Source organism: Nothobranchius furzeri, chromosome 19 (genome assembly GCF_043380555.1).
Source record: "Nothobranchius furzeri strain GRZ-AD chromosome 19, NfurGRZ-RIMD1, whole genome shotgun sequence".
Lineage (NCBI taxonomy): Eukaryota > Metazoa > Chordata > Actinopteri > Cyprinodontiformes > Nothobranchiidae > Nothobranchius > Nothobranchius furzeri.
In genome coordinates, this window is record NC_091759.1 from 16,450,753 (window position 1) to 16,594,931 (window position 144,179).

Below are 144,179 nucleotides of genomic sequence, written 5' to 3' on the forward strand. Positions count from 1 at the left end.
TAAAAACATTTACATCAACATAAAACATTTACATTAACATAAAAACATTTACATTAACATAAAACATTTACATTAACATAAAACATTTACATTAACATAAAAACATTTACAATATCATAAAACATTTACATTTACATAAAACATTTACATAATATAAAAACATTTACAATAACATAAAAACATTTACATTAACATAAAACATTTACATTAACATAAAATATTTACATTAGCATAAAAACGTTGACATTAACATGAAAACATTTACATTAACAAAAAACATTTACGTTCGCTCCTCCTTGAACCGTCACCTTATCGTGGTGGAGGAGTTTGAGTGCCCTAATGATCCTAGGAGCTATGTTGTCTGGGGCACTTAGTGCCCCTGGTAGGGTCTCCCATGACAAATTGGTCTTAGGTGAAGGGTGAGACAAAGAACGGTTCGAAGGATCTTTCATGGCGGTTAAAACGAAGAGTCGGAGTACCCGGCCCGGAGGGTTACCGGGGTCCCACCCTGGAGCCAGGCCTGGGGTTGGGGCCCGTGAGCGAGCGCCTGGTGGCCGGGCTTTCGCCCATGGGGCCCGGCCGGGCCCAGCCCGAACCGGATACATGGGCTCGTCCAACTGTGGACCCACCACCCGCAGGAGGAACATGAAGGGTCCGGTGCAATGTGAATCGGGTGGCAGACCAAGGCGGGAGCCTTGGCGGTCCAATCCCCGGACAAGAAAACTAGTTTTTGGGACATGGAACGTCACCTCGCTGGCGGGGAAGGAGCCGGAGCTTGTGGCAGAGGTTGAGCGGTACCGGCTAGATATAGTCGGACTCACCTCGACACATAGCATTGGCTCTGGAACCCGAGACCTGGAGAGGGGTTGGACACTCTACTTTGCTGGAGTTGCTCCGGGTGAGAGGCGGAGGGCTGGGGTTGGCTTTTTGTTAGCCCCGAGACTCTCTGCCTGTGTGTTGGGGTTTACCCCGGGGGACAAAAGGGTAGCTTCCTTGCGCCTTCGGGTCGGGGAACGGGTCCTGACTGTTGTTTGTGCTTATGGGCCAAATATCAGTTCAGAGTACCCACCCTTTTTGGAGTCCCTGGGACGAGTGCTAGATAGTGCTCCATCAGGGGACTCCATTGTCCTGCTGGGGGACTTCAATGCTCACGTGGGCAATGACAGCTTGACCTGGAGGGGTGTGATTGGGAGGAACGGCCCACCTGATCAGAACTCGAGCGGTGTTTTGTTATTGGACTTCTGTGCAAGCCGCAGTTTGGCCATAACGAACACCATGTTCGAACATAAGGATGCCCACCGGTACACTTGGTACCAGGGCAGCCTAGGTCACAGGTCGATGATAGATTTTGTAGTCGTATCATCTGACCTGCGGCCGTATGTTTTGGACACCCGAGTGAAGAGAGGGGCGGAGCTGTCAACTGATCACCACCTGGTGGTGAGTTGGATCAGATGGCAAGGGAACATGCCGCGTAGACCTGGCAGACCCAAACGCATAGTGAGGGTCTGCTGGGAACGCCTGGCAGAAGAACCTGTCAAGACGGTCTTCAACTCCCGCCTCCGGCAGAGCTTTGACCACGTCCCGAGAGCAGTGGGGGACATTGAGTCCGAGTGGGCCTTGTTCCACTCTGCGATTGTCGAGGCGGCTGTTGTTAGCTGTGGTCGTAAGGTGGCCGGTGCCAGTCGTGGTGGCAACCCCCGTACCCGCTGGTGGACACCAGAGGTTCGGGGAGCCGTCAGGCTGAAGAAGGAGGCCTACAGGGCGTGGCTGGTCTGTGGGTCTCCGGAGGCAGCAGACAGGTACCGGATAGCCAAGCGGGGTGCAGCAGTGGCAGTTGCCGAGGCAAAATCTCGGGCGTGGGAGGAGTTTGGTGAGGCCATGGAGAAAGACTATCGATCGGCTCCAAAGAGGTTCTGGCAAACTGTCCGGCGCCTCAGGAGAGGAAGGCAGCAACTCGCTCACACTGTTTACAGTGGGGATGGGGAGCTGCTGACGTCAGCTGAGGCTATAGTCGGACGGTGGAAGGAATACTTTGAGGAGCTCCTCAATCCCACCAATGCACATTCCGAGGAGGAACCAGAGCTGGGAGGCCTGGGGATGGACTGTCTGATCTCGGGGGCAGAAGTTGCTGAGTTAGTCAAACAACTACACAGCGGCGGAGCCCCGGGGGCGGATGAGGTTCGTCCTGGGTATCTCAAGGCTATGGATGTTGTAGGGCTGTCATGGTTGACACGTCTCTACAACATTGCGTGGTCATCGGGGGCAGTTCCTAGGGAGTGGCAGACCGGGGTGGTGGTCCCCATCTTTAAGAAGGGTGACCTGAGGGTGTGATCCAACTATAGGGGGATCACACTCCTCAGCCTCCCTGGAAAGGTCTACTCCAAGGTACTGGAGAGGAGGGTCCGATCGATAGTTGAATCTCAGATAGAGGAGGAGCAATGTGGTTTTCGTCCTGGCCGTGGAACTGTGGACCAGCTCTATACCCTTGCAAGGGTGATGGAGGGGGCATGGGAGTTTGCCCAACCAATCCACATGTGCTTTGTGGATTTGGAGAAGGCTTATGACCGTGTCCCCAGGGGCACCCTGTGGGGGACGCTCCAGGAGTATGGGGTGGGTGGCTTTCTGTTAAGGGCCATTCAGTCCCTTTACCAGAGGAGCGTGAGTTTGGTCCGCATAGCCGGTAGTAAGTCGGACCTGTTCCCAGTGAGGGTTGGACTCCGCCAGGGCTGCCCTTTGTCACCGGTTCTGTTCATCACTTTTATGGACAGAATTTCTAGACGCAGCCGTGGTGTGGAGTGTGTCGAGTTTGGTGGCAGGAGAATCTCGTCTCTGCTTTTTGCGGATGATGTGGTTCTCCTAGCTTCATCCAGCTCTGACCTTCAGCTCTTGCTGGGTAGGTTCGCGGCCGAATGTGAAGCGGCTGGGATGAGGATCAGCACCTCCAAATCTGAGACCATGGTTCTCGACCGGAAAAGGGTGGCTTGCCACCTCCGGGTCGGGGGAGAGGTCCTACCTCAAGTGGAGGAGTTTAACTATCTCGGGGTCTTGTTCACGAGTGAGGGTAGGAGGGATCGGGAGATCGACAGGCGGATTGGTTCGGCGTCTGCAGTGATGCGGACGCTGAGCCGATCTGTCGTGGGGAAGAGGGAGCTGAGCCAGAAAGCCAGGCTCTCGATTTACCGGTCGATCTACGTCCCAATCCTCACCTATGGGCATGAGCTTTGGGTAATGACCGAAAGAACGAGATCGCGGATACAAGCGGCCGAAATGAGTTTCCTCCGTAGGGTGGCCGGGCTCAGCCTTAGAGATAGGGTGAGGAGCTCGGACATTCGGGAGGGACTCGGAATAGAACCGCTGCTCCTCCGGATCGAAAGGAGCCAGTTGAGGTGGTTTGGGCATCTGGTCAGGATGCCTCCTGGACGCCTCCCCGGGGAGGTGTTTCGGGCATGTCCTGCCGGCAGAAGGCCCCCGGGTCAACCCAGGACACGTTGGAGAAGTTACATCTCCAATCTGGTCCGGGAACGCCTTGGGGTCCTGCCGGAGGAGCTGGTGGACAAGGCCGGGGAGAGGACGGCCTGGAGCTCCCTAATTGGGATGCTGCCCCCGCGACCCGGACCCGGATAAGCGGAGGAAGACGATGACGACGACATTTACATTCACATAAAAAAATTTACATTCGCTTAAAAAAATTTACATTCACATAAAAAATTTACAATAACATAAAACATTTACATTAATATAAAACATTTACTTTAACATAAAAACATTTACATTAACATAAAAACATTTAAATTAACATAAAAACATTTACATTAACAAAAAAACATTTACATTAAGATAAAAACATTTACATTAACATAAAAACTTTTACATTAACATAAAACATTTACATTAACATAAAAACATTTACATTAACAAAACACATTTACATTAACAAAAAACATTTACATTAAGATAAAAACATTTACATTAACATAAAAACATTTACATTTACATAAAAACATTTACATTAACAAAAAACATTTACATTAACAAAAAAAACATTTACATTAACATAAAAACATTTACATTAAGATAAAAACATTTACATTAACATAAAAACATTTACATTAAGATAAAAACATTTACATTAACATAAAAACATTTACATTAACATAAAACATTTACATTAACATAAAACATTTACATTAAGATAAAAACATTTACATTAACATAAAAACATTTACATTAATATAAAAACATTTACATTGACGTTAGAGTAGTTAAGAGCTCTAGCTAAAAAGAAAAATTGTAAAAGCAGTACAACTAAAACAATAAAGACAATAAAACAAAAAATGAAAACACTAGTAATTGTGCAATGTGCTTGAAGGCTAGTGTGTAAAAATGCATCTAAAGCTGCTTTTAAACACTTCAGCTGAGGAGGCCATTGTGATGGTCAACGGCAAAGCAAGCCACAGCCTTGGGCCCGCAACTGTGAAAGCTTTGCCCACTCTTGATTTAATTTTTGCTATCGGAGCGACGAGCAGGAGCTGATTGGTCAGTCGAAGTATGCTAGGAGGCTCATACGAGCAAAGCAGCTCACACAAATATCCATCCATCTATTTTTCGCTTGTCCATACAGGGTCGTGGGGGGCTGGTGCCTATCTCCAGCGGTCAACGGGCAAACAGGCGGGGTACACCCTGGACAGATTACCAGCCCATCACAGGGCAACACAGGACAAACAACCAGGCACACACACACACACACACACACACACACACACACACACACACACACACACACACACACACACACACACACACACACACACACACAGCTAAGGATAATTTAGACAGACCAATCAACTTGACAGTCATTGTTTTAGATTGTGGGAGGAAACCAAAGTACCCGGGGAGAACCCACACATGCACAGGGAGAACATGCAAACTCCACGCAGAAAGGCCCCATGCCGGGATGCCAACCCAGGACCTTCTTGCTGCAAGGCAACTGCTCTAACCACTGCCCCACTGTGCAGCAAGCTCACACATATATGACAGAGCTAAACCATGTAGGGCTTTAAAAACAAATAAAAGATTTTAAAATGATTCTGTACTGAACCAGGAGCCAGTGATACACGGCCAAGACTTGGGGGATGTGCTCTCTCCTTCTAGTACCTGTTAAATGTCTAGCTGTGATGTTCTGGACCATCTGCAGTCTAGAGATGGAGGCCTGACTTCTCCCTGCAAACAAGGAATTACAGTAGTCCAGACATGAGGTCACAAACGCTTGGACAACAGTTTCCAGATGAGCTTTCAACACAATCTTAGAGATGTGCCTTAAATAAATAAGCAAGATCCAATGGGCCCATTGATGAGTTCTTCCAAAGTGAGACCGTCATCCAGTTTTAGTCCCAGATTGGTAACGACCTCCTTCCTAAACGGGACCAGTGTCAGCTCTGGAGTCACTGATTTCTCACATCGCACATTTGGGCTGAAGAGAATAACCTCGGTTTTGTCATTATTAAGACTCAAGACTAGGGTTGTCACGGTAACCGGTATAGCGGTAAACCCCGGTAAAAAAGTTGACAATAAAAATAACCGTCCAGTTTTTAAAAAACTAAATTATCTCGGTGGGTTTACCGTGGCCGCGGTTTCGACGCGGTGACCCTTACCAGCCACCGTCGCTTCAGCTGAAGTTCCCGCGGCGCGCACACGCACTTTTTAGTTTGCAACGGCACCAAAACTTTGAAGCTGAAATAATGGCCGAAGGAGGAGACGGCAGCGCCCAGGACATCCATCAGCCCTCAAAGAAGACTAAATCGGAAGTATGGGCATATTTTGGATTTCTGAAAAATGCTGAGGGACAGTTAATAGAAGACGGCTATCCCGTTTGCAGAACGTGCAGGAAACAAGAGTCTGCAAAAGGCAGCAACACTTTGAATCTAATGGCACATCTGCGTGACCATCACCCACGTCTCTACAGCCAGTGCAAGGTAAGTTAACATTAGCATTTAAGCTTAAATGCATGACGTGAGGACTTCTGGTTGAGGGAGAATGCAATGAGTCACTATATACTGCAGCCGCAGCGCCCTCTGCCAGCATTTAAACCGTGTCACGGACACCCTGTTGCTGGATGAAGCATCTTATTTGTTGATGATGAAGAGAAATATACAATTAGTTCCTTGTCATTGATTTGTTTACTTATTCAATGCCATTTATACTTGAACATTTGGATTTGATTACATAGTGTAGTAGTTATTTTAGTAATTTGTTTAAAGTGGCTATTTATTTTAAATACATATTTTTTAAGGTTGACTTGTACAGTGCTCAAGTCAAGTGTGGACTGGAGTTTTAGATTTTCATTTTGATAATGAAGAAAACAAGTATATGAGAAAACAAGTGGTGTTTCTTTGATTTGTTTACATATTGTTTATGTTTCGAATGTTTGGATTTGTATAATTTAAACCTGCACTGACTACTGTAACACGTTCCAGAAAAAGAAGCTATTTGTTCCTTTACTTGTGAAAAGTTGCACTTTTGCTAAGGCTTTGTGTTATTTTAGGTTTAATAAACACTGTTAAACCTTTTCTAAACTATTTCAGTTTGTGTAGAACAGGACTATCAATGCTTTCTGAACATATGCAACACCGTTTAAAAAATACCGCGATAATACCGAAAACCGTGATAATTTTGGTCACAATAACCATGAGGTTACATTTTCATACCGTGACAACCCTACTCAAGACATTGAGAGCCAACTGAGCATTAACCTCTGATCAACATTCCACAGATGGCTGGACCGAAGTTGCTGCACCGTGCTTCTGGGAACACAGACCTGCAATCATCCGCGTACAGGTGAAAGCTCTCTGGCATGTGTCTAAAAACCTCAGCGTATAACACGGCTTGTACTGAGAGCAACGTGCAGATGTATCCGGGTTCTCCACTCATTTTGCACCGGTGCATTTAGCAACAGAATACCACCGGTGTGAGAGGTTCTCCACTCCGTAATATCTGAATCTTTTCCTGAGAAAACAATCGGGAATTTTAATGTTGTCTAGTGAAACATTCCAGATGAGTTCATTCTTCCTAATTAAGGATCAACACAACATAAAGCTAGACAAACAGGCTTTATTTTCTCATGTTTTCAGACAAATCGTCTGAGTGTGTGTTGAGGGAAACGTCATTGTTATTTGGAATTTTATTTGTGTACAATTTTATGTCATTCATTTATTTTATTTTATTGTACAGTTTTGGTTGTTTTCATCTCTCTGGACTTACTCTTTTCCTGTTTCCTTTAGCTCCTGTTAGCATGTGTCTCATGTTAATGTGGTTGTTCCTGTTTATTTGTCCATTGTGTCTATTATCTGTTTATTTATTTAATTAATATCGAACTGAAATGCAGAAACTGAAGCTGTGACAAACAGCAACCCCTCTTGCGGCCGGCTGCAGCACCAGTTTTAAACTACGCCCCCTCCAGGTAAGGAAATGGGACACGTTTTTATGGTTTTCTCTTAGTTTTCCTAAACAAATGCAATAAAGTTTTAGGTTATTTTGCAATGCAACAACAACAAAATTGTGCTTTTTCAGCACAGAAGGGTATTAAAGCGATGTGTGCTGTAAATGATTTATTGTAAAACTAAGTGAACAGGGAAACTTTGAATGTTTTTGTGTTTTCACTTGGTGAAATCCGGCTGTGATTGCCATCGATGGCAGTGGGTACATTCCTGCTCTTCCTGGGTTTGTTTCGGAGGAACCCGAGTGGCCTTTGGAACAGACCGGGGACAGACCGGCCTATCTGCATGAGCGACACAAACATGCCTGCTGATACCAAAACATCAAATCTAGCCATGGAGCTGGCAGGAAGGAAGCAGGTCACACACGATGCAGACAAAGTGTTTCACTATAGAAACTTTCCAGTCATTTCAGAGAAGTGTGATCACTTAAATGGACTTCCTTTAACAGTCCCTTGGCTGTTTGGAATTGCAGACATTCCTGAATTCCTCCTCAACCAGTTCAAAGGTGAACTTCATTAAGCATCAGCAATGTAATCATTCAAAGACAGACGTGTTTAACGGACTAGAGCGCACACGGTAAATATTTCTGAGGAAAATGGGTGATTTTTCTTCTGGTAACGACCCCACACCACCAGACATTCCTCTGTCTGCTCACAGACAGGACGTATTTATTCTTAACACAACAATGGCGGCGTGCCTGAACTGGATGGCATTCTTCACATGATATCTGAGATCGTCATTGCATCTTCTCCTGTGTGTGGGCACACGTACACCAGCGACAGCCTCATCCCATGTTGCTGCAGTGTAAACAGTCTTTACTCCTCTGTAAACATCCACTGTCCTCTGTTCATCTCTGCTGATTCAAATCTAAATGTGCTATTGTGGCACTTGACAATGTGCATCTGCTATCTGTACAGGTAAACATCTAGCAGGTGAATACGTGATCAACTGAGGCAGCAGATCATCCGCTGTTAACATGACGATGGACACGTTTTAACTGCACGGAGGACGTGCTAATATGACCTGCAATAATGGTCGTCGTTCATCTACACACCTTTTTTAGTTTGAGACGATGCAGCCAGGTACTAAAACACAAGTGTGTTTGATAAAAGAAGACGAGGGCAAAGAGGAGAGGAATGGAGGCAAGTCATCATTGTACCTGGGATGAATGATGCACTTGTTATATTGTTAAATATTTATAAAATCACAGAATACTTACTCATGGTGACAACATGCACAGCTAACTGAATCACTCTGTTTACCCGTTACTTGCACGAGTCCACGAGGAAAGTTGCTGAATTTGATGGATTTTCTAGCTTTTATAATAAAGTCTAAAAAGAAAAGTCCCCGAGCAATATGGTGCATATCCAAATGTTTCCCTAGACAGTGGTGCCCCCAAGGGGTGGCAACAGGGGGCTATGGCACCCCCACAAAGTTCTGGGGGCGATCTATGATAAATGATAAATAACCTGCACTTATGTAGCACCTTTCAGAGTCAGAGGACTCCAAAGCGCTATACACTACAATCCATCCACACACATTCACAGGCTCATCTGTTTCATTAGTTTAACCCCTTCCTGAACATAGATAGAATGTGTCTCGGACTGAAGGGTGGAGCCTTGGCATGCTGCAACAGACAAGATTGTTATAATATGAGTAAAATGTTTTTGCTGAGTTAATATGTAATGCCCCCACATGAATGACATCATGCTTTTGTGTGTGCAGGATGCAGAACAGAGGAGCATCCATTGATTCATAAGTTAGTTATGTTACGATTGTTGTTATCCTCACAGGAAATATCCTAAAAAGGAAGTGACAACCTGCATAATGACAAACTGAAACATTAAGAATGTCCAGCCAAACTCTTCTTCGTCTACCCGGTGGTTTATAAACTGTTCCCTTTGCTGCTTGAGACATTGTTTGGCTCATGAATCTATTTTTCCAGGAAAATAAAGACCTGTCTGTTTTATCTGTACCTTAACCAAGCAGGGAGCACGTCTAAGTCAGATTGTGATGCAGCATTACCTTTCAACTAAATAAGCTGCCTGAGTTATGTTTTGATGTTTTCCGTACTCTGCACATTATCTAAGACTTGCTATAAAGTCAAAGTGCCTTTTCCTGGGATGCTAAAACAGGAAGGATGGTCCAAAATAGTGGCGCCGGCCACAGTTGACTTAGCAGGAATTCGTTTGGCTGATAATCAGTCGTACATTATCAGTTCCTATCACCTGAAGTGTAACTAAAAGAAAACTTGTTGTTTTTTTTCACCGTGTTTTCCATAGCTGCTTTTAACTGAGGTGTGTCATCATATCTATGAGATAGACTTTTGGAAAAGTGGTCTGACACAGCTGCGGCACAAGTTATTTTGTTTTGCTATGATGGAATGATTAGCCTGCTAAATATAAGGAAGTTTCTTAAGATATTTAAGAGGTTCCTAACAGAAAATTAACACAAATAAACTTGGGTTTAAATACTTCAAAGCAACACTTAAAATATCTTTCCGGAGTTTTCCCCTTTCAGAAATTATGTATAATTTTTATCTGAAATCTGTAAAAGTGATTATCTCATCATGTACTGTGATATAATGTAAGCAATATGTGTTTTATTTATTTTTTTGCTAAGCACGCCCCCTGCCCCGCAGAGCTCCGTGCAACAGGAAACCGAGCGCCAACCAGAACTAACCAATAGCGTTAGACCACCGCTTACCTGCTTTAAAAAAATACCTCAGCTGATGCAGAGTTGATGAACTTTTCACAGACAAGTAAGTCTCTAAATAAATGAGAACACAACATGACATGAGGATAATACTTGTAAAGCAGCATGTTTTAGCTGTTTGTTGGCTGCAGAAGCACATTTATAAACTAGAAACGTGAAGTCGTCATCTTAATAAAACAGGAGTGTGATATGCTCGTCAGCCACTAGATGGTGACATTAGACAAGAGAAATACTCCAGAGACTTCAATGAGTTTTCTGTTTCTCCCCCTACTGGTTAAAAGCAGATTCAGTTCTGTTTGTGTATTCTTCTATGCATTTTTAATGTTTTCAGTGTGTTTTTGGCACATATGTTGTCATGGCAGTGTAGAGGCTTGAGATGTCACTCATTGCAGAGGTGCGGGAAGAACTTTGTTTTCTAAATGGAAACTTTAGTTTAAGCCTATATTTAGCATGTGAAACTTGTTGGGGCTCAAAATGGCTCAGAAGCCCAAACACATTCTCATAATTAAACCTTACAATGGACAGACTGGTTTACCTCGCCTGCTTGGCCAGGACATGAATATTAAATTAGCTGTTTGCCGATTGGCTGGTTTACCCCAATAGCTTCTTAGTGCTACCTGAAGCTATAGCTCTCTACAACAATGTACAGTATCTGGATAACTCAATATGGTTAACTGGCCATAATTCACACTGCTGGTATTCCCAGAACATCTAGGAACGTTACATGTGTGCTTCAACATTCTTTATGTTGCATCGTTCTACAGTTTTCATTAACATAACCAACATTTATATATTAGTAATGCTGAAGTGGGTTAGGACATGCAGATTTGGAGTGTGTGTCTAAGCTAACCAGCTTTTCTCATCAGCCATTCCAACAATAATCATTTACATAGGAAAGCAGATCAGAGACTGCAGAGAGTTCTGGGTATGCTACATTAGAAACACCAAGATGCCTACGTTCAACAGCAAGGTGCATGTAGTTTGGAATTCTGGGACCCATTTAAAGTGATACCACCTAGTTCTGGACTGATTTCCTTGTACAACATCAGGCTGATAAATAAAACACAATGCCATTGTCAAATCCTAGCCACGGGGCTAGCACCTGTGAGGGAATAGCTGCCACCATGCTCATTCAGGATCTACCACCCTCGTAACGCGCCTGAAGACCTTGCAAAGGTCCTGAAACGATTCGTGTTCTGGCTACTTTTTGATGCATTACCAGGGTCTTCAGCTATAGTGTAAAGGTTTCCCTAAACAAAAACACTCCTGCAAAGTTGAGGAAAGCAGTTTATACATGGTGGGGTTATTTTCCATTCACTACAAGAGGGAGCAGGCAGCCTGAACAAAAATCACAGCTTTGGGACCTAAGCTAGCTTCAAGATTAGTCATGTAGACCAACTGAGGATCATAGTGGGAAGAGGAAGCATGGCTAGTGATGGTGAAGCTCATTTTACACACCTGGTGTACGTTTTACAAAGGATTTATGCTAATGGATGGATTAGTCTAGCATGAACACTATCTTGTTTGGAAAAGCTCTGATGAAGGACGGCTTTGTTTCTTTGGTCAGGTGTCCCAGTAAATCAGTGACGTGCAACTCCAGCTTGCCAGAACTCACTGTAACGCAGCTGTCATTAGGGTGATTGTTTGTACTTGATCTTTTCATGTGCATGTGAAAAAAATGTAAGTTTTCATTTCTATTTAACTGTCATTAAAGCATGTATCATTATGCAAATGAAGTTATTTTAAATTGTTAATTGTCTTATTTGTGTTTATTGATGTAGACCGTTAAACAACCTTTGTGTTTTACTTGCAGGTTTTTGGTTGATGAACAGGAAACAGAAACAAACACTACAGTTAAACTTTGTCAAACAAATGCATCCGTTTCCAAATGTCTATCACGTTTCTGGGAAACATTTTCCCAGTCTTATCAGAAAAAGCAACACGAGCCACAACAAGACACGAAAACATGACGTAAGAAAATTACCACAAAACTCTCCTTAAAACAAGTCAAGACACGAGACGCTGAGACAGCCGCTGAGGCCCTTGTGATTAAATGTGATAAAAGTCAAGGTCAGAAAAACAAAAGTCAAAGCCTTGAATGAATTGGACTCAATTTTATTTAAAGATCCTGGTTATTTATTCAGTTTGGTTCTTCAGATATACGTCCATCCATCCATTACTGGTGGATGAACATGGGGGCTGGTGCCGGTCTCCAGCAGTCATTGAGCAAACCTGCAGGGTACACCCTGAACAGGTTGCCAGTTCTTTGCGGGGCAACACTGAGACACACACAGGACAAACAACCTCGCATGCACACACTCACACCTAAGGCCCGTTTAGAGAGACTAACAGTCAAGTTTTTTTGACTATGGGAGGAAACCAAAGTACCCGGAGAGAACCCACGTTTGCACATGTACTACATGCAAACTCCATGCAGAAAGACCCTCGGTTGGGATTTGAACCCAGGACCTTTTCTCTGCAAGGCAACAGTATGACCAACCGCACACCCCTTCAAGTTTATAAAACTTTGAAATGAAAGCAGAAATGAATAACTGCAGCTTGTGTTTACAGCACGGAAGAGAGGAGGGTGAGCTGAAGCACAGCACAGAGGGACGTTTAGCTTTCAGTTTCTTCAATTTTATACATATTTATTTTTAATGTCTAATTAATATGTATTCATACACAACATGCTTTACTACAAATCTAACCCAAGTTTTAAAATAAATATACTTATAAATAGCTTATCTTTTTGGAATCCCACCCAAACATAAACCAACATTGTGCTTTACTCCAAACCGGAAGTTGCAGACGGGATTATGTTAACACAAACATCTCTAACTGCCTGGAGACTGACACAAGCCTCCATCTAAAAGGCTAGGTTATGCTGAGTCGTCTCTGTTGTTATGCTGCTATAGGCTTAGACTGCTGGAGGACATACTGACCACTTTCCAGACTCTCCTACTTTTTTCTACCACTACTCTGTGATTAGTGGTGTAAGGCATCAGAAAACTCATCGTTCGGATCAAATCATGGTTTTCAGTCACGGATTGAATCTTTTTTTTCTATCGTCAGAAAATTAACAAATAGCTTTGCATTCTCTGTATTTTCTACAACACTAAGTGTGACATTTGTCGGCTCAATTTGCTACTTCCTATAAAAATAGGAATTACTGAGTGGCTCAATTGCTGATTAAATGTTAAAACAGCTTGCCCTACTCGGGTGCACGCACTCCCTGTGTCCTGCTTTCACTCATTTCCTCACCTTTCTGAAGAGTTGTTTATGTTTACAGACTTGCCCCCAAAATAAATTTACACGTCCCACCACGTTAATGTAACTGCCCCCCCCCACCCCACCCCCCACGCCCCGTCCTCACGAGCGCGCTTCATCCTTGCAGTTTGTATCATTGTTGTATTTTACAGGGAAGCCAGAATGCTCCCATACATGCCTCTTAAATGATACAGGTGGTTTTTCCAGCTCCTCTCCTCCGCCATGACCACCGCCGTACTTTTCTCATTTGGACTGAACAGGTGGCACCTCGGCCCTCCGCGTGACCAATCCGTGGCCCATGTGAGAGATCCATGTGGATCACAGATCAGTGATGATCCGTTGCACCCCTAGCTGCTAGAAACTCCTGTAGAGGGATATCGCCACTGAACTTTCTCTCTCTCCTGATATTTTACTTTCTTAAACAAAGAAAATACTAAGTCTCTGTTTATTTTTGTGTATCTTCCCTAAACCTCAGTCAAGTGTAGCAGGTGGCTGTTCATGCTGGGCCGGGTTCTGATGGAGCTTTCTTCCGGGTAAAGGAGAGTTTTCCTCTCCACTGTCTCTACATGCTTGCGTAGTATGGGGATTGCTGCAAATTCACTAGCACAACAATCTGTTGGGTTTCCTTAGACAAGAAACTTTTAATTCATTAATAAACTGAACTCAGTGCACTAGGTTCACTTGGAATATTTTCTTCGCAGTACCTTGAGATTACTCCTGTGAACTGGCATAAAATAAACTGAATTGAATAGAACTCCAACTCACATTTTGACTCTATCATCTGGGACCAAAAGATGAAGACATTTTGAGAGAAATGACACCCTTGAATGTTCAGAAGCTCCTGTGATATTAGGTTTTATTCCCATCTGCATCTTTCTACTTTTTTAGCCTCCGTTTGGCTGAACTGTTCCACTCTTACCAAGTGTCTGTTCTATATGGCTGAAAAAACGCATCACAACGATCTTGTTCACAAAAGAATGTGAGTTGCCTCTTTGCCAGAGACACTAACTTTTCATCAAAATACGATAAGCATGGAGGAAAAAATGATCCATCACCCTTCTAGGAGGGTTTATCTTCTAATAAACAATCCATGAACAGGCCTGGACCTCTGTCTTATCAAGCCACACTCATAAATTCCATAACTCAGATGTTTTTGCTTTAGTCTGTTTTTAGGTCTAATTATATCTGACAATCTGCAGAACTTCAGGTTACTAACTTTAGTTACAGGAATCTCTCCTCCCAACAGCCGAGTGTCAGAAACCCTTTTGTTGTTTTATCAAATGTCCACATTTCCACTCTGGACATGCTCAGGTCTTTGGTTTTATCATGCGGGGACACCCAGGAGGATGACCTTAACTCATGAAGGCAGCAGTTGTCACTGATGGAAAGAAATAGTCAGGCTGATGGAAAATGACTACGATTCCTCCAAATTTGTTTATTTCCTTTCTGCAAATAAGCAGTTTCACGATAGTCAAATATCAATATCAAAAGCCTACAGCCTTTATATTAAAACAAAAACATTTAAGAGCCAGTGTCATCCATATAGTCAGTTTTTGTCCTTCTCCACAATTTTATTTCTTTATTTTTATTTTTTTTTTACCATAGTTACTTTTCCGGCTTCTGTTTTGAGTCTCCAACAGCCCGTGTGCCTCAGGAGCCGACTCCACCTACGCCAGATCAACGGGTCCCCTACTGCAAAACTAAACGAATGGGGCCGTTAAAAGTTATTTTCTAATCCCGTATGTGTCCTGGATTTAACACGATATCCATGAGTTTTAAAGACACATGTTGATGCCAAGAAAGCTCTTATTTTCTAAATGCAGCAAAACTTACTTTAGATTTTGCGTGAAAGCACGTGGAGAACTCGTCGCACCAAACTGATGTCATCAAACCAGACAAGGAGAAGGAGGAGAAGCATGGCTGTGAGTTTAGCGAGCTTGAAATCCTTCACAAGAATGGTAGTGTAGTAGAAGGAGCATTAACCGTGGAGAAAAGCACTATAAATCTGGCCGTGTAGTCAGTAGCAGCTACTGGGGAAGATGAGCCACCTGCCGCGGCGACTCACCGGGGTTTGAAAAGACAGAGCAGACACACAATACTTTAAACTGTCAGAAGGGAATGTGACATTTGCGTTTCAAAAATGCCCTGGATGAAGTTAGAGTGATGATCCTTCTGGTGGCTTAGCATGTCAGCCGCTAATACAGTAGCGGGTGCAGCCGCTAATACAGTAGCAGGTGCAGCTGCTAATACAGTAGCGGGTGCAGCCGCTAATACAGTAGCAGGAGCAGCCGCTAATACAGTAGCGGCTGCACCCGCTAATACAGTAGCAGGAGCAGCCGCTAATACAGTAGCAGGCGCAGCCGCTAATACAGTAGCAGGCGCAGTCGCTAATACAGTAGCAGGAGCAGCCGCTAATACAGTAGCGGGTGCAGCCGCTAATACAGTAGCAGGCGCAGCCGCTAATACAGTAGCAGGAGCAGCCGCTAATACAGTAGCAGGCGCAGCCGCTAATACAGTAGCAGGAGCAGCCGCTAATACAGTAGCAGGCGCAGTCGCTAATACAGTAGCAGGCGCAGTCGCTAATACAGTAGCAGGCGCAGTCGCTAATACAGTAGCAGGCGCAGTCGCTAATACAGTAGCAGGCCGTAGCATGTCAGACAAGTAATTTGGAGATGTTCGTATGAATGTAACATAACGTAGTACGTATGAGTAAAGGATAACTAAAGCAATTTTCAGAGCTCATCTTGGGCGTAAGCAAACCTTATTAATCAGGCCCCTGAACTTTTGTTTCCCGGTGAAGATCATATTGAACAGAATACAGATATTTAGTTTGGTTGTTGGTGGAGTGTTGTACAGCAGTGTGTGTGTGTGTGTGTGTGTGTGTGGGGGGGGGGGGCTGTGACAGTACCTGCAGGATGCTCACCTTCACTTCTCTGTGGTGCGGCCACATTGAGTCAAGTTACATAAGGTTTCCTATAAGACCAAACAGGAAATGACTAACTTTCAAACTAAAAGCTGAAATATGCCTGTGCTCAGGAACTGTGAGGCAGGTGAGAAGGTTGCTTTAGGATATTACTGGTAGTCATATAGAGTTGTGACAAATGAGCACAACAGAACAAATGTGGAAGGGTAGATGTTACGTGCAAGTTTTCAGTTAAGAATCTGTGATAGTTCCCAGAATGAGATAAACATTATACTCATCATGTTGGTGCTAATATGAACTAAAGAGCTAAACTGCCTGCTTAAACGCATTAAACCAGGAGCACGGGTTTTTTCTTTTACCCAGGAACCTCTGTGTTGAGCATCAACTGGATGTTCAAGTATTTCTGGTTTTAAACACTAGATGGTGACATGGTTCAAATGTTAACATTTAATAAAAGTGCAATTCTATTGGATGCTAAACCTCACAGCACAACTAGCTCTCCGTAGTACACCTCAGACAGCAACACCGAGACTGAAACAACTGAAATGCAAGATTTTAGAAAACAAACATGCAAGTATTTGTATTTGTAGTTTGTGAATAAAATCTGAAAAAACTAAACTAAAGCAAAGGGCAGTTTATTTGTCTATAGATGAATTATATGGTAAATGGTGTAATCTCCTTTAATGATATAAAAATGAATGTTTACTAAATTCTCTGGTATCTATGACAAAGGATAAGAATGCCCTTTTATGGGCACCACTACATAAATGATGCGATAGGTCCATCAAGTGGTGACATTAAAATATAGCAGGATTTTTAATTACAACAGCCAGAGGAAAGGGATCAGAATCAGGGATTTCTGACAATGAGGACTGTGACCAGGGACGTACCACAAATTTCTGAGGCCCTAAGTACAGCATAAATCATACTGGTAGCCCCCTGTATGCTACTGATTAGCATTGTTCACAAATCACACAGATTCTCTTCAAACAAAGATGATAAACTTGGTTAGAATCAAAAAGAAAACATGTCTCTTTGAAAGGAGATTTCTCCATACAGTTCACCCATGCGTCCTTTACTTCTCAACATCAGTGAACCAGAGTGGCAGCTGGCCGAATGCCTGGAGGCACTGAAGGGCTAAACTTTGAGAAACACCTCTGAGCTGGTCACTAAAACACAGACGGCTTTTTATGACGACCCTACAAAGAAGAGTGTAGACCAATCCTTCTCCCAATGTGGTGTGTGTACTAAAGTTTTCCATAATAATGTAATATTAATTTCCATTTGAAATTAATATTTTGAATAGTAAATTTATTTGTGATTCACTAAATGGTAAATGGTAAATGGCCTGTATTTGATATAGCGCCTTCTAGAGTCCTGGAATGCATGTTCTTTGATTTCTCCAGTGCATTTAACACAATCCAGCATGATGCACTTTGCCAGAAACTCCAGGAGACACAGGTGGGGGCCTCAACTATCGCCTGGATTAAAGACTACCTGACAAACAGACCACAGTTTGTGAGGCTGAAGAACTGCACATCAAACCAGGCGATCAGTAACATTGGAGCACCACAGGGGACTGTACTCTCACCATTCCTTTTCACCCTGTACACCTCAGACTTCCAGTACAAATCAGAGACCTGTCATCTACAGAAATACTCAGATGACTCTGCAGTTGTCGGGTGTATCAGAGATGGACAGGAAGCTGAGTACAGAGAGCTGGTGGAGCGCTTTGTGGCATGGTGTGGAAACAATCATCTGACCTTGAACGTGAACAAAACAAAGGAGATGATTTTAGACTTCAGAAGAAACCGGGTGGAGTCAAACACTGTTTCCATCATGGGAGAAGAAGTGGAGGTGGTTGAGGAATACAAACACCTTGGAGTTCACCTGGACAACAGACTGGACTGGAGAAAGAACAGCGAAGCCGTTTACAAGAAGGGACACAGCAGACTGCACTTCTTGAGGATGCTTAGGTCCTTCAGTGTCTGTAGCAAGATGCTGCAGATCTTCTACAAGTCTGTTGTTGAGAGTGTAATCTCTTCAGCCATCGTCTGTTGGGGTAGCAGCATCAGAAGCAGGGACCTGAAAAGGCTCAACAGCCTAATAAAAAAGACTGGTTCAGTTCTGGGGACGACTGTGGAACCGCTGGAGGAGATAATGCAAAGAAGGATTCTCCAGAGAACCAAGAAAATGATGGACAACCCTGAGCATTCTCTTCACAAGACTGTCCGACAACGGAAGAGTGTCTTCAGTCAGAGGCTTCTTCAGTTTGGCTGCAACACTGACCGCTACTGGAGATCCTTCCTGCCAACAGCCATTGTAATATACAACAACTCTTTGATGACTTGATTATTATTATTATTCTGAGCTACTACAGCAATCAGTTTCCCTCTGGGATTAATAAAGTATTTTTGAATTGAATTGAATTGAACCCCCCAAGGCGCTTTACAACACAATCAGTCATTCACCCATTCACACACACATTCACACGCTGGTGGAGATGAGCTACGATGTAGCCACAGCTGCCCTGGGGCGCACTGACAGAGGCGAGGCTGCCAAGCACTGGTGCCACCGGTCCCTCCGACCACCACCAGCAGGCAAAAAAATAATAATAATTTTAAAATAAATAATTAAATAAATAACAATGTTATTTATTTATTTATTTATTTATTTTTACACATCTTTGTTTCAGACTAGAAATAACTTTAAAGCGACTAAGACATATACTCAGTAACAGTAGTATTTCTATCAGTAAAAAAGGGGGCAAATTCCATCTGATGGCCTTTTATTTAATTTCACCTAAATATGTATTCAGTTAACATTCACTAACAAAACCTCGCCGCATTTAAACCACTACCCACCAACACCCAGTAAAGTACTTCCCTTTGTCGCTCTGGTCACGTGGTGGCTGAGGTTTACGGTCTCGTGTCCGCGGCCTCGTGCCCGCGCGGGCTGCGGCTGAAGCAGTTTGATAAGAAGTACGCATGCGCGTCAGTATATAATCTTCCTACGGAGAGGATAACGCACACCTTTTGACAGCAAAGTGCTTACAAGGAAGTTAGAAATACTTTTAACGCGTATTTCCTGACGCTTTGTGGAATATCCCGAAGATGTCCGCGTGCTGTATTTTACTTTTAGCCTTTTCAAAGTTACTTTTCTGATCGTTTGGACTCAAAGGTAGAACTGGTTCCGCCTTGGTCATCAGCGAGAGGCGACAAGTGTCAAAAGTTGTAACAAGGGCACCGGCTAATTTCAGGAGAACAATAACAAAACAACACTTTTTTTGGGATTAACTGCTTACGTGAAAAGGTGAGTGATTCATCACGAAAGAGCTCTCGAGTCTCGTTGATCAAGAACGATGACTGAGCTAGTTTAGGTTAGCTAGAGAAGCTAGTAACAAACAGATAGCAGCAGCCACCTGTTGCTCTTGACTAACTCGTCAGGGATTATCTGTATACCTTTTCTGCCGCTTCGTGTCTCTATTTTAATTAAAATAACAACTTTTGGTCGTATTCAGTCCAGGTTTTGAGCATTTGTGCTATTAAAAGCTACCTGTTCGACTTTTGCCGAGGCTTACCTGAATGACTCATAGCTGCTTAGTTAGCTACAACCCTGGCATTTGTGCTGTTTTCTTTAGGTAAATGTAGTTTTATTTTCCTCTAACAACTCTGGCTTTTGAGAAGTCTCTGAGACGCGGTAGCTGTTTAATGAAGGTTTCAAGTACAATTTTAAGGAAGCAGCTTACCTTTCTATAAGACATTCCATCACATTCCTGTAACATGCCCATGTTCCTGTTCCAACAAGCTCCTGACTGCTGTTGGGGGACATCTATACGCCCAGAAAGACAGGGTGCTGGAAAGTTAGGGCGAAGATTAAATTGCTGCGATTTATTTTGTTAAGTCTAGATGGACATCTCTTTATCAGGTCAGCTATTTTATTTATTAAATGCACACATTTGGGGATGTCTAGGAAAAGAGAAATCCTAGTTCTGTTTGGCTGCATGAAAAAGTTGCAGATTAATTGAAAATGGCGTGTTTGTGATAGAATTTAAATGGGTGAGACCCCTTCCTTATCTTTGGATCAAGTGAAGGGATTTTATACATCAGCAAATACTTTTAGGTTATTTTGTCAGTCAAAATATATATTTACATTTTTTCGAGTAATACGTTCCTTTGTTACATAACCAAGATTCAAGCGTCTTGATTTTGTTGCACTCATAATATCTGGAGGTTGTGATTAGAGTCAAGATATCATCTTTCAGTTCTTTTTAAAACACAGAAAAGGTCTTTTCTGTGTTTTAAAAAGAACTGAAAGATGGAATTTGAAACTCAACACAGCAAGAACACACCAAAGATGTTTAGAGTCAAGATAATCCAAGTAAATCAAAATGTTATTTTATTTTCTTGCAAAAAGTCTTATTGTGGTTTATTTTTGTTAGAAATTGTGAAAGTGCTTAGGATTTGATTGAGAAGTATCAAAAATTGGTAGAAGTGAAATAATATGCTTATATGGAGCTGTTGATCTGTGGCCATGTTCTCGCGTAGCCGGGTTTTTGTAAAACCGAATATCCTCCTTTGCCCATTTGGGAAGAAAAAAAAGATATGGTCCACACCAGTTTGTTTTCAGCAAAATAATACAGTGTATTGTGATGCTCATTACATGCAACCTATATGTGGCAGCATTTCCCCAAATTGTTGGCGTATCTGCAGGAAAATGTTCCTTGGGTATGAAATAACTTGTTGGCAGGAATAACCTTGTAAAAACTGGTCAGTGTAAACACACGTCACACATATGAAGTCGAGCATTTTTATGGTGGGCTGAGACGTTGCGAAACCTAAAACCCGGTTATTTACATTCACAAGCAAATGCTGACAACAGAATTCACAAAATTCCACTTTGGTGGAAGTTTTTTTAAATAATTATTTTACTTGCCATACATCTTCACTTATGTGTGGATGACAGGCCAAACCGTAGAAAAATATCTTTGATTTGTGGGATTCCTGGCTACGTGGGTACAGGGTCTTATCTAATCAGATCTGTGTGTGTATTTGTGTGTGATCACCAGCTGGTTGTTCACTGTACTTTGCTGATATTAAAGCAGCATTCTCTCTCTCATTCAAACAGCCACTCGCCATCTCATTTAGGGGTGCCAGATCTGCAGAATGGACTTGGCACAATAGAGGATTGTCCTCTTCTGCACACTAAGGGACTTTTTGATTAGCTAACTGGGAACTCAGATTTTTTTAAATCACAAGTTCAGGGCTAAATAGTTTAATTTGTCTGGACATTTTCCTAAACGAGAATTAAAGACGTAACATTGCTTATTTTATTTTCTGCAAAGTAGCACTTCAGCCAAACTTAGTTTAAATGAACACACTGTTTTACTTTTTTATTCCAAGTTTGTTTCTAAAGATTCAGAGAAAAGGTTTAACATTCATGTAAAATAAAGAAGATAACATTCACCTGGGATACTGGTGAAATTCTGGTGATACGATACGTATTATGATACAGGGGAGAGGATACGATTTATTGCGATACATTCAGCCAGACAATATTAGTGATTTTTTTTAGACTGAATTTAGTGCAGGAAAATTCAATAAATAGTCCAAACTGATGCGTAACATGTTTAACATGAGTTATCTGAACCATAGTAGAGGGATTTTCATTTCAATGGTGGAAACAAAACCCATTGCACGCTGTTGCCAACTAGCGGTCAGCATTTTAATTGTACCAAAATAAAATACACGAATGTGTTTGTTTTCTTTAGTACTTCGTTGTACACAGTGGGATGAGGGTTGGTTTTGACCTTTGCCGACATGTTTTTACGTCACTGCCGTCTTCGTCAGGGTAACTGCTGGATGTTGGTGGCGTCACTTCCTTTTACACAAATGTTTGCATATAAACTCTTCCAAAAGTTAGATACATGGCTTTTGAGTATCAATATTACATCTCAGGAAGAAACATCACGATATATTGCCATATCAATATTTTCTTACATCCGTAACATTCACCATCTCTTGCAAAAGTAGTTAACATCCTGTGTTTGTCATCTGTGGAGGTTAGCTTTTCTTTTTCTTTTTTTTGTTTGCCCCAAACGTCATTCTCGTGTTCCGTTTTTACAAGGTTTGTATGCTCCCAGGTCCAGGTGATCACAGCTCCTTGATCATTCTCTTTTACTTCTGTTATACAAATTAAACACAAACACTTGGATTCTGGTTAAATTAGATATTTTGTGAGAGTTAACTAACAACAGGTTGCCAATGACACTGAAACTTTTTTAATTTAATGTCATTTTTGTCACATATTAAGAGTATAGTAAACAAAACAAGACTAAAGAACAAACCTCGCCACATGTGTTGATTTTCTTTCTCAACTCTTTTCCTGATATTTAAATGTCTATTTCCTTAATTTTGAGCCAGCATTTTATGCAGATTAGTTATAGAGTTATCATAGTTAATATGACTGTATTTTCTTATACGACGTGCTGATGGAGCTTATTATGAAACCTGAAAATCTGGCTGCCATTTTGAGTGTCATGTTTGTGGCACTCAGCATTTTTGGAAGCAGAAACATTAAACTGTTTGCTCTTGATCCACCAAGTCAAAGTGGAGGTTATAATTTGAAACTAGAGTAAACCAAAGTTCACTTCTTCGTCGTTTGCTCAGCCCAGGGATCGTGGGTGAAACTGTGGGAGGACCCTCCCGTTTGTCCTCGTTCATCTGCCGCTGACTGGCTCAGCCGCTCTGCTTTTCTTGTTTGTACTGTGCGAAGGCAAACAAGTCGGTGCACATTTACTCACCTCACTGTTTGCTGTGCAGCCGACCTGTGGGATATGTGAGAACAGAGCTTGGCTGCAGACGTGCTGAACTTTATCTGGTGAATTATTTGTGAGTTTAACTACGTATCAACTTCTCTAGCCTCAAGAGCTGATTGAAATCAATGAATAATGAATGAATAACGTTTTTTTTTTATGGAAATAATCAAAATGACTTCTTTTAAGTGCTGTTAGTGCTGTCAGGTTTCACAGATATTTGGTGTTGAAATGGTTAACTGTAAAGAACAGCGTGCTATGTTTACGCACGTTCCTTGTTGGTGCTTTGTAACCCAGGACTTGTCAAACCAGTCTGACTGAATCGAAGCGGACTACGCAGAGGCGTTGGCAGGCCAATCGTAGAATACTGAGAGATTTGGAGCATACGTAGTGGTAAAGTTTATGCTTGAAGCTGCTGTTTTTGTGTGACGTGAACCCTGACAGTGCTACATTCCAAGAAAAATGGCACAGAGTTAAAATCCTAATCCTAACTAAACGCTTTCTCTGCAGAAAATTTACAGAAGCTCAGCACCGTGAAGGAAGTTGACCTTTAGTCCTCACGCACGTGATTCCTGTTGTTTACATATTTTACAGGAGTGTTGTGATCTTTCCGCGCCTGAAACAGAAGTCAGTGTCTTCAGGGAGGATTTTAGTATTGGTCAGTGATCCTTGCTCAAAGTAAGTTGGGACTGTGTTTGAGTTTAAATGTTCATTGTGACTAGAGCTTTGTATTGTGTGGACCCTATTCAGTCTGGAGAATTGGCATTCCAAAGTACAGCCTGATACCACTGCGAAGGGTGGCGTTGGTTATTGCCGTGTTGTAGTCACACCTACTGGTTTTGACCAGTTATAAGCAGGCTCAACTACTGAATAACTGTGTTGTGTTCTCTAAGACAAAAACCACAACATGTCAGTTTGTCAGTGTCAGCAGCTTGATGTCCTTGTTACCCTGACCTAACTTTTTTCCACACACTTGGTTCACTGCTGCAGGACATCCGGTAAAGATGAAATATAATGTTGTGGGTTTGAAGTTGTTTCCGTGATCAGTTCTTAATTCAGTGACTTTTAAAAGGACTAGGTGCTATATTGACCTTTTCATTTACACCAACATTTTTTAAAATGAGACTGTACCTTTTCATCAACACATTTTCCATGGAACTGCCTCAGTGTGAGTTCTCATTACTCAGCTGATGGCTCAGCTGTTCCTCTTTGGGCTTGTGGGAAGTGCAAGATGCTCTTTATTTGTCGGGAAAAAAGAACCATGAGTCTTACAATCCGATGTGTTCTTTTCCTTGTAAGCAATGTCAAAAATCAGGACATCTAAATGGTTTATTTTCTCTCTAGACAACATATGTAAATTAATGATGGCTGTTGATTATGTGATCTTCACAGGTGGTGCTTCTGCCATTGTTTCTGACTGTCTTTTCCATTTGCTAACTCAAAGGGTGGAAAAGAACCAGTAATGGGGGATTGTGGTTTTTGTGAAATCATGCAAAGCCAAGTAACATCTGAATAAGTTGATTTGAAATTTCCTCAGTGGTTGGAGGGACATTGTATTGAACTTCAGATATTTGCTGTCATTGTAATGAACACAGGGCTTATTTGAATCTGTTTTGGCAAAAGGAAGTTGTAACTTATGCCAAATGTATCATTTATGTTTGAGCTTCTTAAGCGTCTAACACCGTGTAAGTGATCCAGGGTTGGGGACGTTTTATTTTTAATATCTGTTTTCCAGTACATTTACCACATACATATATTCAGGGTCCAAAATAAAAATTTTTACTCACCGGCCAAGTTGGCCGGTAGATAGGGTTGTCACGGTATGAAAATTTAACCTCACGGTTATTGTGACCAAAATTATCACGGTTTTCGGTATTATCGCGGTATTTTTTAAACGGTGTTGCATATGTTCAGAAAGCATTGATAGTCCTGTTCTACACAAACTGAAATAGTTCTGAAAAGGTTTAACAGTGTTTATTAAACCTAAAATAACACAAAGCCTTAGCAAAAGTGCAACTTTTCACAAGTAAAGGAACAAATAGCTTCTTTTTCTGGAACTTGTTACAGTAGTCAGTGCAGGTTTAAATTATACAAATCCAAACATTCAAAACATAAACAATATGTAAACAAATCAAAGAAACACCACTTGTTTTCTCATATACTTGTTTTCTTCATTATCAAAATGAAAATCTAAAACTCCAGTCCACACTTGACTTGAGCACTGTACAAGTCAACCTTAAAAAAATATGTATTTAAAATAAATAGCCACTTTAAACAAATTACTAAAATAACTACTACACTATGTAATCAAATCCAAACGTTCAAGTATAAATGGCATTGAATAAGTAAACAAATCAATGACAAGGAACTAATTGTATATTTCTCTTCATCATCAACAAATAAGATGCTTCATCCAGCAACAGGGTGTCCGTGACACGGTTTAAATGCTGGCAGGGGGCGCTGCGGCTGCAGTATATAGTGACTCGTTGTAGTCTCCGTCAACCAAAAGTCCTCACGTCATGCATTTCAGCTAAAATGCTAATGTTAACTTACCTTGCACTGGCTGTAGAGACGTGGGTGATGGTCACTCAGATGTGCCATTAGATTCGAAGTGTTGCTGCCTTTTGCAGACTCTTGTTTCCTGCACGTTCTGCAAACGGGATAGCAGTCTTCTATTAACTGTCCCTCAGCATTTTTCAGAAATCCAAAATATGCCCATACTTCCGATTTAGTCTTCTTTGAGGGCTGATGGATGTCCTGGGCGCTGCCGTCTCCTCCTTCGGCCATTATTTCAGCTTCAAAGTTTTGGTGCTGTTGCAAACTAAAAAGTGCGTGTGCGCGCCGCGGGAACTTCAGCTGAAGCGATGGTGGCTGGTAAGGGTCATCGCGCCGAAACCGCGGCCACGGTAAACCCACCGAGATAATATAGTTTTTTTAAAAACTGGACGGTTATTTTTATTGTCAACTTTTTTACCGGGGTTTACCGCTATACCGGTTACCGTGACAACCCTACCGGTAGATGATGAAAATCTACCGGCCAAGCATATTTTTTACCGGCCAAAATTCTAAATGATTTAGATCTACCTAAAGCATGTTATTCTATATTATGTTGATTCCAAACAGAGTGACAAAATAATTAAAACATCAATTAATAAGGAAAACAACTCTTTTGTCATTTTTACTATTTATTTATCTATTTATTTTTAGAGATGTTTTTATGAAAGCTTTCATTGAAATCTAGTCAGACTCCTTGTTTTCTCTGTCCATGAAGTCTGGCCTCCTGCTTCTGACACCGTCTTTGTGCCAAAGCATTACAGCCTCATTTGGGTCCTATAGTCCTTGATCTCTGGAGAACACAGCTGCACCAGGAGAATATCTAAAAGTGTGTCAGGGGTTGTCACGGTAACGGGTGTAGCAGTAAACCCTGGTAAAAAAAGTTGACAATAATAATAACCGTCTTGTTTTAAAAATATATATATCTCAGTGGAGTACCGTGGCTGCGGTGTAGGCGCGGTGACCCTTACCAGCCACCGTATCATCTGGAAGTTGCCGGCGGCACATGCGCACTTTGTTGTTTACAACCAAAACTTTCTTTAAGCTAAAGCTGAAATAATGGCAGGAGGAGACAGCACTTGGGACATTTATTATCCCTCAAAGAAGACAAAGTCGGAACTATGGGCATCTTTAGGATATTTGAAGAATGCCGAGGGCCAGTTGTCTGTGAAAGGCAGCAACGCTACGTGGCCATCATAATGTAGCCATTGTCTCACAACTCCGCCATCTCCGGTTCGCCACTTTTCACAAAATCTTCTGGTTTCCACTGGTCCTGGTGGTTTTTCTTCCAGTTCGAAGAGTTTTCTTTTGGAAGGCTGGCTGACTCCAGTTAAAAAACGCCACATTTCACCGCTAGTTTTAACACGAAGCTAACCGCTAACTTGATAAATTGATTGAATGGGATAGGTGGAAATGACGTTGGATGCGGCGCTCATATTTCGCGTACGTTTGTGTACGTTGCATGCAGGCGGGAGGAGTGTCAGAAATCCATGGAAGATGGCTGATAAACATAACTAATTTGGTGCAAACATTTACTCGCCAGGTGGCAGGTAGAGCTCAAAAATTTACTCGCCAAATGGAGCAATTTACTCGCATTTGGCGAGTGGCGAGTGTTAATTTCGGACCCTGCATACATCCATAGATCTCCATTGTAGCCATATGGGACCAAGAACTTAAACTTATAGTCTTAAGTTTTTAACACAAAACTATTGTGCTGGCTAAGATCAAATCTTTTTTAGCGTCGACATGATGCTTACTAGGGATGCACCGATACCGATACTGGTATCTGTGCCGATACCAATACCAGTAATGGTAAACTTTATCCGATACCAGGAACCGATACCAATGCAGTTGCTTGAAAATGGCTTCACTGTAACTTGTCATTTCTGTTCACCTAATATTTTAGTTCTGTGATGATTTCCATTCATATATTTTACTTTTTATCTACCTCACAGTCTTTTCCTGTTGAAAGCAGAGAAGAAAATAAAATCTGTATTCCAAATCATTGCATTTTTTTGTGTGGTAGAAGTATCGGTAATCGGCATCGGCGAGTACCCAGATCCAAGTATCGGTATCGTATCGGTTTGGAAAAAAGAGGTATCTGTGCATCCCTAATGCTTACATTACATTCTGATGTATTTGACTCCAAGGTCATTGTCTCTCTTTTCCACGAATTACTTTATGCTTTAAACACAAGCTGCCTGTTTGGTTGTGTTACAATACACATAAAATGTCACCAGTGAAACCATTCGTAGTCCCTTTTGAAATGGACTGAATGGAACAGGACATGCTGATGACGGCAGTCTGAGAACACTTGGAACAGTCCGTCTCATTTGGTTACACTTTTTATCTGGAAGGAAGGATGTATCCAATACAAGGTGAATCAGTGCCTGGAAATTGGTCAGCTCTGCAGGAATTAAGTTTGTTATGAACTACCAGTGAGCATTTATACAGGTTTCTGGCTTTGTGGTAAATATTTAGCTTAGCAGTAAAATACACATTTTGTTTTGACTGACGAGCTAGTTTACTTCCTGTTTGTTAGTGAGGAAATGTAATCTATGCTGGAGTGATTAACTTAATTTGTGTTTTAAGAGAGGATATCCAGCTGTTTCCATACTTCTCAACATTTTCTATAATATTTTTTTAAATAGGGACAGGAGTAGCTCAGGAGGTGGGGCGGGTTGTCTAGTAATCTGAAGATTGCCTGTTCGATCCTGGCTCCGTCCAACCACAGAATGCTGCTGTTGTAAAAATGAAAACACAGTAAACGGTTGTGACAATATTTAGGAAGTTTAAAGTTATTTTCATTCTATATTACTTCTTAAACATCACCCAAAATATAATTCCACTTTGTAGATTTGTTTCTTGAACATTTGTCAAGTTGGTTAAGTGGTGAAGTGTTGATTTCAGTGTTTACTCATCTGGGCTATTGTGTAACCTACCTGTTAAAGGTCCCGTTCACTGAGAAACCATGTAATACTTGTTCTTTTTGAAATCCGATCTGACTCTCTTGAGTTTCATATGAATGCTAAGCATGCCCGTCGCCTGCATCAGCTGCTGAAAGGAAAAATATGGGTTAGTGATTGGGCCAGAAAAGGCCAGTCTCTTCTAGATCATAGAAAACTAGCATTCACAGACTCGCCCACCTTGGCTTGTGGCTACGGAAGCCTGTAATGATTTTGTAGCCAGGAGAGAGCATACAGTGTCTCAGGTAGTAGAAGCTAACCATTAGCAATGGTAAGTCCCCAACATGGCAGAACACGTTAGTTTTGTTATATTTGTAGGGATGCACAGACAATGTGATCGGAAATTGGGTCCGATCATGTGATTTTCAAAGGATTTGGGTGGAAATGATCGGATTTAACTCTATAAAACAACAACCTTGACCTTAGATTTTCATTCTGAGAAAGATTTTCAAACATAATGACAATGGCTTAGTTTAAATTAAAAAAGTTCCTCTACATCGATTTTCGTTATTTCATAGATGACAGCAACACCATAACACAATTTACGGCTGGCAGGGACACTATGACATGTAGCTGTTAGCTAGCAGGTTAACGCAGAACTATCACGTTGCCTCATGAGAGAGAATGCCTGCAGTTTGGACGTATTTTAAACCTGACAGTGAAGGCAGTGCAACAGGCACTCGTAATGGTGGAAAAAACAGACCTGCATCATACGCCGCTTTAAAAACAAACTTCTTTCTCTTTTGGCTTATTTTCAGGTAGGGCTGCACGATATTAGGAAAACCTGCGATATTCGATAACAGTGTTTAATATTGCGATATCGATATTACTCACGATAAATGAACAAATACTAAAGTATGCAGTGTTGATGTCGTCTGGCGTGTGACGTCTGCTCTGGGTTCAAAGCAAACAAAAACTAATGCATGAATTCCATTACAACATAACATTTTTATTGCAAAAATATGCAGCTGCACCCGCTACTGTATTAGCAGCTGCACCCGCTACTGTATTAGCAGCTGCACCCGCTACTGTATTAGCAGCTGCACCCGCTACTGTATTAGCAGCTGCACCCGCTACTGTATTAGCAGCTGCACCTGCTACTGTATTAGCAGCTGCACCCGCTACTGTATTAGCAGCTCCACCCGCTACTGTATTAGCGGCTGCACCCGCTACTGTATTAGCAGCTGCTCCTGCTACTGTATTAGCAGCTGCACCCGCTACTGTATTAGCAGCTGCACCCGCTACTGTATTAGCAGCTGCACCCGCTACTGTATTAGCAGCTGCACCCGCTACTGTATTAGCAGCTGCACCCGCTACTGTATTAGCAGCTCCACCCGCTACTGTATTAGCAGCTCCACCCGCTACTGTATTAGCAGCTGCACCTGCTACTGTATTAGCAGCTGCACCTGCTACTGTATTAGCAGCTGCACCTGCTACTGTATTAGCAGCTCCACCCGCTACTGTATTAGCGGCTGCACCCGCTACTGTATTAGCGGCTCCACCCGCTACTGTATTAGCGGCTGCACCCGCTACTGTATTAGCGGCTGCACCCGCTACTGTATTAGCGGCTGCACCCGCTACTGTATTAGCAGCTGCACCCGCTACTGTATTAGCAGCTGCACCCGCTACTGTATTAGCAGCTGCACCCGCTACTGTATTAGCAGCTGCACCCGCTACTGTATTAGCAGCTGCACCCGCTACTGTATTAGCAGCTGCACCCGCTACTGTATTAGCAGCTGCACCCGCTACTGCATTAGCAGCTGCACCCGCTACTGTATTAGCAGCAAAACAACAAACTGCATGCATGCAGTTTCTCAGTGACTTTAAAACATCACCACCACCATAAAACTTTTTCTGATGCTCCAAATACAGAAAAACATCCCTTACCAGGGTTTTTAGAATAAATAGTTTAAATGTTAAATAATAGTTAACATCACTTAAATGCAACAGCTAATTCTCTCATTGCTACTGAACATTTTCTCCACTTATGTGGTTATGATACAAGGCTGTTGCTGTAACTGGGAAGTGAACTGTGCTGGGCCAAACTAGGAGAATATTAAGATTTTCTGAGGGAAAGACAAAAACAATTGTCTACCTTTCAGAAGATGAACTGGCAAAAAACTACATGGAAAATATGTGAAAACGTTTGTTTTTAACCCCAAATTGAACACGTTTACCTAGATCTTAAAAAGCAGCTCAGATGATGAAACTGCAACTATGATTCTGATAACAGGCTAACTAATTGAACTAAGATAAGCGGCTAGCAGAGCTTCTGACTGACAGTTTATGTGCAGCAGCAAATCAACTATCCTGATTAACAAGGTTATAAAAGCTCATAAAGGAAAAATCACTTTGATGTGTGGGGGAACTTTTCCAGGCCCTCTTTAGCAGGGTGGGACTGGGAGGAGAGTGCTGTAGCCTTTTAGCTGGAAGCTAACCGGAGACTGGGGCTAACGTCACCACCCGGTGGAACACTAGCGACATGGAGTTAGGTGGGTTGGTTCACCAGCACGTGTCGGAGTCAGCCCGGTAAAAATGATTAACGACACCGAGCGAGTCACGTTCACGTTTGAAAGCAGCGCTGAATCCAGAAACCTCAGCACAAAGTGTGTTTGTTGCTCTGAGCCAGAAGGCAAACAAGGGAACGGCGCCGCTAACTCAGTTCGGGTGTTGCGTTCCACCCATCCTAAAGGTCTATGTTAGTGTTGTCAAAAAAATCGATACCTAGATATAAATCGATGATAAAAGTGGTATCTAAATTAGATATTCCATCCCTGTGGTATCGATATTATGGACTTTTATACACAGCCTTCTTCAAGTACACCAACACGCATGACAGCCAGATGCCGTAAAGCAACCTCCGCCTCCCAGACAAACAGAAGAAGACGCCGCCGCATGGCTACATTGCAATTTCCCACGTGAGTTGTCTCCGATCCAAGTTTTGTCTGCCAAATATGCCAATTTGCTCTGTCTTCTCCATCCCCAGTGAGTCATGGAGGATGGCTGCTTGTACTGAGCCAGGATTCTCTGGAGGTTTCTTCCTGTTAAAAGGGAGTTTGCCTCTCCACTGTCGCTACATGCTTGCTTAGTATGAGGATTGCTGTATAGTCACTGACACTAGTCAGTGACTTGATGCAATTTGCTGGGTTCCTTATATAGGAAACATTATTTCTGATTGGCTTAATGAACTGACCTGAATTAGAATGTTTATTATGTGAAGTGCCTTGAGACGACTCTTGTCGTGATTTGGCGCTATATAAATAAACTTGAATTGAAATAAATAAACAAAAACATAAACAGCGAATTTTGGAGGCGCTTCACAGCCCAACTTAATTAGCATATCAAGTCCGACACGTAGTTGTATATTCACGCTTATGTGCTTAAAGGAAACTCCCGTTTATTGCAACCCGGACTTAATTTCTAGCATGCAGTACGTTTGTTTACTCACGCTGACAACTTTGGTGCTACTTGGATTCCTCGGGGTATTTGGATCCATCGGCGAATCGCCATCACTGTATATCCATATAACGGGTGCGGACGGGCACCCATGGTGCGGCCTCAAAATAAGACATTATCTGCACCAAAACATCTTCATGTCGAACGGTTTTGTTAGGAATCATTAACTTGATTCCCCTGTTCGTTTGGAGCGGGTCTGGTCTGGGATTTCTAGGCGTAAACAGACTAGCCGCGGCTAATCTAACCGGCACTTTTAATGACGTCACTGCCGTGCGCCAATCTGTTTTTATTAAGATTACCGGTAGATGTACCTTTGTCCTACTGTGGAGAAATTCGTTTTCTCCCTTTATTGACCAACAGAGTTGTTCAAAATTACAGAACAAAACACATGGCATTATATCTTATGACAAAAATGCACCTTAAACAGAGTTTAAGCAGCAAAACATCACTCTGCAAATAGTTTATATATATTGAGACAATTCATGATTAAAGTGTTAACTTTCGCCAGTTTTTGTATGCACGTTTTAAAAAATGCTGATACTTGAAAGGTTTAAGCACTTTATACACTTAATTCTTAACATTTAATTTTTGCAATATAAATTGAGGAATGTTATTTTTTTTAATAAACTTGTTCAATAAATTGGTGTTTTTAAATAGTAGCGAAATCGAGTATCGAGTTTTTTTCCCAGTATCGAATCGAGTTTGAAATTTTAGTATCGTGACAACCCAAGTCTACGTAGGGGGCGGGCCTATTACGTGAACGGACCCATCTGATTGGCCGCATATCAGAAGGGCTACATTTGATTGGTCAAATAATACTTCCGCGTAAAAAAACAGAGCTGGTTTACAAAAAGTTTATGTATGACACGGATGGAAATGTTTGAACCAAACATTTATCGCAGTTTTTGACGTGCTTTGCGATGCGCCTATCGCACGTCCTGTTATCCCGATGACGATAATCTTTCGATATATTGTGCAGCCCTACTTTCAGGCATCGCCACAGCTAATCACTGGTCTCCATTAGGTCCTAGTTAGCCAATACTAATCCCAGTTCACTGCGGCAACTCAAAAACACGGAGCCAGCTGTAGAGGTGTTCAGGATGGAGCCCCTAGGGGGCGCCTTGGGACTGGGAGTGAGAGAAAAAAGGAATGTGTGCCGAGGCGGGAAAAGAATAAAGGAAGTGAGACAGAAGTCTTGTGAAAATGAACAAGTGGCTCCGTGGTCATCATTTCACCAATTAAAGACTTCTACATGGTGTCAGAAGAAAAGAAGGACCTACTGTGAGTTGGCAGAACATGCTTAGTTTCAGGACAAGGGTGTAGGAAGGTGGAAAGAGATACCTGGCCTGACGCGGCGGCAGCAGACGGAGCGGACTGGGACTGAAGCCCAAGAGGAAACGGGAAGATGACGGATCAGATATTCTCCATCGCACCTCCGGGTAATTTCAACTTTGAGGACCCCAGCTCCTGGCCGCAATGGATAAGATGGTTTGAGAGGTTTCGACGGGTGTCCGGACTCGATGGAAAAGCGGAGGATCATCAAGTCAACTCCCTGCTGTACGTGATGGGGGACAGGAGCGACGACATCCTCAGCACATTACCGCTCTCTGACCAACAAAAGACAGTGTATGCAGACGTGACAAGAGCCTTTGGGGAACATTTCATCGGTAAGCACAATGTTATCTATGAACGGGTCAAGTTTAACAGTAGACAGCAGCAGCAGGGCGAGTCTGCAGAAAATGTTATCACGGATGTGCATAAATTAGCAGAACACTGCAAGTTTGGAGCTTTAATGGAGGAATTGATAAGAGGCCACATCGTGGTTGGAATAAGAGATTCCAGGCTCTCAGAGAGACTGCAGTTAGACCCAGACCTGACGCTGGCTAAAACCATAACCCAGGTCAGGCAGCAAGAGGAAATAAAAAAACAACAGCAGCTGCTGCGAGGGGGCTATACCGAAAGTAAAGGGGCTAATGTGGATGCCATAAACACCAATAGAGGGAGACCACACTATAGACAGACACCTCCACGCAGGCCAGAGCAGTTCATGTCCATTCCAAAAACCTCAGATAAGAGTCAGTATGAGGAAAAATGTAAGAGATGCGGCAAGGGCCCCCAACACCCTTGGGAACGGTGCCCAGCCAATGAGGCGGAGTGTCGGAAATGTAAATAAAAGGGACACTTTGCTGCAGTTTGCAGATCATCACAGAGAGTGGAAACATTAGTGGAGAGCGACCCAGAAGAGGACATAGCTTTTATGGGGTCTGTTAATACTGATGAGACTGAGGAGGAATGGCTGAAAAAACTCAGTTTTAATGGAGAAAAGGTGACGTTCAAACTGGATACAGGAGCTTCAGTCACAGCGGTTCCAGCTTCTATGTATTCCAAAGTGCGGGATGGCAGCTTGCTGGCACCTTCTAAAAAGATTAAAGGTCCTGATAACTGCCCTTTAAAAGTCCTGGGGGTCATCAGAGCACACATCAAATCTGAAAAAACAGAAACAAGACAGGATGTGGATGTGGTGTCAAACCTCGTGATGCCTTTAATGGGACTCCTGCCATAATAAAGCTGAACCTAATAAAGCAGGTAGCTTCAGTCCAGCAGGAGAAGCAAGAAAAATGCCATCAGTACAAAGCTATGTTCCCAAAAGTGTTTACAGGCCTTGGGAAGCTGGAAGGGGCATATAAAATAAAACTGAAAGGAGCAGTCCCATATGCTCTCTCAGCCCCACGCAGAGTCCCTTTACCTATGAAAGAACAAGTAAAACAAGAGCTAGAGAGGATGCAAGCAATGGGGGTTATAAGGAGAATGGAGGAGCCTACCGCATGGTGCGCCGGGATGGTGGTGGTTCCCAAGCCAAACAAAAAACCCCGCATTTGTGTGGACCTCACTCGACTGAATGAAAATGTGTGCAGGGAACGTCACATCCTACCTGCAGTGGATGATACGCTGGCTCAGCTGGAAAGGGCAAAGGTGTTTTCTAAATTAGATGCAACATCTGGGTTTTGGGTTCTACACAAAGATTCCCAGCCATTAACAACTTTTATTCCCCCTTTTGGCCGATATTGCTTCCAGCGACTCCCTTTTGGCATATCGTCTGCACCAGAACATTTTCAGTTGAGGATCTCGCAGATCATTGCAGGAGAAAAAGGAGCATTGTGCCACGCGGATGATATTCTAGTGTTCGACAAAGACAAAGCGGAACACGACGAATGGCTACAGCAGGTGCTTAAAAGATGTGAGAAGGCTGGCCTAACTCTCAATGAAAAATGTGAGTTTTCGGTGGAGAGAGTGAAGTTTCTAGTACACAAGTGCAACAGGAATCGAGGCAGATCCGGATAAAATCAGCGTCATTGAAAACATGCCCGAACCACGAAATGTGGAAGAGGTCCGCCGTTTCCTGGGGATGGTGAATTATGTCGGCAAGTTTTCATCCAGCCTACCAGCTCTCACGAAACCTCTGCGAGACCTGCTAAAAAGTGACAGCACATGGACGTGGGACGCTCAACAGAGGACAGCATTTGAAAAGATAAAAGAGGAACTGAGCTCTCCCCCAGTGCTGGCACAGTATAGTCCCACGAAGGAAACAATGGTGTCAGCAGACACGTCCTCATATGGACTCGGAGCGGTTCTTTTACAGCGGCAGGCGGGCGACAGGTGGAGACCTGTTATGTATATATCACGGAGCCTGACACCCACAGAGGTACAATATGCCCAGATTGAAAAAGAGGCTCTTGCTGCAACGTGGGCCTGTGAACGACTCAGCTCATACCTGTTAGGTTTGGAGTTCACAGTGAGAACTAAACACAAACCTCTGATCTCCCTGTTAGGTTCTCGGGCCTTAGACGACCTACCACCAAGAATCCTAAGATTCAGGCTCAGACTGCTGAGGTTCAACGACAAAATTATTCATGTCCCTGGCAAACAGCTTGTCACAGCAGATGCTCTTTCCAGAGCTCCTCAAGGACTGGAGGACAGGGAAGCCAATAGCAGCTTGCAGCAGGAATGTTGTATGTATGTTGACCACATCCTACGACAACTACCTGCCACAAAAAGTAAATTGGCTCACATCATGGACGTTCAGAGCATTTGTAAACAGCTGAAAACATTTATGGAAAAGGGCTGGCTCTCCAACAGGAGGAACGTCCCAGAGCACCTTCTTCCGTTTTGGCCCGAAAGGACTGATATTCATCTGGTGGAGGGCCTGCTTCTCAAAGGCAAGAGGATTTTGATTCCAGCATGCATGCAGACAGAAATGTTGGATAGGTTGCATGAAGGGCCTCAGGGGGTGACTAAATGTGTGGCACGTGCACAAGAATCCCTGTGGTGGCCGGGGATAACACGACAGATCAAAGACATGGTGGAAAGGTTGTGAAATCTGCTGCCAGTTTTCACAAACAAAGGCAGAGCCACTGATGACTACGCCTCTACCACCACGCCCTTGGCAAAAAGTAGCGGCTGATATCTTTCAGTGGAAAAAACAGCCATTATATTGTGGTTGTGGACTACTTCTCCCGATACATCAAAGTAGCCAACCTCCCATTTCTCACAACAGCTACAACGGTGGAGCGGCTGAAGGTGATCTTTGCAAGATTTGGCGTGCCGGAATGCCTGGTGACGGACAATGGCCCACAGTTTGCTTCCTCGGACTTTAGTCTGTTTGCCCAGGACTATGGTTTCCAGCATGTGACCAGTAGCCCTCGTTACCCTCAGAGCAACGGGGAAGCAGAGAGAGCCATCAGGACGGTCAAACAGCTGCTCGGTAAAAGTCCAGACCCTCAGAGGGCTCTCTTAGCCTACAGAGCTACACCGTTAGCTCATGGACTGAGTCCAGCACAACTGCTGATGGGGAGGCGGAAAAGGTCCACAGTTACCACCACAGCACAAGCCTTGAAACCAGCCTGGCCGAACCTTGGAGCCTTCAGGAAAAGGGATAAAGAGTTGAAGGAGAGGCAGAAGAATTTGTTCGATAGGAGGCATAAGGCCAAAGACTTACCAATTCTGATTCCGGGCCAAAGAGTGTGGATTAGAACATCACAGTCCACAGCTACGGTCCAGGGTCCGGCCTCAACCCCAAGGTCTTATGTAGTGGAAACCGAGTGAGGGAGTTTTTGAAGAAACAGGGCTCACCTGACTGTACTCCCAGAGACAGAGCTACCCTGCTCTGAGCAGAGCCAGATTAAATAAATGGACTACACTAGGCAGCCTGCATTTTTAGCCCCCCCCCCCCCCCCCCCCCCCATCGATGTTATTTAATGAATTGAAATCTGAAACTTACCAAAGTTTCTTATAAAAGTTCATTCACATTTTACATAGCCTAGTTTTTGGTTACAAATTGGTTGTTTGTATGCCAAAATAAGTCATTTGTTGCATGTTAAACATTCTATCAGACAATTTTTTGATATTAATAATTTATACGTCATTACACAGCTGTATTAAATGCTAATAAATTATCCTCATCTTATCGATTGGGAGTAGGGTTGTCACGGTATGAAAATTTAACCTCACGGTTATTGTGACCAAAATTATCACGGTTTTCGGTATTATCGCGGTATTTTTTAAACGGCGTTGCATATGTTCAGAAAGCATTGATAGTCCTGTTCTACACAAACTGAAATAGTTTAGAAAAGGTTTAACAGTGTTTATTAAACCTAAAATAACACAAAGCCTTAGCAAAAGTGCAACTTTTCACAAGTAAAGGAACAAATAGCTTATTTTTCTGGAACATGTTACAGTAGTCAGTGCAGGTTTAAATGATACAAATCCAAACATTCAAAACATAAACAATATGTAAACAAATCAGAGAAACACCACTTGTTTTCTCATATACTTGTTTTCTTCATTATCAAAATGAAAATCTAAAACTCCAGTCCACACTTGACTTGAGCACTGTACAAGTCAACCTTAAAAAATATGTATTTAAAATAAATAGCCACTTTAAACAAATTACTAAAATAACTACTACACTATGTAATCAAATCCAAATGTTCAAGTATAAATGGCATTGAATAAGTAAACAAATCAATGACAAGGAACTAATTGTATATTTCTCTTCATCATCAACAAATAAGATGCTTCATCCAGCAACAGGGTGTCCGTGACACGGTTTAAATGCTGCCAGAGGACGCTGCGGCTGCAGGATATAGTGACTCGTTGTAGTCTCCCTCAGCCAAAAGTCCTCACGTCATGCATTTAAGCTAAAATGCTAATGTTAACTTACCTTGCACCGGCTGTGGAGACGTGGGTGATGGTCACTCAGATGTGCCATTAGATTCGAAGTGTTGCTGCCTTTTGCAGACTCTTGTTTCCTGCACGTTCTGCAAACGGGATAGCCGTCTTCTATTAACTGTCCCTCAGCATTTTTCAGAAATCCAAACTATGCCCATACTTCCGATTTAGTCTTCTTTGAGGGCTGATGGATGTCCTGGGCGCTGCCGTCTCCTCCTTTGCCCATTATTTCAGCTTCAAAGTTTTGGTTGCAAACTAAAAAGTGTGTGTGCGCGGGAACTTCAGCAGAAGCGACGGTGGCTGGTAAGGGTCACCGCGCCTAAACCGTGGCCACGGTAAACCCACCGAGATAATTTAGTTTTTTTTAAAACTGGACGGTTATTTTTATTGTCAACTTTTTTACTGGGGTTTACCGCTATACCGGTTACCGTGACAACCCTAATTGGGAGTGTCATTGTCAAGCCTCTGAGGAGCCGGTGTCAGACCTGACACAGAGACTCCCGGGTACCGCTGTGACCACGTCGGGAAGGGTTTCCCGCCCACCAGAGAGACTGGACTTGTGAAAATTTTCGTTTTAGTTGACCCCTACATTTAATAACAAAAGGGTGATGTTTCTAAAACAAAGGTGTTTATGTTAGATTATATTGTTAAACAAAAGAGTTGAAAATGCTTGGTTGTAAACGCTGGACTATAAGTCAGGTTTCTGTTAGAATGATACTGTTATGTTGGGTACAAGGTTATCTTACAAGTAAAGTTTTTCCAGCTAAAAGGAGGAGGTGTAGAGGTGTTCAGGATGGAGCCTCCAGGGGGCGCCTTGGGACTGAGAGTGAGAGAAGAAAGGAATGTGTGCCGAGGCAGGAAAAGAATAAAGGAAGAGAGACAGAAGTCTTGTGAAAATGAACAAGTGGCTCCGTGGTCTTCATTTCATCAATTAAAGACTTCTACACCAGCCAACACTGAAAGACACATTAATAAACAGATGCTTTATTAAGATGCTTTGTATGGATTGTATCTTGCTTCAAGCTGTCATTTTCATCAGTTTTTTTCCAGCAACCTCTGGGCTTGTTCATTAGATTTTCTGCTAGCTGAAGATGACTTCAGTGTTTGTCCTCGCTGATCTTCCATGATCTTTATGTGCGTTCTCTTTATGATGGCATCATGAGCAACAAGGTGAAAGAGTTTCAGTTAGTTAGAAGTTGAATTGCTTAGATGTGTGATCTTTTCTAGACTCGTTTCTGTTATGGTGAATCACTTCTGGTGAACTTGTGTATGCACAAACAGACAAATCAGCAAAGTTGGCTTTACATACTTTTCCTGCTTGTTTTTTATGATCTGCTCAATTGTGTCTTAAATCTAGTTTAACTTTTTTATGGCTTCACTTTCATAGACTCCCAGTTTCCACTTATTGCTAACTCCTGAATCTAATTTTGTTAACAAATTATCCACTGGTCCATGATATTTACATACAGTGAGGGAATACTACTGAGCATGTTCAACATCACTGGCTGGACAAAACTTTAAACTTATTTGTACATTTGACTTTCTGTATCTCTGATAAAAGTTCCAGAAAACCAAATATTTTGCTTGCTCTGAGACTTTGTTGAAGAATAGCAGGCTGCGTTAATATAAAGGGAACGATGTAGAAGCAGATACGACCCTTATTTCGTTACGAATGTGTTCAATAACATGTAAAACAAATCACTGTCCAATTCAGATTACTATTAGTTAAATGCGTTTGAAGCTGTTATCATCTTTATTTATAAAGCGCTTTCCATCAACGAGAGATTGAACCAAAGCGTTTTACACACAACAAAGATATAAAAAGTAAAACAACAGCAACCATGCAGTGACTAAGATGAAACGAAATGGTTTAAAACAATAAAGATATTAGTTAAAAAAACTAGATAAGAACGACTAAGAAGGCCAGTGGAATGCCATGGTGTAAAAATGGGTCTTCAATCTGCTCTTAAAAACAGGCAGAGAGGGTGAATCTGCAAACAAGTTATGCTTTAAGCACAAACACGATCATGAAACACTCACCTTTCCCCTCCGGTGTCATCTCTGAGACACATCTGGCGGAACCAGAAACCCACAATGCTGGACGAAACGAGATGGCGTCACTGTTTCTAGATCCAAACATCTTTTTGTTGTCCGTGACTTCAAATGGTTTTTCTTTTTGGGACTCTGGTAGTTTAGTTGGTCCTGAAGTTGAAGTGGTAGCAGCCAGCTGTTTCTCTTCTCTGATTTTTTGAGTGGTGTTCTGTAGCTAAATATGAGAGTGTAAGGAATGGAGGACACAGAAGTTTGGTGGTTTGGCGACAACGACAGCCGGAGGGTCAAATGGTTGCTTTTGGTCCGAAAGGTGTTATTGGTGGAGGTTTTTAGACAAATGCAAGAACCACTTCATTCATTTTTGTTGTTTCTTTTATTTATTTTTTTATTCTCCACAATATTTTTATAACTATATTATGTTAGAAAGTTGTACAGTTTTAAGCTAACTTGTCATTGCAGCTTTATGCAAATAACGTCAAATTGCAGCTTTGAGTTTTTCTTATCAAGAAATTTTGGACAAAATACTCTAAACATCTCACTCTACATCAACAGCTTCAACTACAGTCTGATTTAGAGACATCTTGGTAGGGCTGTCGCGGTTGAGGAATTCCTCCTGCGGTGATTCAGGGTGGCTTAATATTGCGGTGTGCGATATTATTGCAGCACTTTTTTTTATTGCAGTACTATCTAAACATAATGTTTACACATTTAAAAAAGGTTAAAAATTGCCGTGCCTTCTTCAATAACACTTTACTGAATGCAGATCAAAGGGCAGTAACAACACAGATCGCAGTAACGTTTGTTTCTCCGACAGTCGGAGTCCGACTGAACTTAAAAACAACAAAATTCAGGAGACGGTTAAACTTTTAAATGCAAATTTGGCTGCAGTATCTAACAAATAAGAAACAAGTCCCCATTTTGTTTAGTTGTTTAAAATCAAGCATAAAAAAATTACATGCACCGGGCGCGCGCGCGCCGGGGGGGGGGGCACACACTATCATTTCACTTTCACACACACGAATGACGGTGCTTTATAGCTCGGTCACGTCCTTGTTACCCACAAGGAAAACTAGCATGTTAACCATATACGGTTTCAGAGAGGATCTGAGAGGGGTGGCAACATTTGCAGCAACACTGAAAACCCTCTCGGATGGTGCGCTCGTTGCACGCACACGTACCTGCGTGCGTGCGACTCTGGCGAATCTCTCCCGGTTGTTGCTCCACCATGTCAGGGGGGTTTCTTTAGGGTGGATGCATTCCTCCTGCAGGTAGCGAGTGAGCTCCAGCTCGGCTCAAACTCTCTTCAGGACGGTTGCAGAAGCAGTGCTTGTCCGGGACTTCAGGAGGTCTCCGAGCGTTTATTATTATTTTTTTGCCGCTGGTGGCAGCTCTGTCTCGGCCAAGGACTCTGGCTGCGCAGCAGCTGACGTACTGAAAACCAAAGCGCTCCCAAAGGAGCGAAGTAACGTTTCGTTTTGATACCAGTGCAGCCATCCTTCTCAACATGCATCATTGAGTTGAATCAAGTTCAGTAATCGCGGTGGCCCATGATGCAGCGCGGTGGGCTTCTTCATATTGCGATATTTCATTTTTGCAGTTACCGCGACAGCCCTACATCTTGGCATTAAAATCTGCCAGCTATCCTTTTGATGATTAAATAACATTCGTCTTCTATAAGACAATGTGTTAGACTTTATTTCTGCAGCTAAATACAGAACATCATGGATAATTGTGGCTATAAGGAGAAGTGTTCCTGCAAATTTCTACATTAACATCGATCCTGTTGGTTTGGTTTCAGGTGCTGACTACTGAGTTCGGGACACTGTGATGGAAAATCCTGGTAAGAACAAACTTTTAGGAAATGCATCCAAGTTTGACTGGTTAATGCTGAACATGTTTTTAGAAGAGGTTATTGTGATTTATTTATTTAGCTCCATTTTACAGCAAAAGGCTCCAAACACGATGATGATGATGATGATGATGATGAGGGACATATATTCAGTAACTGTACAGCTTCTGACCCACAAAAGTTGCTGCAAAAATCGGTTTCCTGAGTAGAAGAATTGATTTTACTCTAAAACATAACTAATAAACTGAATATATCTGGTTATAATAAACCGATAAACGGTTTCAACCTGATTTTAGTTATTATTCCTTAAAATAGCAACATCTGTTGCTACAAACCAACAGTTTTGTCTTGTTTCTTCTCTTAGCTGGATCATCACAGCAAGCTGTGTGTTTTAAGTCACATGGTGTGGGCATTAAAACCATGATCTGTATTATAATGTACGTGCAATGGTCTTTACTTTAGCTGGACAATCCATTCAGAAGATGTAAAGTTGTGATTAAAAAAGCCTCTTTGGAACTATAAATTACCATTCTAATGAGCATTTAGTTGTGATGGTGCTGAAACACCTCCCAGTCTGCCTTGCATGGGTCTGTTAGGGTGCTTTTATTAGAATAGGTTAAAGGCTTGGCAGTGTGACGCATCGAGCTTTTTATCACTGAAACCTGATAGGTACTCTCACACACGCCTACACGCTAGCAGAGCTGCTGGTTTCTCCTGCTGCCACACACGGCCTTCAATCTGTCACCATTGACCTCGATCGTTTGATAATCTCCACGTATCACCGCACCGGGACTCCGTTCTTTGCTGAATTGCTGCGGTGTGTCAGACGTCTGAGGTTAAGAGTTTGGGATGGCTGTTCAGTCTCAACATATCTGTGAGTAAATATTAGAATTTTTCTAAATGAAAACATTGTTGATTATGCGCGTGGTGGGAACAGATGAAGGAACGCTGATGCGCTCCTCTGTACCTACACTGGCATCGGAGTGGTCACAATAAAGCAGTTTTTTCTTCCCAAAGCAGTTTGGAAGTGATGTTTCTGAATTGAACACAGTTGGAAAACACCTGAAATGCTTTATCCACTCAGACACTTTTTTTCTGAAAGCTCAAACCGAGTGGTGACATACAACAAGGTTTTGTTTTGTTGTCACAATCATATGTAAGGTTGCACGTAAAAGACTTCCTGTTTATCGGCTCTTGTCGTCACAGGATGTTGTCCTAATTACTGCCCTTGTACTAAGAAGCTGCCTTGTGGTCTTACATTCCACACATTCCCATGTCCCAGTTATCCCGACGTGTCGTAACCTTAAATGAACTGCAGAGGGAGCAACAGGGATGCAGGATGGCTTAGAGTCAGGTCGGGGAAGAAAACCAAAGACATGATTAATGGATTATTGCACTCCATTGTTTGTCAGCTGAGTTTAATTCCATTAGCTGCTGTAAATTAAATTCTGTTTGATTTATAGTATAAAACACCCCCTCCCAAGTTTTTTTTATTTATCTCTTCAATAAAAAAAGACTTGTTGACTCCCTCAGTCTAATCTGAACAATCTGCTCTGACAAATGTTCAGGACTAGATGGCCAGGATTTTCTGTTTCTGCTCTACTTGTGCGATTAGAGCCATGTCTTGGCTTAATTTTGGTATTTAGACCACTCCCAGTGTTGCTTGGGTGCATTGGATAGTTTACTTGAGTATCGTAGAAAGGTTTGTCCTAAAACCATCCCCTTTCAGACCTGGCCCTTGAGGTTTACAGCATAAAAACTCTAACCTAAAGTCATCTTTTTGGATGTTGCCAGTGAGTCACAGTACACCTGAGCTGAGTCACTTCCTCTACTCATGCACTGAGCTCCAACTCAACCAGGCTCACGTTCCACCTCCAATTGTCTCATCTTGCAGAGCCCGCCCCTTCCCCTTCAGATAACACTGCTGTGTTGATCTGTAAACTGGTGCACTGCGTTGCAAACCCCTCAGGGCTTGTCGACTGGACCTGTCAAAGTTCAAAACTTGCCTGCCGTGAACTTTGCCCCTAGAAGAATCGGCTCTTGGGAATGAATGGCATCTTAGACGTCCACGTTACCTTTCAGGCTTACCTTATTTGTAAATACTGATATCCATGAAGGGAGGGGCCTACGTACTGAGAGGAGTGTGTTTGTGTTTTAAAGCCGGATAAGGGAAGAGGGGAGGGAGAAACGAAATAACACAGACTGAAGAGAAGGGGCGGGTAAGACTGCACAGCCAAGAGAAAGTAAGCGCATCAAGCAAGCAGTCAAGACGATCTGTAGTTCTACCAGCTGTGTGTGCTCAAAGAGGAGTGCGGTGGTCCTGTCACGGGCCTCCGGATAGGCAGTGCCTCACAGGAACCATAGCATGGGACACAGTGTTAGCAGTGTGACTGTGGCCCAGCAACCAGCCCAGAGCGACACTGGTGAGTCTCAGGCCATATGCTCATCTAGCAACTGTTGTAAACGTGACTTTAGCTATTTTTGCAACGGCTTGTCAGGTGTGTCTTTGTTCTTGAACAAACCAGACACCAACAGCTCGTATAGGAACAGGTGTTTTCAAAGCAAAGAGAAACGAGAGGGAGACAAGCGGAGACAGGTGTAGAAAAAATGTGTACAGATGGAATGTGGTGATTGTGAAATGCTCAAACCATACAGACCTTGCTCTGTGCTCGCAGCTCTCCTGTAAAAGTCAGTGTGAAACCAAGATTAGTCCATTGAGGCCAATGTTTCATGCTCTCCTCGTGTTTCCAATCCAATTTCGTTCCAACTTTCTGCAAATGTCTTTGCAGTTTTTACGTGTTCAATTAGTGCAACTCTGCCACCAACTCAACATCTGGAATCTGTCTAGTCTTTGTCCGTCCTTCGTTGTAAAACCACAGCCGTACACCTTGTGACTGTTGCATTTAAGTCAAGGTCCACTGTTGGGTTGCTGTTACTCCCCCTAGTTACATATTTGCTCTCCCTGCTGATGTATTTTTGACTCTGGTTTGCCATTCTGAATAGTTGGTGTCAACTTTTCATGTGATCGGCATGAGTCATACGGACAGCTTGACCACAAAGGACCAAGGAAGTGCATCAGTGTCCTTTAGTTTGTGCATCTTTTGTGCTTTAATGAGATCTTGCAATTTAAAGAAGCATTTGTCATTACTGAAGTCTGGGCCTTGATTCCAACGGTATGTTTATACATTAAAAACTTTATTGGCTCCAGCTAAGGCGTCAGGAGTCTGTGTTCATATTCTGAGCACATTTACCATGCAGCTTTTGTTGTAGCCATACCACAGAAGTGTTCTCCTTGTTTATTGATACCCCACTCTACCCAGTTCCCAGCACTTACTGGTGCCAGAACCACCTGTGATGCTAGTTCACGGATCTGAGTGTGCCTACATTTCTGCACGAGATTTCACAAATGCAGCCAATGGCTTGCTTTGCGTCGATATTTTTATTTTTGCATCTTTTCTGTTTGGTCCCTTAACTTTTATTGTATTTAAGAACTCAGTTGTTCTTGTAGCCTAAGGTGAAACATTTTAGTTTATTTTTTTTATTAACTTCTACGTTTTAAGGTAATCAATATATATGTAAAAACACATAGTAGATCATCAAATGTAGCTGTTCTAAATCACGTCCAAACTGCATTGAATGTATACAGTTTACTAATTATTGAATAGTCTTGTGTTGTTGAACATGGAACAAACTCAGTAAAACGGTTGAGTGTCCTTATTCCTGAATGCTGCAGATTCTTTAGACATGTGGAATTAAATATTGACTCAACAGTGTAGTGGAAGCAGAACAATACTTTAGGCCGAGACTGGTAGCTGCACGGTGGAACAATATTATGAACAGTCGTGTTTAAACCTACCTGTTCCTCTAATTTAAATTCTGTGTCATTAAAAATTGTATGAATCTATTTGGAGAAGTAATGAAATGAGTCTGCATGTGAATGTGCTGTTACCCTTTATGGCTTTACGGGCAACGACAAACTTTAAGTTAATTCCTGTATTCGAAGCCAGTGCCGTTACCAGGATCAGGTCCGAAAGTGCATTCAGTGTTTCCCCTAGGAAGTCAAATTTTCCAGTGCAGAGTGGAGACAACCCATAGAAGCACTGATTTGATCTCATTTCAGAGAACAATAGAACAGGTCAGATGCACCTAATAAATAAAATTACTAACAAACTCGTCTGTTTCTTAGCTTCAGTGTTCTGGTGCTGAGAATATCACTAATGCGGATCAAAGGAGATACACAGATGAATGCACCTCTTATTTATCATTTGGAGACTACATTTACTGCAGCTGGCAGAGGCAGAGATTTTTTCTATTGATACACGGATTTACAGAATCATTTTAATTGTTGATAGGGGAAGACTGCAGGAGGGAGCGGTAAAATACAGGGGGTCCCCAGCAAAAACAAGAAACTTTACGAGTCTGATGATACCCGCTGGTTTTCCATCAGGCAGTCACGGGGCAGCTCCAACGACCCAGTGGCTGTGCTGGGTCAATGTTATCGAGCTCAGTCCGGCTCAGCCGTGAACGAGCCGAGGCGACGTCATGCTCTGCTTAAGAAGAGGTGTTATTTTCCCGCTTTAGAAGAAGCGTCCAACGTGTTTTTGTGCTTTCTCCGAGACATGTCACGTCGCTAAGTTGTTAGCACCGCTCGCTAACACGTCAATAGTGCAGCGTAGCCTGCTGGAGGTTTTAAGGGTTCAGATGAAACACCCGACCTCTCACGCTGCTCACACATCGATTTTAAGTTGTCGCTGTTGCGCTCACGCCGTAATACAGTATTAGATGTGGTTAAAGTCAGACATGAAAAAATGAATAAATTTTACATAATAAGTGATTTTACATAATAAGTGATGCTTAGCCTGGTGGGGGGAGGAAACCCTGTCAAGATCGTCAACACTCGTTTATCTTAATGCTATTGAAACATGTAAGCCACAAAGCATTATATCCACTGCTACCTTTCTAATTTTAAACTCAGTAACTTATGCTGGCACTTCACCTTGCCCTGCCTGCTCCTTGCTGCCCACCGGCTGTGATCACAAGCGACAACATAGTAGTTCCCGCTGCTTCTTCGGGAAACAGCGCAAAAAAAACAAACAAAAAAACTTGGGATATTGTAGGCGTGGCGGTGGGATTTCAGCCGTGGCGGGCCGCCACGGCTACGCCTATGTAAGGGAAACCCTGGCATTTGCATGCGTCAAAGAAAACCTAACCATTACCTTTAAATAGACTGGTGTTGTTTTTTTTAATGCATGTAAACACATTAGTCTGGCTGTGGTTGAACTGGGGCTTATCTAGCAGAATTACCTAGATAATGCGATAGGAGCCTGACTTCATCTGCATGTAAACGACTCAGTTGAGCTGTGACCAGTTGGAGAATCATCTTCTGGAAGTGAAGACATCACAGGAGTGGCCTTCTGACAATATCATCACCACAATGTAACGTGTGTAAAACCGTCAGATAGTACAGCATGTACTAAAGCTGTGCTGCAGCGTTGTTTTCCATTCCTTCGGTCGTTGTGCATATGCTGTTTTGACTTTGTCTGCATCACTCCTGCCAACGTTTGTTTGTGTTTGTGTTGCTATGCTAACCTAAAGGATGCCAACAAGAGAGGGTACGTGTCGCCACCTACTGTAGTAGATTGGAGTGCATTCATTTGAGGGTTTGGTTTTTAAAGTACATGTAAACTAGGATAAAGGCTCCCAGTTTATTGCTGTGGATTGACCTAGATCAGTGGTTCCCATACTTATTTAGCCGCGCACCCCTTCTATGTTCCGACCATGTCGACGCACCCCCCAGCCCCCCCATCATGGCATGGCTATATATATATATATATATATATATATATATATATATATATATATATATATATATATCAGACGTCAAGCTAAACAGACAGGGTTAGAAAAATATGATCGACCTTTTTCCCCATCACTTTCATTTTTTAAATAGTAATTAATAAACATTTGATACCATTACAATTTCCTGTGATTTAATTTTAAATGAATATTTAGAGTGCCCAGGTAGCACATAAAAAAAATGCAATTAAACAGTTTTCTTAAAGTAGGAACGTTTAAACTGTGCGGCCAGAGCTCTCTCCTTCCTTCTGCTCTGTGTAAACCTGAGCTGATCACCTACTTGTGCGTAATCAAATGTCTATAGGGGAAAAGATGGAAAGTAAGTAAGTAAAGTTTATTTATATAGCGCCTTTCACAGATATAAATCACAAAGCGCTGTACAACATGAGTAAAATCAGGGCAAATACCTCAAACCTATAAAAACATCATAAAAACAATAGCAGTGACAACAATAGTAACCAAAATCAGGAGTAAAAACAAAGTCAAGGTGTGAACAAGAACAAAGCCATCTTTTAGAATATTTAGCGGGGGAAAGCCTGGATGAAAAGGTGAGTTTTAAGATGTTTTTTGAGGACCTCTACAGATTTCAAGAGACGGAGATTAGAAGGTAGACTGTTCCAAAGTCTGGGTGCAATAGTCTGAAAGGCCCTGTCCCCTTTGGTTTTTAGTCCGGTTCGAGGAACAGCCAGGAGGTTTTCAGATGTGGATCTAAGGTTGCGAGAGGTGATGTGTGGGGATAAAAGCTCAGATAGGTAGCTTGGAGCCTGGTTGTTAAGAGCTCTATAGGTCAGGACTAAAACTTTAAACTGTATTCTATATTCTACCGGGAGCCAGTGGAGGGACTGTAAACCTGGGGTGATGTGAGCTCGTCTGCTGGATTTGGTTAGGAGTCTGGCTGCTGCATTTTGGATGGCTTGAAGGCGTGAGAGGGAGGTTTTGCTGAGACCAGTAAAAAGAGTGTTGCAATAGTCTAAGCGTGATGACACAAAGGCATGGATTATTTTTTTCCAGATCTGCAGTAGAAACCAGTTTACGGACTTTTGAAATGTTTCTCAGTTGAAAGAAACAAGAGCGGGAAATGGTTTTGACTAGGGTTGCACAATATATCGAAAAATTATCGTCATCGCGATATAGGGCTGGGCGATATGACGATTTTAGACCGTTTTATGATCTACACATCTGACTGTCTGTCATTTTTGAGAGACCTTTTTATCACGATTCACAGCTCTGCTGTTGAATTTCTGCCTCTGAATGAAAAAGGAACTTACCTTAGGTGAATGACACGCCTTTGTTTGACCCTTAACCAATCAGAGTGAGTCAGAGTAATATATTAGTGCCCCACTTGTTTTCACCTGTGTGTGAACAAACATGGCTTCGGCCACGGCTGGGAGCGACAGCGAGGTTTTCGTTCCGAAGAGGAACGCCTTTTCCATAGTACCGACCGAGCACCGATTCACGTCATTTCAAACGGTGCCTCGTTTCGGTACCCGTCCTTCATAATGAGAACTTGCCAAGAAATCTGCGCATACGCAAGAGCGTTATGTCGTCGAACCCTGCGAGCGAGTTGTAAACAGAGCAGCATGGTAGAAAGAACGCACGCTAACGCTTGGGTCCACTTCACTAAATGTGATGGGTAACTGGGTGATGATGAAACCAGCGACGGACAACGATCTAAGTGAGACATCCTCATCTTAATCTGCTCCGGTAGGTAAATGAAATGTTTAAGATAACGTTACCTTGATATGTTAGCTTCCGTTTCGCTAATGGTGCGTTCGCTTTCTCCTCGGAACTCCGAATTTCCGACTAGATGAACATGAACGCGCTCTAAAGTTTGGCTTCACTTTACTAAATGCGATGGGTGATTGGGTGAAGATGAAACCAGCGACAATGATCTAAGTGTGAGGCATCATCGTTTTAATCTGCTCCAGCAGTTAAATAAACTGTTAAAGATAACGTTAGCTTGATATGTTAGCTTCCGTTGCCACCGTTGTTATTAGCTAATGGTGCGTTTGCTTTCTCCTCGGAAATTCTAACTTCCCAGTAGGAAAAATCAAATGAAAAAAGATGGCAAAAGGAATAAAGATACACAGTAAATTTAGTTCACAGTAAAGATGTTTGCTTCAGTTTAATAATCAGCTTATAAAACTACAAGAACAATGTTAAAATACAAACAGTTGAATGTTATTTATCGTGATATTTATCAAATATGGTTATATATTGAGAAAAATATATATTTAATTATAAAAGAGAATTAAAATAATAAACACTCAAAAGTATCAAATTGGTACTGTTAAGTGCCGGTATCGATTCGTAGGTACCGGGAATTAGTACCGGACCGATTCAAATGTCAAATGTACCCATCCCTATCCATTATATGGAACTGGTTTGGTTTTTCACCAGATGACAAAGAGTAGCGAAACGTCATTTGCAAAGTTTGCAAGGAGAGCGTCAAGGCAAGCGATGGCAACACCACAAACTTGTTTAATCACTTGAAAAGAAAGCATCCCAAACAATACAATGAGAGCCAGCTGGCAGCTAAAGCTAAAAAGCCTGCGGCTACAGCGGCTAGTGCTTCTTCCAGGCAGCAAACGCTAACAGAAACACTCACAAAACTCACTCCCTACGACAGAGACAGCAGACGACGGAACAGCGTGACAGATGCAGTGACGTACCACTTGGTTAAAGATTTGTGTCCCGTGCGAACAGTAGGAGTGGGATTTAAGAACATGATATAAACATTGGATCCGCGCTACGAGTTTTCCAGCTGCAAGTATTTTTCGAACACCGCCATTCCACGCATGTACGCTGAATGCAAAGTGAGAGTTGCAGAAAATATTCAGAATGCGCAGTTTTTTGCTACCACAAGCGATCTCTGGTCCAGCCGCACATCAGAGCCGTATTTGAGCTTAACTATCCACTACATGAGCAACTGGGAGCTACATAGTATTTTGAACAAGTTAATGTTTGCACAATACGTTTGCAATTGACATGTTTGCACTTTAAATATGTTTACGATTTTAGTTTATGTTAAGTTACTTGAAAAACGAGAAAAACTGATTTTTGTAATTGTTTCTCTCAGGGCTTTTATCATCTCTGGTGTGAGTTTAAAATATAAGTGTGTTAGCACTGTGTTGATTATCCCTAATATGAGTAAATGTTTATTTATTCAATGTTTCACTTTTTTAATACGCAATTGAAGTTATGCTATTCATGGATAAAAAATCGTGATAAAATCGAAATCGTGATAAAATATTGGAAAAATCGTGATATTCTATTTTTGCCATATCGTCCAGCCCTATCGCGATAACAGGACGTGCAATAGGCCCATCGCAAAACACGGCAAAAACTGCGATAAATGTTTGGTTCAAACATTTCCATCCGTGTCCTACATCGGCTTTTTGTAAACCAGCTCTGTTTTTTACGTGGAAGTATTATTTGACCAATCAAATGTAACCCTTCTGATATGCGGCCAATCAGATGGGTCCGTTCATGTAATACGTCCACCCCCTACGTAGACCCTTACCCCCAAATTCCACTGTCTCCGCGTCGCTCCGCCCCCGCTTTCCGTTGCTGCTCACTTCCCTTGTTCGTCATGCTGGCTCAGATTAACGAACGCACTTTGTGCTGAGGTTTCTGGAATCAGCGCTGCTTTCAAACGTGAGTCCGCTGAGTGTCGTTAAGCAGCTGATAATAACTGAGCTGACTCCGACACGTGCCGGTGAACCAACCCACCTTAGCCCCAGTCTCCGGTTAGCTTCCAGCTAAAAGGCTACAGCACTCTCCTCCCAGTCCCACCCTGCTAAAGAGGGCCTGGAAAAGTTCCCCCACACATCAAAAGGATTTTTCCTTTATGAGCTTTTATAACCTTGTTAATCAGGATAGTTGATTTGCTGCTGCACATAAACTGTCAGTCAGAAGCTCTGCTAGCCGCTTATCTTAGTTCAATTAGTTAGCCTGTTATCAGAATCATAATTGCAGTTTCATCATCTGAGCTGCTTTTTAAGATCTAGGTAAACGTGTTCAATTTGGGGATAAAAACAAATGTTTTCCCATATTTTCCATGTAGTTTTTTTTGCCAGTTCCTCTTCTGAAAGGTAGACAATTGTTTTTGTCTTTCCCTCAGAAAATCTTAATATTCTCCTAGTTTGGCCCAGCACAGTTCACTTCCCAGTTACAGCAACAGCCTTGTATCATAACCACATAAGTGGAGAAAATGTTCAGTAGCAATGAGAGAATTAGCTGTTGCATTTAAGTGATGTTAACTATTATTTAACATTTAAACTTATTTTCTGATATTTTTATTTATTCTAAAACCCTGGTAAGGGATGTTTTTCTGTATTTGGAGCATCAGAAAAAGTTTTATGGTGGAGGTGATGTTTTAAAGTCACTGAGAAACTGCATGCATGCAGTTTGTTGTTTTGCTGCTAATACAGTAGCGGGTGCAGCTGCTAATGCAGTAGCGGGTGCAGCTGCTAATACAGTAGCGGGTGCAGCTGCTAATACAGTAGCGGGTGCAGCTGCTAATGCAGTAGCGGGTGCAGCTGCTAATACAGTAGCGGGTGCAGCTGCTAATACAGTAGCGGGTGCAGCTGCTAATACAGTAGCGGGTGGAGCTGCTAATACAGTAGCGGGTGCAGCTGCTAATACAGTAGCGGGTGCAGCTGCTAATACAGTAGCAGGTGCAGCTGCTAATACAGTAGCAGGCGCAGCTGCTAATACAGTAGCAGGCGCAGCTGCTAATACAGTAGCAGGCGCAGCTGCTAATACAGTAGCGGGCGCAGCTGCTAATACAGTAGCGGGTGCAGCTGCTAATACAGTAGCGGGTGCAGCTGCTAATACAGTAGCGGGTGCAGCTGCTAATACAGTAGCGGGTGCAGCTGCTAATACAGTAGCGGGTGGAGCTGCTAATACAGTAGCGGGTGCAGCTGCTAATACAGTAGCGGGTGCAGCTGCTAATACAGTAGCGGGTGCAGCTGCTAATACAGTAGCAGGCGCAGCTGCTAATACAGTAGCAGGCGCAGCTGCTAATACAGTAGCAGGTGCAGCTGCTAATACAGTAGCAGGTGCAGCTGCTAATACAGTAGCGGGTGCTAATACAGTAGCAGGTGCTAATACAGTAGCAGGTGCTAATACAGTAGCAGGAGCAGCTGCTAATACAGTAGCAGGTGCAGCTGCTAATACAGTAGCAGGTGCTAATACAGTAGCAGGTGCAGCTGCTAATACAGTAGCAGGTGCAGCTGCTAATACAGTAGCAGGTGCAGCTGCTAATACAGTAGCAGGTGCTAATACAGTAGCAGGAGCAGGTGCTAATACAGTAGCAGGTGCAGCTGCTAATATAGTAGCAGGTGCTAATACAGTAGCAGGTGCAGCTGCTAATATAGTAGCAGGTGCTAATACAGTAGCAGGTGCAGCTGCTAATACAGTAGCAGGTGCAGCTGCTAATACAGTAGCAGGTGCTAATACAGTAGCAGGTGCTAATACAGTAGCAGGTGCTAATACAGTAGCAGGTGCTAATACAGTAGCAGGTGCAGGTGCTAATACATTAGCAGGTGCTAATACAGTAGCAGGAGCAGCTGCTAATACAGTAGCAGGTGCAGCTGCTAATACAGTAGCAGGTGCTAATACAGTAGCAGCTGCTAATACAGTAGCAGGTGCTAATACAGTAGCAGGAGCAGCTGCTAATACAGTAGCGGGAGCAGCTGCTAATACAGTAGCGGGTGCAGCTGCTAATACAGTAGCAGGTGCAGCTGCTAATACAGTAGCAGGTGCAGCTGCTAATACAGTAGCAGGTGCAGCTGCATGTTTTTGCAATAAAAATGTTATGTTGTAATGGAATTCATGCATTAGTTTTTGTTTGCTTTGAACCCAGAGCAGACGTCACACGCCAGACGACATCAACACTGCATACTTTAGTATTTGTTCATTTATCGTGAGTAATATCGATATCGCAATATTAAGCACTTTTATCGAATATCGCAGGTTTTCCTAATATCGTGCAGCCCTAATCTAAATAAAGAATTGGTTTCAGAGGGCGTTTCAGATAGTTTTGTTGGTGCATGATTCATCAGAACTTCATGAAAATTAGTAACAGCCTGAACAGAGATAGTAAGCGAGCTAGTGTTAGCTTCATTTTTGCCAACTTTTCTACATGAAAATACATTAAAATTTACAAAAAATCTGGAATATTATTTTGATTAAACTTTTGCAATATGAGGTTTTTATCTTACACAATAATTCAGACACAGTAATGGTGCCATGTTATTGGCGGAGGTTTTTAGATACACGCTTTATGATGAGGACAAAGCCATTTTTACCGCAGTTTTGCTCAAAAACATCAGTTCAGTCCCTGTGATCCACTTGCTGTTCACCTCCTCTCTCCCTCCTCTCCTGTGGGTTGGAACCCGCACCTTCGCACACTGGTGTGACGTCATCAGAATTCTGCTCGGTTCGGCAACCAGACTCGGTTCCGTGTTTGAAATGTGTTTCCCTACCGCGCACGGAAGCGGCAAAATTACGTTTAGCGCTCCTAAGAAGCGGATTCTCAGCGCTCTGCTCATAAAACAGAAGACCTGCAGGCCTCTGAGTTAATCCTGATACTGTTCAGGTGTAAACACTGTGCTTCATCCCTGTGTTTGAACTCAGAAGATGCTTCTTGATGCCACAGATATGTGATGATTGAGCTTTTTCTTTATTTTACTCCAGAATAAGAGATTAAATTATTACTAAAGCAGTTCAGTGTAGTTAGTCATTCACATGATTCTAACATGCTGTGTGTGTGTGTGTGTGTGTGTGTGTGTGTGTGTGTGTGTGTGTGTGTGTGTGTGTGTGTGTGTGTGTGTGTGTGTGACTGCATAAGACAGCATGGCAAAGTAATGGCTCAGGAAAATAACTTGTATTTAATAAACAATGATGTCTCTGCAGTGTTTATGATAATGTTTTATCTTATATTGGACCTATCTTTGGTCTGGGAGGTGTAACATATCATGATACAAGCCTTTTAAAACATGTTAAAGTGTTACAAGAGGAGATAAATGCATGAATTTGAAGTTCATATTTGGAGACCAACCTTCACAGTCTGGAGAATCACGCTGGTGAGGAGACACCATTAGTTCTAGTAACACCTGGGCTCCCCAAGGCCTGTTCTGACAGGATGTACGTTACGGGACCCTTAAGGATTCCAATTGGATGATTGGAGGATTATTTAGGAGGATTGGGATGAACAAACTGGTTTCAGTGGTGAAGGCTCGGCATTAAAATTGTAGAAATGCAAAATAACTACACTTTATTATCTATATAAACATGTACTGGGTCCAGTTTTTTATTTTATTAAGGACTTTTGTCATAAATCATTACAGAAAATCCAAATCCTCTCCTCCAGACAGTGAAGAACTGTGTTTCGCATACGTCACTCCATCACGTAAAACAAGCTAGCTGCTGATGCTAATATTGTGAATCACTGTTATATGTTTACTTTCATGCTCCTAATTATTACGTAAAATTGCGTTTACAGCTGCAGCAAAAGGTCTGAGCCATGTGTCTATGTCCTACACGCATTTTTAAATAACAGGTCTGATCTAAAATAATAACCTACATCTATAAATCCATCTAGAACCGCACCGCTACTTCTGGACTCCAGACGAGTCCCGTTAGCATGACTGCAGCAAAACTAACCGTGTTCGCTCCGGTAAGGAAAGAACAAGTCCTTTGGGAAAGCTACGACACACACACACACACGCACGCACGCACGCACTCACACACACACACACACACACAGATATAATCTAAAAGATGATCTCTATATTTCAACATTAAAACCTCCATGACATCCTGCATTAGTGCAAACAACGAGTTGAGCTTCGGAGTTACTCCAGCATCAGGAAGATTTATTCTGGTAAATTGTAGGTTCATTATTTTCCAGAGTTATGTCAATAAATACACACAGCAGTAAAACTGTAGATTACTGAACTATATTGGGACACATGATGGAGCTAAAATCAGCTGAAAACTTGTCAGCTTAGAGCTCCCAATGGAGCACAGAAATGAAATATTTAAGAAAAGTAAACAAACTGTACCGATTTTGGTTCTGAAGATGAACAGAATCCTCCTCTGTGTCCAAATCAGGTCGCAGTTCTTCTGAGTCAAACGGTCTAAAACATGTCTGCACCTCTGGTAGTGATATCCAGCTGGCGGGGTCGAAGTTCGGTTGAACTTCTCCAGTAATCTAATAACCGTTCTCGTCGCCGTATCCCAGAGAAAAAACAAATCTGATGGACTAGTAGAGGCTTCAGAAGCTATATCTGATTGATGACACATTGTTCTCTGCTATAACGCTAACGCAGAAACACCGGAGCCAGGCATTGTTTACTACAGCTGTTTCAGCAGAGCTCCATGTGAAACGTCAACTGCTGCCCAGGGCTTAGACTGGAAGTTAGTTTCTGTTTTTCCTGGGCCGGTCACAAACATCAGATTTTCTTACAATTCCAGCCGTCAAAATCCAAAAACCTTTTTCATCTGAGATTTTAATACACATTTACACATGCTGTTCAAACAAATTTTGCCTCTGGCCGATATCTTTAAATGAGTGAGTGAACCCACTACCAAAGATGAACTCTGCTAACTTTAAAAATCAGCTGCTCTAAATAAGCATTCAGGGAAAAGTCATGGGCTTGTGACTATAACCTAATTTATGTTACTAGTTTGCAGTGAAACTGCCTTTGTACTTCAATATGCATATTTGTTCATTTAATTAAAAAAACGGCCACTTTGACATTTATACCCCATTGTCTTTTTTTTAACTATTCCATAAGAGCCCGTCCTTGCACAGTCAAAAAAGTTACTTTAGCCCTTTTCAGACAGACATTCTGGAACATTTGCGGACAATTCAATCCGGTTTTTAACCGGAACTGTGCTTTCAGACACACCACTTTTGTACTGGAACTTGTCCTTTCGGCTGCGTTCACACAGCAGGGAAAAGTTCCAGATGTCTGACTGCTGCGGGGGGTGGGGTGGGGTGGGAATCGGACTTATGTTAAGAAGAAGAAGAAAATATCATTTCTATAGCGCCTCTCAAGATAAAAATCACGAGGCGCTTAAGCATAATTCTGCGCACATGAAGACGCATAAGAGACCTGGATGATGAAGCTCAAAGGAATCAGTGAAGCGCTTCGTCGCGCGTCTAGGTGGTACCATAGGAGGCGAGCTGCCGTGGTTCGCCGCATGCTACAGCAGCGGGCTATATAGGTGCGCACAGCGTCCCCCGGTCCCCTCCTCCTCCTCCTCCCCCTCCCCCTTGTCCGGAACTTTACCTCACCAGTCTGAAGCAGCCACCCTGTCCGTAACAAGTCCAGACCTGTTACTAGGGGGCTTCGTCCGGATAAATTTCGGAACACGTTATCCGGATGTTTGTATTCAGACACAAAGGTCTTACGGACAGATTCCGGAACATTTCCGTTTTTCATGGCCTGTCTGAAGGGGGCTTAAGTAACTTTTACTCTGACTACATTTGAAATAAGTTACTTTTTACTTTTACTTGAGTACATTTTGAGGCAGGTAATTTTACTTGTAATTGAGTAAAATTTCATGAAAGTAATTATACTTGTACTTAAGTACAACATTTTAGTACTCTTTCCACCTCTGCTTATAACTAAACTATGTTAGAACATTTAGAGGCATGAAAAAACTGTTTTAAGCAAATTTGTTTACCAAATTTGCTATAGCAGCCTTGTAAGGAAAATGTGTCACTGTTTTCATTTATTAGATTTGGACAGCTTGACAGTTTAAGTCCTTTTTTGTTGTATGTTTTGATTCTGAGCTCATCCAGGAATTTCCCGTTGAAATTGTGACTCTGTAATTACAGCCACTCAGTGTTGTGCAGGCAGTGACTTCTGTTTGTTGACTCTTCACCTAAGAATTAAAATAGAAGTTTCACACCCAGATCTTACCCAAGGAGTTTAATGGCAGGACACCAAATTGGGAATTTTGAGTCACTCTTTGTCACATTTGTGAACCTGTTTTTTTTTTTTTAGCTTACTGTATCATCTTCCCTTCTGATTGACACCCATTACTATTTTTAACCTGAGTATAAAAATACTCATGAATACCATTATGTACAGCAAGCAGAGAGTAATGAAAGTCACAGGCTTATAGAGTTGTCATGAAGCAGTGCCATTTTACATCTGCAGACAAAATTCTTCAGATTTGAGTTTTGTAATGCAGATGCATCTTATGTTGTTGTAATGGGTTTGTTAGATTTAAAGAAACTTGTTCAACTGTAACGATGCATAATAGAAAAGCAACAATATGATAACTTCTAAATAGTAAACAGATTTCATCGCGTAACCAGAACGGTTCAGACTACTGCTACATTGAAACTGTTTCAAATAAAAGCTGTGTTACTGTACTTGTTATGTGTCAATTTTTGTTGCCTTTGCATGTTTGTGCAGATGATGAGGTTGACTTGCAACAGAGCACAACAGGGGCTGAAGAAGGAAACTCTGATGGAAAAAGCAAGAGTAAAAGCAAGATGTCCAAAATGAAAGGGTTATTCAAGTTTAAATGGAAAAAGAAGAAACCAAGTAAGACGTTTACTGAAACATCCATAGGTATGCTTGCTACTTTTAACATCTTTGTTTTGCATTAACATTCAATCAAATCAAAATTATTTTATCTATCCTGCTTGATGTTAAAAAAAAATGTTATGAATTTTTTGTTCCTCAGCCTTGGAAAGAAAAATTTCTGTAAGAAAATCTCGCCAAGAGCTGATTGATAGAGGAGTTTTAAAGGATTTCCCAGAGTACGGTAAGTAGAATATCATGTTCTTTATTATTATTCAAAACATTCAAAACAATCTCAAAGTAGCTTTCATTAATGCTTATCTTATTGTCTCTTCACAATAATAGAGAGCAATGACGTGAATCGGCCCAAAGCTCCCCCAGTGAACAATGGGCACCATGCACCATTAAATGCAGATAGAGTGCCAGAAATGCCAGTATTCCAAGGGGAGTGTGACCTGAAAGGGAATTCTTTAAAGTTTTCTGGAGATGAACGGAGAAATAGAACACAATCGGATTCTTGTAGAACTAATAGGGAACCTCTGGATGTGGACTCTCATGCAAGATTCTCAATGGATATAGATCCCCGAAATCGAATTCCTTCGGATTTTGATAAGAAAAAAGCATCTTTACAACGAGGACTTCAACTAAATGATAGGTATCGCAGAGAGGAGAGAAGAGATTCCAAAGATGATAAAGAGAGGAAAGACGAAAAGACAGAAAGAGACATTCGCGAGCGAAAGGATCGAGAAGAGAGAGAGTCTAGGAATCTGGATGAAAAAGAGCGGAGGGATCGGGACGAGAGGGAGAGAAAGGTTCGAGATGAAAGAGAACCAAGAGATTTGAATGAGAGAGAGAGGAGGGATCGAGAAGAAAGGGAGAGGAGAGAACGGGATAACAGAGAACGGAGGGATCGAGACGAAAAAGACAGAAGGAGTGGCGATAACAGAGAATGGAGGGATCGAAATGAGAGAGAGAAAAGGGATCGAGATGAGAAAGAGAGGCGAGACAGGGATGAGAAAGAGAGGCGAGACAGGGATGAGAAAGAGAGGCGAGACAGGGATGAGAAGGAGAGGCGGGACCGCGACGAGAAGGAGAAGCGGGACCGCGACGAGAAGGAGAAGCGGAACCGCGACGAGAAGGAGAGGCGGGACCGCGACGAGAAAGGGAGGCGGGACCGAGACGAGAAGGAGAGGCGGGACCGAGACGAGAAGGAGAGGCGGGACCGCGACGAGAAGGAGAGGCGGGACCGCGACGAGAAGGAGAGGCGGGACCGAGACGAGAAGGAGAGGCGGGACCGCGACGAGAAGGAGAGGCGGGACCGCGACGAGAAGGAGAGGCGGGACCGCGACGAGAGGGAGAGGCGGGACCGCGACGAGAGGGAGAGGCGGGACCGCGACAAGAGGGAGAAGGTCAGAAGAGAGTGGGATGATAAGGATAGGAGAGAAGATCAAGATGTGCGAGTTGAGCTTGAATGGAGAGAAATTCGGGATAACAGAAAAGACAAAGGAGAGAGAGAAGATCGGGACAGGAAAGAAGCTTCAACAGAGAAGGACATTAGGGCTAACAGAAATGAAAAAGAGCCAAAAGATCAACTTGAAAGGAGAGAGAAACCGATGCCTCAGCAGCTTCAGGAAGACTCACGGATTGTGGCCAATCCAGAGACAGACAAAAACAAGAGAGTTCGCCTGGACAGGGAGGTAGACCCAAGGAATTCACTGCCAAGATACAGCTTACATGTGGAGGTAAAAGAACGTCAAGGTAAGAGGGTGGTCATTTGATAAATATTTTACTGTAATGTCACTTTAGCAATAAGATCAAATTGATTTTGTGAATTCTCCAAATAACTTTCCCTTTCCTGCTACTGTAAGGTTACTCAGGTCGTATAGCAGCACCCAACAGTCCTAAAAAGTTTTGCATTGGCTTAGGATCGGTTATAGTTGTGTGAACTAGTGTGTAAGTTCCTGGCTCAGTCAGAACAAAGCTACAGACGATCGATTTGTTCTTTCATGTACAAAGTAAAGCAGAGCCTAAAGGGTAGCGCGTGAAACCATACCTATACACCTGTTGACAGCGTGGTCCTTGATGTTAATTAAAAATGTAAGACAGAAACAAAATGAGCGTAGAATGTGTCATCTAAAATGGTACATGCTTAGTTCTCTGCCTTTCTGACAGAACAGACCCCATACTCATTAGTACAATCTGTATTTGGAGCTACAAACACGCCACATTCATGTTGCTGTGATTAGCCAGAGAAACCTTGCAAAGTTTTAAGAGGGATCTGTTTTGGATATCAATGGCACTTCTGTTATCTTCATCCCCATCCCTTGCCTCCATGTTGCTCTGCGTGTTGACCTCTTGTGTTTCCTATGTGTGTGTGTGTTTGTCCTCACCTCTGTAGAGTCTGCTGGTGTCCGTCACTCCCTTGATCCCCGTTTGATGCAAGACTCTCAACAGGACCCTCCCCTACCCAAACATGCTTTGCTTCCCCCTAAATTCTCTGCTGGTCTTCCCATTGAGTTTCCTACAAGTCCAACCCCCACTGCCTCATCATCCTCCACCTCCTCCTCTTCTTCCTCCGACTCTGTTTCGTCCTCTGCTGAAACAGCTGTTGCCAGGCCACCAAGGACAATTTCCCTAATGGTGGACACTCTGCCTCGAACCCCGCTTGCTGCTGCTACACCTGCTGAGCCTGACACACCACCCCCCATTCCTCCCCATGCCAAGCAACCTCCTCTCCCTCCACCTAAACCTACCAACCGCAACAGCAACCCTGTACCATTGGGTGAGTTTTATCATGGCATAAAACTGTCCTCTCTCTTAAACCAGCAGCTTTGGTCTTTGGTATATCTTCCCTTTTGTCAGCTTAGTCATAAATTTCCAAAAAATGGAACAAAGTAAGTTCCGATTTTACGTTCCGAGAGCTACAGCATCCTAGCCTGGCAAGCCACCCTACCATGGCCCATAGAAAAAGACCAGTCAGGGGCCAAATCTACGATTGTCTTTCAAACAGTCTCCGCATGCTATTGGACAACCAAAAAAACATGACGTACTCACCGCTACATATGTGGGTCAATGGGGCAGTCCGCCATACATTGTCAAAGAAGACCGAAATAAAGCTTTTTTTCTAAATAAATGACTTGAGCATCTCTGCTCTTGACTACAAAAAAGTCAAAGTCTAAAAAGTCCAAAGTTGATGCCTAAACCATTTCAAACTAGCCATTGCCATCATTGTTTCTGTGCATTTTTCGGCACTTCTTTGTGTCACACTGTGAGGACTCTCAAGAGGTGGCCCACTGTACGGTCCAAGATTTCATTAAACCAAACTGCACAGCATCTCACTCTAGCAGGAAATGCTGATAATAATCCTAGAATAATCGCAGAAAAGCACAAGTCAGTAAAAGCAGACAACAGCGGTGAATAGAGAAACAGCGCCCACATGTTCTTGTGTGTATCATTCACTGTTGTTAATGTGTCGAATGCTACCCTGGCATTGTGCTCTCGTCACTAGTGTTTTACGTCATTCTCTGGGTGTATTGTTATTGGTCGATTACAGACCAGAGTTGTAGATTGTCCAGCAGTGCTAGAAGACTGTTAGAGGCTGAATTTGGCTGAGAGTGCTCAAAAAGTTTGAGCTTGACCGGTCACACTGGACAGCTATGTATCACCTTCACCGTTTTAGTCACAAATCTGTTTATGACGAAAGATTTGTCAAAGACGGACGAAAAACAATGTGGTCTGGGTTTTCCACACGTTTCTAATTGTCATTACAGTTTAGCAGCTCTTCAGGTTTTGTAAGAATTTGGTGATTGGCTTGAATCAATTATTTGTTTATTGATAAATCATGGGTTTTATGGTGAATCATCAGCAGAGAAGATTTTAATGATAGATCTCATTTTTACAGAGCTGAGCCAGTGATGGACTTCTTTACATTTTGAGTCACAGGAGGTTTTGAGATTAGGTTTTTTCCTGCTAAACTATTGGGATTTGAATGCAAAACATAGCAAATGTGTAGAATAAATGCTAATTTAAGCTCAGAAATGATGTAAGCAATAATGAAGCGAGAGCCAACAGTCATGCTTGTTTTGATTCTCAGCGAACACTGTGGCTCACAAGCGTTTACAAATCACTTCAGCACAGAGCCAATTAGTCATCAGCACTTAGGTCTCATTAAAACCGTTTCAACAGAAATCTCCTTGGAGCTACTGAAAGACCAAAAAGGTTTTATTGACACTAATTGTTGAACATTCGAAGTGGAGCAACGGGGTGCACACAGCTTTTATGCATTATGAGTTTATTTAAACTGCGTCAACTCTCAGTTCAGGTTCAGATTCATCATCAGTGCTGGGTCAAAATGTTTTTATCCCCTTTTTCAGATGTTTGACAGTTTATTTTATTGTAGGTTTTGGGGCATTGCACAAAAATAAAAGAATAAGAGCAAGGGTGTTCGACTACATGGCCTTAGGAAAAGAAAAAGAGAACGTGATGGAGCAAAGACCAGAGTTAAAATTGCGCCGGCTTTTCCTCGCTGGAGAGCTGTTCTGGAAAGAACGGCAAGTACTACGGCTTCTGATCTAGCCATGCTGCTAATGGATAGGTAATATTCTCACCAGGGTTATTGTGTTTGGTCAGGCATTAAGTTGTTATACAGTCCTGAAAAACTTTATTCAATGCAGAAACACCGCTTAATGCGTTTGTTTGGGCACATGAGTTGGAAAAAGCCAATAAACATACCTCTTATGTTACACAGCAAGCCTGGAGAGGGCGACAGAGTATATGCCCGCTAAGTTCAGGAATGTACCTGAGTTAGGTTAGAGTCTGGGTTTAATGAGTGAGGATCACATTGCCTTGACTTGTTGTAATTGGAGCGTTAAGGTCCCACTATGTCCTTCAGATTCCAGTTAGCAAAAGCGGAACAGTTTCTTGGACATGATCATGTAAGACTCTGGTAAAATGGGATGCATTTATTCCTGATGGAGGGAAGTTTCCAGACCTACATGACTTATAGATGGTTTGTTTTGCTGCATCGTAACACCTGCTAGTGTAGCTGGTGAAGGTTTTATATACGCTGTGGATGTGCAGCTGTTAGCTACCATTGTTCCAGCATGTCCCAACTCTTTAGTGCAGAATTTTTATTTTCTGCTATCATTCTAATTGCTCCTACTTGCTAAGCTAACTGTGACTGATGAAGAGACGTGCTACTGCGTGCCCTGGCGTCTTTTCTGCAGCACCGCCAGAACTTTTCCGGAGGGCACAGCGGAACTGGCTTTGCGTTTTCATATCCTTTGTCTCAGCTTGCCTTAGCTGTTCGTGTTTACGGCTCATCTCCTGAACGCCGGCTGGCGTTACATTCCTCCGTTGTTTGTGATGTTGCAGCCTCCGTGCACAAGTTGTGATTTCACGCTGTTAGAAAAAAACTTAGCTGTTTTCTGTGAGTTCAGCAGGCTATGTCTGTGTTTGTGTCATTGTGTCACTCCCCAAAACGGTGTTTTTAGTTTTGTTGTTGCACAATAGCATAGTCATTTAAAACACAGTGCACCAATACATCAATCAGACTATTATTATGGACTATGTTATGTATAAAGAGTGTTAAACCCGAGCGGTTTGAGCAGATTACAGCTACGTTCACACTGCAGGTCTTAATGCCTAATTCTGAATTATTTTCTACTGAATCCAAATTTTTTGTTGTGCGAATGTCCACGGCCCTAAAGTAGCCCCCAGATGCAGAAAAGCACAGGTAACGATGGCAGCCACAGATGTTGGTGCTTGTACAGCAGTGTGGTCATTGCTGCAGTCGGAACCAACAACATTAACGCTTCATTACGTTTCCCTTGACGTTCCTCTGACACATAACCACTTTGGTCTGTGCCGTTGGTCAGCCATTTCTTTAATACGCTCGAACACTACCTGGTTACGCTACGACCTCTAGTTGTGCTTGAACAGAATTCTCCCCCCATATGCTGATCGAGTCCAACACCCAACGTTCTGTTCATTGACTGGCTCCGTCTCCAGTATCCACAATGCATGTTGGAGCGTTTACCTCCTCTGGTGCAAACAAAACTCATTCAAAAACATCAAATATGTTTGTTGGACTTAGGACCAATTATGAAAAGGACCTGGGTCCGACTTTGGGTGCAAATGGACCAAAAAAGTCCAGTTTGATGTGCTCTTGCCCGCGTGAGCATCGCCTTAGTTGGTGTAAATGGCAGAGAGTTGTCCAGAAGCCGTCACTGTGCTGTTCAGCTGTACTGTATTTCCTCTGTTTGTGGTTGATGGTGACTGCTCCTGGACAGCGTAAAACTAGACAAGCCTTATCTAGCAGCCCCTCCCCTCCTCCTCCCTTGTGTATTTATCTCCCAGTTGGAATGTAAACCCAGCCCCATCCCTGACATCTCCACTCATTTTTGCCAGCTTCCTCCCTGAACAGGGGCTCTCATGTCAGGCAGCCTTGTTATTGGACCAGCTGGCAACAGCAGAGCGAGCTCGCTCTCCACCTTTCTCTGCCCGTTTACCTGTGCCACAGGGCTCGCCAGACCTGTACAGGTACCCGGCGCTGGCCACAGCTCGGTCCAGCCTAGTAAAGCCTGCAGGCTGCTGTTGATCCACCACCTTCACATCACATGGAGCGCCTCTGCTCTGTTCTTAACATCAGTCATGCACTGCATGTGTTTAGCTGCCCTCTGAGATGTTCTGGCTCCACTAATGAGTTGTAGATGCAGCCACAGCATGGACATGCCAGAGTAAAGGGAATGCTCTTTGGTAATGGCTGTAAACAAGTCGCCTTCTCCTGACTCAACTAGCAGTATGTCAGTAACCACCCATCGACTTCTCACTCATCATAACTGACTCATTACCTTTTTGCTTGTTTTTATTAATAAACTAACCTGATGCATTTACATGTCATTGTATTGTTACTCATGTTTATTTTTTATTTATTTTTTTGACAACAGAGCATTTACCACCAGTCAGCAGTGTGATTGTTGTCCCTGCACCCACCAAGCGCTCTCCTCCCACCCCGCCCAAAAGGATGACTCCTGTCACCAAGCGCCAGTCCTCTGATCTTACTCCTCCTAGTCAGGCCCCTGAGTCTTCCACCGTTGGCCCTCCGTGTGCCGCAGTGCTGCCCCCTGCTGTCCTCAAATCAGAAAATGGCGAGGAAAAGAAAAATCCAGCAGCTCCCCAGATGTCGGTCGAGCCTGCGCTCTCGCCACCCTCCCACATACCTCCGTCTCCTCCTGGGGTCAAGTCGCTTGAGCCCAGCAGTGCCCCCTCCACTGGTCCTGTGCCCACTGTGAAATTCGATACACCAACCGCCGAGCCCCCCAACCAGCTTTCGGTCGTCCCTCTTCACATTCGCATCCAGAGAGCCCTGACGAGCTCTGGGCCAGCTCAGCCTAACCCAGGAAGTGCCCAGAGGGCCCACTCACTGCTGTTTGAGTCTCCTCCGGATGTGATCACAGAAGCAGGGGGGAACGTGCGTTACTCTCTCCCCGTCACCATCGAACCCATCAGGCTGTAAGTGACCCAAAAATTCCTCCATCATAATAATAATATTGGGATTTTCAACTGCTACCTTTTCATAGTTGGGGTGGAACCTAATTGTTCCTGACCGCTGCGCTGTCCTTGCAGGCCAGAGGACGACGACTTTGACATGGAGGAGGAGCTGCGGAAGCTTCAGCCTCCTCGAGCCCCTCGGCAGCTGGAACTGGAGCCCCGAAGCAGGAGGGCTCTGATAGGAGACCCCAGAGTGACGGTCATCCCAGAGAGAGCGGACCAAGAGGAGAGCGAGGAGCGCGAAGAAGAGTCCGACTCTGATGGGCCCATTCTGTACAGAGAAGATGATGCAGACGACGATGAGGAAGTCCCTATTGGTACCGAGTGTTGCATCAGACAGGAAGAATTATAGCTGTGTCCGATTATACTGTCTGTCCATATAAACACACGTCTTGTGTCCAAAAGGTGGACTGGCGAGTCGCGTGAAGAGGAAGGACACACTGGCTCTGAAGCTGGAGAAAAAAGAGAAGCAGGAGCGAGCCGAGATGGAAGCTCAGGGGAACGATGATGGGATGAGTTGGAACAGCAGGGAGCAGTGGCTGGCAGTGAGGAATAAGATTGGCACTACGCTGGGCAGGTAAGCCACCTCCCATCAGCTCACGCTAAGCCCTTCTGTCCGGACTGACGGCTAAACCATACGTATGTCATCAGGCGGCTGAGCCAGAGGCCGACCGTAGAAGAGCTGGAGCAAAGAAACATCCTTCAAGGTGAGGCGCTGGTGGAGTCCTCAACACTGTCCTTTGTGTGGTCCGGAAGAACCGTTTTAAACCTGGTCTGCTGTCAGCTGATGACATCACTACAGCAGCTTGTGGCCAAAAGTTTTATTCTGTACTTGTTTTCTATTTATTCTGCTCATGCAGTTAGTTACTAAAGCCTGCAGCGCAGACGTGCCCGTTTCAGATCTTCTGTTGGACCTGTGCAGTCCAGATTAAATACGGAAGTCACGTTTACATGAAAACACCAGATATCTTCTAGCTTTTGCGTTTTACTCTGTCGTTTATGGTTTTACTTGGAAAGGGTAGTCTAACAATGCGTCAAAGTTCTTCCAACCGTCTGAATTACCACGACTGTATTACTGCTGAAACAGAACCGGTTAGAACTTCTTCTGTACGTTCATTCACGTGTTTCATCTCACTGCATCACCTGGTTCTTTTTAACACGGCAGAGGAGTGTTTACCTTGTTTCTGCTGACCTTTCAACTAACACCGTAGTGTTTGGAGGACTAGTATTAGTGGAAACGTCATCAAAACCAGGTAAAACCTCTTGCTGTTTTATAGAAGCAAGTGATGCAGAAGCAGTTTGGTTCTGATGCGTTTCGACTCGACGTCTGAGGTGAATCTCCAGGCTGTAATAAAAGCTTCTATAAGAGTCGTGAGGATTCAAATCCTTAATGAAGCAGACCCTGGCATGAATCAGGAATCCCGTTTTCATCAGATGAGTCATGTACAACAGTTGTAGGAGGGTCCGTCAGCAGATTAGGAGATCAGAATGTGTCTTAGCAGAGCAGACAGGAAGCTTCACATCTGGAAGGACAAAGTTGTTGAGATAAACTAAAGTGAAAGCAAGGAGTGCTGAGGCACCAGACCGGTTTTAACTGGCATATAAACCTGATTTAGTAGATGTCAGGACTGTGAGTTGTGAGACTGAATGAACGGCGTATGAAGATGGTGAAGATCAGAATCTGTCAGTAGGTTCTGATCCAGGATTCCTGCTGCTGTCCTGAGCTAACTCAGTTATGCTGACAACAACAGCGGGCCTTGTGAGGCGCCTGGCAGTGAATGAAAGGTCCTGTTAGGGCAGCACACCAGCGACGGCTCAGGTGAAGTCCACCTGACTGGCCGCTCTGTTCATCCCCCTCTAATGGAATGTTTTCTCCTTCCACAGCCAAGAATGAAGCAGATCGACGGCTGGAGAGATCCGAGATCAAACGCAGGCTCACCAGAAAAGTTGGGATTCAGCCTGAACTTTGTAACGGTCCATTCTGATGATGAGAATGTTGACGACGTTTCTCGTTGTGCCTGCAGCTGTCTCAGAGACCTACGGTGACCGAGCTGCGAGACAGGAAGATCCTGCGTTTCCACGAGTACGTTGAGTGCACCCACGCCGAGGACTACGACCGGCGAGCAGATAAGCCGTGGACCAAACTCACTCCTGCGGACAAGGTGATGCTGCCACCACCCCGGCCTCCTCCCCCACTCACATCGTTACAACAGAGAAGCTTTGCTCGCTGTTTTCACTCTAGATACAAGTTTTGCTTTGAACCGTGTAGGATGGCATGAACTTGGCCTCCGGGAACGTAAACCTGGGTGTCATTCTGATCCAGGGTCTGTTCTTCACCTCACATACATGAAGCATGTTACTGGGACCGTCTTTGTCCATCTCCATCAGGCTCCTCCTTCCATCTAAGATATTTCTGCTTCCATATGAAATTCTGTCTAAAACAGAACATCTGCCGAAGTCAAAATACAAAATGCATAGAATTACTCATGCATTGTATGGCATACAGGCTTGCCATACCATACACCTCATGGCTCTGCTGCCACAGATGATGATTTAAAACAGAGCTGCATTATTTTTGTCACAGGGCACCATCTGGTGGGGAAAGCCTGTGATTACAGCTCTAGCTGAGACTAACGTGTTCATCAGGCCGTCTCCTTCATGTAAACAGAAAAGTTACGTTATGCCTCTTCCTTCCAGGCCGCCATCCGTAAGGAGCTGAATGAATTCAAGAATTCAGAGATGGAGGTTCATGAAGAGAGCAAGATGTATACTCGGTCAGGCTCTACCGTCTGCTCCCATTTCTTCTGTGTCTGATGACAACTTTATTTGAATGTTTGTACTGATCTTTTCTGTCCTCCAGATTCCACCGGCCCTAGCTGCCTGTGCAGATGAGTGAAGCACGTATTCTGTGGGGGATACAGCAGCTGTGGTTCCTTTCTCCACCCTGCAGCGAACCGGCTTCAGCTGAAGACAGAACGGATCTGTGGAGCCGAGGCAGGAGGGAGTAGCACAAGGTCCAGCACAGCCGAGCTCTGGAAAGTTCAGCTGTGGAACGGACAGGAGTTCATGTTTAGGCTTCCTGGTGCCATTGGTGAAGGGGAGAGCCCCTCGCTCCCTCCTCCAGCCACCACGTCCTTCACCCTTCCATTCGTCTGCTGGTGTTTCTGACCCTTTACTCGTGGTCCTCTCAGCACGGACACAACGTGAACACGTGTGTCTCTCTCTCGTCTCACGCCTGATTTCAGACTAAATATGAAAAACTGTCAGAGCTCCGCTTGAATCAGCAGCTCCACTCGTTCGTTTTACTGTATTTGGCTGATAAATCTTATTCTCACACAAATCTCTAGATCAGGTTTTAAAAAGGCACCTTATGTTCATTATTTGGGTGTATAGACACATAAAGACTCATTCTATAGAGTTGAATAATTAAAAGCAGGAGAATGTATATATTTTTATTTTCCTGTCAAATGTTTTATGGTACTTAATATATGTGAGGCTGTAGCTGGAGGCAGTTGTGAACAAAAATGTAGATTTGATTGAATTTTTTCTTGTAAACTACTGACTTATAAATGCTGACATTTTTTAACTAAAGTATTTCTCAAATGTTGTTTCTCAATATTCGTGGTACAGATTTGTTTTTGATACAGAGACATTTAAATCTGTTTTTGCAAATATTGTGAATAACTCTGAAATCCACTTAGAAATAAAACACGTGATTTGTATTTTTCAAATCAATCCTGCGTGGTTCCTTTTATTTTGGAAGTGACTGCATTAGGTGTAGATTGGCCAGAAGGGGGCAGTGTTGCATTAAAGGATGTCCAAACCGGGCGCCATCTTCTTTTCTAGATGCAAAGAGACTCAGAACTTTAAACTTAAAAGATAAGCAGCAAACAAGATGATGTTTTTAAAGCACACTCAATACAGTCTGGTTGTTTTTTTCACTTTTCAAAGAAATCAGTCTTACAAGTAATGCAGTGTAATAAATACAGTTCTACTTAGTTCCAGTACACTGGATGCAACTGATGAGCTGCACAAGGAGTTTATAATTATCACTCAAATTTTACTCTAGTCCATAGTTGGCCTTTTACACACACAAGCTAAGATTACAGTTTATTACACAAAAATTAAACTAAAGGTTCATCTCAGGTGTGTTCTTGCTGCATCGTGGTTCTAATTCCATGCTTTCATTCTTTTTAAAACAGAAACAATTTTGTTTACCTGTTTTGTCACTACGTTTCGCCGGCAGCTGCAGGCTGACGCTGATGGTGGCGCGTCACTTCCTTCTAAGCAAAGAACCAGAAAGACAAGAACCAGAACCAGTGATAACCCTACCATACATCAGAGGCATAACAGAAAAAATAAGGGCAACAATGAACAAACACAACATAAACACACCAACAAAACCATACACAACAGTTAGAAACAGACTATTACACCCAAAAGACAAGATACCAGCTGGACTTAAATGTGGAGTCGTCTACAAAATCCCATGCAAACTCTGCAATAAAACATACGTAGGAGAAACCGGACGCCAACTCAACACACGAACAATAGAACACAGAAAGGAGTGCGAGAAAGAGGCAAGTCGAAAACACACAAGAGCAGCAAAAGAAGAAGCAGAAAGTACAATAAAGAAGTCAGCCGTAACAGATCACTGCACAAGAGAAAACCATATAATGGACTGGGACAACACACGGATCATAAACACCGAACAACAAAAATACAAAAGATGGATTAAAGAAGCAATCGAGATAAGGAGACGTGGATGTGGGACCATGAACAGGGACGACGGAGTTTACTCGTTGGACCACACATGGGACTGCATCGTCGGAGAGGGGAGAGCGGGCAGTAGAGGGCAACAACGTCCTCTGCTGCCCGCGGATAAACGGAGAGGGAAGTGACGCCACCATCAGCGTCAGCCTGAGGAAGTCTGCAGCCGCCGGCGAAACGTTGCGACAATAACAGGTAACGAAACCGTTTCTGTGTTTTAAAAAGAACAACAGCATGGTAAAAAGGTTCCTGAAGAAAATGATTGTAAGGTGCAGAAGAAAGGTGACATCACTCAGAAGCAGCAGCATTATGAGGGAGACGGGCAGATTTATGGGACTCTGCCCTCATGTGACCTAGAGAGGGAGAGGGAACTAAATTCACATGAAGACTCCTAAAGTGACATTTATTAGAATACATTCATGAATTATGGCTCAAACAGGTCTTTCTTCCAGCGTTTGTCCAGTAAAATTCTCATTTATATACAACCTTCCATTCTTCTCCAGTATGAAAGGAGGCAACTTACTGGGAACTCTCAAAATGGAAACATAAACATTGATTTTTAAAAATGGTACAAGCTTTCAGAAAGCCTCGGACGACTTACCTCCTAGGGCTGCCACCTTCCCGTGGTGGAGGGGTCCTAGGCAAAATGTTAATGAACCTTAAATGCGTACAAGAGCGTGAAACAAGAGTTGGTGAGCCTGTCGAATTAAATTCAAATGCAGAGAGAACACTTCACCTTCAGACTGTACTCAGTCACAAGAGCAGTTTTTCTAAACACCAGCAACTAAAGAGTCTCATAGAACACATTTGTACTGTTTTTATTCATCTGTGCTTCTTCTCAGGTTTGCTGCCATTGGCCAAAAGACATGATTGCATGAAGAGTGATTTTTTTCCTGTGATAGACATTTAACCTTGAGCTGTCAGAGAGGGCCCCCACCCCGGAGACAGATGCCATCTCTGCATGACCCTGAGCAGGCATAGAGAATGGATGGATGGGAAACCTCTGAACTGGAACTAGCTGGATATAACAATGTAATAAGCTTTTAGTTTATTGAGTGAAATAAAGAATAATCATCCACCTCAGACATCCATCAACTACAGGAAAGGAGTTGCATGCTACCACACTGAGAGGGACTGTTGAAAACAAGCAAATTATTACTTTGGTAGAAAGTCATTAGGACTTTGAAGTCTGTGTCCAGGTGTGTGTGTGTGTGTGTGTGTGTGTGTGTGTGTGTGTGTGTGTGTGTGTGTGTGTGTGCGTGCGTGCGTGCGTGCGTGTGTGTGTGTGTGTGTGTGTGTGTGTGAGCTCTGGTTTATTTGAGACCTGATCAGAAACCTCTCCTGGCCTTTAATAGAAGCATCACATCTGAGCCCACAGCTGCTTATTTACCAAAAAAGCATCATTGTTGTGCATCTAATTAAAACACCAAAAACAGAAATCTGACAGCATTCACTGCTTTACTTTTAGCCTCCCCAGCACGATGTGCAGAAAATATCTTCAGACTTTGACGTTGAGATTATAAATCCAATGAAGATGGCTCGTTTTTGGGACTAAATGGATTATGGCATGCTAAAGAAAGTAATTAGTCTTGTCTCAGATTTCAAATTTCAGGTTCTAGTTACTAAATTATCCAGCTAGATCACGTTGGGTTTCTGCTGCGGTCAAAGTACAGATGAACTGTGAGGCCGGAGATTTGAAGGGAAGTTTGTGAAAGGAGCCGAGAGGAGAGGAGAGGAAGAACTGATGCAGAAACCTGGAGGAAAACAGCTTGAAGTCCTGAAGCAGGACTGTAATTACATTTTGTGAAAATGACAAAGCCTGCTGCTTCTCTCGGTCTCCTCGGTGGTGTGCACAGTTTTGGCCATCAGTAGAAAGTGGACTGACGGAAACAGAGCTGTTGTCATGGTTTTGAACATGTCTCTCTTGTCTAACAGCATCCGTACCGGGGATGCATTTGGTTTCCTGTCTAAGTAAATTGCTGAGAAATCTCTTTAGTTTTAGGCTGCATCAACCACATTCATATCATTTTGCACAGATTTACTTCACCATTAACTGGTTTATTTGCATGATTTAAGTTAAACAGCCATATTTTTATGCATAACCTTACTAAAAAGGTTTGGACTTAGAAAATTAGGTTGTTTATAGTCTCCCACTGGGAAGAGGGGCGGTGTCCATCAACCTGGTTTTGCATCTGCAGAAATAAATGTCCTCTGAACAAGTTTTTTGTCTGTGCACATTAGATGTTGCTTAGGCAGCAACATCATCTACCTCCCTCCCTAAACACCGGCTGATTGCTGCTGAAAACAGCGATGTCGTCTGCAAGCTTCTTCATGTGTTTGTTCCATCATGAATAAGCTCGGGAGCCAAAGTGTGTGTTCAGCTTTGTTTGTGCCGTGAGGCCAGTTAGATGTCTGCTTGAGCATTTGAGAAATCTAGTCCTTAAGTTGAATGTTTGTTTTTTATGACAATCCAAACTAATATTCTCAAAACATTTCCTCAAACTGACCTTGATTAGCAGCTTTTTCCTTTTGAATCAAACGTCTCTGTAATTACTTCAGCCTACACCTAAAAGCACTTTGTAGATGATGCATGTTTAACTCAAAATGACTGTAAGAACTGATAAAACCATCTAAAGCATGATCTTAATAATTAAAATTTCATGAACTAAACTCTAGAGTAAACCTGTCAGTGAAGAAGCTTCCCTTTTCTGTACTTCCAGACCTCAAAGACCACTCTTTCCATCACTTCAGCCCCCCTGTTGGCTCCTGGACCAGGATTTACCAGAGCTTTTTTACAGAAAGGGATTTGGTGACAAATAAGAGTCTTAGAAATAAAAATGTGCAGCGAAAAAAGCAAAGCAGGAGATGTCAGAAAGAGGGGGTCTAGCGCAGGAAGATATGTAGGCTGAAAACTGAAAACTAGCATTTTTACATTGATATTCTCTCTCAGTGAGAGCTGGTGCTATTCAGAGCAAGACAGGTCTCCCATGACAACCTGATAGTTGTGCTGTCAGGCAGGAAGGCTGTGTGATGTAAACTGGATGACTAACAGTAGATTAAAAGCTATTTCTTTTCATCTGTTAAAAAACATGTTTATGTGTTTGCTGCTTTTCTGCATTGCTCATTCTGCCATCACCAACCCAGATCTAAGAGAGTGCCACTGTGTTCCTGCAAGCTAAACTAATCCACAAGCGTATAGCAGATGTGCTGCATCCACCCATACACAGTAAAAAATCCTGTGTCAATTTAACTCTAAGAGAGTTGAATTTAACTCCGTGTCAGATAACATTTGGTCCCACTCGAAAATAGAGTAAAATTTACTCTTTTATCAGTGTTACATTTTCAGTGTTAATTTTACTCAAATTTGTGTTAAAATTAACACTGCAATGTGTTGAAATAATTAACACTGTGGTTTATGAACACTTTTCAGAGTAAAATATTACACTTTGAAGAGTTAATTTAACTCCAAAATTAGATATAAAAAACAGTCTTTAGTGTCAAATTTAATTTCTCTATAGTGTTGATTTTTATTTCTCCAGTGTTGTTTTAAATATCTAGTTCATGTAGATCTATCAAATAAAAATAATCTCAGACAAAAGGTAACTTTGACAGCATTTATTCACAATGCAAAGATACTTTACATTCTCAAATGTATAAACAGTTGTAATAGTTGCATAAAAAGTTGGACATTGAAAGCTACTGTCCATAATCACATTACTATTTGTAATCAAACATTTTTGAATAATGCAATCACCACAGAAAACAATATGGAACAACAAGGAGAAGTGAGTCATTCACTCCATATGACATTTGTATATCAAAAGGCCTGGGATACAGCAGGTGGTCAGCATGAAACAAAACCAAATCTTGTGTTGTCCTGGCCACTTCATATGCATGGACATGTTCCTGAAAGCTAACTGTGCATAAAGGCACAGTTAGCAGAAACAGTTTCTCATGTATTATCAGAACTGACTCAATCTGATAAAATATCGGCATTTCAAAATCAACTTTGCCACAAATAACCAGATGAGGGCGGTAAATAAAGCCATTGTGTTTTGCCCAGTTGACTTTCATAACTTGAATACCATGTGGCACTTGCATTGACATGGCAATAACAGAGCCTCCTTTTATCATTTTCAAAGACACCATTTTCCCTGGACCAATGTCTAAACGATTAAAAGTAGAAGAAGATTGCCAAATGTATGCCATATGTCTCTGGTGTTTTTTGGCTAGAGTTTTGGTGATATTTTTAAATGATTTAAGCTGTTTTTTGAAAAAATTGTGCTTACCTTCATAGCGCATGCACCAAGTATGAAGTACAGGTCCGATTTTCTGAATACAACGTGGATAATGGATGAGGAAATGGTGCTTTGGTAAAAGTTTCTTATGTGGATACAAATTCTTGAACAGTTTGTGGTGATCCACAATCAAATGTTTCAAATATACACAAAGTCCTTGTGACAACTTAGGAGACAATACAATGTTGACTATTTGAAGTAATAAAAGAAGTAGATCCCAATGTCGATCAGTGGAGGTTATCAAATTTCCAAAAATTAGAGGAACATTCCTTAGCAAGCACCACGACTGAATTGCATTCAGTCCCAAATCATTAGACTCCTCACTTAAATTCACTGCAACTGGCCGATTGTTTCTTTCCATGAATCCATAATCAAAATTCAGTATTCTCAAATTCAGCTCTCTCAGTGTGATATAATGTCCTTTAAAATGCTGAAACAAAAGCTTTAGTTCGTACTGGGCCACCCCTTCTAAAATGTCATGCATCACATCAACTGCAAAGTTCTCAGATGTATGAAAATAAGTCAGTGAATTTAGTGCGCATGAACTCTTTACACCAAAAACATAAGGAAGAGAGGGATAACCAGCCATCTCTTGACAGTGGGCAGTGTGGGTGTCTTTGGTGCGCAATATTATTTTTGGAGAATCTTCAGAAAATTCTGTTTGAAAGTCATCTTTTTCAGCTAAACAAAACCTGCAACAGTACCTTGCACTAAAAGACTCCACCAAACCAAACAGGCTATGCAAGGCTAAATTATCACCAGTAACCTGGACCAAACTGCCACGAACACAACCACCATACAGTGGAATAACAATGCCATCACTTTCCAACACTTTAATGTCTCGAACAACAGGAGCAAGGATTTCATTAAAACCATATCGTTTAAGATCTTGTGCATGAAACAAAGCACAGAGGTGTATGTTGGCCAAGACGGAATTCCATTTTGGAGAAAAATTTCTTAAAGTAAAATATATTGCACCCATTTTGTGAATACCTCGCTTGGAACCAAGAGGATTTGCAACCTCAAAATCGTCATAAAACATTTGTATCTGTATTGTATGTTTTTCAGTTGAAAACAGAGGATGAGTTTTGAAAAAAGAACCATCACTAATATCTCTGAGTGTTGAGTCATTAGTGTCTAAGCTTATCAACATTTCTGCAGCATACTGACTATTGAATACTGATTGCAGTGTAGATAAAATTGGAATGTACATGAATTTATCTTTAACTACTATCTGATCATATGTTCCAGTGCTTTTATTTCGCCTTGTGTCAAATCTGGAGCCAATTACGTATTCAAGTGGTTCTACAATTTCCCTTTTTTCTGATAAAAATTTTGATCGCTTGTATTCTGAATTAAGAATTGAAAAAGGATTATCTAAGTCGTCAAAACAAGCTTCAACTTTTTTGCAAACTTCTGTTTCTCTTTCATCATTAAATACATGTCTAATGACAGTTTCTTTTGCATGCTGCTGAACATCTTTAACTATCTCTTCCATGGAACCAACAAGAGTTCACAATGCTTTGGCCTAAACCTGCAGCCTGTAGATCGGAAATTACACTTGCACAACTATTTACAAGGTTAGCTGAAGATAAACCTGACTCGGTCTCTAAACATTTAGATACTTGAAAATCAGTGGAATTACTTGTGTTAGGAACACTTTGACAAGATGAAACATTGGGTTCTTCAACTGAATTAAATGAATTGTCAACATGACACTTGTTTAGATGCTTTCTAAAACCAGAAAAACTACCAAAAGAACGTGAGACTCCCATTTGGCCACATTTAAGATAAAGAGTCCTGCCAGTGCAGAGACCATGGATTACTTTAAGGTGCTTAATAAGGCTGTTTGGTGTACCACGGTCCCTTTTGCAAAGAAAACACTTCATTGTTATGGCTCACCCGATTCTAGCGCAGCATTCTTGCTCGCAACTCTGCAACTCTGGGAGTTTGTTTTGTTTCTGCTACATCGATGTTGTAAACGGTTGTTTGGAGAAAAGTGAAAAAGTTGGTCAGGGCATGACTGTATGACGTACCGAATACATAATGAGCTTTAAAGAGTTCATCAAGAGCTCCCACTGAACCAGTTGCCTTGCATGGAAGTGCATGCTTGTCGATCACAATGAAGAAGGTGTGGATCCTGCTTCTTGTAGTTCCCTGAGCAAGAAGGTAGGGCTGGCAGCTTTGGCTAATATGGTCTAGATGCTGTTGTACACTGGTTCCAGCCTAAGACAGAAAAATAATAGTATTTAGTGTCAAGACTGACAATAGATAAGGTAACTTCAAACTGGGCATTAAAGTGAGGTGATGGGAAGTATATTTTAAAAAAGCGCCCAGCATACCTTTAGGAATCTGATGAGGTGATCTGCGGCTTGAGATGCAGACATCTTTCCTGGCCTCTTTCGTCCTTGTGCAGAAGGTGGTAGCAGATGTAGCAGCAGCAAGATTGCAGACATGTCACTGTCCCAGCCTGTAAAAAAAGACATGCATCTGATTAACAAAATGTTACAAATAAATTAAATTGTCATAATTACCTTTATTACACGCATACCATTTTCATCTTCAGCTGCTGACTCAGTGTTGTGCAGCAAGTGTAAGAGTTCTGGAGTGGGTACCAGTCTATGGCTTTCCACGATAACCTTCTCTTTAATAGAGGTGGGCCACTTCACCAAGAATTTGTTGGCAGTTTCCTCACCAAACAGAAGTCTGAAATCTTGTTCTATCTGCATTGCAAAAATAAAGGACAAAATAAATAAATAAAACCACTATTGGTGACACTTCATAATGTCCAGGATATTTCTGTAACAAAAACAATGTTTTACCAGTCCCGGTGTGTCCAAAAACCGTGGAAAGACTGAGAAGACATCTGTTGTCTTGTCATCGTTGACCAGTGAATTGCGATATGCAAATGTGGCTCTCATCTTCTCACGAATAGTGTCCTCATCAGCAGTGTGTTTCAAAACAGCAAGAGCTGCTTCCACATCCTCATTAGACTGCATTTTGTCAGCAGCTAAGTTGGATTGTCCATGGCCTGGCCCACCAACTTCAGAAAAAAATAAATACATGAGCTTGTGCCCACACATTTGACATTTTATTGCCATCATACTATAACTGATTTGTAAACTTACTTTTGGTAGATTTCCTTACTGATGCACCCTTCTCCTCAGCAGCTTTTCTTTGAATGGTCTTCAAGCGCCATGCAAGGTATCCTGACCCACTCTCTGGATCGTAATAGTGTTCCTATATAATAAAACACAAAGATACAGAATATGTTATCAGTATTTATACCATCAATATTTAGCTTAATGTTGTTACGACCATTTTGCTTACATATCCATGTTTTGAAAGGGGGTCTTCCAGATATGGAAACAAGGCAACAATTCCTTGTGCATACATCACTCTGACAGTTCGAGGGGGAGATGTTCTGATAAATAAGCACAATGATGACTGTCACACATTTGATATCAAAATAAATATAGTAAATATGCTATTTTTAGCCTATATAAATTTACCCATGCTTTTCTGTCATCTCAGCAGCTAGAATGTTTATCATCTGTCTTCTGGTGGCATCTGTCAAAGATTTGGTTTTTGCGTACTCCTGCATGATGCGTTCACCACCAGGCTTTGTAGTTAGGATCTGTTTAATCAACTTAAAATGAAATGAAGAATGTAGTCATCAAAAACTGAGGTACACATATCAGTGTTAGATTTAACAGTAATGAATATTACTCACTGCCAGTGCCTCGTAGTTTATGTGACATGGCTTTTTAGGCTGATTTCCTCCATCAGTTGCTGAATCTTCAGCAGGATCACACATGGTGAAGTTCAGAATAATAGTATCATCAGAAGATGCTGAAGATGATGTAGCCAATGGTGATAGAGAAGAACCTACACAAAGTGGAAAAAAAAAACAACAACAAAAAAATACAAAGACAAAAGTATATTAAATGTAACTGTGATGCTCCAATCCAAACCTTTAGGTTAAAAATGAACACGACTTTAAATAGTCCTTACCAAGTTCTTCATTACTCATCATGACTCGAAATGTGCCTGGGGACTCCTTCACTATTTCCTCAAAAACCTCAGCATCAATTTGGGTGTCAGACTGGTCATACACCTTCAGATCGAACAGTTTTTCTCCTGGTATGTCAAATTTTAGACACACTAAATAAGAGAAACAAAGGGTAAAGTCTGATGTTATTTACCAACTGCTGACAGGTTAAAAATCAGGTGAATAGGTCAATATAGTTGATTTTAATTAACAGCAGAGAAAATGATCAACTTCAGCAGTTCACACAATGTCTTATGATAAATTGTATAGATTCACCAAGTAAAATACTGTAATATTGTTTTATACTAACCTTCTTTCAGGAAGGCATCAAGTGTTAGGTCAGACAGTCTTACATACTTCTGCTCCCCACTAAATGAAACACGCAGCAGCATTTTCCTGTTAAAACAAAAGTAAAAAAAAAAAAAACATTAATTTCCCCTAATAGTGTATAGTGCTTTAGATGAGATGCTTTATTTTAGAAAAAATAAATATACAAAGATAATTTCTATATCAATAATTAGATAAATGCTCCAGTAATAACAAAAGAAAAACATCAAGTCAGCTGCTGCAGCCTGAAATCTTAATTGTGTCTGATGCTCGTTTGTGATAGTGGTTAAACTGGTCGACTGTTGCCTTAAGTCATCTCATAGCCACACACGACTCAATCCAGGATAGAAGGTTTATTCGGGTTCTGGTACATTTTGTCTTTGTGACTGGACTTAGCTTTGTTAGCCATTCCAGGATGCCTGCATCCTTGTGTGAGCTATGTGTATCACACAAACAACGAGCAAAAATAGAGGTTCAGATATGGGGTTCCCAATTTGTCACATACGGTAAGATTTTTATAGGCGATGTAGGCATCAAAACTTTATAAATGCACTTATTTTATTGATGATGACAGTACTTTAAAAATACGTTTCGGCGTTTAAGAAGTTAAAATTCGACAAATAAATGGCTGTGTCGCAAGCAGGACGATGCGCACTTTACCCCGAGCACAGCCACACATCGACTACTCGGCTCGCTTTGTAGGCGTCTGCTGTAACGTAACTTCTTTCTGTTAATTAGTGTCACAATTTTACAACACACAAACTGTTGCACAAGCACAACGGGCAAAACAAATAGTTATTATACATCATACTTTGGTAATGATCTTCTGTAAGAAAAACTAGCATTATTTAAGCGGACATTGCTACTTGCCGAGGAGGGCCCGACAGACTTCCATCAGGTGGTAAGGCCTGCTAGCTTCTATGCTAGCGGTGCTGCGCTGCTACTCGGAAAACTAACTCGAACGATGCGGTCCAACGGTTCCATGTGCTCTGATAGGAGTATGATAGCTTTATCGCAAGTAAGCTAGCAACAAGGTTAGCTAAGAATGCTAACAATGGTGGGTCATATTATATATTTAATTTGACCTAACACTTATTTAATTGTTTAAACTGGTACAGATCATCGACATATAAATATGGTACAGATAAATGTTGCACGTCACAATATTCAGACACAGATAAGTTCAGTATAATGCTAAATTGCTAATATTTCAAAATTTAAAAGTTACTAGAACTTCACCACAAATACCTGCCTTTATTTGGAGCGACTTCTAATGTTACACATATTTTACCTACAGTTTTTTAACTCCATTAACAACAAAATTAATAAATAAGTCTAACTTATTGTATGGTGACTCGTCTCTGTCCCAGTGACCACATTTGACTAAAGCAGCAGTCTGCAGTGTCCTTACTCCTTAATGACAATAGTTACATTACAAAACCTTAACTTGAACAATAATTTCAAAACCACATTAGTAATTTAGAAATGCTAAAATTGACTTACCTGACTGGCACCATGCACTCCAGAGCAAGTCCAGACTGGTTCAGACAAGCACCAAGCAGCTTTTAATGACTCTTTGGAAATAGGCGGGTAAATGAAATAAACTCTCTGTAGAGTAGAAATTAACTCTGCATGTCTGCAGATTTTAACACCGAATTTTAACTCTACAGTTTGAGTTGATTTACTCTTCAAATAGTTGTAAATACTCTATCTAGGTTAAAATTATTTTACACTGTGATTTTAACACCCAATGTTTTACTGTGTACTCTCACGCCACCAGAACAGGAAGTAAAAAAGGAAGGGATAGCATCCAACCCTGCTGTCGCAGTCCGCTGTACCACTCTGCTTAATGTCTTCATTATTGTGTTGCTAAAGAAGGATCTCAACGATGACGATGTTACCATAGAAACCACAAAAAAGGTCTTGCAGCATTTTCCCCCAACAGCCCGCTCTGCCTGAAACTTTCATTTCTAATCTGTGTAGGGCTAAATCACTTTCTCACAAAATGTTAGACTTGGCCTCTCCAACTCATTCTCCCTCTCAGTCTCCAGGGAGAGGGAGCACTGTCACTTCCTGTACACCTTTGAATTCACCAAAGTAGCAACTTTACAAAGTTTGCTGATTGCTAAGTGATGATTATGGGGAGAAAAAAGTCTCAAAAGATCTGTGTGTGCGTGTGTGTGTGTGTGTGCGCGTGTGTGTGTGTGTGTGTGTGTGTGTGTGTGTGTGTGTGCGTGTGTGTGTAGATTTGAGCGTGTATATCTAGATTTGTGTGTGCGTAACTAAAGATTTGTGCATGTCTGTGTATCTAGATTTGTGTGTGTGTGTGTGTGTATCTAGATTTGTGTGTGTGTGTGTGTGTATCTAGATTTGTGTGTGTGTGTGTGTATCTAGATTTGTGTGTGTGTGTATCTAGATTTGTGTGTGTATCTAGATTTGTGTGTGTGTGTGTATCTAGATTTGTGTGTGTGTGTATCTAGATTTGTGTGTGTGTGTATCTAGATTTGTGTGTGTGTGTATCTAGATTTGTGTGTGTGTGTATCTAGATTTGTGTGTGTGTGTATCTAGATAAATGCACCAGACAAGGAAGGGCTTCTCAGGCCAGTTTATGTGTGTGCACAATAATGGTGGGGCAGTTTACATGTTATTGTGTGCACGTTAGAGCCCTGCACAGGCCGAAAATCTGAGCCCGTGTCCGGCCCGGCCCGGGGGATGGAGCCCCAGCTCGACCCGGTCCGAAAAGATTTTCAGGATTCTCTGGCCCGACCCGAGCCCGACTTTTTTTTTAACCAACTAAATGAAAACAAAGTGCGTCAATCCTGACCAGTGTGTTAAAAGACGTGCAGGATCCGATCAATTTGTTTTTCCCTCGTTTACCGTCATGGAGATAACGGCGCAGTGCGCCTGGCTCTGGTGGTAATCAAGTTAAATTTTATCTCTTTCCAACAATTTTCACAAGAAAACAGAACAGTTAAAAGCAGGGCTTGTGTTGACCGGATAGTTCCCGTATTTGACGGTTTATTTTGACGGAGAAAGAATAGAAAGAATTACCCCGACGCATGCAGACGAACTGACATTTTATTCATTACACACATCGCAGATGTAGCTAAATCACCCAAGAAAAGATTCCCATCTGAACATCTGAGCTGCTCAGCGCAGCTCGCTGTCAGCGCATATGTGCACAGCGAGCTGAAGTTGTGGAGATTGGCTTGGAGCGCGTTGCAGATTTGTGTATGCCTTAGTAAACAGCCATTTACAGTATCGATGAATAAAATGTAAATAGTAGGAACTTGAAGTAATCAATTGTAAATATCTTTTCACTTTATTTAATTATGTTGGGGTTATAGGTGAGCGAATAATTTGTAAGCTGTTACTTACTTTTGGATTCTTCAATAAATTCTGTAAATATGGGAATATTTGCCGATTTATTAATTAAGATATTCTTAGATATCTTCGGGGCACCACCCCTTTAATAGGGGAAATGAATCCAAAATTATTATCAGTCTGTCTGAAATTCGTGGACTCGTTTAGGAGCAGAAATTTTCAGCCAACACAAACATCACCTTAGGCAGAGCTTAATTGAATTTAACACATTTATTAACTATCCTATTTGATCAACTGAATAAACAATGAAATAATGAATAATAATAATGTGATATAATTGAAGATGTGTGTGTATTCAAAATGATGTTCAAGGTGTGCTTGTGTGTGTGTGTGTGTGTGTGTGTGTGTGTGTGTGTGTGTGTGTGTGTGTGTGTGTGTGTGTGTGTGTGTGTGTGTGTGTGTGTGTGTAATGTCCAAATTGGAGTCTGTATGACTCCCCTTTTGTCTCACCACTTGTGGAATGCGGGGGAGTGTGTGAGTTTTTGTGTGTGTGAGCTTGAGACCTTCAGTGAAGCCCATTTTCTTCTACCTCTCCAGACAAAGAAAAAAGGTTAGCTTGTACTTTAGACTAAATTTCACAGTAACTTAAACACTTCAAAAGTTTAAACCCGCTTCAGAGAAATCAACTCAATCATTACTGAAACACCTTTATGTCTGCCAGCCTGGCCACAGCGTGACAAACTTAGATATTAACAATAACAAAACAAAACAAAACGGCTTACTTCAAGATAGTCTGTATGACGTATTTGGTACGGAAGAGAAACCGTATTTTACTTCTAAACGATCCGCGGTTTGATCGCTTATTTTGAACTATAGAGAAAACGGAAGAAGAAAGAAAAAATAGAGAAAGAAAAACTTTGAACGAACAAAAACAGCGAGGCGTCCCTCCGATGTTCCAGTCGGCGTTCTCCGTTGATCTGACAGTTTTTTGCTGCTTCTCTGCGGCTCGGCCTCTTGTCGTGTCCGAAACCTTAGCAGAACGAGCGTCCCTCCACCGCCAGCTGAAGCTGGAACGTAAGAGAAAGTTTCCCTCTGGGCTTCAGTCCTTTATAGTTCCCCCCCTTCTCGGCGGGCTGGCCCTCTGTGAGTTCAGAGGTCATCACACTGCTTCCGTGTGCAAAGACCCATGGGAAATGAAGTCTCTCTTTGCTTCAACTTATTATCTGCTTTTCAAATTGCAGATTACACAGTTTTTGGAGAAATTACTGCAGCAATTTCTCATAAGGGCAGACCCTCAAAAATTATTATAGTTTGAAGAATGCCGTAACTGTCAAAGCCAGTGCAGATTATTATACATGTGCAACACTGTTAAACCATTTTTTCAGTAAGATAATTGTCATTTTTCCATGTGTTTATTGAAAAGAAAAAAGCTGACTAATCACAGAAATAATGATTAGTTGATTAGAAACAAGTGCTCATCTAGAACATTTGAAATTTGTGTTACAGCAGTTCATGTTTTCAACTTAAATATCAAAATATTACAGAAAGTTAGCAAATCGTTAGCAAGTATGCAGGTGCTTCAGTATTGTAGTGGGCACAATCATCAACAGACACGTTTGTTTTATAAGAGGTTGAAAGTAATTTGCTTTAACCAGCGTTTCAGGATCATAAGGACATTTTCAGAGTCATGTCTTGGTGAAGCAGCAATGAAAAACGTTTTTCTTGAAATATTTATGTAAATAAAAACATTCAAGAGCATATTTTAGCCAAGAAAGCTCATTAGCAAATTCTAGTTTAAGGCTTCTATAGGAGAACAACAAGCAGACATGTTTCAAACTTTTATTAAAGTGCTCTGATCCTGGATCTGGGAAGGTTCTGGAGTGGCTGGTCTGAGGATCTGGAGAGTGATGATGGAGAAGCAAGACAGAACATCTTCAGAAGCTCCTGTAAGACAAGTATAACAGTAAAACAACAACAACAACAAAAAAACAATAGTAAATACTGAAAGCGGATGAGCTTAAGAAGAAGGGAGTTTTGGACAGAAAGAGCACCGATGTTCCAGCTGGACTCAGCCCGGAGAATCTGTGATGAATTAGTGCTGCCTCAACCTCCTCTTCTTTCATTGGGTCACTGAAGTTTAAATTAAGTGGATGAGAAACCCATGGGGAGGCCTCTGCATAAATGAGAGTAACGTTGAATTTTAAACGCGTGAAAACTGTCACAAAGTGGCGTTAAAAATGGAGTCACAGAGCAGCGAAAAAAGCAGCGTTCAATGTCCGTACAAAACGCCATTTTTTACGCCACCCACACAGGGAACGCGTCTGGGATTAGAGTGACGTAAAAAACGGCGTTCAATGTCCGGAAAACAACATCGTTTTTTCCGGCGTTCTAAGGGACCGTTAAGAACGGCTCTGGCTGGCGTCAAATACGGTGTTCTGGGAGAGTTTTCGCCATATTTTACGACGTCTTGACACATCAAACAGCGTTTTTTTTTCTCGCCATCTCTTAAAGAGCGGGTCAAGTGTGCCTCCGAGTCCTTCTCCACCCACGTATCAACTTTAAAAACTGCAACATTAGTAGGCGTTGCCTGGAGGACCGAGAGGGCGGAGCCGCGGCAGTGACGAAGACGATGGCTAACTAGACGATGCTAGCTCCCTTCACTCTGAGCAGTCATTAGAAGTGGAGGACGTTTCTCCCCCTCCTTACCCAGACACTCGAGAAGAAAGGGACCAAGTCTAATTGGAGGAGACAAGCGGATCTGAGCCTTATTGTTTTGAGCTTGTGAGTTGCCTGAAACTACCGGAACCAACCCAAAAGAACCAGCTCTGAATGGTAACCCATAGCATTAGATTAGCTGCAGGGTTTGGCTCCACGGCCCTAGAGAGCTAGTATTCAGCATGTTTTAGAGGTTTATCTGCTTCAACACACCTGGTTTTAATCAGCAACAAAAAGCTGAGCTGCTTAACAGCTAATATAACCTGTTAAAGCAGGAAAACCACTGAAACGTGCTGGATAGCAGCTCTCCAGGAGCTCTGGGCTCAAGTTACAGTCTGCTGCATAGAAAGTTATGAAACTACCCCATGAGAACATTATTCTGTAATGTGTTCAGCCCACTAAAACTGCCCAGATTTCATTATTTATTTACTGATAACAGCTGCTCTCTTGGTTGTAGGTGATCCTCTGGTGTCTGCAGCTGGTCTCGTCTGCTGGTGTCGTCAGGATCAGGAGCTTCCAGAAGAATGTGCCTTTGACTCTTTCCTCCTCTAAACAGATATTTGTTATATTAATACATCTCAATTTATATATTTCCTGTTTTTGTTCATGTCCATAAATACTTAAACATGCTTGAAATTAAAACGAGCTTTTAACAGTGAGGTGCACGTTTAATTCATCACAATAGAGCTAGTTAAACATGCAACAATGTGATAATTCAATTAATGTAATTTATAAATATCCATTAAAATATCAAAACTGGAATCTAAATGAGACATTTGGCAGCACAAAAAACGTGTCAAACACAATATTTATTATAATAATTGTAGGCAGACAGGAGACAGAGCTGATGGAGGTTCTCAGTCATCGAAGGATGGCTGAAGGCTTTCCAGGAACAGGAGATTCAATTCAATTCAATTCAAGTTTATTTATATAGCGTCAAATCACGACAAGAGTCGTCTCAAGGCACTTCACATAATAAACACTCCAATACAAGTCAGTTCATTAAGCCAATCAGAAATAATGTTTCCTTTATAAGGAACCCAGCAAATTGCATCAAGTCACTGACGAGTGTCAGTGACTATACAGCAATCCTCATTTAAAGCAAGCATGCAGCGACAGTGGAGAGGAAAACTCCCTTTTAACAAGAAGAAACCTCCAGAGAATCCTGGCTCAGTATAAGCAGCCATCCTCCACGACTCACTGGGGATGGAGAAGACAGAGCACACACACACACACACACACACACACACACACACACACACACACACACACACACACACACACACACACACACACAATAATGTGTCTATAGTTCTATTGTGATGTCTTAGTAAATTTTCTATTTGGTGAAAGATAAACTTTATTGTATTTATCCTAGTGGATCTATAATTAAACGGGTAAACTAGCAGTAGCACATCCAACGTCAAGGAAAGTAAAATGTTATTATCAGTAGAGGGAGAATGTTTAAGTGGTTAGCAGCAGTGTGCTAGTCGATGGCCCCCTCCATGAGGCCACCACAGCTCAGCAGAACATCGTTGTAGCTTCTTCTTGGGAGAAAAACACTTAGAGAAAAAATAAAGTTAACAGCTGAAATTGCAGAAAGTAATACAGTTAAAGAGCAGATTGTAGAAGAAAGCAGTAGAGTGTGGAAAGTGGTCAGATGTGGTGTTGTCTCTTCTCTCTCTATTCTGCCAGATGAGCTGATAGGTTACAGGTGTGTGAGGACATCCTCATGCTGTCATAACCAGATGACAGGAGTTATCAGGTGATCAGCCAGGCTAATGAGATGCAGAAAGACAACAAATCCAGGACAGTGTACAATATGTGGTGTTGCTCACCTTATGTGCTCTTCTAGAGTATTAACGTGTGCCTGCCTCATGGTGTAGAGTCCATATTTTGCTGAGTCTCCTGCAATAATGCAGGTTATTAGTTAATTTACTTTTGATAGCAAAAACAAAATATTTAATGTAAAAGTTATTTACCAGGTGAATAAGCTCACACGTCACCACCAAGTGTCACAGGGCCAGAATCAGTAGCCTCCTTCATGATGTCATGATGTAATCACATACTTATTTAATTGTTAATATCTTAAAAATTCTGAAATGTTTTAATTTTTTTACCTTGAACAGTTCACTGAGCTTGCACTGTCACTGAGGTGGAAGCTGGAATCAACAGCAGGCACCTCACATCTTGGTCTTTTCAGGGGTGTGGACGCTGCTCTGGGACTTTCTGGAAGATGAATTTCCGTCATGGTCCCTGTGTCACAAGACACTGAGGCTGTGAGCTCTATTCTGGCTGGCTATGTAAAAAACAAAGAAGTAGCACATTTATAAATGTTTAAAAGAGCATAAAATCACGTGTAACAATAATCTGTAAAACAAATTAAAACTAGAAGGTAATAATAAAATGTTTACATAGAAGATTATTAAAAATAATCATGTCAGCCTGGACAAGTGCATTCTTGCAGCTAAATCAGTCTGACAGCCAGTGTCTTGGGCAGATTTAGTCTGAAAAAAAAATAGAAGCACATTGTTGTTGGAGTTTATAAAGTCAGATAACAAAAGAAAGTGTCCTATATAGGCGCTTTATAACATTCCTAGTGTGTGATCGTTGTTATGACGTAAAAGTCAGTCACACATGATGTGGAGAGCCTGAAATGTGACCTCCTGAACAGAATTCCTTACAGAACCGGGTCACAAGCTGGATTTCACGCTGTAATGCTGTCTGTCAACTAGTGCTGCGTCAGTTAGAGCCACTGTTGCAGAATTACCGACTGACTAGCTAAAGGAAGTGAACCACGTCTCTCAGACTTTGCATTTAGGTAGGGAATTGTCTTTAGAAGAGGTTAAAACTTTTATTTAGCTTACTCACCTCAGACTGGAGCCTGCCATGTTGGGGGAGTCGGTGGGCTGCATCTAAATCGCGGAAGAGCCACGGTGGGCAGCCTCCCTCTTCAAACGGAGACGTGCAGAATAACCCAGTTCAAACTCCATCATGTTGGCGAAGGAATTGCGGGTAAAATGCTGGTTGCAAACTACAGCACCAGGCGGGAGCTGAATGTTTTCCAGACACCGATTGCGCGCAACCACTGGCGCCTAATTTCTAAGTCCAGTGGAAAGGAGTGCAACCCCACAGAGCCACCAAACCCACTACACTACACCTTCACCATACTAACACGATATGGAACACCAAACCTGAACTACTTTCCTAATTACACTAACAGCCAAACACTAATTAAACTACACTATCCAACAGCCAAACTAACACTAAATAAGTATGTATAACACTAAAAGCTATGCTAAAGACTTGGACATGCTAATGCTATATGCTAATGCTGAACTACCGCTAATCGTCCTACACTTGCTTGCAAATCCAACTCCCAACCCGCCACAAGGCGTTGCCGAGACTCTCGTTGCTTTTATAACTTTGACACAGAGCTGCTACGTAGTACTCTACTGGTTTACGTAGTATCTTACTCTTTAGCCATTGGCTAAAATTTATTCAAAATGACTCAAACTCTATGTTTTAAGCTGAAGGTGGCGCTATACTGTTGTATTTAGGCAGAATTTTAAATTTTTAAAGAAAAAGCACCAAAATGCTAAAATAATGAATACACACATTTTAAACACTATTAGACACTCATTTATACAGTTCATCAGCAAAAAAAAGTTAATTTAGACGTTACTTGCTCTTTAACTAGACGGGTTGGGAAAGTGGCGTATTTCGGCGGTTCTGGCTTGCCATACCTCCCACAAGTCTGTCCCCTGCTCTCTGCTCTCGCTCAAAACTTAGAAGTACAATCTCCTAGCAACCGCTCAGCCAATAGAAAGACTTGTGGGACTGGGAGGGAACCACCCTCTTCGGGGTGCGTTCGTTTTGACGCTCTGTGGATTTTCCTGTGTGGCTGCCACATCTGCGCACTGTAATGATCTGAAGTTGTATATTTATAAACAATAATTAGATCAAAATATTATAATCAGAAGGGTTGTTTTTATCATCAGGGAGTTTACTTAAACACTCTGTATTGATTGAGAGACAAGAAAAGAGAGAGTTGGGATCGTTTAAGAATCTTTAATTTCTATAATGTGTGTGTGTTGTTCAGAATCTCTAGGCTGACGTAGCGAATCTGGTTGTTATGACTAGGCTACCACGAGGCTTCAGAAGCTGATGACATGAGCCGCCATTTTGCCGTATTTACGTACCCAGGGGGAGCCTCCCGTGTTAGATCAGGAATTGCCAGGTCCTCGGACCTTCAGAGGTACTGGAGCTGGTTGAAACAGCGGTCACAGCACACAACGCCCGTCTGAAGGGTCGACTCAGGTAGCATCGGCAGGCGTCAGCACGTTCACTCTTATTTTGAAGGAACGTCGTCTAGTTGGTTCAAATGACGGAAATCTCCAGCTCGACAGTTCAGCTCAAAGTAGGAAGTACAGCTGGCCAGCCTGTAACTTCTTAATGATGACGATGGAAATCCTTAGGACCTCGGATGTACTGGAGCTGAGGTTAACATGGAATTGGTTAACGTGGAACTGAATATAAAATGGCGTTGCCTTAATTTATATCCCCTAACTGTTTACAAATCTCAGTAAACCGGATTGGACGACTTTCATTAAACAACCCAGATTCTGCCCTACCACAGACGAAAGTTCTGATTGGTTGAAAATAATGTGTCATGCGTTTCCATGGTAATGTAGATCAGTCTGTCTGGTGCAGCCCTGTTTATTCATTTAAACACATAACTCATGACATCTTTATTTCACAGATCATTCACCTGATTATTAATGATCAACATATGCTCTGATTAGCTTTATCACGAATAAAGTACTTTAATTAAAGGAAAGCGTTCTTCTTCTCTTCTTCTGTCTCTTCTCCTGGAATGTAAACATACTGAACCAAGCGTCCGACCTTGGTGATGTTACTGTGTGAAGGGGCAGCTGTTAAGGGCAGACCATTATAAGCTTCATAACGCTACAGCACTAACAGCCTGGCTACCGCCCTGATCTGGAGCGGGAGTTTCACCTGCACCAGCAAAATGGACCAGACCTCATTTGACATGATCGACAGAAGGATGAAGAGTAAACTTAAGACAGTTATGACTCTGGAGGATCACCCCCTTTACCAGATTTTTAACGATCTCGGGAGCTCTTTCAGTGGGCGAATGTTAATGCCCCGGTGTTCCACTGAACGTTTTAGGAACTCTTTTATTCCAGCTGCAGTGCGTTTTTACAATGAGCATGTCGTATGATTGTATATTTGATATTTTTATCATGATTGTGGCTCATAGCAGTGACCAGTGAATGTTTTATTGTGTGGATGTGCATATTGTTTTTACTTGTCCAAGGCAATTCAATTTCCCCCTTGGGGATTAATAAAGACAACCTTGAACCTTGAACCAACAAGACGCTCATGTAAGTTATTTTTCAAGGCTACTAGCTGCTGTTCATTCCATAAAATTGTTTTGTTATGCTATTTTTTAGGACTCCTCGCAATTAATATTACAACAGGGGCACAGCTAGGTGGGTTAGGTTATTCACGATAGCTACAACTTTTATAAAATGGCCTCACCAGATTTGAGTTTTACCCTAACATATCACTCGTCCCCAATGCTAGCTCTGGACCTAGTGTAGATGTTTTTGTTTAGTATTCCCACCTTCGTTTTTAATGGTTAGCTCTTCGGACATTACAGTAGTTATTCGTTAGCGTTTACTCCATGAACATTGTTTCCTCATCTAACTGCTAACTATCAAAATGTGTTTCATCCATCGACATAAATATATCACAATGTTTTTCTCGCGCTGTAATGAACAAAATGGGTCATCAAAGTAAGACGCGCGTTATAATTGAATGATGGAAAATTTTGACCAAAGTCGTAGGAGATTAGCCTAGTGAACTAGACCAAATGCTTGCTTTGCAAAGAATGAATGAAATAATACATTTATTTAGTCTGGCTTGCCAGGCTAGTAGGAGAAAACCGTTTTTGATAGGGAAACACATTTTGACACAACACCTGCCTTGACTGGCGCATCAGCTAGCTTTCAATCTGTGGGTAGGTTTCTGAAAATATTAATGCTATGTTAAGTGAGTGTAATCCAGTAGTCATTTCCCCAACAAAATAACAATTTCTATTTTTGCTCAATTCCTGCCTCCTGCCATTTCATTTTGCACTCGCATTATTTCTTTTTGTAATCCAGTCCAACCTAGCCGCTGGTCTTTAAACATAATGATCCTAACTTACTAATACTGAGTCTGGGGTTACATAAGCAGCAACAAAACAAAAACAGTTTCTGTTTCTAAGTCTCAGCAATGAGTAAGGTTGTATTTCTGGTGTAAGTGAACTAACATTTGTTTTCTGTGAAATGTGCGAAATGTTGTATTACACAGTGTGGTACCGTGATGCAGCACAATTCACTGTTGCATGTTACACCACGGAAGATGTAGAGGAAGACGAATGTAATGGCTGAGGTGGAGGACCTGTAATGACACCAAAAAATAAGAAAATGTGTAATAAAAGTTTAGTCCTGAAATTATCATGGTAATCCAGGGAAGCAGGTTGGTGCATGGTCAGGGAACAGGCGTGGGTCAGGGCCAGATAAACAGCAGGTTCCATCCCAGCTCCAACCAGAGAGTGCTGCTGTTGTGTCCTTGGGCAAGACACTTAACCAACTTTGCCTGCTGTTGGTGGTCGGAGGGACCGGTGGTGCCAGTGTTCAGCAGGCCCGCCTCTGTCAGTGTGCCCCAGGGCAGCTGTAGCTACTATCTGGCTTATCACCACCGTAAGCATGTGAAAAGGGTGTGGCTGTTGTGTAAAGTGCTTTGTAGGCCTTGGACTTGATAAATTTCAATAAATGTGCAAGCCAATTACAAATTTTTTTCAATTTGTAGGTGTTTCTCATTTGCTGTATAACCAAATACAACTTTTTCTGTGTTTTTTGTTTTATTTCTTTAGACTGGTTCCATCCGAGAAGTTACGAGAAACCTTATGGATTTACTGAATGCTCATCTACAAGCAGAGGGCCCGCAACAAACACCAACTGTGCCACAGAGCACAACACCAGCGACAACACCTCAACAGACTATCCCTCGGTCTACAGTTCATCAAGAAATGTCAAGGTAAGTTAAGTGTAGAAATGTAAATATTTGACATCTGTATTGGTCTATTCAGTGGTTAGAAATGAAATTATTTCAATGATGCTTGATTATTCATCTTAGAAAGAGGCTTTCTACAATTGACTGTATTTATTTTTTTACATGGTGAAATTAAATTCTGAATTCTGAAATAATGTAAGCAGTGTAGTATAGGCTACAGCTAGGGCTGGGCAATGTATAGATATTTTAAAATTATCAATATAATTTTAAACGAGATGACTTTGTATTGATATAACTAGTCAAGCCACATAAGCTAGCAACTAGCTTGCTCCGTCTCTAAGCGATCATTTCATGTATTCTCACAAATCTGCTCAGTCAGAAAACCTCTGGGTCAATGGTCTGCCCTAAACTTTGCATTTGACTTCATGGTTTTTAATTATTTGGGGATATTCGTTCATGTTTCATCAAGCCTGTTCACCGTGGTTACCAACGGAGTTCTGTTTACCCCTCCCTCCCTCGTGTAATTGGGAAACCACTACAGAGAGCCGAAGTGGCCAAATTACCTCAAACATGTTGTAATGGTTTCAACTGTAAACGTTGGGGTTAACATTTAATTTTGAAGGTGAGTTCAGCGCTAAAAGTTTTCCTGGTTCTGGTTTTTGATGCTTTGCTATGGTCGGGGCTCAGCCGCGTGAGTTCGGAGTAGAACGGGTGGTTTCTTGTTCACATGTGATTCCCAGGACTTCTCAGGAATGCGGAAATCCCCGAGCATGTGGGCGGCGGTAAAGACGCGCGGAAGAAGTCTGTGGTGTCGCCTATGCTAAACAATAATTCCTCATCAAACCGCTGCAACACACACTGCGCTTCTCTATTAATCTGCTCTCCTCTAATCCTTCCTGCTTCCGCGCTGTAGTGTCCTCCGCTGCAGACGTGTCCTTATAACCGCTGCTACACACACACACACACACACACTGCTGTCCTCCTCTGCTGCGGAGCGGGAGACAGCAGCTCAGTGCTTCATGTGGGCTAAACAGCAACCAGGATGAAAAGTAATCGCGTATGCGGAACCCCCCGCTGTTTGATCCAACTCCCCAATCGACGGCAGTCGGTGTGAGTTTCAGCTGCCAATTAGTCCATAGTGTCTGCTCAGCACCAGCCGGACCTCCGAGGGAAGTAGTCTGAAAAAAGATGTCCCCTCAGAACGAAATACACACATGTGAGCCATATGTGAACAAAAAATTTGGTTCCGAACGCGTCCATGCCGACCCAGATGTGAAAGCGACTTAAGTGAGGGAAAATACTAACATGGGACGACTGTGGGAATAAGGAGTAAAATAGTTTAGTTTAGAAAATAGTTTCCAGCTCAAAACAGGAGACTTGACATGTGTGATCCTGGAATTGTGGATGAAGTCTGTCAGTGAAGCTCTTGGGATCACAGCTCCACCTCTCAGTTCAGACTCCACAGAGCTCCTAGTGTGTGAGTTCTTGTTCTCTTCTGTACTTACGGATCACTTTTAACGGGGGGGGGGGGGGGGGGGGGGGGGGGGGTTGGGAACAAAGCAATGAAACGCTGTGCAGGGTGTCCCCCCTCCTCTCCCTAGCTGGGAGAGGAGTAGGGGCGGTAATACGGGAAAATAAACATTCCTCTCTACAGTAGAATTAATCTATTGTATTGCAAAGTCATCAATAATGTCATCATATGAAATCTGCTCCCCTACTGAGTGATTGATACTAATCAGAGCCAGGTTAGTGAGCCGCCCCTGAAACATAGCTGACCTCAGGTATGACTTGATCAAGTTTTGAAAAGCTCCTCTCAGCTTGAGCCACAGTGACTGGCAGAGCAGTCCAAAAGTTGGGGTAGATCTCCAATAGATCTTTATCATGATCCATAATATTTTAGAAAAACCTCTGAAATTGTAATTTAAACTGACATAAAAAACTGTAGACTACCAAAAATGCCAACTTTTACAGAACAAATCAGGTAAAAATAATCAGTGCAGCCATCTGCAATAAATAAACAGGATAGTTAGTGGTGACTTGGGAGTTTTCTTCTGCTTGTAGAGTTGTTTTATTTATTATTATGTGAACATGATCAACATGTGTTTGTTGTTGTTCAGGCAGGCCACGGGCTGCAGCGAGCATTTAACAAATCCTAGTTTGAATCAGTAAAAAACGATTCAAGGAATTTTTTCGAAACATTTGAATATTCGTTTCAATATTTCAGCCCTATTAGCTCTGTTAGCAATTAGCTGACCGAATTTAACTGTTAAAATCCCAGTTAACTGGTTCAAAAATTGAAAACATGCATCATGAGAGCGTACATACCTTTATCTTTCTCCTCTTTTTTTCTTTTTTATTCCTGAATCGGGCACCTGGTGGTTTTAGCCTTTTTATGTTCATCTCTTCTGTTTGGCTCTTGACTCAATAAGTGTCCTTTAGTCAGGACTAAACAATTTGACCTTGATGGGGGGGGTGACCACAAAATCGTTTTGTTTTTCCTTTTTTTATTCGGCCATTTCACACAATTCAGGAAAGACCTGAAAGAATGATAGGCCTGTGTTTATGATATTATGAATGAAATGTGCGTTAAATGGAAGAAAATCGAGATGTGATTGACTTTAGCCATGTTAATACAGTTGATTCAGCCCCTACCCGCTCATTTCATTTGGGAAAGACCCAGAGGTGAATTCCCCCGCCGCACCCCTCCCCTTCCTCTTCTTCAGACACACACGAAGCACCTGAACCCTCTCAGTCAGCAGGAGCGCCTGCAGCTGCAGGGGGCGCCAACTTGCTGTTACCAATCCAGACTCTGTGATATGACAGATAATAGAAAACATCGGTGCGGCGCAGATTTATTTCTTTTTTATTTTCTACTCAGCGCTTGTGCGCCCCTTTTGTGTCATGAAAAAATGCCGCCCCGGCAACTGCCCTGTCTGCCTGTGCCTAAAACCGCTACTGAATATGGGTGAGTACAAGCAACAGGCTGATGGACAGCAGTCAAGCATTTCAAATCCTAGAATTTCCTCAGCTGATATAAAAGCTAGCAGTTAGCTATTTCAGTTTTCTTACCATCAGTAAAAAACACAAGAACATGAAGAATTTAGTTTTTTTTTGTTTGCATCATGGCAGAGCCCGGACGTAAAAGTAAGAGTGATGTCTTTGCCTAAACTTGTTTAAGGAAGATAAACAAGGCTATGGACCTTTGTTTTTTCTGGACTTGCAAGTAATAATATTTCTTGTCCAACAATGTGGATATTTTTACTTAGTGGCTTGTTTAGTATCAGTTGGCTCGTGTTAGCATTAGCTTGTTGTTAGCTACAGCAGGCTGCTGCAGGGTTGTTTACCACAGTTGTAATTTTGCTTTCCACCACAGGACGGAGAAGCAGGAAACTCATAGTGTTTCTTTAAAGCTACTATCCAGACTTTAGCCCCTTTCAGAATTTATGTATTTTTTTTTAGAAATCCAGGACAGTGATCATGTACTGTGATATAATGAAGGCAGTACGTCCTTTTTTGCTAAGCCTGTATTCCGTCCTGTAGAGCTCCATGCAATTTGAACTGCGCACCATTCAGCATCAACCAATAGCGTTAGACGACCACTTGCGTACAGATGTCAATCACAGAGCGTGCTCGAGCATGTGAGGACGTATTTAGGCAGATGAAGAGTTGCAACCTTTCTCATGGGCAAATACTTCCTTAAAATAATATATATATATATATATATATATATATATATATATATATATATATATATATATATATATATATATATATATATATATATATACCGTAAATCCTCTAATACAGGCCCGGGCCTGTATTTGACTCAAGCTCATCAAGCTCCAGGCCTTTATTGGAAGGAGGACCAGAATTAGAGGCAGGTCTCAATTTCTATTTGAGCAAAATGAACTAATGGTTCGCTGGAGTTTTTGATAATTAAAATTGCGCCCACATTTTCTAAGTTAACACATTTCTTTTAACAACGGTAGTTTCTGCTTCAGCCCTCTCCCCCCTCCCCCTGCGCAGCGGCCGCAAACTCACTGATGTGCCTGCAGCCTCTCGGAGTTCCTGCTGCTCTAAACATTAGAATAATTATTTCATTTTCTGTTCCTCACTTCTGATTACCTTCAGTGGTGTCTGTTTGTTGCAACCAGCAGGTACAAAAACTAACTTGTTTTTATTTGACTATTTTTCTGTCCTGTCTGTTTATTATCTTCCTGCATCTCCTCTCAATCCTAAAGAAAAACTGCTACCTGGCTTCATGTATATTCACCTTATGAGTGACCTCTGAACTGCAGTTCTAAAAGATCTACCGACCGCAAAAACAGCGGAGTGCTCACTATGGCGTTTGAAGCGTGCCACAACCCGTGCACGCGGATTGGGTCCACAGAGCGCGTGTGAACGGGAATCGCGAGCGAAAATATACATGGCAGCGCGCGTGTGAACAGGACTCGCGAGCGAAAATATACATGGCGAGAGGTCATTTGTGCACTGAGAGGGAGCAAACTGTGTCTGTGAGCGCACAAGGATGTGCACAAGTGACAAACCTGCGTGCGCGCGTTGTCAACGAGCACACGGCAGAGGAAAACGTGCGCGCGCGGCAGCCTCTGTGCGCGCTCGGCAGCCTCTCTGCGCACTCGGTTTCTGACTCCTGCTCGCTCGGCTGTAAGGGCTTTTGGCACTCTGGAGGCGTGGCCTGTGGCAGATCTTCTCTGTCCTCTGATTGGTTAGTTTACCCCACACTTTACCCTCTACCTATCTATATAAAAAAGTCTGATATTCAGTAGTAGCTGGCATAGCTCAGCTGGGAGAGCGGGTGACTCTCCCCCCGGAGGATCCAGGTTCGAGTCTGGGCAAGGAAAATGCAGTAGATGTCATGTTTATTTTTCTTAATTTCAGGTATTTTACAGTTGTGACCGTTCAACTGTCATTAAACGTCCGAATGTTTGCTGGGCAGTGTTTTAAAAAGTGCACATAAGCTAGATGGTTTTAACCATATAAAATTACATTTTTTGTGATACTGGAAAAATACATACTGAAATAAAACTACTGGTTGAAAACTTTATGACTGTGGTTGTACAATATATGACTCACTAATACACTGCAAACTCCCTTAGAGTGGGGCTTCCAGAGAGAGAGAGAGAGAGAGAGAGAGAGAGAGAGAGAGAGAGAGAGAGAGAGAGAGAGAGAGAGAGAGAGAGAGAGAGAGAGAGAGAGAGAAAAGTTCTTGCCTCATTAATGAATTGTTTATTTTTTTCAGTATTTAATTGACAAATTATCCTTTCAAATAATTAATTGATGAGTTACATAATTGTCCATTTAGAATTGTTGAATGGACTGAGTCAAGTTTGGTGCACTTTATATATTTCAAAACATGTTTTTTTTAATGATGCATATAAATAATTTAAATGTTAATTTAATGAAATATTTCTATTTTTTCATTACCTCACCCTTGTTTTGACAAAAACGGGACCTTGCTGGATAATATCATGGAGAAACTATTTGTTCACAGTACATGGCTCAGTGAGGATCTGTTTACCAAAGGAGGAGATACTCAGAAATCTGTCTGCAGATTGTTACAACCCAGACTGGAAGTGGTGGGCTGTAATAAGAAAGGAGACCAAACAGAGGAGTGGGGGTTCAACAACTGATTTATTTAACAAAAGTAAGGATTTACTAAAGCAAGTTAGTGAACAGAAAATGGCCATCTCAAGGTTTTACTCGGATGTCCCTCAGCAGGGTGCAGCACTGTTGAAGGTCATCTGAATGAAAGCTTGATATGCAGTTTCTTTATGAAAGTGTGTAAATATACAGTGTGGTTGCCGTACATATGTTGAGGTTCTCAGACATCAGGCTTCTTTGCCCAGGCCTTCACTAGTGGGCTATTTTAAAAGTTGGTAAGGAGAAAAACCACAGCATATAGCTGATTGTTTACAAATGCAAGGAGGGGAATAACAATCAAAAAGCTTGTGTTCTTGGACCAGATGAATGGAGCGCTCCACATGCACTCAGAGATGTTATGGCTTCTGTTTCTATAACTTCACATGCAGACATTTGAGGTTTGCCAGAAAGGAAAGCTGGCCTGTACACTTTGCAGGGCACAATGTCATCAATGCAGAAACCCCTGTCTACCAAGATGACCATCTCTAGTTGTAGCATTTTCATCACACCAGATTCCCAGGTTGGTCGCTGATAGTTCCAGCATACAGTGCTGAGACAAAGGTCACTGGCCTATGTGGCACAATCCAAATGAGCCTCTTCAGAGTGCAGTTGAACTTGAGGAAAATATATGACTCTGGAAGAGAGGGGAATATGGCCATTGACACCTCAGATCAGTGCAGTCAAGAATTACTGGTGTTTGGGTAGTCCTGAACGTGTTGTGATGCCCCCACCGTCTCATTGGGTTTTCATTTGTGTTTAATTGTGTTTTTCTTCTGTTGTAGGCAGCTGGTTAAGCAGCCTTGGAGGCACCTGGGCTCAGGGTGTGGTGCTGCCTACAAAGCCTACTGTTTTTCTGCTTTCACTGGGTCTCTCTCCTGTGTGGTGGAGAGTCCTCACTGGCCATTTTCTGTTCACTAACTTGCTTTAGTAAATCCTTACTTTTGTTAAATAAATCAGCTGTTGAACCCCCACTCCTCTGTTTGGTCTCCTTTCTTATTACAGCCCACCACTTCCAGTCTGGGTTGTAACAATCTGCAGACAGATTTCTGAGTATCTCCTCCTTTACACAGATCCTCACTGAGCCATGTACTGTGAACAAATAGTTTCTCCATGATATTATCCAGCAAGGTCCCGTTTTTGTCAAAACAAGGGTGAGGTAATGAAAAAATAGAAATATTTCATTAAATTAACATTTAAATTATTTATATGCATAATTAAAATAAAAATAAACATGTTTTGAAATATATAAAGTGCACCAAACTTGACTCAGTCCATTCAACAATTCTAAATGGACAATTATGTAACTCATCAATTAATTATTTGAAAGGATAATTTGTCAATTAAATACTGAAAAAAATAAACAATTCATTAATGAGGCAAGAACTTTTCTCTCTCTCTCTCTCTCTCTCTCTCTCTCTCTCTCTCTCTCTGGAAGCCCCACTCTAAGGGAGTTTGCAGTGTATTAGTGAGTCATATATTGTACAACCACAGTCATAAAGTTTTCAATCAGTAGTTTTATTTCAGTATGTATTTTTCCAGTATCACAAAAAATGTAATTTTATATTGTTAAAACCATCTAGCTTATGTGCACGTTTTAAAACACTGCCCAGCAAACATTCGGACGTTTAATGACAGTTGAACGGTCACAACTGTAAAATACCTGGAATTAAGAAAAATAAACATGACATCTACTGCATTTTCCTTGCCCAGACTCGAACCTGGATCCTCCGGGGGGAGAGTCACCCGCTCTCCCAGCTGAGCTATGCCAGCTACTACTGAATGTCAGACTTTTTTATATAGATAGGTAGAGGGTAAAGTGCGGGGTAAACTAACCAATCAGAGGACAGAGAAGATCTGCCACAGGCCACGCCTCCAGAGTGCCAAAAGCCCTTACAGCCGAGCGAGCAGGAGTCAGAAACCGAGCACGCAGAGAGGCTGCCGAGCGTGCACAGAGGCTGCCGCGCGCGCACGTTTTCCTCTGCCGTGTGCTCGTTGACAACGTGCACACGCAGGTTTGTCACTTGTGCACATCCTTGTGCGCTCACAGACACAGTTTGCTCCCTCTCAGTGCACAAATGACCTCTCGCCATGTATATTTTCGCTCGCGAGTTCCGTTCACACGCGCGCTGCCATGTATATTTTCGCTCGCGATTCCCGTTCACACGCGCTCTGTGGACCCAATCCGCGTGCACGGGTTGTGGCACGCTTCAAACGCCATAGCTCGCCGGCCACATCAATGAGGTGCGTCACCGAGGACAAAACAGGTGATGCGCCCTGCTCCACAGCAGCGAAATGCATCAGGCACAAATAAAAGAATAAAAGACAGAAAACATAAAAGGAAATGAGCCGACATGAACGATTGCGTGTTAAATTAGTTTTTGAGGTGGCGACACCTGATTTGATCATGTTACTGTGGCCGTGCTCAGGACGCAGATGTCTGGAGCGCGTCAACAATCAGAGCTTTGCATGTGCAAGCTGGTTAAGGTTAGGATGGGGGTGAGGGGAACTTAAATTGCAATAGGGTAAACGTCACAATTTGGTTAAATGTTCGTTTTACGGAGGGTGTCAGTACCGACGCTCTGGCACAGCGCGTTGCCTCCCAACGCGCAGGAGCTTGTCACCTACTGACAGCAGGCTGCTGTCTTTTCCGTGGACTGCATCTTGCCGGTCATTATCACGTGACAGCGACTATCCAATTCCAATTCCAATTTTATTTATAAAGCGCATTCAACAAGGCATTACAACCAAACAAGGCGCTGTACACTAAAAATGTTAGTTAATTAAACCGGCGTTATACAATCATGTCGAACACAGATAAAAGATAAAAAGGAAATACAACAAAATTCCAAAAACTAACAGCTAAAAATCAATAAAACACAGGGAGAATAAAAAATTAGAAAAACATTTTAAAAAGGAACCTCAATAATACGGAAGTTGATATTGTGAATTCCATTTTTAAACAGTGTAGTTGTAAGTGAGGTTCATAATTATGTGGTATAAGCTAGGTTGAAGTAGTGAGTTTTCATGCGTGATTTAAAAATGCTAGCTGTTGGTGCTTGCCTCACTAGCAGTGGTAATGCGTTCCACAGCTTCGGTGCACAGACAGAGAAAGCCCTTTCTCCACGGCTTTTTAAACGAGCATTCACCATAGACTGTACATATACTGGACAAACGGATTCCATTGGCTTCAATAACACGTTTGTTGTCTATAATGGGAGGTGGCCACCACCGCCATTTTGACCGTGTCACAGGTTCCGTCCAGCCCAGACAATTCCATAAAAGGGAAGAGAGGAGGCGCTGAGGGTGTGGCTGTAAGGCTGGGCTCGAGTGACGACACCCAGGCGAACTAGCTACGAGCTAACCTGAAGCTAACCCTGGCTAACCCAAAGCTAAAGCGGAGGTGGGAGCCGAGCTAACGGATGTAGCCACCTAGCTTCAACCCAACCGGAGCTAACTGGAACACCCATCGATCTGAACCTTACACGGAGTTTAGGTGGAGGTTTTCTGCGCCTGTTCGTGAGAAGTACCTGTATTAAAAAAGTTTTAAATCGGTAAGTTTATAATTTATTTCCGTAATGAAAACATTTTGCTTTGAGCAAGTTTTCAGTACAGTTTTTTTCGGCGCTATCACTCCTGAGTCGCACCAGCCATTAAATGTATCATGAATAAGAGAAAATATATTTAAGTCGTATTTTGGGGGGACATTTTATTATCCTTCTTACAAAATCTGAGACCAAGCGTTTCACATTGCAACACAAGCACCGGTAACCATAACAGAATGAACAACAGCCAGCAGAGGAGAGGATGGCGGTGTTTCAAACCCTCCCGGCCGGCGAAGACAGCTCATTCCTGGGCTGGAGCCGGCCCTCAGCACCCCGCCACAGGCTCTAACAGATGCTGGCGGTGTTTGAAACCCTCCCAGCGGGACAGGGGAACTCATTCTTGTGTGGGTCGGAGTCGGCCCGCAGCAGCGTGGTGTAGCCTACATATTTTGTTATATAAGTCGCTCCGGAGTATAAGTAGCAGGACCAGCCAGAATATGTAAAAAAGTGCGAGTTATAGTCCGGAAAATATTGCAGTTATTAGTATTCGAGCTAAATTAGCAGCGTAAATACATTTCATATATTTCCAAAATGTGATACTTGTTTGTATCTTGTACAGCCAACTAGTCTTTATTCTGGACTCAGTACAATTTACCAAAAGTAAAGAGACATTCTACAGATGAAGTAAGCACAAGATAACTTACTGGAAGACACGGGATTATCATCAGAACCAGAACAAGAGAGCCTGATAACAGTCGTGAAAATAACAGTTAAAAAGTATGTATGTATAATAGAAATAAAAATATATTAGAATTGGTGTAACTCACTGTGATCCAAACAATAAATCAGCCATAGCTGATTAGTAAATATGACATGAGGTCTGGGAGTTTTTAATTTTTATTTTTTTGTTAGATCTGTTTAAATGTCACCATGGCAGCCTGTGTCTCTCCAACATCAGCTACACAAGCAGCAAGTTCCACATACCTGTCTCACCACTTCATGTATGGTTTTGTTCTTTAAACAATTACGACAAACCTGTTATTTTTTCTCCATAGCCATTTGGATAATTGGAGACAGCTGAGTGAGGCGTGGTGCCCATAGAGCTGCAGAGACAACCTTGGCCTCCCTGACGTCTGTGTCTCCTGGTTCGGTTGGGGCGGACCATCGACATACATACATGTGCCGACACTTTGCGCCCTGTTTTATAAAATGTAGTGTTAAAAATAAATGTTTTTGCTCAATTACTGGAATTTCTTTGGTTAAGACAAAAGTGAGGAATAATCATTTACAAGTTATTTGTACAACAGGCCCATTTTAAATCCCAACAGTTTCTTAGCAGACAATAGAAATGTGTTCTTTACTAACTTTACTTGGTTTAAAACTCTTACTAAAATAGTGCCGTATTGCAAAACCCAATCATACTTGTTATGTATACATTAGCTTTGTAGATATTTTTTACAGATATATATTTGTGTGCAACAAATCCAAACTTAAATAGTTTGTCATTCTTTATTGAAAATCAACAAAATACAGTTATACAGAAAGTGTGGGAAAATGATAATGTGAAAGTATTGCTATTTAAATGTAATCCTATTTATATTTAAAAAGAAAAACTCTAAAAATGTCCTGTACAGCATCATGACAGAAGAATGGTGGTCTGTCTGTCAGAATGTGCTGAACAGATTTGCTCTTTGAGGAGGAGTGTCATGTTTGGAGGAAGGTACTTAACCCAAGACATGCAGAATACAACACTGACCAAAAACTGATGGAAAAAATGATTTATTTATAAGGAGAAACTTAAGGTGCACAGATAAGTCTGTGGTTGGAACTGCAACAACAGCTCAGCATCTGGAGGAGGGAGAACACAGGTGAGCTTAGGTTCTGGTTTCAAAATCCATTGTAGGCAGGCAGAGGTGTTCAGCAGACTTACTGTGGTGGGTGTATGTGTTGGCTGGAGGAGAGAGAGGTAGAGAGCCGGGGGAAGCGCAGGAGAGGGAGCAGAGGTGGAGAGAAGCGGGGCGTCCTGGTGGATGGGGCAACGGGTGAGATGAGAGGTGGGTTATGGAGGGTGGTGATAAGGTCCGTGTGTTGAATATCCAAATCCTGGAGTAGAGGTCAGTATCCAATGAGGTCGACAGGAATCCTGAAGAAGGGTAAATCCAATATAAGAGCAAAAACACTACGAAATAACATTAATCCTAGGAACACTAGAGGTAACACGAGTGGCTGGTTACTACCAAAACTGAGGCAATCTTCTGGCGTCAAATTGTGTCCTCCATCCACCATAAATAGGAAAGCACCCCGCTGATTGCTGACCAGGAACGGCTGGGGTGGAGTCACCAGAACCATGAAGAACGTGTCTCCAGAGACAACTCGGGTCCTGGTACCGATCAGGAAGCGGACCTTATCACCCAGAGCTGCCAGGTCACGCTCAAAGCCTTCATGTTCACGCTGCAGAGCCTGAACGCTGGCCAGGTGGTGGCCGTAGTTGTCTGTGTTCAGGGCCTGGTTCTTCTCCTCGATCCACTCTTTGGTCTCATCAGCGTCTCTGAGAAGACATCAGAACTCCGTCTGAGTGTGGGTCCAAACTCTACTGACCCGTAAGCGGCGCATAAGTGTGCGGGGTACCTGTGGAAGCGCTACACCTCATGGGCGCTGCCCAGCATGTTGCAGCGAGCGCCAGCGGTTGTTCAGCTCCTGGAGAGAAACCAAACCCAGTGAGATGAAGGTGGACGCCAGCGGGCTGGACGCCGGACGAGGAAACCTGGAGACGGATCGCTCAGACAGGAAGGGAAGAGCTTCCTCTTACCTTGATGGAATTAAAGTTAGCCGTCGTCTGAATGCCCAACCGTACGGTCTGAGGTCAAAGGTCACAGGAAACACACACCAGTCAGCAGTCATACAGATGCATAAAGATAACTGTAGCCATGGCAACCAGCTGACATGTCCCCACTTTCACCAGCACCTGGTGCCTGCCGGGTCACCTGAATTCCTGTGTGATGTCAGCACGGTCGGCCGTGACTGCGGCCATCAGAGGTGACCTCTGATCAGCTGAATGAACTCACCTTCTAGGGTGACGCCGTGTTACCCCGGGTTTCCACGGGAGCCGTCAGCAGCACGTTACTGCAGCAGCACGTCTTGCTGCTGCTTGGCCCTTCCCACGAGACGCGAAGCAGCAGGGGGGCAGCTGTCACCGACCGAGCACGAAGTCACACGAGTGACTTCGTCAGTAAACACAGCAACAAGCAGGAGAAAACTACAACATGGTTTGTGTTTTATGTTCTGTCCGTTTTATAATCGCCAATACGGACCTGAAAAACAAAGGAGACCGCTAGCTAGGTGAAAACTTCTCACGGGACCACTCAGTTAGTAACCTTTTTTAAAAGTAAAGCAACCGGAAGGCAGTACGTTCTTTATTCTGAAAATCTCGGGAGCTTCTCTCAATTTCCGCGTCCGATTTCCTGTCTTTCCTTCCCCAAAAATGTCGAACTTGACCCGTTTCAGAGGCGTCGCGCGTAGAAAATAGAACCGGCGCGTAAGGGCCGCGACATGCTGCTCCTGAGACGCGGCCGACTCGCGCTGCTGACGGCACCGGTGGAAAAGGTTCTGTTGACCACAGCGGTTCCTATCAGCAGCTATGACGTGCTGCTGCAGTAACGTGCTGCTGACCACTCCTGTGGAAAGCCGGGGTTAGAGTCGGCTTCATCCTGTAAACAAACAAATGAGTGGTAACAAAAACACCACGTCTGGTTCTGGTGGAGGCGGAGGACAACACGCACCTTTCCAGGAGCAGAACCCAGATGTTCTTGTTGCTACAAACAGAGACGAGCAGAGTTAACAAACCAGGAAGTGAGAGGGACCAGCTGCTGCAGACAGGTGACGCTCACCTGAGCCTGAACCATAGGAGCCTCCTCAGCCATCAGACCTTCTGACTCCAGTTCAGATGCCACCTTGTTGATGTCCCTCAGGCGGGACTCGTTGGCCTTCAGGTCCTGCAGGACAAAAGCACCTGCTGATTATCACCTGAGCTGATCTGACAGCTGCTGCTGGAAGACGGAGAGGAGGAAAAGTCCGACCTCCTGGAAGTCGTCAAACTTCTTCTGCAAGACCTCGACCTGCTCCAGGTCCGACCCGTCTCTCCATCCTCATTCAGCTAAAGACGCGAGTTCAAGTAAAACAACCTAAAGTCACACAAACACAAAGCAGGTGTGGAGATGTTCGCTCTGAGCTGGAGGTCGTTCCTCGGCTGTGAAGGGCACACGAACCTTGTTGGTGCTGTTGAGCAGCGTGAGGATGTCGCCCTTCTTCATGGTGACCTCTCCAGGACTCTTCTCCTGGTAGTCGTACAGAGCCAGAACCAGCTCCTTCCCGGTCTCATCGTCAGTTGGAGCCACTTGTTGCTGTTGGGTTAACAGGTCTGGTGTTAGAACGTGGTGGATAAGAATGTTCTGACGGGCCGAGGGTTCTGAACCAGCGAAGTGACCTGGACCCAAACAAAGTGAGCCAGAACCTGCAGACACCTCAGAAACATGTCAGGACCAGACCTGCTCTACCTTCCTCCATTATGGTCTCTCCTTTCTGGGTGACAGCCTTGATGCGAGGTTCATGACCTGTGATCTCAGCCTGCAGAGCCTCGTGCTTCTTCAGCAGGTTCTGGACACCAATCAGGTCCTTCCCTGAGGACACATGTTAGAGTTCAGCATTATGCAGTAGACAGACCAGTTTAACCTAGGGGTTTCTTTCTTCTACAATCTGCTCTTTAACTGTATTATTTCCTGCTATTTCAGCTGTTAACTTTATTTTTTCTGTAAGTGTTTTTCTCCCCAGAAGAAGCTACAATGATGTTCTGCTGAGCTGTGGTGGCCTCATGGAGGGGGCCATCGTCTAGCACACTGCTGCTAACTACTTAATCATTCTCCCTCTCCTGATAATAACATTTTACTTTCTTTGATGTTGGATGTACTACTGCTAGTTTACCCGTTTAATTATAGATTCACTAGGATAAATACAATAAAGTTTATCTCTCGCCAAATAGAATATTTACTAAGAAATCACAATGTAACGTGTGTGTGTGTGTGTGTGTGTGTGTGTGTAAAAGCCATGCGTAGTGTTTATTTATAAAGCATATGTTGTTGGATTTTATCCAGAATCAAGACTTTGAAAATATATAGTTTAATTACAGTTTGATTTATTTGACATCTGTATAATGTTTATTATTTTGTTTTTTCCCCCTAAATACCTAACGTTTTAGTTAACATGAATATTAGTCATTCATCACAATACATGAAGTTACACATTTTAAATTTTAATAGGGGAAGACTGCAGGAGGGAGCAGTAAAATACAGGGGGTCCCCTGCAAAAACTAACTTTACGAGTCTGATGAAAGTTGCTGGTATTCCCGCTGCTTCTTCGGTAAACAGCGCCAACAAAAACAAAGAAACTTGGGATCTTGTCGGCGTGGCAGTGGGATTTAAGGGAAACGCTGTATGCCCTATAGACTTCTCAACGAGCTGCAGTATTTCTCCGGTCAGATCTGTCTCCGAGTTCCACGAGCGGTCAGCCCGCAGCAGCGAGGCGCCGGATCGATCAGCCTGCCCGGCCTGACCGCTGGGGATTACCGGATGAAAGAATAGAGCACAGAAGTGTCCCCCCAAGCGGCGCGCCCCGTCATATTTCAACCCATTTTTATCTTAAATGCACTGGGTTTTACCCTATTACCCATTTAATTATGCCCTATTAATTATTTTACCGTATTTTACATTTAAATTTCATGGTTAAACAGTACATGCTACATGTTAAACTGATAGTTAGCTTGCTACTTCGGTAAACTCAGCTAGTTTAAAGGCAGCAGTGACATAAAATACAAATATAGATTTTAACTTACCGAAAAAAATGAAGTGGAGACTCCTTGGACGCTCTATTAGTGCAATTAATACCACAGCAAGTCATTTTGTCCAACAATTGCACCAATATTATCCAAAACAGAATTCACAAGCACAGAGACTCAAAATCCCGACACAGTTTCCAGGAGAGACCGAGGCTGTACTGAGGCCTTTCCACGGAGCTAGCTCTGTGGTCACGTGGGTCTGAGGCGGCGGTCACGTGTGTCGGATGCTCATTAATTATACAGAATTTTAGGCTTTCAATACACTTAAACAGAAGAGTGAGAAAAAAATTCACCCCCCTCAGAGTTGTCATGAGTATAAACTAGATAATTTAGACAAAAAACCATTTTTTGAACCAGGCTGTAAGCATGTTTATTTCTGCTGTGAAAATGGCATTTTTAACATGGGAGTCAATGAGGATTTGCTCGCTTCTGGTACCAGCCCCCAGCGGATGAGGGTGGAACTGCAATTTTTCTTACTTCCGGGTTGGGACCATTTTCTGAGCGGCATTGTGGGGGCTTGGCATTCACCCATGGGGATCACCCATGGGGATTCGACCGCAATAGTCGAACTGCTACCTCCTGGATGCTCCTTCATTAACATTCCAAGAGCACAGCGCCGGGGCGGAGGTCTATTGACTATATTTAAATCAGATCTTATCTGCACACCAATTACCCCTCAATCAACTCCATTGTCCTTTGAATTAAGTGTGTTTGAATTGGGAAGTTCCCCTACACTGTTATGTGCTCTCATTTACCGTCCACCACAATATAATAAGGATTTTCTAAATGAATTTGCTGCTTTTCTGGCTGAAGTCTCCTGTAGATACGGAAAAATACTCTTGCTTGGTGATTTTAATATTCATGTCTGCTGTCCTGACAAACATTTGGTAAGGGACTTCCTAGATCTTATTGACTCTTTTAGCTTGTCCCAACGTGTTAGTGGGCCCACACATGGGCATACACACACACTTGACCTGGTTTTCTGTCATGGGCTGGAAATTAGTGATCTTGGCATTTTACCTGCAACTTTTTCAGATCACTCACCAGTTTTGTTTAATTTGAAATTGGACTATGCCCCTCGTATTGAATATTTCCGTCCCAACTTCTCTTGTATAATCAGACCCAATACTGCTGCAGATTTTGCCTCTGTTCTTACTCTGAATTCAGCTCCATATAATCCTACTGATGCATCTTCTGTAGTTGAGGGATCACTTCGTGTGTTTGATTCATCCTGCCTGGCTGCTATGGACATTGTCACTCCATTAAAATCAAGTCAAAAGAAATCCAAGCCCGACCCATGGCTGAACGAACAAACTCGTTCCTTGAGACGAAATTGCAGGAGACTGGAACGTAAATGGATAAAAGACAGGCTTACTGTATCCTTTGAGGCCATGAGAGAGGCTTGGTCTCAGTACCAAAGAGCAGTCAGAGGTGCGAGAAATCGATTTTTTGCCAGCATTGTCACGGCTAATTCAAATAATCAAGGTGTGTTATATAAAACCATGAATGCAGTGCTTTCCCCAGTTCAAAATCTATTTTCCTCTGTGTCCAATGACTTGTGTAGCCAAATCCTGCAGTTTTTCTTAAATAAGATTACTGTAATCAGAGCTCAGATTCACCAAACCAACCATGTTCCTGATTCATTTATCCCCTCTCATGTGCAACTTCAAAGCTTTCAGCCCATCTCTTTGGCCTGTCTAGAAAAAACTGTTGCAGCCATGAAACCCTCTGGCTCCCCAGATGATGTTATCCCACCTCAACTCCTGAAAGAGGTGTTTCCTTTAATTAGCAATAGCATGCTAGGCATTATAAATAGTAGCTTGACATTGGCTGAAGTTCCTCGTGCCTTTAAACACGCTGTTCTACAACCAATCTTGAAAAAACCCGGCCTCGATCCCACCGATTACTCTAATCTCCGACCAATTTCCAAATTACCGTTTTTATCTAAGGTCCTTGAGAAAATAGTGTATGAACAGTTGCTGAAACATCTAAATGAATATCAGGTAATGGACACCTGTCAGTCTGGTTTTAGAAAACAGCACAGCACTGAAACTGCTCACGTTCGAGTGTTTAATGACATTTTTCTGGCTTTAGATTCAGGTTTCCATGTGGTTCTGGTACTTTTGGATCTATCCGCAGCATTTGACACGATCGATCATGACATTTTGATCACAAGACTTCACACTTGGGCTGGCATTTCAGGCTCAGCCCTAGATTGGTTTAGGTCATACTTTTGTAACAGGTCTTCTAGGGTCATGTTGGATGGCTGTTCATCCGAGTCACAGCCTCTACATTGGGGTGTCCCACAAGGTTCAATACTCGGCCCGTTACTGTTCAACCTCTATATACTGCCCTTAGGAGCCATTTTCAGAAAGCACGCTGTCTCATACCATCTTTACGCTGACGACTGTCAAATCTACTTTTCATTTAAGCCAACTCAATCAACGAAAGTTCTGTCTGATTGTATCCTTGAGGTCAAGCAATGGCTAGCTGATAACTTCCTCCATCTTAATGACTCCAAGACTGAGTTAATCGTTTTCAGTCCTTACAGTACCACGGCTACACATCAACCTGACCTCAACTATCTCTCACCTAATGTATCCTCTGTAATCTCCAACCTTGGAGTAAAAATGGACCAGGCTCTGAAGATGGATGCCCAGGTCAATAACACAGTTAAATCATGTTTTTACCAACTAAGACGCATCTCGAAACTAAAGCACATCCTGAGTGTCCTTCTTCTGAAATCTGTGGTCCACACTTTTATCACTTCAAGGCTGGATTACTCTAACTCCTGCTTATATGGCATCAGTAAAGCAGCTCTTTCTAGACTTCAGCTGGTCCAGAATTCAGCAGCTAGGTTCCTGACTGGAGCTGACAGAAGACAACACATTTCACCAATTCTGAAATATCTCCACTGGTTGCCCGTGCAGTTCAGGATAAATTTCAAAATTATGCTTCTGACTTACAAATCCTTGAACCATCAAGCTCCTCCATATCTGTGTGAACTTGTCCATTACTACAACCCGCCGCGTGCTCTCAGGTCCGAAGATGAGCTCCTCCTAGCTGTTCCGACTAATCAATGACAGGCATAAAAAGTCACTATAGAGTGGTGAAGTCGACTAGTGACTAGTTCATACAACCCCTGCTACTGCTCCCCAGAGTGTTCTGCAGCATAATCAGCACGTTCTCTTTGAACTTGATATCAAATTTTCGCCTCCTCTTCGTCTCCGCACGGTTAAACTTACCCTTGCGGTCTTTCACTGGCAAATCAAAAGTGAGACGGATGACACAACCGCCTACCCCCTGTGGTACTTGCTTGTTGGGGTTATTCGGTAGCGAACAATTAGTAAGCGTTAACTTACTTTTGGATTCTTCAATAAATTCTGTAAATATGGGAATATTTACTGATTTATTAATTAATTAAGATATTCTTAGATATCTCCGGGGCACCACCCTTTAATTAAAAAGGGAAATTAATCCAAAACCTTATCAGTCTTTCTTGAAGTTCGTATAATCTTTGGAGCAGAGACTTCTCTTTGACACAACAAAGCTACTGGACACAAAAATCTGAATTTTATAACATTTAATTAAACAATTTGTCAAATGAATAAACAATGAAATAAATGAATAATAACCGTGTGATATGATTGAAGATGGATGTGTTTGCATGTGATGGAGGATGTATGAATGGGGTCCTTTGTTCTCACAAAGGAGTAGTGTGTGTGTGTGTATGTGCGTGTGTGTTTCTGAAATGGAGTCTGTATACAAGATGGCTGACCCCTTTGTCTGGCTAAAGTGTGGGTGGCAACATGCACTTTAACTTCCAAGGCACTTAGAATCATAAGTAACTTAACCTTAAATTCACTCAAAACATTTCAAAGGATCATGAAACAACACAAAAGATTAATCACGAATAATATCTTTTAGTTTAACCCCGTGGCCAAGCAGAAAACATTTAAAGATACCAAACAATGATCAATAAGCAGTTTATTCTTTCAAAATGACCCGACGGACGTGTTTGGGACGAAAGAGGAAAACACGAAGCTACTTTTTAAGCAATAGCGCGGTTTTATTGCTTATTCTGGACTATAGAGGAAACGGAAGAAGAAGGAGAGAAAGAGATGAGTTTCTGATCACCAGAAGAGTGAGGCGTCCCTCACTCTTTGAGTTGACGGTTCTCCGTGTTTCTCCACAGTTCTCGGCGTCTTCCGTCGGCTTGATGGCTTTCTCCGCTGTTTTCGCGTTCTCCGTGAGTTTGACGGAGTTGCTGATTTTTCCAGCCCAGTTCTGTGTTCTTCCCTTCAGCAGCTAGAGCAGCGAGCGGTTGAACAGACCTGATGGCTTGTAGTTTAGTTTTCCAGCGGTTGCGTGGCTCAACTTGGGCACTTAGAGCTTCCGCGTGCTCAAGGGAGTCGGAGCGTTCGACAAGCGTGTCCTTACCGCCAGGTATCCTGGGCAAAAGAACGAAGTTTCTTTGTCTTTGTTGATGATTTATAGCCTGAGTTCGCGGGAAAGCGTCCATGAGCTCCCGCCTCCCGCACATGCGCAGAACGTGTTTCTGGTATTAGGCGGTGACATCATCACAATGCTTCCGTGTGCAAAGCATCATGGGAAATGAAGTTTCTTGGCGCTGATGTGATTATTTGCTTTTCAGAGCAATTTAAGCACAGTCATTTTGGAGAAAATCACTGCATAGTAATTTCCTCATGAGGTCAGACCCTCAACATTCCCCCTTTTGGTTTCGGGGATCGCGCCCAAAGCTCAATTGTCGGAAGCACAGATGGGTTTGTCCCTCATGAACGTAGGTCGTTGGTTCTCGGTCGACTTGATTGTCGGAAGCACAGGTGGGCTTGTCCCTTAGGACGTTGGTCTCCTTGGACGCCTTTGTCTTTGGTCTTTGTCTTGGATCCTGGCGCCTTTGGTCTTTGATCCTGGTCAGGCACAAAGAGGATAGGAAACGGGATAGTCCCCAACGCGCATAACGAGAAGAAGCCACTCACGTAGGTGGTACGCAATGATGATGTCGTCCATGCGAGAGGTAGTAGTGTAGAAGGAGGAAGGTCGGTGGGCAGTTAAATCCACGAGGGGACACAAAGGCATCTCACCGCCGGCCATACAGTTCAGTTTATGGAGCACGCGGTGATGTACGAGGTCCATAGTTCGCAAACGCGCATTGACCTATGTGGTTCCAAGATTCCCCCCTTTTTGGTCCAAAGGGTGGATCAGGACAGTCTTTGGGCTAAAACAAGGACCATAAAACTAAGAGGTACTACAATGTGCCGGAGAGTAAGACAGAGTCATTGACAGACTGAGCTGGGCCGGCACATAACCACTAGTTAATATGTGACCAAGTAAGAAACAAAAATACAGAAACCCCCCCCCCCAAAAAAAACATATAACATCCAAGAAAATTCATAGCAACCTTGAGGTCTCATAAAATACATTCTTAGGTCATACATTCAGTGTGTAGCTTATAAAGAATGTGACATAATGCAACACTCAGATAAAAATGTGAGGTAGACTAAAGTGAGAACTACTCTTAGGGTTACAAAATAATAAAGAAAATGTTGCTCACCCCCTTTAGACAGGTGTGGTACATTCACGCTTGGAGTCTCCCCGAACGCGGTCACGAGGCACACCGTAGGTGAGCAATTGCATCTTATCTTGGAGTTTCTTAACACGCCTGTAGGCGGAATAAGCTACCACGGCCGTGATGAGCCATCCCATCCCCAGGACGACCAATGTGCAGATTAAGGTGGTATAATCTGTGTCAATGTAGCGTCTTGGGTATCTATTCATGGGCGTCAAAGTAAGTTCACGCGGGGTTTGTGTGAACTTAACAAATTTGGTTCCTTCAATCAGTAATTGTTGGTCAATTTCTAAATCGAAGGCAAAGTTATAACCCTGGAAAGCGTCCATGATTTCAATCTCTGAGTCATGCTGTTCGAGGTTGAGATGATGGAGTGCCAGGTTTCTAGTTCAAAGTGGAAATGCCTACCGTCCTTTCAAATACCAATGTTCGTATAGACTTAAGCCTATAGATGTGAGGTGTCACAATTATGGGAACGTTTAACAGGAAACCGAGTTCTAATTTTCTGCATCAACGTGAATGGGCATTGCACTACCTAGGCTGTACGCTAGGTGGATTCGTGAAAGGTGCACAGTAGAGGGGCAAGTACGGGGAAATACAACTTTCAACCAAGCTGTCTAGCGTGGAACTTACTTCCCTGAGCAGGTCCTGCATCAAATCTCTCACCACTCATGTGTACACAATATCCTGATGTATGGTTTCAGACAAAGTCTTGATTGCACGTAGAGATTCATTAATCAGAACATAGTGTAGGTTGACAGGTACCAGAGTACCCTGTAAGGTTTTAGTAAGTACTTCCTGTTAGCGTTCTAGGAGGAGGAGGTTCTCTTGGTTAGTGAAAGGGACGGTGGGTGGGGGGGTGGGGGGGGGGTGGGGGCTGGTTCTTTGTCGGTTAGTACATGTTAGTGGGTTAAACGTGCACTTCCCCCCCTTTCCATTTCCATGCATAGAACTATGTAGAGACTATGTCTACCTCCTGCGGGGAGTCTGGTCTCTGTACCCGCGGGGATGGTTTGACGTAGGGTTTGATTTGGTTTGCATGCACCCATTTGTAGACAGGCTCCTGTCTCGCTTTGGTGATGCGTAACCTGTATGCAACTGGAGAGAGTTTTGCCACAATCTCAAATGGTCCTGACCAGCAGGGCAGGAACTTCTTAGCTTTGCGTGCCGGTTGGGCGAACCGAAAGTAGAATACTTTGTCACCCACCTCGTATTCGCGGCTGGTTGTCTTTTGGTCGTAGTAGGCTTTAGCGCCTTCTACGTTGGTCTCCAGTTTCTTCTGAGCGTGCTCGAACGTAGCTCTGAGATGTGTTTTCAATTCTGCCACATACTGATGAGCGGTATAGGCAGTGGCAACACTGACATCCTCTGGGTGATACAGGAGGTGCAGTGGTAGAGACATCAGTCTGCCGGTCATCATCTCAAAGGGCGTAACCCCCGTGGATCGCTGGGGAGTGGACCGTATGGCCATCAGGACCAGAGGGAGCTTGACGTCCCAGTCCTTCCCAGTGGAGCAGACGTACTTTTTGAGCATGGAGACGACCGTGCAGTTCATCCGTTCGACCTGTCGGGATGACTGTGGGTGATAAGGGAGGTGGAACCTCACTTCCACTCCCAGAAGTTCAAACAGGGACGTCATTACACTGGATGTGAAATGAGTTCCCCGGTCAGAGTCAATGCAGAGTGGAAGTCCCCATCGACTGAAAACGTGGTTAATCAGCAGTACAGCAGTTGTGACGGCAGTATCGTTTGGCGCTGGAAGGCACTCCACCCACTTTGTGAAACTGCAAGTTACAGTTAGCATATATTTGTTTCCTCTTGCCGATTTGGGAACCGGTCCGACCCAGTTGATCTGCAGGTGGGACCAAGGGAAGGTTATTCCCCTGCGTTGCATTGGTGCTCTAGCAAGCGTCTGGGAGGGTTGAAACTGGGCACAGATGAGGCAGCCTTGGACATAGCTGTGTACGTCCTTGGACATCGACGGCCAATATGCTACTTCTGTCAGTGACGCGAGGGTAGCTTTTGTTCCGCGGTGACCTCCAACCGGAGTGTCGTGGGCGTAGGCAAGCATCACTCCTCTGTGGTCGAGTGGAACAACCCAGCGTGGTGGGCTGTGATCGTCACGCATGTAAACTAACAAATCGTTTTGTAGTTTCAGGTGCGCGAGTTGATGATGCAGGTTTACCAAATCTCGGCTTGCGCCAGTAGGTGGTGACGGTTGTTCAGGCATCAGGCCCTTTTGGAGAAGCTCGCGGATGACCTTCAGGTCAGGATCTTGTTCCTGCATGGTGACTAGGTCCGCGTCCTGTGGTTTTCTGCCTAGAAACACGGGTACCCCAAGGTTCTGAGGTTCGTCTGCCTGTTTAGCATGGCGACGAGTAATCGTGCAGACCTCGTGAACGGCCTTGGGTGGAAGCCACTCGTCTTTGAATTCCCAGCAGGTTCCCTGGTCAGCACCGAGCTTAGCAAGGCGGTCAGCTTCGTCATTACCATCTTTCTCCGGACCTAGGGTCCTGGAGTGACCTTTGACCTTTTTCCAGTAGACCATTATGCCTTTCTCAGTGGTGAGCAGATCACACGCTAGGAATAACTCCGAGTATTTCATGTCTCTGTTCCTGGCATTTTTCATGTTGTTCTCCTTCCACATGGGGAAGTGAGAGATGAAGCTGTGTCTAGCGTAGTTTGAATCTGGGCAAAGGACGATTTGAGTGATGTCCAAGGCTGCCGCCTGCTGGAGGGTTATCAACACTGCAGCGATTTCGGCGTACTGACTAGACTTTTGGCCCAACCGGTAGTGATTTGGTTGCTTGGTGTCACAGTCCACCCAAACGACTCCAACCCCAGCACGGAGCTGGCCTTCGTGAAGGTAGGCGCATCCGTCAGTGTAAACTTTCGGAAGCCCTTGGCAAACATTCTCATCAAAGTAGCGATGATTGGATGCGGTTGGGTAGACTGCGGCAGGTGTGTCTAGGGGGCCCATGACAGAGTCAGAGTCACAGTGCTGGCAGCCTGCTAGCCCTTGTCCTAGTGCTAGCTTGGTGTTCTGACCATACTTGACCTCAATGTTGTATCCTTGGAGCACCATCATCCACGTCGCAATGCGGCTGTTTGACACTCTTCCTTCGCACAGACGCTGGCTGTTTAGGAAGGTGACGGGCTGATGACACGTTTCAATGATCACTTTCTGTCCACCGATGTAACTACGAAAGTGTTCGACGGCCCAGACTGTAGAGAGGAGAGCTCTCTCGCAGTCTGAGAACTGGAGTTCCACCTTGCTCAGAGGCTTGCTGGCGTATGCCACAACTCTCATGTCCTGGTCGTGTTTCTGCTTCAAAGCAGCGCTCAGACAGTGAGAGGAGAAAGTAGCCTCTATGTAGAACTCTTTATCCTTGTCTGGGTAAGCCAGACAGGGTGCGGACGCCAACTTCTGTTTTAGGAACTGTAAGGAGAGTTCTTGGGGTCTGTCCCACACAAAAGGTGTGTCGTTCCGAAGCAGCTCAGTGAGGGGCCTTGCTATTTCAGCGTACTCCTCAATGAACTGCCTGGAGTAGTTGCAGACTCCGAGGAAGCTCCTGAGTTCAGTCAGATTAGCTGGGGCTTTGATGTCCTGAATGGCCCTAATGCATCCCGCTTGGGGCTCGACTCCATTAGGGCCCACCAGCAGTCCAACATACTCCACTTTGGTTCGAAACCACTGTCCCTTGAGAATCGCCAATTTAGCTCCGGCGTCAGCGAGCTGTTGCAGCACGTGACAGAGTTCGGCCAGGTGCTCCTCGAAGGTTCGACTCCTCATCAAGATGTCATCGACATATATAAAGTTCCCTCTGGAAGCAGCATCTGACATGGCTTTGTGGAGGAAGATGTTGAACTCGGCAGGTGAGTTAGAGTAGCCAAAGGGGCAGCGGTTCCAAGTATATTGGCGATTTCCAAAGGAGAAAGCTAGTTTATACTGGTCCGCCAGCTCAACCTTCATGGTCCAGAAGCCGTTGGCTATGTCAACCGTAGAGAAGAAACGAGCATCTCTTACTCTGGCTAGCTCTTGATCTAAATGGATCATAGGCCACCTGGAGAGAGGTACTTGTTTGTTCAGTGCACGATAGTCTATGGTGAGATGCCATTTCCCAGTCGGTTTCAGAACCGGCCAGATGGGAGAGTTGTAAGTGGAGTTACACTCTCTGATGATGTTTTTCTCCTTCAGCTGATCGAGGATCTCCTGGATCGACTCATAAGCAGCGAGGGGAATCTTGTACTGACGTACAAAAGTAGGAGGGGCATTCGGGTTCGTCGGAATGTGAACCGTGTGCAGGTTTGTGAGTCCACAGTCCAGGGAGTCCCTGGATAAGATGGACTGAAACTCATAGAACAGGCTTCTAAGCTCTGCTCTCTGCTCCTCTGACTCCAGCGCATCCGCTTTGTCAAGCTGCTGGCTGACTTCGGCCTCAAAGCCGTCATAAGGTTCAGAGGAGGAGGGTCTCTGGTGTTCCGGGCTTTCAACCGGTGACTCAGAGGGTTGAGTATTTATTGCAAAAACCGTTAGACACTGACCGCCGTCAGTATCTAAGGTTGCACTGCAAATGGGTTCCTCAGGAAGGGCTTCATGCCGCTTGATGGTAATCATTTGTGAGGGGAAAGTACTGAATGTGTCTGCACCAACCTGTCTGTCGTTCAAGAACAACGGAAGTTGTCCGATCACAGGGACTGAAAGTTCGAAGTCATGGAATGAGCTATCTATCAGCATGCCCAAGGGCTTTCCTGCCGGCATGTGGATAGGACTCTGGGTCGGATTTTTGACCAACAAGTACGCAGAACGATTGTTCAGCTCCAAGAGTGGCGTGCCACAGACGGCTAAGTTGAGCTCCAAGAAGTGTGGTGATGGCTGGAAGAAGGCCTGTGTGCCTGGCAGCTTCTTATGCTTCATCAGAGTCAGACGAACAGGCACTCCTTTGACCAGTGGGGGCAGAACCGTGCTGACCTCAACCACTGCACGGCAGGCCTGTGGAATGGTCTGACCGGACAGCAAGTGTTCATGGCCTTCTGAGCAAGGCTCAGAGGATGGTGTGGCCCGGGCCCAAAGGACTTGATTGCAAGTGTCCAGCTGGGCACCTAGTCGAACCAGCAGATCTGCTCCAATGAGTGCAGGTGGATCAAGCTGTGGTATGATGCTGAATGTATATGTGAGCTGTCTTGCTCCAAGCTGGATAGTCAGGGAGCAGACCTCTGGCGCTTTCAGGAGCCTCTGCGGCCAAGTAGGGGACAAGAGCCGATGGCTACGTGTCACACTGACCAGAAGAGGGTCCTTCTGACGCAGGTGTTCAAACGTCTGCTGGCTGATGGCTGACTTCTCCGACCAAAGAGCAAGGCGAGCATCTGAGATGTGGGTGCAGTTGATGGTGAGACCACCAACTATGTGTGGTGCATATGGCTGCAGGCTGACGTTCTTCAGCGAGCAGAGAAAAGATGAATGTGTGCGGAGCGGAGTTCCAGGAGCGGTTTCATGCCTTTGCAGGCGGACATCGTCTGTGGGAGCCGTAGGGAGGGTCATGACCTTGGAACAAGGGTTTTGCGGCTCACTTAGGCTGACTTCAAGAATGGAGGATGGTCGGCTGCTATCTGGGTTCCAGGGCTTAGGTTTGTCCACCTGGGCCCACAGTTGACCCTTCTGGCAGTCGATGAGGGGAGCTAGACGTTCAAGCAGGTCCTGACCAATGAGAAGTGGTTCAGTGTCTAGCTGGCAGACATAAAACGGGTGAACCAGAGTCATGTCTTGGAAGGTGATGTCCAGCCACGCCCGGTGAGTGATACACTCCCGGGTCTGGGTGTAGCTGGTGATTTTCAGGTCACAGGGTTCTACCTGGACTGGTTTCCCGAGCGACCGCATGGTGTCAGACAAGCGACGGAACAGTGTGGAGCACATCAGGGTGATTTCTGAGCCGGTATCCAGCAGAGCATCAACCTGTATGCATCCACCTACGTTGGTGCTACAGTACAAACGGCGAGCATGAACATGGTTTGTTAAGTCACCAAGGAACTTCAGAAATTTAGTATCAGGTTTCGATGGGGGGTAGATTTCAGGAGACTCCTGTGATCTGCCAGTACTGTTCCCCCAGCTGATCAGGTAGGTCCTGGCCACTCTGGGGGTTTGAGCCACGCCTAGTCATGCGGACGTTGGCTCATGGTCTGGCTTCTTAGAAGAAGACTTTGGTGCAGGGGTCTCTTCTGCAGATCTCAGCTGTTCCTTCTGTTTAGCTAGAAACTGCTGAAACATTTCCTGGAGGTAGGCTTTGGTCAAGTACTCACCTGCGGACTCGCGTTCGGGACCTACCTGTGGGCGGCGCTCCTTAAACCTTCCACTGTTCCGACCTGCCTGCCGTTGGTTTTGGTTGGGCCACTTCCTGTCTGATTGTCCAGACCTAGGCGGCCAATCAGCACCCCCCTTCCCCTGTTGAGGAGATTGGGACTGCTCTCGCGGTTTAGCAGGTCTAGGTTTAGCAGATTTTGGCTTAGTGGGTGGAGCTTCTGTGCCTTCAAGCTCCAAACGCGGCTCGGCGTCGGGAGCTAGGTGCATGACGCGGTGATGTGCGTCAGGCTTTTGGGGCTTTCCGCCGGCTTCCCAAGCCTGTTGAGCGTATCTCCTAATCTCCTGAGTTGTCAGTTTTTTCATCCGACAATACATTGAGACTTCGGAGCGAACACACTCGTGCAGGTTGTGAATGAACAGGGATCTGAAGGCAGGGTCTTCCTCGAGCCCAGGGCCGTTTCGACCTTGGAAATAAGCACTTTTGAGTTGGCGATAATACTCTCTGGGGGGTTCGTTTCTCCCGTGTTTGATGGAGAAGGCCCCCATTGTAGCAGACGCAGAGTCTGCATACGTGGCGTATTCATCTCTCAACGCTCGGCAGAGCGAGGAGTACCGATCTCGAATGTCAGGTGGTAGAGTTTCCATGAAACCGTGCACCGTTCTAGATGTGGTTTTCCAAATTAGCTTGAGCTTTTCCCTTGAAGAGGGTGCTGGAAGATCAAGCAGACAACGTTCTATCTCCCTGAGATAATCGTCGATGTTGGATTCATTGGTGTTAGGATCAAAGCGTTCTATGTCTTTAGCTAGCGATTCAATTTGACGTACACGGAGCCCTGACTCGCGGTACGGCGCATCATCCTCTGACTCTGACCCACGGTCTGTCTCAGAGGGCGCTGGATATCGCTGGTGTGCTCTGGGCTCCCAATGTTGACTCCTGGGGCCCAAATCGGGGTTCGGCATGTTGTGGCGGGCTGCTGGCACGTCACGTGGGTGTCCTGGGAGGTCCTCCTCCCGGGGCACGTCTGCGTAGTATGCTCTGTCATGCAGCTGGTTGCCGGCATGCCAAATACCGGAGTAGCTAGGATGGGTGGATGGTTGAGGTGCAGGTTGGGGTGCATAACCCCAATCGGCACCTTGCACCCTTCGTGGACTGGGGGAGCGGTCTAAATAGAGGTGCCGCTCAGCTGGTCGACTTCTCACTGATTGAGAAGGTCGTGAAGATGAGGGTGGTGGTCCAACCTGGGGTTCGAGGGCGAACTGCCCTCGGCCCCTAGGTGGTCCTGAATGCCCTATAGTGTGTGTAGGGAACGGGGCCGAAGGTTGGAACAGATAAGCTTCATCTCTCCCCTGCGGCGTGCATCCGTCCAGAGAGCCCCACACTACATACTGATGATTACTGTATGGAGATGTATCAGGAGGTAGGCTACCAGGTATCTTGAGAAGAGGTGGTCTACCTTTACGGCGGGACGACTGTCCCTCGCTTCCTCGGGTGGAGGAAACCAACTGCGGTTTGCCTGTCGTCCTGGGCGGACCCTGGTTGGCTTTGCCGGCTTGCTTTCGTACCGGTGTGGGAGAGGACTCTGGCTCAGCCTCAGCGTCGTGGTGTTTCCCCCCTTCCCACTGTCTGTTCTCATCAGCAGAGGGGGGCGGGGTCTCCTCCCCATCTTCCCCAGAATCGGTGCGGGTGTCGTCTTCCTCGATCAGCCTTCCATTTCGCTGTTTTTTAGCTAGCATACTCTGGAGGTTCATGATCTTCTGACCACGTTGAAGGTCTATCTGATAGAGGATCAAGGCTAACTTAGCCAAGGACACCTGGATTGGAACTTTACCATCCGGGTTTTCTATTTGATCAATTACAGCTTCTAGCTCGTCACTACGCTGTTCTTCAGTGAGATCCCTAGAAGGGTAGTCGGGTTCTCGAGCCACCGCGACCAGTTTGGACAATATTTGTCCAGAAAGTAGGCCAGGTTCACATTCGTGGGTCGCAGCGCCACCTGGTTGCTGGGAGTTGGTCAGTTCACTACTCTGATCCTCCATTCTAACAACCGAACCAAAATAGCCTAGTAGAGCTTCTGCAGATAGCTCAAACTGCACCTTTTGGCAGCAACTGCTAGCTTTGTAGCAGAAAAACACTAAATTAACCTTTGTGCGCACAGGTTTTAGCGTTTTAAGATTGCACGGAATGCCGTGACTGATGCTTAAAATACTATTCCTTTCAGTATTTTAGCAAAAGCTGGTGCGTTGCCGTAGCAACGTCTTACAACACTTGGGTGTTAAATATGCTAGTTATTCCTTCAGAATATTAGCAAACAGGGTGTTATCAGTCTTTGAGTGAAGGTTTCAGTTAGTTACAATAGCCACTGTGAGTTAAAGTCGCTAAATTAGCAGTTAATTTTAGCCTAAAAGGGTTAGTCAGAATTACTTACATACTGCACCTTTAATGAGGAACTGAATTTTAACCTAAAAGGTTAGCCAGAATTAATTACACGTTGCACCTTTAAGGAAAAACTGAATTTTAACCTAAAAGGTTAGCCAGAATTAATTACACGTTGCACCCTTAAGGAAAACTGAATTTTAACCTAAAAGTTCACCAGAATTAATTTACACGTTGCACCTTTAAAGAAGCACTGAGTAACTGGTGAGAGTTCGATGCAGCTTCCTGCTCAGCGAAATCAGCACCACTCTGTTGCTGGTTCAAGGCTGAACAACGGATTATTTTTAATTCAAGCTCTTTGGATTTATTTGTTTGTTTGTGCCGGATAGAAATCTCTGTGTATCCAAGCCTCACACGGGGCACCAATAAAATGTTGGGGTTATTAGGAGCGAACAATTCGTAAGCTTTAACTTACTTTTGGATTCTTCAATAAATTCTGTAAATATGGAACTATTTACTGATTTATTAATTAATTAAGATATTCTTAGATATCTCCGGGGCACCACCCTTTAATTAAAAAGGGAAATGAATCCAAAACCTTATCAGTCTTTCTTGAAGTTCGTATAATCCTTGGAGCAGAGACTTCTCTTCGACACAACAAAGCTACTGGACACAAAAATCTGAATTTTATAACATTTAATTAAACAATTTGTCAAATGAATAAACAATGAAATAAATGAATAATAACCGTGTGATATGATTGAAGATGGATGTGTTTGCGTGTGATGGAGGATGTATGAATGGGGTCCTTTGTTCTCACAAAGGAGTAGTGTGTGTGTGTGTATGTGCGTGTGTGTTTCTGAAATGGAGTCTGTATACAAGATGGCTGACCCCTTTGTCTGGCTAAAGTGTGGGTGGCAACATGCACTTTAACTTCCAAGGCACTTAGAATCATAAGTAACTTAACCTTAAATTCACTCAAAACATTTCAAAGGATCATGAAACAACACAAAAGATTAATCACGAATAATATATTTTAGTTTAACCCCGTGGCCAAGCAGAAAACATTTAAAGATACCAAACAATGATCAATAAGCAGTTTATTCTTTCAAAATGACCCGACGGACGTGTTTGGGACGAAAGAGGAAAACACGAAGCTACTTTTTAAGCAATAGCGCGGTTTTATTGCTTATTCTGGACTATAGAGGAAACGGAAGAAGAAGGAGAGAAAGAGATGAGTTTCTGATCACCAGAAGAGCGAGGCGTCCCTCACTCTTTGAGTTGACGGTTCTCCGTGTTTCTCCACAGTTCTCAGCGTCGTCCGTCGGCTTGATGGCTTTCTCCGCTGTTTTCGCGTTCTCCGTGAGTTTGACGGAGTTGCTGATTTTTCCAGCCCGGTTCTGTGTTCTTCCCTTCAGCAGCTAGAGCAGCGAGCGGTTGAACAGACCTGATGGCTTGTAGTTTAGTTTTCCAGCAGTTGCGTGGCTCAACTTGGGCACTTAGAGCTTCCGCGTGCTCAAGGGAGTCGGAGCGTTCGACAAGCGTGTCCTTACCGCCAGGTATCCTGGGCAAAAGAACGAAGTTTCTTTGTCTTTGTTGATGATTTATAGCCTGAGTTCGCGGGAAAGCGTCCATGAGCTCCCGCCTCCCGCACATGCGCAGAACGTGTTTCTGGTATTAGGCGGTGACATCATCACAATGCTTCCGTGTGCAAAGCATCATGGGAAATGAAGTTTCTTGGCGCTGATGTGATTATTTGCTTTTCAGAGCTTTTTAAGCACAGTCATTTTGGAGAAAATCACTGCATAGTAATTTCCTCATGAGGTCAGACCCTCAACATTCCCCCTTTTGGTTTCGGGGATCGCGCCCAAAGCTCAATTGTCGGAAGCACAGATGGGTTTGTCCCTCATGAACGTAGGTCGTTGGTTCTCGGTCGACTTGATTGTCGGAAGCACAGGTGGGCTTGTCCCTTAGGACGTTGGTCTCCTTGGACGCCTTTGTCTTTGGTCTTTGTCTTGGATCCTGGCGCCTTTGGTCTTTGATCCTGGTCAGGCACAAAGAGGATAGGAAACGGGATAGTCCCCAACGCGCATAACGAGAAGAAGCCACTCACGTAGGTGGTACGCAATGATGATGTCGTCCATGCGAGAGGTAGTAGTGTAGAAGGAGGAAGGTCGGTGGGCGGTTAACTCCACGAGGGGACACAAAGGCATCTCACCGCCGGCCATACAGTTCAGTTTATGGAGCACGCGGTGATGTACGAGGTCCATAGTTCGCAAACGCGCATTGACCTATGTGGTCCCAAGATTCCCCCCTTTTTGGTCCAAAGGGTGGATCAGGACAGTCTTTGGCTAAAACAAGGACCATAAAACTAAGAGGTGACTCCGACACCGGCCAAAATATGATACCCGGCAGTTAATTAAAAACAGGCTAATATTAGAGGATTTACGGTATATATATATATATATATATATATATATATATATACATATATATATATATATATATATATATATATATATATATATATATATATATAAAACAAAACATGAAAAAAACAATGGCAAAACTATGTGTTTTAGCTCTGTTTGTCCACTAGAGGTGCACAATCATGAATGAGAGACTTTGCTTTTGGCTGTAAATATGGAAGTGGAAACCACGACTTCAGGTGCCATACATTTGTTAGCCACCAGATGGTGCTGTCTAATAAAAAATATTTCAGATTGTAGCTTTAAGTACCTTGAAAGGTTTAGACAGGTCAAGTGCACCATGTTGTAACGTGAAAGACTACATGTTAATTTTCACCAATGAGATGTGATGATTCCATATAAATATGAAATATCGATCTGATTGATCTTTGAATGTTTCATCAGAAGATTCGAGGGTTCTTTGCTTCTTTAGGGACCATAAATACACTTCATATTAATTCAGACAGTCCGTGTATTGTTTGTAAAATTAATTTGATTTGTTTCTTAAACTCATAATTATATATGACAAGATTTGAATAATGAGATGTGGTGTGGTGGATGTGAGGTGATGTCTTTGAGGTGATGAAGCTAAACCATTCTTTGTATCTGAGAAAGCTGTGAAGTCTGGGTTGTAAAAGAATTTATTTGTTTATAAACTAGAGAGTTGTTTATTTAAAAACCATCCGACGCAATATGTGCCAAGTCTACGCACCCTTTTGTGTGGAGGTTCTCGTTCGATCCAGGGGTTGTGCTGGTCACTGCCGGTGGAGTGGACTCTGATATCAGGAACCCGTCGATAGCTCCAATAGGACCCATCCAGTCTGAGATCCCTCCAGGTGAAGGCAGGAAGCTGGAATGCTTATTTGCATCTAAGGCTGATGTTTGCTTAGCTCTTAAAAGAGCCGGTTGTCTGGTATCAGCCGCAGCATTGCAGAGAGGCTTTGACAAGACGTCAAAGGAGAAGATGGTTTCGAAAATGCTTGTTCCCAAATTGGCTGGTTCGAGAATCAGCTAGGAACTGAATTAATCAGGAAGCAATTCTTGTTTTATTAAACCACCATGTTATGAGTTCTGGCAAAGTTTGTTAACCTATAAGTAAAGTCATGTAGGATTCGAGTACGTTCACTTAATATTCAGAGTGAGGAATGCAGCAGTCTGGCTTCTGCGTGGAGAGTGCTGCACCTTGGGTGAAAATGTCTGTCTGGAATGTTTTATCTTCATGCATTTAAACACGCACTGAGCAGATCCCTCTGGAATTGGAAGGCCAAATAGAAAGTGGATCAATGCATGTAGATAAAAGGTTATACTGTGGTCAGTTGGGTAGTGACAAATAGACCCTTTTGTGTGTTACAATGTTTTCTTCCAACAAAGCCATCCTAAGGCTTGGTGTAAGGAAAAGAGTTGAAAAGAAGGGAAAAGTTTATGCCAAATGCAAGACTTTGAAGGAAAAAGCAGCATTTTCTTTAAGAGAGCCTCTTACAGGCATGAGACATGCCACCAAAATGCTGCACAGTAACAAATTCAAACTGATCTAATCAACAAAGACAGTTACAACCAACAAGCAAAAACATGTACAATTATGTAAAAGGTCAACAACATCTAACCCAGAGTTAAAAGCCAAACCATAAAGCGGGTCTTCAGCCTTGTTTTAAAAACTGCTACTGATGGAGAGAGCCTAACAGATAGGGGAAGTGTGTTTCACAGTTTTGGTCCTGCTGCGGAGAACGCCCTATTCCCTCTTGTCTTCAGCCGAGAGACATAATCTTAATCCTTATTGGGGGTTCCTCGTAATTTGAGCCCCAGCAGCTGTGGACCATGATAACAACATGTGAAATGACAAGAAGCAAGAAGTGATCAGACATGTGACTGATGCAAACCACTTACCTCCTTGGAGCCATTGTAGCTGATCGTTAATCATTGTGTTTCCATTAGATAATTAGCTCTCAGGCTCATTTCAAAGCTGTCCAAAATCCCATCAGTGTTGTTGCACATGTCCCCATTGATCACGGCTGCAGATTATATGGGAGCATCGATCAATATCACATTGCGTACTTAGATCTATTTGCAGCCTTTAATTAGGGTGTTTTCATCTCAGAAAATTACAAGTAGAAATATCTGTTTGCGTTTTAGGGTTTTAATCCTGTAAACCACAATTAAATAAGCCCCTGAAAATAATTTCCCAATGCTAGGAGTCCATATGCAGCTGGGATTGTTTTGAAAAGAGCAGTTGACACAAATAATCATCTGGTGGTGTTAAATAAATACAAAAGTCTATTCATAAAACAAATTCATGTAAAATACAGAATTACAGTAAAGGCTATATTTGGCTGAGTTCCTGTTTCTTAATCATTAAAACTTTATTTAAAAAGTACAAATGTAGGGAAGGAAACATGAAACCAATAAATAAAGACTTTTTATTGATGTAAACTTTGAAGGTTAGATGTTTTCTTTTAAGCAGCAGCAGAAAAGCACCTTTATGGACTAACAGGAAACACAAATTGATCTCAGTTTAGTTTAATCTGAGGTTCTAAACCAATCCCAGCTCCATGAACATGTTTCTCGACCTGTTCAGTATGTCCCTGCTTTTAGCTTATTGATAGGAAGCAACCATTATAGTCTTTAATTTACAGGGACTTCAGTTTAAAAGGCTCAGGTGCTCCAACTATTAATCCACCACCAAGAACCTCCAGCCCTCCATTAAAGACACAACATATTAGCTAGCAGCATAAAATGATCCCCCAAAATGAAAGAAGAAAATTTCTCTACTTTGTTTATTTTTTAAGACGGTAAATGAGCCAGCCTACAAATCTGTACAAACCATAGCAGCAAAAGATTTTGCTTTGCAGGTTGGTCAAGCCTCAGCAGGGATACTGATGGCTCAAACACTATTAGGTCTGGTCGGGCTTAGCACCAGAACTGTGATGGAGGAAAAACTACAAAGATGGCATCGGCATGGAACAGCGCTCATTTGGACTATTTCAACTTGGGCTTTTCTTTGAGACATGAACAGACAGAGGTACTTAAGTCTTTTATTTTGAAAAAAGATGTTTTTGTGTCTTCTTCTGCAACTACATTATTTGCCAGATTGCACCACTGACGATGGACATACATACATACATCATGTTGCTCATTGATCTGATTGGTCCTAACGCTGTTCAACTGTGAGAAGAGACGGTTTGAAAGACAACTGTCGGTTCTGCCCCTCGACCGAGCTCTTTTGAGTCAGGGCCAGTCTGTAGCTACATATTTAGGATGACTTACCAGGCAATATGAGGGCAGGCTCGTTTTCTTGATTCCAAAACAAAATATCTGGTCCTTAATGAGAAGATTAATGGCAGAGTATTTAATGGAACATTATTATTTTATTACCAGAATGTAAATATTATGGATTCAAATCCCATTTCATTCTCTTTCATATCCCTGGCTCAGCTGCTCTACTGGAGTCCACTGTTGCTCTCCTCCTGCTCTCCTCTTTCATTTGGTGCTCAGTAGCTCCATCTGGGATGTGATTGTTCGTGTAGCTACGGATGTTCACATTCATTAGCCAGAGTGTGTCTTTGAGAGGCCTCTCTGAACCTGCAAACATGAGATCTCCAAGTTCAGAGTTGAGAGATGGAAATTATGTTGTTCGTTATCCTTCATGTGGATTTGGATTAAACGGCACAAATGTTAGGTTTGTAATTATGTTTTGCTGTTTTCAGCATTATTTCTGTCTCTGGGGTCTCCAAAAAACAAAAGCAAATGGCCTTGAGTGAATATTTCAATCTGCTCTAATACTCCAAAGTCATACCAACAGGGTAAGCCATAGTTTCATTTTGTATTCTTAACCTTGAGGGAAATGTGAAATATATTCTTCATGTCTTCATCAGTATTTTTTTCAACTAAATTGTAATTCCCATTTTTTGTGTGTATTTAATTAAGTGTCTATTTATTATAATTTTATACACACTGGATGTAATTTGGTTTTTTGTATGCACTGAGAATGACTTGGATCACACCATGCACTTCCCTGGATTAAGCTTTAAAGGGAAACTAAGTTTTTTATATTTTTAAATCATTTTCTTGAGTCAGTATGGGCTAACATGACCCTACAGGGTGAATGAAAAGTCACTCAGCCCCTTTTGGCCACAACACCACACTTGCAACTTCAGAGTATCCGGACCGCTCCCCTGAAGTCTCATCAATGTTTACACCTCCCTTAGAACAGACGAGCTACACCTGGTTAGCAGTTATTGTAACGTGTTTATCGTGGTGGGTCCTCTGAAGAAACAAAGAAAACATTTATTTGATGAAGATAAAAAAATAAAGAAAACTTCTGACCTTGGGCTTCCCGACAGGGAAAGCGCTTTCTAAATAAAGCTTTGATTGATTGATGATTGATTGATTGATTGATGATTGATTGATTGATTGAATAGGAGTCAAACAAAAGTAAACATTGGGATTTTTCTGAATCGCGCAAGCTCAGAGACAAGTAAGTATTCAGATTGGATGTGGACCTAACGGTCATCCTATTGTGCTTGTAAGTGCAACTTGTTTGTTCATGTTTTAGCTTTTCTTGGGTTTGTACGTATTTCTACTTATGTTTGTCAGGCAGTAGTGATCTTGTTCCATTCCATCACTGATCATAAGACCCACACAAGCTCTCTTCTTTCTTTTTTTTTTAACCGTGTCCTGTCTGGCTGTGAAGCAAGCAGAATTGATGTCTGAATGCTGGTAACAAGCCTTACAGATTTATACTCAGGTGGAGCATCAAAGCGTCTGCTTTTAATGTCACGCCTGATACTTCAATTTTTATTGTTATTGTTTTTGAATGCTTTGTAATTCCGACCAGACACGGAGACAGAGGTGAAAGAGAAAGGAAAAGACAAATGGTGGGAAGAGGGGGGGGGGGGGGGTCCACAAAAATAAACAATAATGAACAAGAGTCTGCTTCTAGACCTGCAGAAAGAGAAGAGCAGAAAAAAATGGGACACACAACAATACATCAGGAGCAAGCTATCACTGCGTCAACCTGATGATGAAATATAAAATCAACATTGTTTAACTGAACAATCACACGATAATAAATCACAGTGCATTTAGTGGCAACGACAGCCTTGAGACATGTGTTGAACGTGCCCAAGCCCATACTTTTGAGAGCACCATGTGAGCACCTGTGTGTGTACACGTGCTTGTTTATGTAAGGTTTCTCTATAGGAGCGTCCAACAGAGAGTGTGAGGGACCACAGATCTGCCCCCAAAGATGCGTAGGAGACGGGGGGAGCTCCAAGTCCCAGAGATCTGGGCGCTGCCCCAGAGCACAGGAACCCCAAGGGGACTGCAACCAGAAAGGCCCCCCGCCCCCCTCGAGAGGCGCAGAGGATCGCCCCGGGGGGCCACAACCAGCAGCCGGCAGAGTCCCGGGAGATATCAGCGGCAAGCCCACAGGCCCGCCCGCCGCCTCCCACCCCCTAGCCGGCCGAGCCCGGGACCCAGCGACCCGGGATCCAGGGGTGACCACCCCCGCCGGGGACCCAGCAGAGCCCAGGGACCCAGACCCCACCAGGCAGCCACCGGGATTGACCAGGCAGGCGCCAAAGATCTTAAACCCCCAGACCCGGGAGCCACAAACACTCAGGCAGACCAAGGCACCACACCCCACACCAGGTGTGGCAGGGGGAGGGGAGACGAAGATCTATATCATCAAAGGAGGTCCAAGGAGAGGGGAGGAGTCAAAGGCCCCACCTGACATATACAGTCATACACAAACACAGTCACACACTCCCACACATGCTCACACATACACATACAACCAAAGACTTACAAAAATGCACGCCGGACACCCACTCATGCTCCCCATACACACCCTATTAACTCTGGTCCCGGTACTGCTGCACACTGGGTACAACCATCACCGGTTACCAGAGTTTGACCCTTTCTGCTGGGGTGCTGATGAGCAGGCTCCCCCGCCCAACACAGAGCACAGCAACCCACCACCCCAGAACCCAACCAGATGGCCAGATCTCCCTCCTAGCCTCCAGCCCCAGGAAGCCAAGCGAAAACAGAGGTGTGATAAGAACCCTAGTCTCCCTCTGCCTGCTCCATTATAGTGTTGTGTGTTGATGAGGTGTATTCCATGGCTGTGGTGAGCGAGCAGTGCAGGCATTGTCTGGCCTATGCCAGCAGATACCACCGCACCACCCCACTTGCACGCACAGCCCTCGGTGTCTAAGTGCAGTTTAAAATTGGAAGTGGGCACCGGCACTCGGGAGGAGGCTGAGAAATCCCCCTGCCAAATGCCGTTGAATGTGCTCACTCCCAAGGCCCTAAGTGTGTGTTTGCATGGAATGTCGTCAGTGGAAGTGTATAAGGTGCGGATAAAATTGGGGGGCAGGTTGCCACAGGAATGCGGAAATAGGGTCCATACCCACACTCCCTGACTTGCCCACCCCCCAAAGTCCTATGTGTATGTTTGTGTGATGATGTGAGGGAGCAGGAGGAGAGAAATATGCGGGGATGGGGAGGAATGGCTGGTTGGGCTTAGCCCTCAAAGGGAGCCAGTTCCCCCACTGGCCCCAATAGGCACCTCTGTTGTCAAATTGCCACCAAGGGCATGGAGACCCCAGCCCATCCTGCTAGGGCCCAAAGCAGCAGCATTACAGAGCCCCACGGAGTCCAAGGACACCAACCCAGCCCCACCCCAGCAGAATATCTATGCCCATCCCTGCATTTGCACAACTTCCAGAATATATAAGACATGGGACATCCAGGTAAGGTTGGGTCCACCCCTTCTGGACCTCCCCCTCCCCTGTGATGGAACAACAGAGGAGCCAAGGTCTACATGAGGCCCCTGAACCCGGGCCAGGCACTGCTGCATGTTCCTGCCTTCTTCCCGGCAACATACATGTGAGGACCCGACCCCCAAGGCCCCGCCCAGATCCCCCCATGGGGCCGGACACCCCCACACCCCGATCCCCCAGGCCCCCACCCAGACCCGCCCAGGGGCAATGCAGCCACCGGGCAGTAACCCATGGCCGCCGCCAAGACCTCCAAGGGGCCCCACTCACAACCACCAGTAGTCCACCCCCCGAGGCAACCCAAGCACTTCCAGAGGGGGGCAACGGCCCCCCAGTCCCAGACATCCCCAGTGAACCCACCTCCAAGGAAAGTCCAGATACTCCAAACTCAGAACCTCCACCCCCTCACTCAGACCCTCCACCCCCTCACCCACATCATCCCTCAGGACAACATCAACGGTCCCCCACCCTCGCTATGTGATGGAACCAATCAAAGGAGCCCAGAGAGATTGATCTGAAGTGGAAGCAGATGCTATATCAAGTGTAATATGATCTAATAAAAGATTTCTATACTGGTTGATGCAAAGAGTTTCTCTATTTTTCCAATTCAAGAGGATAGTTTTCTTAGCAATGCATATGGCAGTCAGAACCACGTGAACCTAAGATGTTTCAATCAGGAGTTCGTCCAGGTTTCCCAGTAAACAAAGAGAGGGGGCGGTTGGGATATGACATTTCAGAGACTTTGACAGGTCTTCACACACTCTACCCCAAAATTCCTGGACAGGTGGACAGGACCACAGTGCATGAATGTAATTGTCAGGAATGTTGTTTGTGCAGTGTGTACAGGTGTCAGACGACACAAACCCCATCTTGAAGATCCAATGACCTGTATAGTGTACTCCAGGGCTGGACTGGGACAAAAATTCAGCCCGGGCATTTTGACTGGAGACCGGCCCATGTTTTTTTTGGAAAAGACATTAAGCCTTACGCTGTTTCTGACACACACCAACGTACACTTTCTTATTGGTAGTATTTATGTATCAATCTAATAAACGTAAACCTACACCATCCTTCCTATCCTGGTATTCTAAAAAGTAGGGTTGGGGGTAACTGATTATTTTTAAAATGATTATTCTGACGATTATTTTATTGAATAGTCGACTATTCTAATGACTATTTAGATGATTAATCTAGCGATTACTTTTCTATTGCACAATTAATAAAAACCAAAAAATTCTCAAATAAATTCCTCCAAAAAATTGATAAGTTGTTACTGTAAGAGAATAAACACTACAGGCCTTCCATTTTGTATAACACTGCTTTTATTGTGTTGCGGTTGGTTATGTTCTGGTGACGTATAGAACTTGGGAGTGCAGGCTGCTGCCTGAGAGGTGGTTGGAGACGGAGTGTCTCCATGCTGCTTTGTTTTGGTCACTTATGTGTGTGAGGCAAGTGGTGTTACGACCCTTCCTGGGGAGTCACGTGTTTCTCCTATTTTAACTGTAAATCCTTCATGCTGTTATATTTATAACAAGAAACAGATATTCGGACAGAATATTTTCATGTTTATTCGAATATGATTGTGGAACACACCCAGCATCATAATAAATGAAGTAATATTTATGCCAATTTAAGCCTTTATGGGTGACCAGGACTCTGTGATCTATTTTTGGCAAGGGAAATTATCATTTGTTGCCATTTTTTAGGTGTTTATGAATGTGGAAGACACCCAGCATCCTGTGATGGCACTAATAACATCAAGAGATAATAAATAAGGTAATATTTAGGTCAATTTAACCCTTTACACGTGACCAGGACACTGTAATCAATTTTTGGCAAGGGAAATTATCTTCTTTTTTTTCTTTTTTTGCCATTTTTGGGGTGTTTTTGATGATACAGTAGGCAGTATGAGTACAGTAACATCAACAGATAATACATAAAACCCTTATTTGGTCAATTTTAGCCTCCATGAAAATCTTAGCGATTCAATCACTTTTTGGCAAGTAAAATGCCATTTTAGTTGTCTACAATTAAATCATCAATAAAGAATTTAAAGATATTTTGAGGCATTTCTTATAGGTAAACGGGAGGGTGTAGTCTATTTGGCAAGTGACAATCTTAATTTTATGTGCTGAAGAGCTTTTATCTTGTTACTTTTAAATAGAGCAACGTAATGTATAGATAGCAACCTACACAGTGTCATTGTAAAGCCAAAGCTTGATCATTTTAAATACTTTTTTTCAAGTAAAAATGTGCCCCAAACTAGTTAACTGTGGCTCCATGTCAAGTGGACTAAAGAAAGGAAGGGGAAAAATTTAATCGCTGGAGAATTGTTTATTTCCATTTATACAACGTTTACATTCAATACAGGGTGCCATTTTACATTGTTTATTTATTTTTTTTAGTATCAAGGCTGTAACATAAAGAAAGCCAGTTCTTACCACAAAGTTTGTGGCACAAACCATCTTTCAATCGCAAATATTGCAAAAAGGATTAATATATCCTCATTGTGAACGTTTAAGACAAATAGCAACACTTAAAACAACTTCCGAACTGGAAAAACTAATGTGGCAAGGTGCAGAAAGGAGTGCCCGGGCGGGATTCGATCCCCAGACTCCCGGGTGAGAGTCATACGCTCTAACCAGTCAGCCAAAGGGACCTCTTTTTGGCTGAGTAGCCAGGGCGCATCATCAATCGGGACACTGTGGATGCTCACACTGCTACATCTTCCTCCCTCTTTCCACAAGCACGTCCTCGTGCTCCCGCGCAGGGTGCCACAAACACTGCCACACTAATATCCGCGATAAACATCTGTTTAAGTACCGGAAGAGGTTATCTTTGCTTTCTGAATGTCCATATTGCTAGATATGCTGAGTTTTAGGGCGAAATCCTGGGGAATTTTGTCTAGAAATGCAATTACCTAACCGTGCGCGATCCCGCGGTGGCTAATCATTTTTTGGCAGCGAGTCAATTTATGGCACAACACCGGCTCGGGTTTCTCCTCCTCCTCCCTCTTTTCTTCTCCAACCTGTCGCTGGGCTGAGGCTCCATCACTTCCTAAATTGATTTTACTTGAACCTTCACTACCAAACAACTGTGAGATTTTAACACATGTGCCAGCATCAGCCTGAAGGGCCAGTTTCTTTTTTAGTCGAATTTTCTCCGCTCCTCCTTTCCGTTTTTTGTTCTCCATTTTGTAAAGCTCGTCTGTCTGTTTACTGAGATTCACAAACAACTGGCGGGTGCATCAGACCTCTGGCTATTGGTCCAGCCCAGAGTGTATTATTACCAATTGGCCAATCCACCAACTTTTACGAGACGTCGCGTGGGGCGGCGCGGGCAAGTTGTCCGCAACAACTAGAGGCCAGGAAAAAAAAAAAAAAAAGACACCGGCCCATAAAAGATGAAAGGGTCGGCCCAGCGGGCAGTTGCCCGCTATGCCCTATGGTCAGTCCAGCGCTGGTGTACTCTGTGTAGAATTTTGTACACAATTAATTGTAAATTGGGGTGTCTGATCATTTTAAAAGTTTTTAAACAAGTTTGGGACCAGAAGTCCTGGTCAAAGCTAACTGATAGATCCACCTCCCATTTTTCAATAGGGATTGCTATTCTATCGTCTATTTTGGACAGTGTCTTATATACTTTAGACAGTAGTTTGGGGGGTTTGAGATTATAAAAGTCTAATACCCTTGGTGGTGTTTGTAATTCTATTTTATTGAGCTTAAATTTTTGTTTGATTACAGATTTAATTTGGTGGTATTCTAAAAAGCTATTCTTATCTATTCCAAATTGGGAGACTATTCTATTAAATGGGATGAAGTCCAATCCTTCATATATGTGTTCCAGGTATAGGATTCCTTTATTTTTCCAGTCTGGAAGGTTCATCATTTTGTTATTTTGCAAAATATCAGGATTATTCCAGATAGGTGTGTGTCTGCATGGTACTAGTGAAGACTCTGTCATTTTAAGATACTCCCACCATGCTGTCTGAGAGGTGCTGATACTAATACTTTTGAAGCCTTCCTGTTTTTTTATGCTTGAGCTAATAAATGGTAAGTCTGAAAGCTCTATCGTATTGCAAAGTGTCTGTTCTATATCTAACCAGGACTCATGTAGTGGGTTACCTTGCAACCATCTTGGTATATATTGCAGCCTGTTGGCTAAGAAATAATAATAAAAGATGGGTAGATCCAGTCCTCCTCTGTCTTTGGTCTTCTGGAGCATTTTTAAGCTAATTCATGGAGGTTTATCCTGCCAAAGAAATTTGGTAATTGATGAGTCCAAAGATCTAAACCAGTCAGCTGGTGGATTGTTTGGGATCATTGAAAATAAGTAATTTATTCTGGGTAAGACCATCATTTTAATTGTAGCAACTCTCCCCATGAGTGATATTGGTAAGGATTTCCATCTTGCAAGATCATCTTCCACTTTCCTTAAAAGTGGGATGTAGTTTAGTTTGGTTGGATCTGCTAACTTGGGAGAGACATTAATTCCCAGGTATGTGATATTCCCTGACTCCAATTGTGTATTAAGTAAATTGACAAAAGAGAAATTAATTGGTAGAACTGTGGATTTTAACCAGTTTATAGAGTAATCTGAAACTTGTGAAAAATAGTTCATCAGTTCTATTGAATGAGAGAGAGGATTGAGAATTCCGGAGAAAGAGTAAAACATCATCTGCATAAAGACTGATCTTATGTTCTATTTTCTTACACTTTATCCCTTTAATACCTGTTGTTTGTCTAATTGCTGCTGCTAGTGGTTCGATAAGATAGCAAACAGTGAGGGGGAGAGTGGGCATCCCTGCCTGGTCCCCCTCTGAAGACAGAAGCTAGCTGATATTTGGTCGTTCGTCCTGACACGTGCTGTTGGTGAACTGTATAATGTTTGTAGCCAGTTTATGAAGAAGTTCCCAAAACCAAATTTATGTAAAGTTGCAAATAAGAACTTCCATTTAACTCTATCAAAAGCCTTTTCTGCATCTAGAGATAATATACTAGTTTCTATGTTTCTACTGTAAGAGAAATCCATCAAATTAAGTAATCTACGTCAGAGGTCCCCAACCCCCGGGCCACGAACCGGTACCGGTCCTTGGGTCATTTGATACCGGGCCTCAAAGTGTTTTCGCACGGAGAAAAAAATTACACAGTGAATTTTATTTTGAAAAACGACCGGATGCACTTCATTACACCCACTTTCCTCTCACTCTTGACGCATGCATAGAAGCTTGCCCGGGTCACGTTGTACGGTACCACTCAAAACACAACACACCCTTATGCTAGCAAAATGAGTAAAAAACAAGCATCTCTTGAACGTTTCTTTGTGAAGGGGAAAAGGCCCAGTGAAGAGACAAAAGAAGAGGAGACTATGACTCCCAAAAAGAAGAAAGCTGTATTTAACAGACAATACCAGGAGTCCTACTTGAAATATGGATTCATCGCAGCAGGTGATTGCCAGGCTCCAAGCCCGCTCTGCGTTATATGTGGCAAACAGCCCTCTAATGAGGCAATGAAGCCTTCAAAACTGCTTCGCCACTTGGAGACCAAACACCCAGCATTAAAAGGCAAGCCTTTGGAGTATTTTAAAAGAAAAAACATGAGCAAGAAGGGCAGGTGAAATTACTGAGAGCCACCACATCAACAAACATAAGTGCATTAAAAGCATCATACTTGGTGGCTAACTGAATTGCTATGGCTAAAAAGCCTTTCACTATTGGTGAAGATTTGATCCTCCCTGCCACTAAAGACATTTGTCATGAACTTCTTGGAGAAGCTGCCGTAAAAAAAATAGCACAGGTACCTCTTTCAGCCAGCACCATCACTCGATGCATTGAGGAAATAGCAGATGACATTAATTCACAATTGTTGGAGAGGATTAATGCATCACCATGGTATGCACTCCAGGTAGATGAATCTACAGATATTGAAAACAAAGCAATTCTACTTGTTTATATTCGATATCTGTATGAGGAGGACCTGCATGAGGATTTGTTGTGTGCACTATCGTTGCCGACAAAAACCACAGGCGAAGAACTATTCAAGTCACTGGATGATTATGTATCAGGAAAACTGAAATGGTCCTATTCTGTCGGCATTTGCACAGACGGCGCTGCCGCCATGACCGGACGGCTGTCTGGCTTAACTGCTCGGATTAAAGAAGTTGCCCCTGAATGCGAGTTTACGCATTGTATCATTCACAGGGAAATGTTGGCTACAGGGGCGGATTTAGGACCGAAGAAGATCCGGGGCTTAGCACACACACGCACGCACGCGCGCACACACACACATGCGCACACACGTGGCACTAGTCAACGTCATACATGTCTTTTACCACATAATTTTTAATCTGAAGCTACATATTAAGCATTTTCAGGGCAGAGTATTGTTCTTGTTAGTGTTTAGTGTGAGATGATAGTAAATATTCCCTTTCTTTCTCCAACAACTTTATCTGATAAGCTAACTTTAGGCAAACCAGCAGCACAACAAAGATTTTCAAATAAGACTCACAAACCTGAGTCTCAAACACCAGCCTCATCAAAGCTGGGGTTCTGTCGTGGTACTTTTTGTCTAAAAAACGTCCTTATGTCCATCTTCACTCATGCGTTTCAGGCAGAGAGTGTAGAAGAAGCCGGCTGCTGAAGGGCTTCTTCTTCAGTGGTGGAGGCTCAGGCAGGCTGTATACAAACTACTGCCAGCTGCTCCCTCTCTGTTGGACTTTGGTACTGCATGTTACTTCCACTTTTGAGATCCGGGGATTTTAATGAAACATCCGGGGCTTCAGCCCAAGTAGCCGGGCCTAACGCCGCCCCTGGTTGGCTAGCCGAAAAATGCCACCAGAACTTAGCTGTGTATTGAATGATGTTGTTAAAGTTATTAACCACATCAAAGCACATGCCCTTAACTCGCGCCTGTTCGAGCAGCTTTGTGAGGAGATGGACGCAGAGCACAGACGCCTTCTTTTATACACAGAAATAAGATGGTTATCCCGAGGGAGAACGCTGACCAGAGTGTTTGAATTACAAGAGCCGCTGCAGAGATTTCTCTCAGAAAAAAAGTCACTGCTGGCAGCGCATTTCAGTGATGAGCAATGGGTTGCAAAACTTGCTTACTTATGCGACATATTCAGCGCTCTCAATGAACTAAATCTGTCACTTCAAGGGAAAATGACAACTGTCTTCAAGTTGGCAGATAAAGTAGCTGTGTTTAAAGCAAAACTGGATCTGTGGGGACGGCGCGTGAACAGGGGGATATTTGACATGTTTCCAACATTATCAGGACTGTTGGAAGAGACTGAGCCTGAGCCGTCATGCAGGATCACCCGTCTGTGCTTTTAAAAGAGTTTGATCGCTACTTTCCAACCACAAAAGACCCACGTATGACCAAGGAATGGGTTCGTGACCCATTTGTCAACAAACCAGATGAATCAAGCCTCTCTGTGCAAGAAGAAGATCAACTGCTGGAGATCACAAATGATGGCGGACTGAAAAGAATGTTTGAGACGACGGCTTTGCCAGTTTTTTGGATTAAAGTCATGGCGGAATACCCCGAAATCGCCACAACAGCATTGAAAACCCTGTTACAATTTCCAACATCCTATTTGTGTGAAACAAGGTTTTCTGCAATGACAGCAACTAAAACCAAATTACGGAATAAACTGGACATAAGCACCACACTTCGGGTTTCATTATCTCCCATTACTCCTAGATGGGACCGTCTCGTCACACAGAAACAAGCTCAAGGCTCCCATTGATGCAGCCTTGGTGAGTTGTATTTTCCATTCACTTTATAATTGTTTTTGGTGAATCTTACCTTGAAAGCATGTTTTTAAATTGCCATGTAAACCAAGGCCATTAGGGAGAGTGGAAATGCAATGTTGGTTAAGACTTAACGTAACTTAACTGGTTAAAACTTAACCAACATAACCGTTAATGAATGATAAATGACCCGCACTTGTATAGCGCCTCTCAGATTAAGGACTCCAAAGCGCTTTACACTACAGTGTATCATTCATCCATTCACACACACATTCACACACTGATGGTGATGAGCTACGATGTAGCCACAGCTGCCCTGGGGCGCACTGACGGAGGCGAGGCTGCCGAGCACAGGCGCCACCGGTCCCTCCGACCACCATCAGCAGGCGAGGTGGGTTAAGTGTCTTGCCCAAGGACACAACAGCAGAATTCTCAGTCTGGAGCTGGGATCGAACCTGCAACCTTCCGATTACTGGACAACCCGCTCAACCTGTTGAGCTACTGCTGCCCAAGTAGATGGTAGTGTGTGTTCATGCTGATGAGGATACAAGTGCACATTGGATTCACATTTATTGTTACATTTAAAAAATACCACAGTGTTTAAGCTGGTCATGTGATATTAATTTGTATTTATCTGCTACATGTTAAAGACCGTTCCGTGAAAATATTGCCTGATGCGAAACCGGTCCCTGGTGCAAAAAAGGTTGGGGACCACTGATCTTCGTGAGTTTGTGGATGACTGTCTACCCTTAATGAAACCAGTTTGGGCAGGGTGTATTATGAAGGGGGTTACCTTCTCTAATCTTTTTGCCAGGGCTTTACAAATTATTTTGAGATCAACATTAATAAGGGAAATTGGGCGATAGCTGGTAGGAAATGCAGGGTCTTTGCCTGGTTTTAACAAGAGACTAATATTGGCTGAATTCATGTTTGGCTGTAATCTCCCGCTCTCTTCGATTTCCCTCACCATTCTGAAAAATATTGGAGCCAGAATGATCCAGAATTCTTTGTAGAACTCTGCTGGGAACCCGTCTGGACCTGGAGCTTTCCTATTAGTCATGGATTTAAGGGCTTCCTGGAGCTCCGCTGATGTTAGTGGCGAGTCCAGGACTCTAGCTTGGCTGTCTGATGATTTAGGAAGTGTTATCCTGCCAAGGAACTCATTGATCTCATTATCTGATGGGTTTATCTGTGGTGAGTACAAAGTTTGGTAAAAGTCTCTGAAAGTGTTGTCTATGCTTTCAGGGTCATAAGCTATATTCCCGGTTGAGTCTTTAACAGCAGATATGGTAGTTTTCTCTTTATTAATTTTTAACTGGTTAGCTAAAAATTTACCTGATTTACTACTATGTTCAAAGTTTTCTATTCGTAGTCTTTGTGCTAAAAATTGTGTCTTTTTGTCAATAATTCCATGAAGTTCTAATTTAGCTTCACGTAATTTGCTCATTAACTCTTCTTCTGTGGATGCCTCTAAAGACTTGATGATTTCTTCTAACTCCTGAATATGTTTGTTTTCTGTTTTTTTCTTATGTGATGAGAAGGAGATTATTTTACCTCTCATCGCTGACTTTTCTGCCTCCCAGAGAAAGATGCTGATGTTCCAGGCAGGTCATCATGTTCTAAATAAAAAGCCCACTCCTTTTTAAAATATTCTATAAAACCTTCATCTTTAAGCAGTGATGTATTAAACCTCCAGTTTTTGCTTGGTGGGATTGTCTTCTTATTTACCAGAGTTAAAGAAACCGGAGCATGGTCACTGACAACTATGGGGTGTATCTCAGTGTCTGAAATGTCAGCCAACAATGAGCTGCTGACTAGAAAATAATCCAAATGTGAATGAGAGTGATGGACGTGTGGGAAAAAAGTATACTCTCTACAGTTAGGATGAAGAGATCGCCATGCATCACAAAGCCCATAATCACTCATGTACTGTTTAACTATATTAGTGGATTGCCAATTGCGCTGAGTCCCAGCTGTACTGAGCCAGTCTGTTAAAGAGTTCATCCAAAGATTAAAATCGCCTCCAAGTATAAGTGGACAGTCCAAGTGTTTGGAGAGTACAGAGAAAAAATTATGAAAGAATGAAGGGTCTTCAATATTTGTACAGTATATGCTGACGATACATAAGCGTTGGTTCTGTACAGATATTTTTAACATTATAAATCTACCCTCTGGATCAGAGACTGTGTCCAATACTGTGAAATTGATGTTTTTGTGTATTAAAATAGCTACACCTCTTTGCCTAGAGTTATAGCAGGAAGAGAACATGCTGGGAAACTCAGGTGTTTTAAGTTCATCTGCAGATGTGGCAGATCTATGAGTCTCTTGTAACAATATTACGTATGCTTGCACTCTCTTTAGCTGATCAAAAATCTTTATTCTTTTCTCTATGGAGCCAGCTCCATGTACGTTCCATGAGACAAACCTTAGTGCACCCATAGATGTATGTGTGAGTAGCTAAAATATGACGCCTTCATGTGAATAAGATACAGAAAAGTAAATAATAATAATAACAATAATAATAATAAAGATCCAACAGTGTTCGTGGTTGTATTATTTGATGCATAAATTATGATATTGTGCTGTGGATTCAATATATATATATACATACATATTATATACACACGTATATATATATATATATATATATATATATATATATATATTATATATACACGTATATATATATATATTATATACACACGTATATATATGTATATATATACACACATATATGTGTGTATATATATGTATATATATACACACATATATGTGTGTGTGTGTGTGTGAGTGTGTGTGTGTGCTGAGTCTGACGCAGTGTTGGAAAGCTGTGTGGTTGTGCCATACAGGTGTAAATGTACAGAAGCAGGTAAATACAGGAAAGGAAAGAATTATACAGGTTAAAAAGAAGAAAGAACTAAAAATAAAAGGTGATAGGGGTGTGAAGTGGTGATGAACAGGTGATCTCATCATCTAGATTCTAGAACATGGATTTAGCAGCTGTTTAATCCTCACGTGACCAAACCCAGTGAATCCTGATAAGAATAATAAATGTCTGACCTGATGTTGGGCTAATACAGCCAGTCAGTCACTCCTCGCTCCTTGTAAAGTTTATTGTCCACCTGAGAAACAGCTTAACACCCTGTCTTTCTCTCCTCGGTTTTGATCTTAGAGACAAACGACTTAGATTTGGTGAAATTCGATAAAGAACGTGAATAAGTGTGATAATTAAGATAGATTGTTTCCGTTTGTTTCACCATCGAGTATTATTAGTCGTTTTCGTTTAGTGATCCCGTTTTGTCTGCCAATGTGCTTGAATTTCAGTTTGTTTTCCGCTTTAGAGCTCAGTTTTGTGATTCGGATAGACTAGGTTTGACTTCAGATAACTGTAATTAGTATCCTTGGTTCGTTTGAAAGATCCGTTCGTTTCTGCCCCAGTGAGGCTCTTTTCGTTTCGTTTTTCAGCTTTATAGCTCGCTTTAAGTTGTGTTTGTAATAATATTCAGAATATTGATAGCCGTCGAGATTTGGTTTTTAGTTAGTTCCGGCTCTTTGTTTTTCGTTTCTAGATCTATAGTTATTGTCGTGTTTTCTTCCCTGGGACCGTTTGTCCCAGGTGTTTTGAGTTATCTCCGGTTTCTCCTTCGTGTGTTTTGTTTAAGTACATTCATTTTGAACTTTTCCAGTCTAGGACTGTGTATTTTGGTTGAATTCTGTAAAATAAACCCTTTTATTTACTCTCACCCCTCCTTTCTCCGCATCAGTTTTTATGTTACTCCTTGCCACAACGCTTAACACCTAGGGTTTGTAACAGCTGAACTCCAAAGATGTTTGGAGGTACTGAAACTCCTGGTGTAGAACTTCTAGCAGATAAAGTCGTCCCTCAAATCCCAGAAGCCATTTATCTATAGAATCTAATAATTCTAATACGTCCTCACGGGGAGATGAGGCCTCAGGCGAGTCCTGAGGACGGCTCCTCTTGGTCCCAGGTGTTTCGGGCTCAGCTGCTGATTTCTTCGGACCCATAACGAAAAACTCAAATACTCCGTCAATATAGTTTTGTAGACTTTCTAAATTTTTCTCTTAGTCAAGTCAAGTCAAGTCAAGTTTATTTATATAGCGCCAAATCACGACAAGAGTCGTCTCAAGGCACTTCACATAATAAACATTCCAATTCAACAGTTCATTAAGCCAATCAGAAATAATGTTTCCTATATAAGGAACCCAGCAAATTGCATCAAGTCACTGACTAGTGTCAGTGACTATACAGCAATCCTCATACTAAGCAAGCATGCAGCGACAGTGGAGAGGAAAACTCCCTTTTAACAGGAAGAAACCTCCAGAGAATCCTGGCTCAGTATAAGCAGCCATCCTCCACGACTCACTGGGGACTCCAGGTTGAGTGAGTTATAATTACTAGATAATACTTTGAGTTGTCTGTAGATAAATTAAGCGAAAATGCATCTTAAATGTGGATGTTTGTTAACGAGCTGCCATCTGCTTCAAACGCTGCCGTGTATCCGGTAAATCGGCCATCAGCGCATGCTCAGTCAATTGCCCGACAAATTAACACGAGCCCCTCAACGCAGGCTTGGGGGAGAAATTATGATACGTCTCTAAATACAGTAAAATTTTCCAGTGCAGATTGGAGACAACCCATAGAAGCACTGATTTGATCTCATTTCAGAGAAAAATAGAACAGGTTAGATGCACCTAATAAATAAAATTACTAACAAACTCAGGAATCTTTCTTTGCTTCACTGTTCTGGTGCTGAGAATATCACTAATGCGGATCAAAGGAGATACACAGATGAATGCACCTCTTATTTATTATTTGGAGTCTACATTTACTGCAGCTGGCAGAGGCAGAGATTTTTTCTATTGATACACAAATTTACAGAATCATTTTAAATGTTGATAGGTGAAGACTGCAGGAGGGAGCGGTAAAATACAGGGGGTCCCCAGCAAAAACAGGAAACTTTA

The 144,179-nt window shown here is 43.0% G+C and overlaps 3 protein-coding genes and 1 long non-coding RNA gene across 19 annotated transcripts; 1 reads left to right on the forward strand and 3 right to left on the reverse strand.

Annotated features, from left to right (window-relative positions):
• The first annotated feature begins 19,372 nt into the window (after positions 1 to 19,372).
• On the forward strand, positions 19,373 to 70,011 carry phactr4a (phosphatase and actin regulator 4a). Of its 11 annotated transcripts, none has more exons than XM_070547670.1 (16): positions 19,374 to 19,710; positions 42,266 to 42,307; positions 42,986 to 43,190; positions 58,615 to 58,773; positions 58,889 to 58,969; positions 59,071 to 60,483; positions 61,124 to 61,507; positions 65,134 to 65,265; positions 65,673 to 66,237; positions 66,352 to 66,593; positions 66,682 to 66,853; positions 66,928 to 66,983; positions 68,161 to 68,222; positions 68,301 to 68,438; positions 68,974 to 69,050; positions 69,137 to 70,011. In XM_070547670.1, the coding sequence occupies exons 3-16, from the start codon at positions 43,166 to 43,168 to the stop codon at positions 69,150 to 69,152; spliced, it is 3,522 nt and encodes a 1,173-aa protein (XP_070403771.1). In that variant the 5' UTR covers positions 19,374 to 19,710; positions 42,266 to 42,307; positions 42,986 to 43,165; the 3' UTR covers positions 69,153 to 70,011. The 11 variants fall into 11 exon arrangements, with proteins under 11 accessions (XP_015831943.2, XP_070403771.1, XP_054592484.1 ...); XM_054736509.2 differs by lacking the exons at positions 19,374 to 19,710; positions 42,986 to 43,190 and adding exons at positions 19,739 to 23,288; positions 23,807 to 23,890; XM_015976458.3 differs by lacking the exons at positions 19,374 to 19,710; positions 42,986 to 43,190 and adding exons at positions 23,338 to 23,605; positions 23,807 to 23,890.
• Positions 70,012 to 74,646: 4,635 nt separating this feature from the next.
• On the reverse strand, positions 74,647 to 82,404 carry LOC129152258 (uncharacterized). The gene is made up of 10 exons (XM_054736515.2): positions 79,706 to 82,404; positions 79,359 to 79,508; positions 79,078 to 79,232; positions 78,857 to 78,993; positions 78,675 to 78,768; positions 78,473 to 78,584; positions 78,167 to 78,387; positions 77,896 to 78,067; positions 77,687 to 77,814; positions 74,647 to 77,570 (listed from the first exon to the last, which is right to left on the reverse strand). The coding sequence occupies exons 1-10, from the start codon at positions 79,785 to 79,787 to the stop codon at positions 77,253 to 77,255; spliced, it is 1,569 nt and encodes a 522-aa protein (XP_054592490.1). The 5' UTR covers positions 79,788 to 82,404; the 3' UTR covers positions 74,647 to 77,252.
• Positions 82,405 to 87,065: 4,661 nt separating this feature from the next.
• Positions 87,066 to 89,821, reverse strand: LOC139064304 (uncharacterized). The gene is made up of 3 exons (XR_011517379.1): positions 87,882 to 89,821; positions 87,744 to 87,801; positions 87,066 to 87,669 (listed from the first exon to the last, which is right to left on the reverse strand). It is a non-coding gene; the product is annotated as an uncharacterized lncRNA (long non-coding RNA).
• Positions 89,822 to 103,580: 13,759 nt separating this feature from the next.
• On the reverse strand, positions 103,581 to 108,291 carry LOC139064303 (spectrin alpha chain, non-erythrocytic 1-like). 6 transcript variants are annotated; one of them, XR_011517378.1, is made up of 10 exons: positions 107,935 to 108,291; positions 106,604 to 106,726; positions 106,316 to 106,450; positions 106,127 to 106,231; positions 105,938 to 106,042; positions 105,830 to 105,862; positions 104,679 to 105,757; positions 104,288 to 104,598; positions 103,981 to 104,193; positions 103,581 to 103,898 (listed from the first exon to the last, which is right to left on the reverse strand). XR_011517378.1 is itself a non-coding variant. In XM_070547675.1 (7 exons), the coding sequence occupies exons 2-4, from the start codon at positions 106,611 to 106,613 to the stop codon at positions 106,196 to 106,198; spliced, it is 264 nt and encodes an 87-aa protein (XP_070403776.1). In that variant the 5' UTR covers positions 106,614 to 106,726; positions 107,935 to 108,291; the 3' UTR covers positions 105,231 to 105,757; positions 105,830 to 105,862; positions 105,938 to 106,042; positions 106,127 to 106,195. The 6 variants fall into 6 exon arrangements, 1 of the variants encoding a protein (XP_070403776.1); XR_011517376.1 differs by having other exon boundaries at positions 103,582 to 103,898; positions 104,679 to 104,747; positions 104,860 to 105,757; positions 106,316 to 106,726; XR_011517377.1 differs by having other exon boundaries at positions 103,584 to 103,898; positions 104,679 to 104,747; positions 104,860 to 104,907; positions 106,316 to 106,726.
• Positions 108,292 to 144,179: the final 35,888 nt, after the last annotated feature.

Excerpts from the sequence above, each read along its gene's own strand:
- LOC129152258 (XM_054736515.2), bottom strand. The coding sequence starts at position 79,787 with ATGCTGCTGCGTGTTTCATTTAGTGGGGAGCAGAAGTATGTAAGACTG. Across the intron at positions 77,815-77,895 it reads AGCAGCTGAAGATGAAAATG|GCTGGGACAGTGACATGTCT; the intron begins GTATGCGTGTAA and ends CTTTTTTTACAG. Across the intron at positions 77,571-77,686 it reads ACCTCATCAGATTCCTAAAG|GCTGGAACCAGTGTACAACA; the intron begins GTATGCTGGGCG and ends TTTCTGTCTTAG.
- phactr4a (XM_015976453.3), top strand. The coding sequence starts at position 44,682 with ATGGGACACAGTGTTAGCAGTGTGACTGTGGCCCAGCAACCAGCCCAG. Across the intron at positions 65,266-65,672 it reads GGCTCGCCAGACCTGTACAG|AGCATTTACCACCAGTCAGC; the intron begins GTACCCGGCGCT and ends TTTTGACAACAG. Across the intron at positions 66,238-66,351 it reads ACCATCGAACCCATCAGGCT|GCCAGAGGACGACGACTTTG; the intron begins GTAAGTGACCCA and ends CTGTCCTTGCAG.
- LOC139064303 (XM_070547675.1), bottom strand. Across the intron at positions 106,232-106,315 it reads TGCTCAACAGCACCAACAAG|GTTGTTTTACTTGAACTCGC; the intron begins GTTCGTGTGCCC and ends GTGTGACTTTAG.